Source organism: Mus musculus, chromosome 6 (genome assembly GCF_000001635.26).
Source record: "Mus musculus strain C57BL/6J chromosome 6, GRCm38.p6 C57BL/6J".
Taxonomy (NCBI): Eukaryota; Metazoa; Chordata; class Mammalia; order Rodentia; family Muridae; genus Mus; species Mus musculus.
Window position 1 is genome coordinate 4560463 of NC_000072.6, and position 101721 is coordinate 4662183.

The following is a 101721-nucleotide window of genomic DNA, read 5'->3' on the forward strand; positions in this document are numbered from 1 at the left end:
TGCAGGGACCAGCATTTCCCAGCTCCCTTTTTTATGTGAAACCAGGCAAACTGGCTTTAATGAAACAGTCTGAAGGTTTGTCACATCTGAGTCCACTCCAATCATGAGTCTCGAGCTCACGGTGACAGGTTAGGGCACTGTGAAAACTAGCAGTGGAAATGTCAAAACAATCCAGAATGGGAGATTTTTGAGAGGGGGTGATAATAGGATGTATTTCTTAATTCGGGAAGAGCAATGGGAGGCAGTCAAGGGCATTTGCATCTTTCTCCTTTAAACAACAGGCAAAAGAGGAAGAGTCTATGCAGAAGGTGTAATATCAGGCTGGTCACAGTGGGGTCCTGGCAGATAATTCCTTAAGATTTTTTTTCTTAAACTGGGAACTTAAATTTTGAATTCTACTCACAAAAGGTTAGAGTTAGAAGGCGCTGAGTGTGGAAAGTTCTACAGAACACCAGAAGGAAATAAATAAATCCACAGGGAGGCAAAGACTCGCCCAGCTTAGTTGAGATCTTTATGTTAACAAAGGCCTTAGACATATTAAATTAATGTTCACAATCTCAAAAAACAAACAAAAAAAGTTCTCTGAAAAATGCAAAAGGAATTTCGGCAATGGAACCAAAATACCTGACTGTCATATTGCTCACAATGGAGAAAATAAAACAAGATTTGTCCACAAACATGTGTCTAGCTCATATTAGGCGAGTGAAAGGTGAGCAAAACTGCCATGACAACGTGGCTCTATGTCCTTCAGTAAACAATCTTAAACATTTCTTTAGACGGTGCTATATTTAAGGGGCCAAATTCCGCCTGAAAGAGAACCAGCTGGCCGTGAAATTCGATCTCCCCCTTGGATGGAGGATAAACAAAGTTGAGTCCTTCGTGCAGAACATGCAAGGAAGACAGAAAGCATTTTGGCCTGGAATCTGTCCTGAGCAGGTGTCAGCAGCCTCCAGGGGCTGCCAAGTCTCTATTTATCGCCCCTAGCAGGACAGGGAGAAGGATGCTGATCTCCTTAGGTCACCCGCACACATGTGTCCAGAAGTAGCTGTACTCGGAGGCAGCTAGGTTACGTCTATAAGCAGAAACATAGCAAAGAAACATCCTTGGATGGTTTATACTGCTCCCCAGAGAATGTGAATCTAGAACTTTCTCTAGCGAAACCTCTCTCCACCCATCCAAGATACTGCCCTGTGGGCTGATTGGAACCTTTAAACACACAGTGTAAATACCTTTAAGGCAGATTCTCTATACCTTTCCTTTATTTTTGCAAAAGCCAGAAAAAAGCTGACTCTCAGATAGCACCCCAGCCTCCTTAGGCTAATGTGCTCCAGCAGCAAGCAGTTCAGTTCTGCCTGTTTGTGCTGGAGCATAGGAGGGGTTGTTGGGCTAAGGCAGTTACCACTGCTGGTCAGGATAGCCAGCAGCTGTTTGTACTTATTCAATTATTCTATTTTTATTTGTGTAAGATGCCAGAGGAAAGGTGTCCCAAGTCCATGTGAAGCCTAGATTGTTAAACTACAATCCTATTTTACATAACTTTATGTCACTGGTAAAACAAGAGTAAGTTAGATCTGATTTTAAAAAATAGAAATCAAGAAAACAGTCTTATCTATATAGGATTTATAGGAAAACCAAATTCTTTGGCTTATGCCTAGTATGGTAGCAAATCAGATGTTTTAATTTCTATTTACCTTCCAATCAATCAAGCAGAGAAATTAGCTACAATTTTGCTAGTCGTATCAATTAAAGAAATAATTATGTATTCTATTTTATTCCAAGTATTTCTTTCTTTTTTTTTTTTCCCTTTTTTTTTTTTTTTTTTTTTTTTTTTTGGTTGTTGCTTGACCCTAAATCAAAATTCTTATAGAAATAAACAGAAAAAAAAAAAGTAAGGACAGAAAACTGGAAAGTTTCACAAGCACGATCTTTCTAATTTGATTATTTTTGTAACAAAACAGACACTTTCAAATTTTACAGCTACAAGCTAACTACACACACACACACACACTCCCTGCTACCAAAAGCATGCTTTCTGTGTCTTCAGAAGCCAGCCACGTCTGAGACATTTTACTGTTCCTAGTTCCCACCATCTGTCTTCTGTTTATGAACTGAGTCTCATAAGCTTCCATGAAAGTTATCTCTCCTCCTGCTGCAACAGCCTAATCTATGTTTGGAGTGTCACCTCATTCAGTCCCTAACACCATGACTCTGGGTCAAGACCCACATGGCCCAAGTTTGTTCCCAGGATTTGAATGAAACTTCAGGAAAGGAACATTTTCCCCACTTTCCTCTGGATTTGAACCTTAGAGGAGTTATTTCTAGTTCTAGCCTGAGACTAATGCCAGCTTAAACAGCCTGGAAAGAAGTGACCCAGTTTGATAGCTTCAGGACATCTTCTGACTATTTTATTTCGTCAGCAAATTAGATGCCCAGTAGAGCCATGCTTCCTTGCTGCTAAGAGTATTCCTTTCCTGGTTTGTGCCCCAAACTCTTTGAAGGTTAAGTCCTGATGTAGCTGGCACTGCCCATGCATACATGTACCCAAGAAAGAACTTTGCTTTAAGATTGTCACTCTGCCACATGTCTTGCCTTGCAGCCTGCGGTTGCACAGGAACGCAGAGTTCAGATTCTCACATAAAAGGTTTTCGAAAGGGTTACACCCTGAAGATGCAATAAGATGAACTGTTCTTATTTTGACAGAATCAATATCAAAACCATGATCATATTAAAAATCAGTGTGCTAAGCAGTGTGCATTCCACACAGTGTTGTATATGGCTTTCTATGGATGGGAAGGATTTGGAATCAGATATTAAATAAGATGAGTTCAATGTAAGTGCATTGAAGCCACAGGCAGAAAATGCCATTGCTTCTTAAAGTGATTAACACATGGGCACTAGGTTTCATTTCTACATCCCGGTTCTAAGATTCAGACTAAACATATGTCGTCCTCTATACCAAATAAGAGACAGAAACCAGGTCAGGGAGGGGAACCGAGGGAAGAAACTTTATAGATATGAAGCTGTGAAACTGGGAGTTATCCCTAAAAGAAAGATTGGCAGCCATTGCAATTAGTCAAGACGGTAGCTATAAACATAGAGTCTCTGTGTGAAGAGCCATGGTAATTGAAAGTCATTATAAGCAGGAAATCTCTGGGACCATTTTATCTGGAGTATGTCACAGTCACGGCTACTATGTTGAGAAGTCAGTCCAGGCACTCTGAAAGACGATACTGCTCATGTTACAGCTATGCCTTGCTGTATAAGAACTACATTTGACTCCACATGGACTCAAATTGGATTCGGGCATGAGACAGCCGCAGCCCAGCCAAATGGGGAATTCTGTCATAGAGATAAATGTCCAAATTAGATTTTGTGAGCCATAACAACAACATGAAAGATTGTCAATAAAACTCAGCCCACCATCTCAGAAGGATGAACTTATACCCAAGAAGTGAGGTTGTAGAAAAGATCTCAAAGTATATTGGCTGCTATGGGGAAAAGAAAGCGAAGAATTTAACCAAGTACAGAAAGAAATAAGAATGAGAGGTGATACAAATGATCAGCTAAACTTCTCAGACATCTAAAATATGCTCACTCTGATATGCAACGTATAAGGAGACTGAACGATATCAAATCAACCGCGGGGTGAGTGCTTGAATGAGGAATGCAAGTCTGGTGAACTCTTGCAGAACTCAGACCAGTAAATGAAGCATAAACTACTGAGAAAATTTAGAACAAAGTAAGACTTCTGATACTCAAAGAATTTCTGTAAATGGAAAGACAGAATTGAAAAACTAGCAGCAAAGACTTTCCAAAAACAAACAAACAAACAAAATGGTGCAATTACTTAAACCAGATGAGGCCTTCACTAGCAAAAAAAAAAAAGTCTATTCTAAAGTATAATTTCCAAACTTGGAGAAAATGTTTCTATTGCCTTTTTCCTTTTACTTTGATTTCTTTTTTTTTTTAAAGATTTATTTATTTATTATTTGTAAGCACACTGTAGCTGTCTTCAGACGCTCCAGAAGAGAGAGTCAGATCTCATTACGGATGGTTGTGAGCCACCATGTGGTTGCTGGGATTTGAACTCCGGACCTTCCGAAGAGCAGTCGGGTGCTCTTACCCACTGAGCCATCTCACCAGCCCTACTTTGATTTCTTTAGAGATGGCACCGTGGAAAGAGCACAGGAGGCAGGAGAGAACTTGGGACAAAGGATTGTGGAGCTATGGGATCAGCGATGGACTTAACACAGGAAAGAGGGGTTTCAAGTAGACATGGTAACAGAGAAGAGAGGGGCCATGCACAGGGGGTGCAGCTAGTGACCAAAGAGAAAGCCACTGTGGCGATGACATTAGAGGATGAAGAACAGAAGTGAGTATGTGAGCTATGGGTACCGGGTTTCCCAGGTATGGAAGGTGAGGGGCAATATCCAAAGGAAACAGAGAAAAGCTCTGAGTTGCCACATTACAGTCAGACATGTGAATGTGTTTGTATATACGTAAATGAGTATGTATGTATGAATGTGTATATGTGAGTGTATATGTGTGAGTGAGTATGTGTGTTTACACAAGCCTGTGTTTTCTAATTTCATCCAATGAGAGAATCTAGAAAGAGTCAACTCTAATAACAGCCCGATTAGTGCTTTAAACATCTTCTATTGAAAAGAAACAAAAGCATTTGAGGAAATGGATACTTCCCAGTATGGGATAAGTCTGGAGCATCTTACTGTGGTAGAAGTACATAAATAGGTACATCAAAACAGCATAAGAGCCAACTTTGACAACATTCATGTCAGCACATTTTGAACAATACCCAAATGATGATAGAAGTCAATTGTAACTGGATTGCATACAGATATTCACACATAAATGATTCCTTAGGCGAATATTTTTAATAAAACTCAAAAGACAGAAATAAAGAAATTACCATTTGATAATTATTGGTAGATAATTATGTAGAATTATATTTTAAGGTACATGAAAATATAACTAATGGGAAATATGGCTGCTGTGGTTGTTGATCTGGTCTCCACAAACAAATGTGTATACGTGCATATGTGTCTGTGTGTATTCAAGGACATATGAGCATACACACACATGCACATAAACAGTGAATAGCTAAATAGAATTCATTCTAATAACAAATTATTAAATGGCATGAATATGTGTGTGTGTGTGTGTGTGTGTGTGTGTGTGTGTGTTGTAGTTTTGAATGCTCTTGGAACATCTGAACATCTCATTGTTCTTTCATTAAGAAATAGTTTGAATACAATTTTATCTTTTAACTACTTCTATAAGATTCATAATTTGCTTTTTTGAGAAGTTTGCTTTCAATACAAAATGCCTTTCTAGAATAAAAGAATAAATAAAAATAAATATGTCTAAGAATGTCATTTCTAATAAAGTATCTACAAATAATAGCATAACCCCATAGTATTTCAGCTCAATTTAAATGGTATAGAAAAATTTAAAGCTAGATTGCCAGGCAATCAATCAAGTGTCTGTAGTCGTCCCTAAAATGACGCAGCAAAGGGATGAAGGAGCTTTATTTTGTCTTATTTCCAGTTAAGGGGGAAAGAATTAACATTATAAAAAGGTGCCCAAAACCCAGATTTTTAAACAATATAATTAATGAGAAGTGATAAGAATCATAATAAGCCTTCACTGAGAAGACAGAAATAATTCTAAACACCAGCAATTACAATAAATATGAATGAGAAAAAATATTTAAGTTAACTTTTAAATCAACAAAGCTCTGTTTATGGCAAAGAAATGCTGAGTGTTGTTAATTAACATAATGTGTGTGTTAAACTGAAGGACACACAGGTAGATTTAAAAAGAGGAGTATAACACAAATATAATGTTCTCATATGCCATGTAAGAGGAAAACCAAAGCTAGGAAGGAAATGGAAGGAAAGAGCCTGAATAGGAAGTGAAAGGGGAAAAGGAAAGAAAAGGGGGTAAAGAGGTGGGGGGGGGGGGTGAAGGAGGGGGGAGAATGGGGAAGAAAGAGAAGGGAGAGACAATACAAGAAGGGAAGAGAAATGAAAAGGGGGAGAGAAGGAGGACTACAGACTGGGGTGTAGGTAAATTGATAGAGTGCTTGCCTATCAACCATGAAGCCTTGATTTGCTCCCCAACCTGACATAAATCAAGTGTGATGGCCTATGCCTTTAATCCCAGCCTGGAAAGGTGGAAGCCAAAACATCAGAAGATCAAAGTTATCTTTGACTAAGTAGTGAGTTAGAGATCAGACTGAGCTATAGGAGAATCTGTCAGATAAAATAAACAAACATCGAGAGAGGGAGGGAGAGTGGGAATGAGGGGCAGAAGGCCGGGGGATGAAGGAAGAATAAAACAAACAAGAGTTAAAGAAAAATATTTCATTCTTACTAAAGCCATGAAATGTCATGTATTAATTATTAAAGAGAAAATAAAAACTTCAGAATTCCAAGGAGAGTTGACAGTTTAGAGAGGGCTGTTCAAGGTAGTTTTCTCTGACAGAAACAGAGTAAGCAGATTTAAAAGAAGTATAGATGATGTTTGAAAAAATAAAAATGTGAAGAGTACTCTCTCTGATAATGAATAGCTTAATAGAAATGAGAATCTGAGTGGGATCTTTGTTTGTTTGGTTGGTTTGGTTTTTGAGAAAGGGTTTCTCTCTGTGTAGCCCTGGCTGTTCTGGAACTCACTCTGTAGACCAGGCTGTCCTAGAACTCAGAGATCCACCTGCCTCTGTCTCCTGAGTGCTGGGATGAAAAGGCATGCGCCACTACTGCCCAGGATAACTAAGAATTTTGTAATAATGAATTACATACTACCTATCAAGAAGCTTCAACAAATTTTAAAGACCTGATATTATGTACATCATATTTACAGAACCATGAAGATACACATACAACTTAAGATATAGTTAACATTGTTAAATAAAAATAGGAGCAATGATTGCAACATTCATAATTTGAGTCTATACTGAAGTATTTATTAAACAGATAATGAATATTTTAACTGAATTTTTAAAACTCAGGAAAAAGCCAACATGATTTATTCAAAGTTCAAAAATCCAAAAAACTCAAGAAATCTGAAGTAATTTTTAACTTTCTTTGATAGCAAAATAAAGTGTCACCCGAAATCATTTAGTAACAAAATCTGATCTCAACTAACAAGAAAACATCCATAGTCATTGTCCTGTAAAATGAATACTCATGCTTGTTATAATACCCACACATATGTATGTGCACTCTTACACACACACACACACACACACACACACACACACACACACACACACACACACACAGGCATATTTCTGACTGAAGAGTGCTACCCAGACACTCAAGAAGTCGTATAAGTTCTTATGCATATGAATGCATATTGCCAGTCTAATGTCTACAAATGATTTAACTTCAGAATACACATTAGACCTCAAGCTATTTGTGTAAGGGTTTCTAGATGAGAAAATGTTTTCCTGTTTTCAGAACCTAAGAAAAACAGGATAATTCAGGCAAGTTTTTACTTCCAATATCAAAGTTTCCACTGCCTGAAGCCTCCTAATGAAGGATGTCACGACATCAATTTTCTATCTAGTGTAATAATGCAAAATCACTGTTTTTTCCTTTACTTTGCTTTCTTCCTTGCAGAGGATAATGGGACAGGCATTTTTCTTTTCTCCTAGAGGCATGGTTTGAATATTAAGAGAGAGAACTAATGTTTTGGCTTGTAACAATTCAAGGTTTTTTGTTGTTTGTTTGTTTGTGGGGAGAACAGGACTACAGTGGAAAGACTGGGAGAGCAATCTGAACAGAGAGCAGTGGTTTTTCCTTCTTTTCCTCATCTTTGGCTAAAGAGAAATTAGTGAGAATCAACCCATGCAAGGGGTCACTAGAGCTGTGCAGGAACTTAGGCCCCCAAAGGCCTAGTGGGGCTTGTTGTGTTCAAGAACAAGAGGGTGGACCTAAGGACCACAGCCAAGGACACCCGTACATCACCCAGTACACAGGAATTGAATGGAAGCTGGGGTAGCCGGAGTTATCGTAGGCATCACATTGTGTGCCCTAGTTTATCCTGTCAGTAACAGGAAGACAGGATTTAACTAAAATCTAGTGCTTGGCTGGAGATGCAGCTCAGTGGCAGATAATTTACCAAGTTAAGGCCCAGCTTTCTGATCCCTGTAACTATCAAACATCCCCAGTGTTTTACTACTGGTTTGGGGCTGTGGTGATGTGTTTTGCACTGTAAGATTTTGATACATTTTTGTATGCATAGTTTGTGGATTTTTGGCTACATCTTGTCTGAATAACACATGAGCTCATCCCATTCCAACACCTCGGAACCTCTACCCCTGAGCATAAGCACAGGCTGAGCGTCCAGTGTAAGCAGCCGCAATGGGGAAACTGCTCCCTACTCTCTGCAACAGAAGAAGGGGCCAGAATTCACAAACCCCCTTTGTTAGTGTCTTCCTGAAGGAGTGTCTTACATTCAGGAGACTTGCGAATAAAATTAACCATGCCCAGCTGTTTGGAGGCCCCTTTATTGATACAGAATATCCAGAAGTACTCAATTTCTGGTCATGAGGTAACCAGTAAGCTTTCAGATGAGCAGAATAAGAAACAATATTAAAAGGCGCATGTAGCAGATTCAATACATGACTTAGCCATACACCTTCCTAATAATATCTAAATAAATCTGAGCCAATTCTGTTATCTTTTTTTAATGTAATCATTTTTCTTCTCTTATATGTCACATACCAATCGGCTTCCTCTCCTCCCTCTCCTCCCAGTCCCCACTCTCCACATCAGGTATACTTCTCTTCCATTTACCTTCAGAAAAGAATGGCCCTCCCAGAGATATTAACCAAGCATGGCACAGGAAGTTACAAAATGACTAGACTCATACCTCATATCAAGGCTGGACTAGGCAACCCAGTAGGAAGGAGAAAGGTCCCAAAAGCAAGCAAAAGCATCAGAGACAGTCCCTGCTCCCACTGTTAGGAGTTCTATAAAAACACCAAGTTGCACAATCATCACACATGTAGAGGATCTAGGTCACAGGTAGACAGGCTCTCTGGTTTTCATTTCAGTCTCTGGGAGGCCATAGTTGATATTGTGTCCTGGTGTCTTTGACTCTTCTAGCCCCGAAAATCTTTCCTCCTCCACTTTTGTGGGTTTCCCCAGCTCTGCCTAATGTCTGGCTATGGTCTCTGCATCTCTTCCCATCAGTCGCTGGATGAAGCTTCTCTGATGACAATTATGCTAGGCTACGAGCCTAGCAGAATGTCATTAGAGGGATCCCATGCCTGTCACTGCCTAGATGTCCAGGAACCAGAGGCCCGGAGACCCAGCCCGGAGACCCAGAGTAGAGCCAAGCACAACTGGAAAGAAAGTCAATGAAATGATTGCTAGTGATACTCTGCTATGCTCGGTTCTGTTATCCTCTGGTGTGTTTTCTTTCGTTGAATGCTTCGATACTTCAAGCCTGGGAAGGAAAACGGCCTCTGGTTTGTCTTTAATGGATTATCATTCCACCATTTGGATTGTTATAAAAATTCCATCTGAATTTAAATCATTCTTTTTAAAGTTTTTTTTTTCACAAAAGGCTAAGCTGAAGGAATTAAATGCTAATTCAAAAAAAAAAAAAAGCCATAGAGATGCGATTCTCATACAAACACAAGCTGAGAGCCTAGGGAACTGCACGGGGTAAACTGCTTTCTGCTGAAGCAAGAGTTTGAGTTTGATCCTCAGCCCAGACATAACCGCTGGGCATGGTAACCCAGGCCTGGAGCCCAGTACTTAGGTGTCTTAAACAAGAGGACCCCTGGGGTTCACAGGCCAGTCCATCAGCCAATTGATGGACTACAAATTCACTGAGAAATCCTGTCTCTAAATAAAAGCTGCAGGAAGACTAAGAAAGACACATCACATTGCTCTAGCACAGATTCTCAACCTTCTTAATGCTGAGACCCTTTAAAACAGTTCCTCATGTTGTGGTGACCCCCAACCTTAAAAGTATTTTGGTTGCTACATCATGACTATAATTCTGCTACTTCTGCAAATCCTAATGTAAATATCTGATACGCAGGATATCTGGTGTTCAGCCCCTGTGAAAGGGTAGTTTTGCCTTTCCCAAGGGGTCGAGACCCACAGGTTGAGAACTGCTGCCATCTGGTCTCCACACGGCTCACACACAGCTCACATACATAAGCAAACTGAGTGCACATAGTTGCCCTCATTAAAAGCTATTTCCTTTACTTTTTTTATCCTTTATTTTTTTGTTGAGCATATTACTAAGTAACGTTATGGCAACATATGTTCATGGCAAACTATATGCATTTTATTCCTTCAAGAATTTGGATCCATTTTGCAGATCATTCTTATATTCTAATGGTTTGGGAAAAGATATCCCTCTCCAACATAACTTTGGCTTCCAAACTGTCCACAGTTTTTGGTTTGCTTTCTCCTGAGCAGTAAAGGCAATTTGTGTTCCACAAACCAATGCTCTATTAGCCATAGTTTTTGATGTGTGAAATCCTCTAGGGGTTTTTGTACCGCATGTGATGAACATGGCCAGCAGGATCTTTATAGTTTCAAGCAGGAGTTTACTAATCAGCATTTCCCTCATTTCCAAAATCAGAAATCCTTCTTGCTTCGTGACCACCTTATGGGTCACATCTGGCAGATTCAGTGGAAGAACACACCCGTCCTAAAAGAAAAGGACCTTTGCAATCATGCCAACAAGATCCTAAGGAAGATTTAGAACAGTACCTGGGCAGTACCTGGGCAGTACCTGGGCATGCCTATTACTAGTTTCCTAGTGTTAAAGTCGATCTTGAAGTAGTCTCATATTTAATTGCTGTCTGATTGTGGGAAACTTCAGCTCCCACAACACATTCTAACCTGATCTGACTTTGTTTGTCAAAAGACATCATGAAGAAAAAGTCACAGACATCTGCAATTCCGGTGGAATTTATAGCACTCTTTGTCTACAGTCTTTGGAAACCAAATTCCAATCAAGATTGCCTGTGATCCCTTAGTCTCAAGATGGAAGGAGTCTGAGATTCTTTGACCAAATCTGTCAATGCTGCATTCAGATGATAAACAACTATCATCTTTTTCAATGTCTAAATTAACTCCATCTATATATTGTGTTCTGGCCAAATGAACTCTTAGCTATCCAAAAGGCTCTGACAGTAGGATACCCTTTAGAGATGCATCTCCTTTAACACTACTCTGGCTCCTTCTGTATGAGCATAGTGCATAAATCCTAAATCTTAGTGTCTAAAAGATACAAAATCTTAAAATTTCGTATTCTCTTTCCAGCATTAAGTACAGGATGATTTCAGAAGTTTAAAATTCATAATGGTGGGAACAGCGTGATGGCAGGTGGCAGAAAGCTGGCAGATCACATTTCATCAGCACACCATGAATAATGGCGGTGATGGTGGTTCAAGCTTCTAAGCCCAGCACTTGAGAAGCAGAGGCAAGGGGTTCTCTATGTGTTCTGGGTGGATCCTGTGTTTGTGGGGGCCACATCAGTCTGCATATGGAGTTGGAGCCCAGCCAGGGATTCATAGTGAGACCTTGTCTGAAACAAAAGTAAAATAAACAAAATGCTATGCCATATTTTTGTTTCCTGCCTTTTACAAGTCGACTCTATAGAGTTGTAAACGGCTTAAAGACAAATCTGCATGAGTCTAAAGCTTCAATAATAACCCAAAGTCAAGTACTGTTCTCAATATATGTGGTAATCTTTGCTTACTATATAGTCTTACATTTCCCCCTTTCAAATATCATTTATGTAACAGTCTTTAAACTGTCAAAGCTATTTCTGCAATACTAGGTCTAGCTGACGGTCTTTACGAAAGATGATATTCATCCTTCATCTGGATTGCAATAAAATGTCAAGATTTTTGATAATTGTCAAAGTATCAATGACAACGAGTAGGCAGAAATGATTATTTTCTGTTCTAATATTTAGTAGCAACAGTCCCAGTTTGCAAAACACAGGGAAAGATTGAGACAGCAAAAGTATTTTTTGTCAATCATTACTTTTAAAATAATGTTCATCAGAAGAAACATCTCAATAGTCATGACTAGTAATATCAGTAAGTATTATATATGTGTCATATACATAATCTTGGATAGAGCTACAGGAAACAGAAACAGTCTATCAAATATCAAAATAGCTACATGGAGAAAACATGGCAAGTATTGAATAGTTTAGTAAGAGGGTTTTTAAAAGAGCGAGGCCACCTAAGCTGCCATTCTTTAACACTGAGATGATGGTGGATTAGGCACTGATGGCAGCTGGCTTATTAACTCCAAGTCAAACAATTGGCTCAGGACGGCTTTGGCTTTAATCTACAAAACATCACACGTATTGCTTTCCCCTACATACAGCATAAGGAGCTAAGTCATCCAACCCTTACATAAAATGTACAACGATTTATAATTAAAGAAACTAAGATTCATTTGTTTCCAAGTGTTTTAGTCAAAATTAAACTCTAAATGACAGTACCATAAATATATATGACTTTTGCTGTGTCAAGTGGTACATGCATTTAATCTCTGCACTCCAGAGGCAGAGGCAGGTAGAGTTCTGTGAGTTCAAGGCCAGCCTCATTTACACTGCAAGTTCCCGGCCAGACAGAGCTACATAGTGAGACCTTTGCTCAGGTTTTTTCTCTTTTCATGTTTGTATGGAATGGACACATTCATGTGCATATGCATATTCGTATGTATGTGGGCACACACATTTAGATGCAAGCTTAAAGTGGATATCTGCACTCTACCTCATTGGCTGGCTGTCTTATTCTTGGAAGCATGGTCTCTCAGTCGAACTCAGAGCTCACGGGCCAGGCTTGCTACACAAACCCCTTGTCTCTGCTTTCTGAAGCTGGAATTACAAGCAGGTTGGCTTCCAAGCCCATCAGGAATGGGCTCGGGGTCCAAGCTCCAGCCCTCTTGCCTTTGTGGCAAGCACTTTAATCAAAGAGCCCAAGCACAAACATACAATTCTTTAAAAATAAAAGTGACAATTACTCACTAACAGAGTTGTATTGCGGTGCTACAGACATAGATATTGTTGTTATTGTTATTTATGTTATTGTTGTTGTTTTACTTTTTGAGACAGGGTTTCATATATTCCAAGCTAACGCCGAACTCGCTACATAGCCAAAGAAAACACTGATTTTCTCATTCTCCTGTTCTTACTTCCCTCAGTGTTAGCATTAGTGGTTTATAGTGCCGAACTCTGTTTCATTTGGTGCTGAGAATTGAACCCAGGACTTTGTGCATGTTAGATAAGCAACTGAGAAACAACCCTGGCATTGAACATATAGTGACCATTGTGTGTGTGTGTGTGTGTGTGTGTGTGTGTGTGTGTGTGTGTGTGTGTGTGTGTGATCATGCTAGGCAAGTGTTTTACCACTGTGTTGTCTCCCTGTGACGACTCCCTTAGTGTCAATGAAGTCTGTAATCTTCCTTCTGTGATTATGAGAAAACCATAGGTTCATAGCTGGGAAGAGAGAAAGCTACATTGGTCACATACTCTTGTGCCTTAGGCATGGTTTGTTATTTTAACCATTCACTTATTTAATGTACAATTGTTTCACTGTGTAGACCAAGTTGTCCTCAAACACACAGAAACCTCCCTCTCTCTTCCTATGTCTATGCTTGAATGCTGGGATTAAAGGGTATTACTCCTAGGTTCAGGTATATTAACGTCCTTATTTGAAATATTTCTTTATGAAAGAAATAATAGCTCTATGTAGGCAACATTTAGGGCTAATTTGTTAACTGGGCTGGAATTCTTGGCTCTCAGTGGGTAGGAAACTTCAGTCTGACCTCTTGTAAAAGGCTCATTTCCTTCCCAAGTCTTCTTACTTCCCCAAGACTTTCTAGCTTGTCCTCCACATGCCTAGAATAAGGATCAGCACTTGCCTAGAGACCCAAATATTCACAAGAAATGGGTCACTACTAGGGTGACGTAAACATTCTAAAGCAGAGTTGTAACACTAATACACAGTGCAGAGAATGACAAGATCAGTGAGTCTGTACATCTACATGGAGCACACTTGTACAATTGAAAATTATGTCACGAGATTTTTATAAATCTACAAGGTTTATAAAGTGCCATAAAAATTCAAATAATGATACAGAGAACTTAAACTATGATTTGAGTTCCATAAAAGGTGTAGAACTTGGAACTGGACGCCAACCAAGTCTATGATCTGCTGAAACCAAAGAACAAATACTGGAGGTGCAATTTATTACATTCCTGGCTCAAACAAGCTCTGAGTTCAGTTCCCAGCATGACAAAATTAACTAAAAATTTGAAAAAAAAATAAAAACAAAACTCATAAAAGACTACAGCAGCACAAACAACACAACACAGACAATGTCCAGGATGCATGACATATGTTACTGAATTTGAAAATTCATGTTTTAATTACATAATTGAAAAGTTGTGCAATTTGTTCATAGCCATAAAAACCATCACTATTCAAGGGGATGACATTTTACCAGAGGGAAACAAAGCATATGAATACACATAAACATTTGAACCTGTGGGGTATAGAATTCCACGGAATAAATTGGTACTACTGATGACAGTACAAAATTTTATAGTAGCTCTTTAATGGTTTGAACATACTTTGCCCAGAGAATATACTTTGGCACTTTTTGGAGGTGTGGCCTTGTTGGAGGGAGTGTGTCACTGTGAGGGCAAGCAATGAGACCCTCCTCCTGTTTGCCATGAAGTCATACTTCTCCTGTTTTCCTTCAGAAACAGATGTAGAACTCTCAGCTCCTCCAGCACCGTGCCTGCCTGGACACTGGCGTGCTTCCTACCATGAAAATGGGCTGAACCTCAGAATCAGCAAGCCAGCCCCAGTTAAATGCTGTCCTTTGTAAGAGTTGCCGTGGTCATGGTGTCTCTTCACAGTACTGGAAACCCTAAGTCACTATTATAACTGCTCAGTGACATGAGGATAAATACGTCAGTAATCGAGAAAATGGTAAGAAGTCTAAGTAGAGATGCAGACATTATTAAAGGGAAACCAAAAATTCTAAAGCTTGGACCGGGAAGATGGCTCAGTGGGTAAAGGAGTTGAGTTCTGATTTCCAGAACATGTGTAAAAACCCAAGTATGCTGGCATACACCAATGCTGTGTGCAGGAGGCCGGGGGTCTCTGGCATGCACCAATGCTGTGTGCAGGAGGCCGGGGGTCTCTGGGCTCTTGGGCCAGCCAGTGAGGCCAATTGGCATACTCTAGATTTAATGTGAGATGCTGTCTGAAAATCTAGGGTCAAAGACATGTGACTAATTGCTGGTTTCACCTGCATATACACATGTGTGCATGTGCACACTGCAAACACGAAATCTCGGAAGCTGAAGAAAGGCATTGGTGTCGTGATAAGCAGAAGTGAACATGAAAATAGTCAGTGAACTTGATGGTAAAAGAAAAGAAACAGTAGGCTATTGACAGCAGAACCACCCATAATGTCAGAACTTGGGAGACTGAGGCAGGAGGGACATAGGTTTGAGGCTAGAGTAAGCACTATGGCAAGACCATAAATAAATGTAATTGAGGGGGAGGGGCAGAGAGAGGGAGAATATGCCCAAATTTCCAATCAAAATATACCTCAAAAAAATTGAAATAAACCAAAGAGAGTGTTCAGAAGACTGAGCAGCCAGCCATGGTATCACAGGATTTAGGGTGTGTATACTTGGATTCCCGGGATAAGATGAAGGAATGCGGGAGGGGAAATACTTGAAAACACAGCCCCAAATCCCCAACAGTTGGTAAAGGGAAAAAATGCACACAGTCAATAGAGGCTTGTTACATCCCAGCGTGATCAATATGAAAAAGCTACGGGCTGACACTTCATAGTCTATCTGCTGAAAGTCAAAGTAGACGAGAGCAAACTCTTAGAAGCAGACAGAAAAGCAAGCAGGCTTACAAACAAGAAGGGTAAGGAACAATGATTCAAATAAATTGGATTTCACGTTTGAAACTGTGGAGGACAGAACTCCATGAATTCAAATTGCCGAAAGAAAAAGCATCAGCAACACATAGCTCCATGTTCAGTCAAAATGTCCAAAGAAGTGGGGGGGGGAGAGGGAGGGAGGGAGAGAGGGAAGGAGGGAGGGGGAGGGAAGGAGGGAGAGAGGGAGGGAGAGAGAGAGAGAGGGAGGGAGGGGGAGAGGGAGAGAGGGAGGGAGAGAGGGAGAGAGGAAGAGAGAGAGAGAGAGAGAGAGAGAGAGAGAGAGAGAGAGGGCAAGGCGTGTAAGTACAGTGACAGAAACTTGTTTTCTAATTGATTTGTTGAAATCCTGAGTGAATTTCTTCAGCCCGAAGAGAAATGATTCCAGATGAAAACTGGAGTTCTTATGGAGTGACGATACTTAGAAATGTAGACATCTGGATAGATATAAAATTTATGTAACCACTTAATCTTTAAAATGTGTGTGTCTGTACATACATGTTTAGGTAAAATAAAAAAGTAAGAAATTTTCAGTGGTCACAGTAACTTAGGCTAAGGCAGGAGAGTTGACAAAAGTTCAAGGCCATTCATTCTGAGGTTCATGTTTAGTTCCAAGAATGCATAGGCAAACAGCAAACATCAATCATAGAATGTATAAAATGCCTTGTAGACTTACAGTTTCTATAGATGTGACACATCTGGTAATTGGCTCCATAAAGGAAACATAGGGAGATAATAATCCAATACCCTAGCACTGACAATGTTAGGTTTCATGTGACCTAGCAGATTGTTAACCTTAGAGTTAGAGCAAAACATTAAATGAGCAACCACTTTGTTAGAAGAATTTTTTTAAAGTGATTTTCCTCATGTAATATCTATTCTGAATTCTTACATATATACATACACACGTATAGATAGATAGATAGATAGATAGATAGATAGATAGATAGATAGATAGATAGATAGATAGATGGATGGATAGATGATAGATAGAGAATATTTGTGAAGAAATTTTAATCAACTTCTTTTATTGACGCAGCTCCCACCTGAGTTATCATTAGACTCAACCCATGTTTGATATAAAAGTAAAATAAATAAATAAGTAAATGCAGTGTTGGCAGTAGTATCCATCCCTACTGATGTCTTTGTGGGACAGCACTGTCATGGGTCATGTTTCCTGAACCATTAAAAGATATCCCACTCAGATGTGAAAGTGTGTTTGTTTCAGAGTACTCAGATTTATGGCTTGAGTTTCACTGATTTCCTACGTGACTGTTCTATTTGTCTGTGACTTAAGTAAGATGATAATAAAACACAGTGTGCAGAGCTGCTGGGGAGATTAAAGGAAGCCACGGACATTGCTGACCACAGTACCGGAGGGGAAAAAAAGAAAGAAAATGGTTGATTTGAGTCGCACTGACTGAAGGAAGTATTGCATTTGACAGCGCTCTCTGTGAGTTCTTTAAAACTTGGCAATCCCTACTTATCACATATGTTAATTCTGTGCTCACTGCAGTTACTGTTTCTAACACTATGTTATGTAACTCCACTGCATTAAGGAAGCCATTCCTGGAGCCCAGTGTTTTGTGTCGGCATATAAAAAAACAAGATTGATATTAGCTATGAAGTAATAGTAAACATTAAAACTGCATCTGTCATGAGCCTGACACATTTTAATACTTTGAAAATTAACATTATGCTCCACCACAAGCTGGCCATATAAAGTAGACAGCAAGGAAACTCAGGCAAAAAGAGGCTAAATAATCGATCCAAAAACCCCATCTAATAGGATACAACCCTAATAAAGATAGAGAATCAAGATTCTGGTCCAGGGCTTGTTCCTCAGCCACATTGCTATACTGCCTCTCAGAAATCTAATTTAGGTTCTAATTATCCATAGTGCAACACATTTAAAGGTCATCCTAAATAACAATTTCTGGATCCTGCAGGTATCAGTCCGTTTCTGGCCAAAGGGCCCATAAGAGCTGTCAAAAGCTCCCTGCTCCATGTGTCCTCTTTCACGATGAACAGAAATAGAAAAGCTCACACTGTCCCAGTCTGTACAGCATCCGCCAACATATACCAATTGCTACATTCTTATTCTCTGCTGTGCTGGCGGGGAAAGAATTAGCAGGGGGTGAGAAATTGGTGGGGGAGGCTCTTGCGCAATGGGAAATAACATGTGAAAAGCAATTGAATCCCATGTGGGTAGTCATTTCTCGCTCCCATGTGTTCAGGATTTCTCTCTGTGTTCTGTGTCTCTGTCTCTGTCTCTGTCTCTGTCTCTGTCTCTCTCTCTTTCTCTCTCTCTCCATGTTGACAGCTTCTCTGGGCTTGACTGAAAGTCACATGGCACTGAGTCTCCAGGCTGCCTCCTGAGGAATGACATAAAAGTCACTTTAGAATACTGGTTACTGATTTAAGGCATTTGTCACCGTGGAGTCACTCAGTATTGAATAAGACTTGAAAAGCTTTACCAGAGTTTAAATTCAACCACAAAATAATGGCTTCTTTTTAGGTTTAGATACTAACTATAGCGGATCATTACTTCGTGTTTCAGAAACAAATGATCAGCACCTTCCAATTTAGATTTTTTTCTGTAATATATCACAATCACACTCTGCCTGAATGCTTTCTGTTTAGGAATTGGCTCAGCAAATATATATTTGAAGAATATACATATATATGTGATATATATCAGATACCTTCCCTGTTGGTCAAGATGGCAGTGGTTTTATTGTGTCCCTTACTATTGTTGGGTCTAGTCAAATCTAGGCTTTGTCTACATGGTTGGAAATAATTTAATCATTTATCAGTATTCCTTCTGGGGGGGGAAAAGATAACTTCCAAATTTTACACCCTTGTTTTTCAATTCTCATTTAATGTTCCAGGCCCTTAGGGAATCACAGTTCTTACACTTAAACAAGTTTAGTGAAATTGGGTTAGATTCTCTTTAGAAAAAAAGTCAAATCACTATAGAAATGAATGTTTGCTATCCAGGGGTTATGCAAAAGATACAGAGATTAGTGGGATAGAGGGTGCAAAATAGTCACCTAAGTATGAAACTATGGGAAAACTAAAGTTCAACTGAGTGCATCTAGAATGATCTGATGAATGAGAACATAAAAATAAGTGATGTGTCTACTTTTCCCAGCCTTGGAAATATTGGGAAATTAAGAAATGCCATTAAAGACAGATAGCAACAAGGCGGTCTCTTGAGCTCGAACACACAGAAGTAGAAAAGAGCAGAGCTATATAGATAAACTTCCTGTTCTCTCTTTCCTCGAGGGTGAAGGGCCATTATTGCCACAGAGGGAGAGTGAAATGTTCTCCTCATTGAAGGACTGAACCAATCTGCCTCTCTTATGGGTGATGACAGCAAGCACAGGCTGGCTAAGTGAATCATGGGGAAAGATGCCCTGCAGGGCTGTCTGCAGACTCGTTGAGAAAGAGTTCTTTTTGGGGTTTTACGGGCAACCACATTAACATGAGGGAAGCATTCAATCAACTCAGAAGGAAAGCTTTTATCCCAGAAGTCTTCTTTGTCACCTGGTTATAATTAAACATTGCAGGACAGGAGGAAGGGAGGTGGTGTTAGAGGGCCAAAGTCAGCAGGGCATAGTGGTGGTACTCTGTTCACAACTTCCCATGCGATGCTCTCACTCACTCTCTGACTCGGATATCTGCTTCCCTCATTGGCTCATGAAAGGAAAGCCAAGAAGTTGCAGTGAGGTGGTTGCAAGGGTGGTGTGTGCTGTGATGAGGTGCATCAAAGTCCATGTTATTCCTGGTTCTTTTGGGCAATCTCTCCCTGGCACACAGGTCATCCCTGTTCCTCTTCTTACGTATTCAACGCATGACCAGACTCTTCCTCATCGGAACCAGGCATTTTCCTAAAGTGTAACATCTGTGCTCCCCAGCTAGACAGACACTTGTCCCCAGGCAGGAGCCTCATCGGATGACAGCACAGTGTTCTTTAAAATGTGCTCATTGAAATGGAGGGAGGGGACCTTCTTTCTTGGTGATAGACACGAATCTGGGCTGTTTGGACTCCATCTATTCCAGGTCACCCCTCAAAGTGTAACTAACCCAAGGGTCAAGCGTGGTCATGCCTATACTCTGGACACCTCAGAGGCAGCTGCTCAACAAGAATTTAGGCTCTGTCTGGGGAAGGGAAATGTGGAAGTGGACTACAAGCAAGACCTAAGTCCTTTCCTACTTTCTTCATCAGCCTTCGTCAGATGTCTCACCTTACTAGACGTACAAGGGAAAAAATAAAAACCATCATGGGATGAGCAATGTGAAGCTGCACATTCAGGATGGGTTGCCTAACAATGCAGGGGGCAGCCGGGTGTAAGACACAGCAGAGTTTCATTTCACCTACACAATTGGTCTGCCACCTATTGTGAAATCCAAGACACCAACTCACTGATTTTTAATGGGAAACATTTGACTGCTGCTAAGGCATACATACAAGAGCCTTGGATCCAAGGAAGACTGTATGGATCGTGCTTGTGAACATCCCATCTAGGCTGTAAGAGGTATGACGATGGTGATGAGGAGGAGGATGATGATGAAGATGGTCATGATGATGATGGTGATGATGAGGAGGAGGAGGAGGATGAAGATGGTGGTGATGATGATGGTGATGATGATAATGATGATGACAACAACAACATCTCTTTATTTCTATGGTTTTTCTCAGTCTCAGAATGATTTTAGGCCTCCATATGTAGACATCTCTCCTTCTGTAAAACTGGACAGTCTTCTTTATCTTTATCAGTTGACAGAGGGAAGCTCACTCCCCTCATATATATGATGTTACTGAATTTCATTCCTCTTTTTACCTCCAGAGGCTACTTGTGGCTTTTATTGCTGCATGTTCCCTTGGTGATGAATCTGTACTTACGAACCTTGCTCTTCTTTATTCTGTATTTATAAATTATATCTCATTTGAGCAAAAGTAAAACTCTCCTATGCTCTTCCTATGAACCTTAAGACTGAGACAAGGAACCGTGGATGTTAAATTAGTCTTCATATACAGTGACCAAGAAGGCACAGAAACAAAGAGACACAAGTAGAGGCTCTGTACCTGAATAACTCGCTGTCTTGAGATACACTTGTAGTTTAGGAATATCTATTTAACTCTTCTGATTTCACCTGTATCAGTTAAGCTTCAAGAGATAATTGGACATCTTATGTGTCTATAAAGGGCTGGATATAGATGATAGGGGTTTTTTTTTGGGGGGGGGGTAGTGAGGCAACTGTATTTCCAATTAAAAATCAATAAATCAGCATTCAATTTTAGACATACACTTTGTGTGTCTGATTTGCGCAAATCTGCCACTGTGAAGCCCATCTATTCTTCTGAGCTGATAAAGACTTCAGAGTTCCAAACCTATGTGCGCTCAGAGCCAGATCATTTGCTGGGATGACTTCACCCAAGCAAAGGCTCCTCGCAGGGTTCTGTGAGGTGTCAAGACAACCAGCTGCTGGCCTGGCCCTGGTGACATCGCACTCACAGTCAGGGTCTGACTTGACATTTCCATCGCTTCTAAGGGACCGAGTTAACCACAGCACCCCATTAATTGTTGGCATCCTAGTCAGCCGTATGCACAGGAATTTACCACACACGGACCATATTGTTCACATCTAATTGGGGTGAAAATCCATTTTTGTGGCTTCTCATCCCACCTTCTGTCAATTGTCATAGTTGGTGAGAAAAACATTAAAGGTGAGAATGTCAGTAATCTCCATGCCCGCCCCCCTCACCACTCGACATCTCAATCTCCATGCCCGCCCCGCCCCCCTCACCACTCGGCATCTCAAGCTCCATGCCCGCCCCGCCCCCCTCACCACTCGGCATCTCAAGCTCCCGCACAGAACACGGCCCAGCTCTAAAGTTTCCAAGCTCTCACACTGTCTGCGAGTTGCTATCATCTTTTGCCAGCTTTGATGATACAGATTTTTATTTCCCTCCTGTGCATTTCTCTTCCTGTCTTAAACATCCGAAAGTGGATTTACAAAGTCATCGAGGTGAAATACGGTAAATATATTTGACTCGTGTTTACTTGTTCCATGGAGCACTCACTGCTTGCTTTTCTTAGTGTTTCTGTGCATGGGTAGGGGAGATGATAACTGCGCTGTGAAGGGCAGACCCAAACAATGGTAATGCGATTTCCTGACAGTCAGGAAGAAATCAAGCTGTATTTATTGAGTTGTTACCACGCACACTCAGCACATAGCGTTCATAAGTTTATAGTCATGAAAATGTTCCATTTTAAGTGAAAAATATTTGGAGTGTCTCTATGAGACAATATCTGTAGGCCTCAGGTTTTTTACTATACAATGGGTAAGGCCATTGAAAGTTGTCTCAAATGTGTCAGTCACAGAAGTCCTTGAACTGCCCTTGAAACCAAATATTGAAGAGATGGCTGTTGCTGTTTATACTTTGTAGGGGTAGAATCTGTTTCTGTGGCTGCAGGCTGTATGAAACATTCCTGTGTTAGCCACTCTGTTCAAACCCACCATGAAAATCTTAGTGCACAGACCTGGTGGCCATTTGGGAGGCTGAGGAGGGAGGATAGAAAGTTTCACTGGCTGAGTTTAAACCCTTTAAATAAAAGCTGGGAGATGGTGGCACATGCCTTTAATCCCACACTCAGGAGACAGAAGGAGGCGATCTCTGGATTTGAGTCCAGCCTGGTCTACAGAGTGAATTTCAGCATGACCAGGGCTACACACAGAGAAACCCTGTCCCAATAAAACCAAGCCAAACCAAAACAAACATTTTTCTTGAGTTTCTTCCCTTGCCTGCCTACTTGCTTGCTCTTTCTCTCTCCCTCTCCCTCTCCCTCTCCCTCTCCCTCTCCCTCTCCCTCTCCCTCTCCCTCTCCCTCTCCCTCTCCCTCTCCCTCTCCTTCTCCCTCTCCTTCTCCCTCCTCCTCCCCCTCTCCCTCCCCCTCCCCCTCTTCCCTCCCAGTCCTTTTGTCTTTCTTCACTATAGGGATTTTACTCCCATTCTATTAATATTGTCTCAGTGTTTAGCTAGTCCATTCCTAAGATCTCTCTGTGATTCCAAAGTGTGCTGCCTCTCTGTTCTCGGAGGCCTCGCGCTCAGCAGCAATTGCTTCAGCTTTTTTTCACACCACACTCCAGCTGGCTCTAAGCAAATGAAACACTCTGCAAAGGAAAGCCCTCGGAGAGTAAGCAACTGGAGGTGCCTGCCTTGACCACGCCCCAACCCTCTGGTACACCCATGGTACACAGTAAGCCTCAGCAAGCCAGACAAGAGCAAACTCTATGGCTGACACACACTGCACTGACCAACAGAGCAGCAGAGTCCTGGTCGGTGTATTCTATTCCAAAATTTTTTATACCTACTTTGTGCCTTACCCACAGAATTTTAAGTTACCTAGTTAATATGTGGTATCTATGGAGGAGTTCCCTAGGAGACATAAACCAGAAAAGGAATATGAAAGTGAGTTACAGAAGCAGAAGAGCTAGCCGAAAGACTTTACCAGATAATTGCGGAGTGAGGTTGGGAACAAGGATTGCCTCGCCTGCAGTGTGTAACTCTTCCTTCCAGAACAGGCTTCCTTCTTAGTTATTGTGACTTTAAAAAAAAATAAGTCTAAACTATGAGTCATGTTCCCAGGTAATATTCAAAGAGAATATAATATTCCCCCAGTTAAGGAACCCTGAGAGTGGCTACAGAGTACTGTAAGAAAACAATAGAATCTGTGCCTGTCATTTTAGGATGTCATCCTGCAGAGCTAGCTAATGGGACACAGGAAATAAGTCCCAGGAATGTACCTAAGAAAGTAATTTCCCACAAGAACCCATAGAAACATACTGCTGTAATGATGACGGCAATAACTGATCTTCTATTCATAAGCCTCCATTTTCCATGTGCTTTATAGTTATTTCCATATCGAACAGAATTTTTTCTGCTTCTTCCACCAGACAGTTACAATACCTAATGTTCCAGGATTAACTAAAAGGTGTCATGTTGGATTCAGAGCGACTATTTGCATAAGTGTAGCAGGAAGAGGTGGAGGGATTGTGCCGAGAGACCTGTAATTCACATTAGGGAAGAAGCCGGGAGCATTGGTGGAGAGGAGCGAAGCCCACGTCCGTCTCTGGCGGTCTGTGCATTCCTTACTGTGGTTATGGGGCTGTGCTCAGATGAGAGGCAGGGCAGCTCCTGAACAAGAGTCCCACGCCTGATGTTTAAAGCCAAGGAGAAAGAGCTCCTTATTCTGGGTCTCAAACCAGAGCCATGGAACGAGAGCTTTGGGATGGTGTGTTCTCAATCCTTGTCATTCATTGTCCTCAGGTTAGCAGAGAAGCTGTTGCTGTTGCCATGCTTACTATGTGGTCTTCAGGACAACACACGGGCTTGCTGTTTGATTTTCATGGAAGAACTTTATCATCCTAGCTCTGGGCCTCTTCCGCAGCTTCCTGGGTATGTGCATGCTCCTGGTGGCAGGGGTTTAATCCTCAGCTATGGAGCCCCGAAATAAAAATCAGAATAGCTTAAACAAATTTTTCTTACTGTTCAGGTGCTTAGAATCTAAGGAGTCATACAGAAACAAAGGTGAGCTCTTGGTAATTTGTTATGCTTGAGGCCAAACTCTTCAGCATTTATAATCTATATTATACATTCAGTAAAATAAGATTAATAATCAATAAAAATAAGATTAATCAGAATTCTCTATAAGGATGCAAGGACTAAGGGAATGCCTGAAAATGCTTTGGGACCTTGGCCTTAAGTCTGTCTGATACTGACCTGTGCTCACACCATCGGACAGACCATGTGTCACTTAAAGTCTGTCTGATACTGACCTGTGCTCACACCATCGGAGAGACCATGTGTCACTGCCCACACTTCTCCTTGGGACCACACTCCGTCTCCATGGGTCTTCTCAGTCTCAATCTAGAAAGCCTCTTGTATTTGCCTTACACTTTGGAATGAACACTTTGGAATGCTTCTAACCCAGCGATGCCTTCCCTCTTCTGCAGAGTAGCCTCCCACCCACGCTGTTGTCTCACTGCTCTCTGCGCATGACTCCTTTCGCTTCACACAGTTGACACTAGACAAAACAATTCTACATGAGTTCATGTGTAGTTTCGTCTTTACAGAGAAACAAATATTTTTTACATATTCCCAGTCACTGCCCTTGAACAACATGATTTTCATTCCCTGCCTCTTAATAGTAACTCCAGCAACAATCAAACCTGTTGAATCTCTTAGTAAAAATCCAGTCTATTTCATTTGTAAACTTCAGTAGCGTTCTTCCTCACAGGATATTTCTTTCCCATATTCTCCTTCACACCTCTTCCCGTCCCTTTAAATATTAAAGATTTTAGAGAGAAAAAAATAATCTGGAACATGGTCCAGATCTTACAGAACTGTTTGCCAGGGGTTCTCTCTGGTCCTTGAGACTTCTTTGACTGAAAACCCACCTGGCCTTTGGCATTCCCTTGAAGCAGGCAGTTCTTCAATGCTAGTTCTTGAGAGGACTTTTCGAATTCCCAGATAAAGAACTCCTTCTGGCTTACTTCCTACTTCCAGTAGTACCTAGCCCAGTGTGTCTTACTCATCAAGTGGGGCACACTGGAGATAAGCTCAAATCTGCCTATAGCCTATGGTGTCTGTTAGTGTTGGAAAATGCTCACATCCTTGCCATACAAGGTAAAGGACGGATGACTGCATCTTCCTCTCCTCTCACTCTTTTTTCAGGCCTCTTCTTCCTCTGTAGCCATGGCAGAGGCAGCTACACAAGTACAAGCTTAAGCAGATGATACACTAGGAAACAGGCTGTCTACCTCCTGCAGATGCTCCCAGTCTCTGGGGCACTAACAAATGCTGGGGTGACTCTGAGGAGACATTTCTTCAACTCACACCACGGAGGATAATTGGGTACCAGTTCCTCAGTCCATGCACTCTCTCTCTCTCTCTCTTTCTCTCTGTCTCTCTCTGTCTCTCTCTCCTCTCTCCCCCTCTCTCCCTCTCTCTTTGTCTCTCTATGTCTCTGTCTCTCTCTCCTCTCTCTCTCTCTCCCTCTCTCTTTCTCCCTCTCCCTCCCTCTCTCTCTCCCTCTCTCTCTCTCCTCCATCCTCTCTGTCTCTCTCTCTGTCTCTCTCTCTGTCTCTCTCTCTCTCTTTCTCTCTGTCTCTCTCTCTGTCTCACTCCCACCCCCACCCCCCCACACACACACACACACTCCCCGTTTCTCTGAAAGGGTTGAAGCCAGGTGAGCTGCCCTGAAGTTGGAGATCACCAGCAAGGCGACCACAAGGATGTGGCTGCCCTTAGCACCTGGATGCTGTTAGTAGAATAATGAAGCTGAATGAAGATTGTAGGCTGAGGATTTGATTACTTTTCAGTGAATAAGGAAAGAAGGAAAAAGGAAGGAGAGGAGGGACCTTGGACTGAGCGTGACAGACTAACTCTTCCACAGGGCATGAGGAACCACAGCGAAGCTGCAGCGGTACCGACTGCTGCTCCTGCCGCTCCTCGCCCTGGCTCTGTTCGCTTCAACTGTCTATAATAACGTCTTCTCCAACCTTCTTTTTCCTTGTGCTCCTCATTCATCTTCTTTAACTTCCTTCTTTCTTCCTCCATCTCTTCTTTCTTTTTCTACAAGGAACAAAAAGTAGCATCCAATATTTACATCTGAATTATTATTATTTTAAATATTATTGTTTAAATAATATTATTAGATATATAACATCAATATATAATTATATTTTATATAATTTCTATTTATATGATTATATTTAATAATTATTGAATATTATTAAATACAAATTATTATTTAAAATTATAACAATTACCCTAAGCCAAAATATTGAAATTTTGGATTGCCAGAACAGCAAGTTGACTAACTTACAATAATCTGATCAAATTAGTGATCTTTTTTCAAATGATATTAAAGTAGACAAAACAGTAGTAGCATAACTATAAAAAATAATCTGATGTTATTTAAGTCACTACTATGAGAGGAGTCTTAGGTGCATCATTTTCTTATCTCCAAAACTTTCAAATTAGTTTAATATTTCCTACATTGTCTTCACATCATTTTGTAAACATGGGATATTCACATGTCAAATTCATGCCAGTGTTGAATAGTGACTACTGGGGTCCGTGTTAAAACCTCCCTGAATTCCTTCTTAGTCTTTTCATGGTATAAGCAACTTTGAGATTACGAATAGTACAGGAGGCATATTCTCAGTCAGTTCTGGGAAGCCAGGAGATTTATCCAAGGGCACAGCAGCTGAGATGACACTGTTGGCTGTGGTGGGTATCAGAAGAAGAGACCTAAAGTGATGGCGTGGATGGCAAAACCCAGCCTGTTTCAGTGTCATGGAATCTCTTTTCAAATGATCCTCCTTGACATGTTTTACACCTCTGGCCATGTTGCCCCCAACATCATGTAAGTTCAGACCACATGAAGCAACCTACCAAGACTTTGGGTACTTTGGCCATGAGTGGTCTTTAAAACATATTTTATGGTTACTACGTCCACAAAATTACCAATCTGTATAATTTCTAACCTAAAGTAGCTTTCCAATCTGTTTTACCACTTCCTATCTCAAAGCAACCCCAGCTCAGTACAGGGAAACAACTGTGGCTCACTAAACACTACTGCACATGCCCTTCAGTGTCAGCTTCTCCCTCCATTGTCCTTGCAAAACTTCACACGGCTGTATTCTGTGGTTAACTGGTTGCACAATAACATCTATGGGTGACTAAACCCTTTATAATGGAGAGCCAGCTAGAGGCTATTTTTTTACTTTCCACCAGCTCTTTTTAGGGACCAGTTTTACTTTTATTTACACGTGTATTTAAATGTTCCTGACTCTTCACGTTTTAAAAAGATTCTTCTTTGAACATGTAACACTTCACTTTTTTCCTCAAGTTAAATGTGATCTTTATGCATTTCCTTCTATTTGACTATAAGATTATGCATCCTTCTTGTTTTAATGTGGTGGTAGAACTTGGGGCTCTACATAGACCAAGCATGTGCTCTACAACTGGATTACAAACCCAGCAGTCATTATACCTGGCCAGAATCCTTCTTGGATGCACTCAACAGTGACATATTATTATGTCCTCTTGGTTATCCTATCCTCGGTTAAATTCATATTTAATAGCCAGAATCATTTTCCCCCAGGACTCTGTGAGAACTTTTATTTTTTTCGAGTTCTTACCTAAGGGCCTTCAAATTTTCCTGTGTTGTCTGGAACTGCAAACCGCAGCTGGACAAAGTTGCGTATACCATGAAAAGACTAAGAAGGAATTCAGGGAGGTTTTAACACGGACCCCAGTGAGGGGAGGGTAGGAATATCAGAGCCTCAGGACAGTCTTAGCTTCAGAGTCATTCAAGCTCCTCATGGAAGCTTGGCTCTGATGTGAACAACTAACTCCTCCTCCATGATGCAGTATTTGAGGCTCTAGTTTGATGGTGTAATGTTGGGTAATGTCTCCCGGGAAATACTATGAATCAGTTTCTATTGGATGAGAGATGATAATAAATCTAGTTTCCCAGTCTTTTACTAACTTTTTTTTTGTGTGTGAACACAACTCACTCCAGGAAAGTATTTTGTGTTCCCTAAGTGTACCACATCTCTCTGCCATCTGCCACAGGGGTCCTCACAGGGCTGCCATTGTTAACTTGGGCGAGTCTGTCATGACAGCGGGTTCTCAGTAGGTATGCCTGTCTTTAGTTGTGGAAACCCTTTACTTTCATCATATAAATTCGATATTGTTCTATCTCTGACATGAAACATAGAAATGAACAATCCCTTTTAAAGAACTGTATTCTCATTGGTTCATAAAGAAAAGTGTGTTTGTAAGTGGGGTTCACGAGTTTCTTAGGAAGTTGACAAAGTAGGCACATAAAACTAGGCTTAGAGAACCCTTTAGGGATGACTGGAGAGATGGTTCAGTGGTTAAGAGCAATGACTGCTGTTCCATAGGACCCGGGTTCAACTCCCAGCATCCACATAGCAGCTCACAACTGTCTGTAACTCCAAGATCTGACACTCTTGCACAGACATACATGCAGGCAAAATACCAATGTACATTAAATAAAAATAAATGTTAAAAATATAGAAATGTTTAAAAAAAAAGAAGTCTCAGGGAGACTTCGACTCGAAAGGAGCATGTAAAAAAACACAAGTTCACAAGGTAATCCTGTAGACAGGGCCTGTTTGATAACTCTTGGGTTTCGAACAGCTGTGTAAGTCTTCTCTGCTGTAAGATGTGGTTGAATTCACTTCCTGTTGTTGAGGAATACTATCCCGAACTTCTCAACATAGCAAATGGTTCTTAAGTCTCAGATCCTGTTGGTGAAACAACACTCAACGTGTTATATAGACGACAGTCAAGAGATACTCTAAATGGGAAGAAGAGAGGAATGCAATTCCTGGTCCCTGTAGCTGGATAAGCAGGTACAGCAGGGTCCTCCAGAGAGGACACTAACTGAGCTGAAGGACAGGCTAGGTCACCATCACTGAGGACCGAGAGACACAGAGGAAGCCAGCTCTAGACATGACTTTTCTTGTGAGTTCTTTTAAGAATCTCATACAGTGCGTTTGATCATAGTTCCCTTCCACAACTATTCCCAGATTCAGTCCCCTCCTTTCTCACCCAACTTCAGGGGCCCCCATGCCTTTTTTTCTTTTGTCCTTTTTCTCATCAAGACAAAGTTGTGCTGTCGAAATATTCTTTGATATGTAGCCTTCACCTGAGTGTGATAAGGAACTAAGATTTAAGAGAAAACTGCCTCTTCCTCTTTCAGTGGCTAAGGATAGCAAAAAACGCCTCTGCTAGGGGTGGAATTTCATAGTGAACGCCCCTCTGCACACTATGACTCGTACTAGTTTAGGCTTTCACGGGGCTTACGTGAGCCGTCACAATCAATGTTCGTTTATATGCACTGTTGATTCTTTTGTTTTGTCAGTATTAAGGTTGAACAAGTTTAATAGCTACAGTCTTCTGTAAGTTTTGATAATTTTCAACTTAAATACTAACTTTTTGGCTAAATGAGCAGTCTGTTGTTTTTATAGGAAAGCCTTTGGCCAGATGTTCTAACTCTCTCTAGAAATTACGATGTAAAATGTTTCTGGTGGGAACTGTGATGTTACTTACTGGTGTACAGCTTCATATTACTAGACACAACTTAAAATAAGTAATTCAATTAAATTGATATAATATTGAAAAAAAGAAAAAAACTTACTTGAAGGATATACATTTTAGCCTCACCATTAAGCTACAGGAACACAAATGGTACTGACATGTGACTTTCTATGGTAAGGTTTTCCAACTTAAACAACATCTATACTTGGCTCTAAAAGTTTGGACTATTCGATTGTCATTTGTCTTTAGGAGAAAAGGCATAACACTTATTAATGGACAAAGAGGAAATCACAGCATGGGAAAATACCATGGAGAGATGGCTACCCACCTACTCAACATTATTTAGAGATATTTATAGCCATTTTTCTGTAGGACAGAGGGAGGTGGGTAGTTCTGAGGAAGTTTAATGATGCATAGAGGAGCACATGGTCCAGAAAAACCACCTTTGAACAACTAAATGATTCAGGGAAGAACCTGAACACTGTGTAATTTTTAGGCAGAAAAAAAAATCTAAAATTTGGTCAACAACAGATTTCAAAATATATTTTGCTTCTTGTTGGTAAGTGGACACATTATTTTATTTATCTTGCAAACATTTGAAAAATGAATGCTTGAGACTCTAAGGAATTGAGTGTTTCATGAGTTTCACTGAATTTTGAAGACTGTATAGAAAAGAAATTTCTTGTACTCCAGGTTTTCTCTCTGAAACTGAAACTGATTTGGCTTAAAGTCATCATCTGCTTGCATGACCAAAGGCTATACTAACACCACAATAACAAAGGACTAGGGCTGAGAAAATGGCGCCGTGAGTAAAAGTTCTGATTGTTCTTGCGGAGGAACTGGGTTTAGTTCTCAGAATCCACGCCTGCTGGCTCACATCATTTTAATTTTAATTCCAGGGGCCCAAGACTCTTTTCTGCCCTGCAAGGGCATGTGAAATCATGTGCACATTCTCAACATAGACACACACACAAATAAATAAATCTTAGAAAAGAAGAAAGGTACAATTATCAATACAAAGCACAAAGTATGTTTGTAAATTCCAGGGAATGAAGATGCCCAGGCATAGTGGTGCTCAGGTTAACTACAAGCCCTTAGGATGCTGAAACAGGCAGAGTCCAAGTTTGAGGCCTGGAACACATAGGGAGACATCGTCTCAAAGATGGGGGCTATATTGATGTAAAAGTTCTGGGGTTTCTAACATGTATTTTAGAAAGATTGCGAAAATACAAGACCTAATAGGGATAGAAAGTTATAGATGTACAGAAAAAGACTATTTTCTTCTACTGCAAATGAGTTGGAAAAGAAAGAAGCAAATACATTCAAAGTCATGCATAATTTCTGTTGAGCTTATTTCTAAGCTAATCTAAGAGTGAAGTCGGAGACTACACCATCGACTACTCTGCTACTACTACTATATACCCCTGACACTAGAGAGGGATTTTCTACATATTAAATCGTGAACTGCTGGGAAAGGGTAGTAAACACTATTCTTTTATAGTTTATGTCATTGTCCAACATGACAATGTCCCATATCCCTTCCAACAGTCTTCTGTCTTGTGCTAACTTTGTCAAGCTTTTGACTATCAAGTGTTAAAGAAAAAGCTTAATCTTCCCCATCTCTGAAAGAGCCCTGACTTCTTTCTCTGTGTCTTTCTTTCCTTGGAATATTGTATGGTCACTCGGATACAAACATAAATTGGTTTCTTAAGCATACTTGGTTAGAAGTGAGCAAACATACTCTGGTGACTCTTTTCGATTTTGCTTTTCTACAATAATATTCTCAATTAAGAACAAATGTTGGGAAGTCTTTAAGATTTTTTAATAAGGTCACTAGAAAGTCTGGAAAGCTTGTTTTTTTTTGTTTTTTGTTTTGTTTTCTTGTTTGTTTGTTTGTTTTTTACCTGAAGAAAGAAGTAAGTCCCTGGATTATTTTTCTAGACATTAAAAAGAACATCTCAACATGATGGTATGCATTGACCAAGAGTTGTCAATTTTTGGGCATGTTTCATACATAAAATATTCTTCCCCTGCATATATCTGAGCCTGCCATTACAGATGGCATTAAAAGGCCACCTAAAGATCTGACGAACTTCAATACCTATAGTACATTCTCACTCCCAAAGACAACCAAACTCATGTGCAAAGAGAATAATATTGTGTTCACATGTGATGGTGGAGATACTTACATAGAAATAGATAAGTGCAGTTGTTTCATAAATATAGATATTTAGATATCAATATAGATACTGGCAACATGGCTCCACAGGTAAATCCACTAACTGCAAAGCTGAGAATCTTTCAATTCCCTGGACTCATATGGCAGGACGGGAGGACTGACTCTTACAAGTTGTTCTGTGACTTTCCCATATGTACTGTGGCACACATGCATACACACACACACACATACACACACACACACAAGAAAGGTAGTAAAAAAATTCTAAAATTATATAATTTACATCAAAAAAGGACTTCAAAAGATTATACCTCGAGTCATATTTGAGAATAATTGACATTTAATCTGATTTGGAGTGCTTATCACTTAGTACCTACCAATATCACCTGAGAATTTTATAGGTAAAATTTCATGGTGAGAAGCAACATCATTTGGTGGTCAGCCGAGGACTTTGGTTTGTTTGGATACTTCAAGGGAAAGAGAATTTTCCAGAATCTAAACGTAATGAAGGCAGAATCTTGGTGGGTAGATAAGTGGGCTTGCTTTCCTGGTCTTTGGATAGATGGAAAAACAATAGAGGCATTTAAATCACCAAGCCAATATTCTTTAATGAAATTACCCGACAGGATTTAATTGTTTAGCCTCCATAGTGAATCGATACTGACTACGTAAGGAAGCAAATCTCATTAGCTAGTACCTCTTGCTGAAGTATGCAAACAAGCAGCCAAAATATATTGAGAGTGTATGTGTGCCTGCCATGCACTTGTCTGTGTGTGATCAAGAACAGGTCCCATGAAGCGGGGAACAGTCCAGTGCTAGAAACCTTGTCTGGTATGCAGAAGGCCCTGGATAGTTACACACACACACACACACACACACACATGCACACGCACACGACATAATCTCGAGTCAAGAGTTTATTTGGATTGTTAAGCAAAAGTACTTAAAACTAAGAAATAAGATTTTTAAAGTAAATTGTCAAAAAGTGAGAACTTTGATGTTGTATTTTGTTTTGTTTTGTTTTTTGTTTCATTTTGTTTTGTTTTTTTAAGGTTCAGTCAAGAACTATTTAACAATCTAAGTGCATGTATGTATGTTGGACTTGGCTATTTTAAAAAAAATTATATCAGTTAACCTCTGAATTGACCTGCATAGACAGAGGGAAGATTTAAGAATAATTGCTCTTGAGTTGACTAATTGCAATGAATTTAGAAGGAAAAAGGAGGTTTCATTGGGCATCATTAAACTGTCAAGAACTATACATTACTCACCGAGACACACAAACAGCCTTGAGTGGCAGGTGCCATTGTCTTCATTTTACAGGTAAGAGAGCTGGAGTCCAGGAGGTAAAGTGATTTGCCAGATTGTGTAGCTCATAAATGTGAGAGCCAGGTGTCAGGTACCAAATGTTCTTTCCAAACCTACGCTCCTTTTTACTACATTCTTCTACTCCGGTAGTAAAGTTTTTCCCTAAGGACCACGAAGTTATAGCTGCCACTCCTGCAAGCTGAAAGTGGTATCTAAATGTCACAAGTTAGAAAGGCAGATCTTCATGATGAGAAATGTAATCGTGAGTTCTGGATGTGTTGTAAATAGCTTCGTGAGTCACTCTGCACAACCCACTAAGTGTAGAATTGACAATTATTCTTTATCATTGGAATTAGAAGTACGGGAGACAAAGTATCCCTGAGGAAAAGTGGCTAAAAGAAAAAAAAACATTTCAAGTGCTTTACAGACATTACCAGATACATTTCGCATGTCCCTGAGAGCTATACATTCCCACTCAAAAAGCAATCCTAATTTGTTTACAGACATTTGCAGGTATTCTATTATACAGGATGCATCTAACAGCATTAGACTTTCCTGAGGCCTCGCGCACTTTGGACATTTCATCTACAAGGACTATAACTCAATTAACCACCATTGCCCATCCTTAACCTGCTCAATGATAATGCTACTGCCATTTGGCCAAGAGGCTGTGAAGTCAGGATAGTCATTTAAAATTTCCTTTTCCAGATTTCAGTTGCCACACTCTGACCCAATCAATGGTTACATGTTTTCTACCATAGAGACAATGGGGGGATAGTCATATTCACCTTCTCCAAGGGACAGTGTGCCTTTTAAGAAGCAGTGACCTGTAAATTTCCAGCCATTGGAAACCAAATACTCCATAGAAAGCATTTTTCTTAGTCTATGAGGGAGATTCAGGGCATGTCTTTCTTTCCAGTTCATAAACAAAAGAACACAGACTCACTAGTGGGAAAAACTGCAATTGTGCCTCAAAGAATGGCTGCAAGCTGGGAACAGAGTGGATGTCCTTTGTGAACTTCTGTCCTGGGTGGGAAAAGGGTGGTAACTTGAGGCAGAATTTTATACGTGAATCTTTACCATGTCCTGGGGATGTTCGCTTTTAACTTTCTATATGCCTGTATGTAATCAATTATTTTTAAAAACAATATTTTAAGGACTTTTCCCCCGGCTCATCACACAACACTTCTTCCTACATCCATGTTCCCTGGAGACCCAGTCTTTCACGCCAGACACAGAAGTTATCATGATTCTCATGATTCTTGATCCAAATGCAACCCATAGGCCAACTTTGTCAGGTTTCCTTGTAAACTTTGTCTTCAACCTGTCCACTTTTATTCCTTTTTTTTGTTGTTGTTGTTGTCTACTTTATTCCCACATTGTCCAAACAAATTTATGCCACCAGACACATGAGCAGTTTGGAGGCGACACAGATAGTTTGTGTTCCCCATACTGGTAGTAGAAGCAAGAGGCAAAAGGGGGAGCATTGGGTAGAAAGAAAGAAACTGTGGTAATCCAAGGGCCAATAGTAAATGTGTGACTATAGGGTAAATTCCCAGAACCCACATTAGAAATCATTCTTTAAATACCAACCACTGTGAAACACATTTTAGTCCAAGCCCTGGAGAGGCGGAGTTAGGCTGATCTCTGGGATTATTTGGCTACCAGTTTAGCCCTACTTGCTGAGTTCCAAGCCAGAAAGAGACACTGTCTCAAGAAATAAGACAGACAGCTACTGAGCTGTAAGACTAGAGACTGTCCCATGGCCTCAACATGCACATGCTCACATGAAAAGGCACATGCAATAATCAGTCGAATCTCAAATTAGGTATAATTTGCATTTGTATGGATGAGTCATTTGCATTGTTACTAGTAGAATGTAATTTACAGCAATGTAAAATAACTCAAGGACAAGAAAAGGCTGCATAGAACCAGATCATATGATGTTCAATCTTCCATTGAATTTAACGAGAGTATTTTCATCTATTTGTGAGTCTTTTACATGTTTTCCCTTAAAATACCATGAAGGGCTAATTTGTTGTTCTCTAACATATGAAAATCAAGAAAAGGAAGTGATGAAGGAGATGAGCACAGTAACTGGGTGCACTGGAAAGTTCTCCCTCCAAACAGAACGGCAGGCAAGGGAGATGGGTGTTCTTATTGGCTGGGCCTTTGTGCAGAACACGGCACACAGAAGACACGAAGTACAGATGTGAAGAAAGTGCTATGACAGATCTGGAGAGGGAAAGATCTATATTCCCTTAGGAACTCTAGGACAAATGAATGGATGAAGCAAAACCAGAGAGAGAGAGAGAGAGAGAGAGAGAGAGAGAGAGAGAGAGAGAGAGAGAGAGAGAGAGAGAGAGAGAACACACGAGATTTTATATAAGACTTTATATAAGAATAAATGCATTGGTGCGAAGAAAAAGAAACAGTTCAAGCCAGGGTTATTGAATTAGTTACTACTTTTCTCATTGCTATGACCAAATTCTTAAGTATTTCTTTGGCTCAGGTTCGGAGATGCAGTGCAATAGGACAGGGCAGACAGTGGCAGCAGGCCCGTGAGGCTGCTTGACCACCTCACTGAGGATCATGAAGTAATGGCTGAGTCTAAAATGAAGACAGCCTACAGTCCTTCTACAGTGCTAGGCAGACCAGCTAAGCCCCTGTCTAAAAGACTGACAACCTCCTAAAGCAGCCCTGCCACACTTGGACGAATGCTCAAGCACTTGAGGCTGGGCAAGACCTTTCACATTTAAACTTTACCAGGAACAGAAAAAGTAATGCCATACGTCTGGGACAGGCCATGTTGCTGGTCCCCGTTTAGCATAAGTAGATAAACTACAAGCTAGAGTCTGATCACAGACTGTCTTAAACATGCTAGACAGTTGGGTATTCATGTTTTTCCTGGAAGAGCCACCCAGGTTTTAAAGCAGGGAAGTGATGATATCAGTCATGTCAAATGGTTCTCGTAGCAATTAAAGGGAGAGGAGAAAGGGGGAGGAAGCACTGAAGGTGAGAATTCAGACAGGGGCCAGGAGAGGCTGGAGCCTAACTAGGGGAGGGGTCTGAAGAGAAAGCATACGCTTTGGGGAAGGTAGAGAGCACACAACATGGTGATTCATAATTAAGTCCATCTTCCTAGACAATGTACTTATAGATCAGTTAAAGAGCTGAACTTGCATTCTTCCATCAGGTACATATTTATCTACAAATTCTGTACAGCACAACCAATATCCTTACATGACTATATGATTTGAGGCATTCGTGCATGTTCACAGAGCAGAAAATCCATACATCCATGTTTTGGATGCTCAGTTTCTAAATGTCTTCATTTTGATGACCTTATATCAGTAGAGGGATCTCATAGCTAACACTCCACATTAACTTAGGAACCATCCTTAGCAATAAGTAGAGGTAAACTATTTCATTGACTTTTGATACTTTCATTATTGCTGATTTCTTAAGAGATTTTAGTAAACATTATATATAAATGCATATATATATATAACATATGTTACATTATGTATACAGATATTCCTTTTTAAACCATTTATTTCTATATGTCTGTGTGTGCTTGTGTGTGTCCTCAGAGGCCAGAGGAGGGTGTTGGACTTTCTGGAGCCAGAGTAAAGGGGGTTGTGACTTTGTGGCTACTGGAAACCAGCTTGTAGTTTTCTAGAAGAGTAGCAAGCACCCTTAACTGCCAAACCATCTCTCCAGCCCCTTGGCTGACATTTAAAGAGAGGTTTCCTTAAACAGTAGGCACAGTGCCACTTTCCTCATTTCTCTGTTTAAATATGTAAAGCCAGGCGTGGCGATGCATGCTCATAACTCCCTCCTCTGGGAGGCTGAGGTGGTAAGGAGCAAATCAATGCAGCAGGCGCTGTATGTTGAGATCCTGTCTGCTCTCCACCACAAAGGCAGGCAGTAGTCCCAAGGAGAATGGCCATAGTGTGCTCCCTTCCGGAGTCTGAGAGTTAAGAGAAAAGGGTGTGTGATGTAGTAAGGAGTGTCTGAAGACAGGAAGCAGTTGGCAAATTGTTCGAGGGACATGGGCACAGACACAAGTGACATCTTCGGGAAAAGGGAATGGAGAGAGAGAGAGAGAGCATGAGCACGCTTTGGTAATTTGGTTTAAAGTTATATACAGTTGAAACATCACACACATTCTCTCTTCTTCTCCCTCCTCCTTAATGTTATTAGAAAAGCAGTAACTTGCTATGAATTAAACATTCTAGATCCCTTAGGGTTAGACAAATAAGCAGGAGACTATTAATTTCATGATTTTAGCTTTCAGCAAGAAAAGATACATTTAACTAAAGCAAACTCTAGGAGATGGAGGGAGGGGTGAGCAATAGACTTGAGAACTATTTAGAAGAGACTGAAGACAGTGTAAACATTGGCTTGGATAATCATGTATAAAGTTGAGATTTGTAGGTTAGACGTAGATAGCAAAAGACCACAGATAATTTGAAATCTGAAATGCCAACAATTGCTAACCAAAAACTGTCCTACTGGGGAGAAGCAGAGGGTAGCTCTATAGGTACAGTATAAACACATGAATATGGCCTGACACAGTTGTGTGTGTGTGTGTGTGTGTGTGTGTGTGTGTACAGAAGGTAACTGATCCCTTAAAGAGGACGGGGACCTATCTGATGGTGAGGATGGCTCTGCCAGGAACCACTAGAAGCAGCCTGATAACTGGCACCTGGCTAGTGCTCTGAAGAAGAGGCAAAAAACAAGACTAGAGAAGGAAAAAAACTTGATAGACAAACACCAAATAACAGAAAATTCAACAGCATTTGAACCTACAAAAAATATCAGAAAGTAAAGAAGGTAAAGAGAAAGAGAGGGACAAAGAGAGGGAGAGGGAGAGAGAGGGAGAGAGAGGGGGAGAGAGGGAGAGGAGAGGGAGAGAGGGAGAGAGGCAGAGAGGGAGAAGAGGGAGAGGGAGAAGAGGGGGAGAGAGAGAGAGGGAGAAGAGAGGGAGAGAGGGAGAGAGGCAGAGAGGCAGAGAGGGAGAGAGGGAGAGAGGGAGGGGGAGGGGAGGGGGAGGGGGGAAGAGGGCCGGAGAGGGAGAGAGAGAAAGAGGAGAGTCCTTTGGATTTAACAAGAAATACCCATACCACCAGCAAAGAACCATTCAGTTCTTCAGGACAGAATGGGAACCAAGCAAGTGAAAATTTCAAGTAGCTACTCCTTCTAAAAGAAACAAAGAAGCAAATAACTTGGAACACAGAATCTAGTGGTGGTTTTAATTAAAAAGGGACATTTATCAGTGGAAAGGCATCAGCTAAGAGAGGGACCATTTATAGATGCCACAGGAAAGGGCCATCTTATGTGGAGATATCTACCAGGAAAAGCAGAAATAGGTAGAGGGGTTAACTTTAACACAGAGGAAAGGACAAAGGGGTTCCCAGATTTTCCCAGTATCTCAGAAAGCCTTCTGGGAAGCACAACTAAGTACAACGTCAGGTTTCTTTATTTTTGGCTAGCATTAGGCCAACCCTGGGGGTTAGCTCTGGTTATTGAAGGTGGATCAGAAATTCTAATTTGGTGTTGATGACATCATAGTATGTGTCTAGGATGTGATTGGCAGGCCACATATTGTTAGCCCAGTTATCTGGTTGTTGTCGTATCTGATTCAATTCTGCCAGCATGTGATCAGCCTCAGATCAGAAGAAAGAGCCAAAATTAAGCGACCACTTGCAGGGAACAGTGCCTAAGTGTTTGTACACTTATTTAACTTTATTGCTTATTAGCATTATATCTATGACAGTGATGTATGTGATTTCATTTAAGCGACAAGAATCTTTCATCATCATATGATGATTGTGGCTGGAAACATAATTTTAAAAATCCTTCAGTGGAGAGGATGGGAGTGACTCGACAGGATCTCTAAGTCCCTTTTCTCTAACATTCGAGAATGTTGAGAAGGGTCTGGAAGCACAAGGTTGGGGTTGGCTAAAAGTTGTAAAGAAGACTTGCCAACACCTCCAACTCAACAATGACTTACTTGTTCTAACCACAACATGCAAATAGCCATTCTTGTCTACAAGGCAACTCAAGACCAAGGGTATGAATAAGAATGCTTTTCAAAGGACACACAGAGTGCTGGGTCTATTGATAATCACAAAACATTAACCAAGTTTAAGGATTGCCACAGGCAACCAATCTGCTACCCTGGCCAACCTTAGTGTCAACAAAGATATTGTGTAAACATAAAGGAGAAAGGGGCTCTTATACTGACATCCACACCAACTTAGACACACTGTACAGGATGCATCTACACCCACTGCAACTGGACAAACAGCACATTGGGCAGTTGAGTATTAAACGGTGAACATGGGCCTTACACTTGAGTTGGGTGTTCGGATTTACAGCCACCCCAACACCTGGCCAGCATCTTAGGTGCAGAGGAACTTGCCAGACAGGTCGTGGGTGGCCTGCCGTTAAGGCCCCACGACCGTGGGAGAGCAGAGAGTAGAAAGTCCAGAAAGGGTGTGATGGGGGAAGCAGGGAGTGTACTTTTTTTTCCCGGAACAGTAGTTCTATTGCCCTAACCTGGGCTCAGGTAGCTGCCAGTCCACTTGGGCATAGCCCCGGAGCTGACATCTGGGCCGGGCTGCAGGCCCTGGCCCTCTGCCCCCCCAACACCCATACAGTCACCATGCCTGTGCAGCCGTCGCCGCCCGCTGCCGCCAGTGACCCGGTGACCCCGGAGGCCCGTCTGGGCCCGGTGACCCCGGAGCCCCGGGCATCCGGACCCCCGTCACAGGCGCAGCCGCTATTAAGGCAGGAGGCTACCAGGGAGGAGGAAGGGGAGGAGACAGGCGGCCAGGGCGCCTGGGGCACCGGCACGGCTGAGCAACGGCGGCGGGGTTGGGGGGAGGCCGACGAGGGCACGGGGAAGGCCGGCGGCACGGAGGCCGCAGGCTCGGACCCCTCGGCCCGCGGTTCGGGCGACGGGCAAGGGAGCTGGCGGCCGCTTCTCGGCTGGCTACGGCGCCCGCCGCCCCAGTGCTGCCCCTGCGCGGCGCCCCTTCCCCGCTCCGCCGCGCACTGTTGTCATGGAGGAACCAAGATGGCGGCTCTGGCCTACAACCTGGGCAAGCGGGAGATCAACCACTACTTCAGCGTGAGGAGCGCCAAGGTGCTGGCGCTGGTGGCCGTGCTGCTGCTCGCAGCGTGCCACCTCGCGTCCCGCCGCTACCGAGGTGAGCCGGCCCTCCCCCCGGCCCGGGCCGGCTCGGCCCGGGGGGAGGCGGCGCCGCGGCCCCGAGCGCGGGAGGCCGCCCCCCGCCGCAGCACGCCCACGCGCCGGCGGCCTCCCGCGGCCCCGCGGCGCCCCACGTGCCCGGGCCGACCCCTGCGGGCCCCTGCCCCCAGCCTCCCGCTCTCGGGGCCACCTCCTGCTGGAGCGGGGCTCCGGAGGCGCGCCCGGCCCCGCGCCCCGGTGCAGGAGGTCGAACCAGGGGCCCCCGGGGGCAGCCCTGGCGGCACCGCCTCCCGGATGCTGGGGTCGCACACGGTGCGCCCGTGGGGTCTGCCTCCTGCCCTGCCACTTCAGGGCCCAACGGTTGGACAGCGGCTTGGGCCGCCCTGCTTACTTTTGCCAAAAGGGCCAGTGTGGCTAAAGATGCCCATGGCCCACCTCCCTCCCGTGGAGGAGGTGCCACCAGCCTTTCAAACACTTTTCAAGAGTTTGGGTTGCACAGTTTTTGTTTTTGTTTTTACAAATAAAGACACTGAGGCAGGATTTTGGTTTTTGTTTGTTTCTTAAAGGAGTTAAGGAGTTGACCGGACTAGACGTGAGCGGGCGAAGCAAATAGTTAAGCCTTTTGAAAGCTGGCCTTCAATATGGGTTTACATACTGGTGGAAAGCTGGAAAGGAACCAATGAACTCTTCTCAGAAGGAATTATCCTTCAGTTGTCAAGGGATATTTGCTTGTTTTTTTGATTGATTTTTTTTCCCCTTTCCTTACGATAAATGCCACCAGGACAGTCACTGACAGTAGGAGGGAAATTATAATGATAGGATCTTTTGGTTTTGACCTTTGGTATCCTAAAAGTCATTATATGGACAGCTCTTGGTGACTGTGAGATAATTAGACAAATGTGACAGCCACGTGCACATTAGCGCTGGGCCCATTTATACTGTACAGCCCAGTCACGAGAGTACTAGAGTCTCGGCTGTATTCCCATTTCACATGATCTCTCAAAGTGGAGGCCATTTTGGTCAAACTTGATGGTTTGTTTCTACCTACTCTTGAGTTTTCCAGATCTTAAACTTTAGTATCATAGCTGTATCTTTTAAATATATTATCTTACAAATAGCTTAATTGAATTAAAAAAGATCCTTATGGCTAATTCTCCAGTCCTCTACAGATTCATAGCAGATGACCTATCAGAGCCTTGGCTTCTTACTGCTGACATCAAGAAAGCCTACATTTTCATATATACAACACAATTAGCAGTACTGATGAACCAACTGTTGATAACTCAGAGAACATGTTTCTTTTAAATGTGATTAATCTTTTTATGCTAGTTTGATATGAGATGACTGTCATCTAATTCAACTTTGTGTTTGTGATGTCAATGGAGCTAAAGTTTATGACTACAATGTTGTCCCAAATGTAAACCTACTGTGCCCTGCCTGCTTGTCTTTTTATTGTGCTTCTTGTCTTTTGCTAAGCTTGTGGAATACTAATTTTTAAATTTAGGTTATATTTTGCATCTTGCCAAGGTCTGTCATCATCGGGAGGAAAATAGAATGTCAGATGGGGCCTTATGAGTCAGGTTGTAAAGCCTCCTCCAGAAGGGACTTGTGAGTTTCCAAAGGTGCTTCAGTGCCTTGAGTGTGAAGCAGTACACCTGTCATATGTGCTTGTCCAGATTGAATATCAGGAACTTGAACCAGAGTCTGTGCAGGAGAAACTAAACATCTTACCAGGAACATTTTTGCCCTGGCAGTGTCAAACCATGTCAGGTGCAGTGCCTTTCGCAGATATGCATATATGCTTGATTCACATAGAATCATTTGGAACAAGAATGGAGTTTCTTAGACGAACAGTGGAAAGGACATGAAATGCTAAGATCTTGGGTGTGTGAGTATGAACATGCATCAAATGCACACACACACACACACACACACACCTCTTGCTTTGAAAATTACTCCACTTCAAAGAATTATTAGAAAGTAAAGCTTCCCAAAACCGTGCATTAGATTGAGCACTTACTGTATGCAGGCAGTGTTTAAGGGCTTTTCGTAATTCATTCTGTCTTTAGAGCCTCTAGGAGGTACGGTGTTTCATCCCCCCACCCCTTAACATTTCTGTAATCAAGAAGAGTCTTTAAAACTTTGATTGCATGTCAAAGTTTAATTGGTAACATTTTTTTCCTGTATGAAAAAATAATGATGTGTCTTAGATTCAGTGAATTAGAGAATTATTTACATTTTAAAGATGAAGCCAGAAAGGTTAAGCAAATTGCCTGAGAACATACAGCTAGTCAGTGGCTGAGCTATGATTTAGTACCAGTCAGCTTGCCTGGTGCCATTGTGTTACAGACTGCCTTTCTTAGAGCTGGGTGGAAGCTCTGAGAGATGAACTTCATCACTAGTGCTCGATACTTTAGAACTACTGATTTACTAGAAGCAGAGCATCGTCCCATTTGCTTTCAGACCAAGAGATGATTTTCTAGAGGTCACGCGTATAGAACTTAAAACCATGGCATTCTTTTGGTACCTGGCTTCCCTGTCAATCTTCCTAAGCATTGAGCTTACAGTGTACAAACACTTTTGCTTTTCCTGCTTTTCTCTGCCTACAAAATTCTCTCTTCTCTTGAAAGAAAATATTCCAGGACTCACTCTCTCTCTCTCTCTCTCTCTCTCTCTCTCTCTCTCTCTTTTAATGCTTCACTCAAATGTTGCCTTCACAGAAGTGGGAGTGGACAATTCAGTGTCTGCAGAGCAACTTGTCCTTGCTTACCATGTTGTGCTTGGAAGAATAGGTCTTGTTGTCTTACACACACACACACACACACACACACACACACACACACACACACACTGTGGGCTTCCAAGTAGATCTTTATGGTTTTTAAATAGCCAGAGCCTAACACACAGTAGGAATTCCATAGATAGGGTGAGAGAATGTGCAAATTTTATTTGGTTCAGTTGGGATTCTAAGTGAATTTTGTTTTCTAATCTCAATTTTAGGAAGAAGAGGTTTTTTGAATTATTAATATTTCATATAATATGTTAGAATGGGCCTTAAAATGCCTTCTTAAAAATACCCATCTGAGTATGATTATAGAGTAAAAACATGACTTCTGGCTAGAGGCCAGTATCTGAACCTTAAGCAGACCTTTATAGTGGTAAAGCTAACTTCCTTCAAAGTTGTTACGTTTCTTGAAATTTGTTTCCTTTCCATCACTAAGCCAATGCCAGTGTTCCTGCCTCTGCTCCCAAATGTCAGGATCACTGTGCTCAGCTTTCTTGTTTGTTTTTCTAACATTTTTTGTTAACTCTTCTTTTTTTAATGTGCAGTGGTGTTTTGCTTACATGTATGTCTATTCTATTCGAAGGTGTTAGAGTTCTTGGATATGGTCATTTTTCTAAAGGATCATTTAAGTGATGTTTTCAGCACTTGCTGAATCTTAGAGTCTTGAATGTATTGTATGCTCAGTGTATGAAGTATTTTCATGGTTGGTGTAGACAATACAATTTTAGCAGGGGGACTCAGTCTAAAGGCAGTAAGTGGCTTGTGACATTTTGTTCAGAGGAAAACGCAGCTTGTAATTTATGAAGGACACTGAAGGTTGTCTTTGGTTGTTGCTGGCATGTTTTCAGTTTCCTGATTTGCTCATTTATTTACTTTTTTCTTTCCTTTCTATTGTTGTAAAAAAGTCATGCATAAAAATCAAACATCAACAGCCACTAACTAGAAAGGTGATTCTAGTAACAATAGAATAAGGAAGAAGTGACCATCCATCGAGATAACCTGAGTGTTGGAGCCAGCCTTTTTAGAATTGTCTTTTTAAAAGTTGCATTCCTGGTTTGATTTATCTGAGTACTTCCCAAGTTGGTTATATTAAATTAACTATCCGGTTTATATTTGACAATTAAAAATAGCAACCAGAGATTTCTTTGTTTTATCTTGATGTAGTTGGAAAGGATTTACATATAGTATACATAATTTAAAATGTGGTATATTGTCTTAACAACTAGATACACATTTGGTGATTTAATCTGAAAGTATTTCCTTGCTAAGAAAAGAGAACTTGTTTGGAATATGTAATTTTAGAAAATTTTGTAAATCATGTTATTTTTAATTAGATTATACAAGTACTTATTTCTGTTATTTTTATTTTGCCAAATACGAAAAGACCAATCTTACTTATTAAGGAAAGTTATCACCAACCAGCTTGCATAAGAAAGAAGTTTGTTCTCAGAGAGAGCATTTGACGCTAAATGACTGTGTTGGTAGAGTTTGCTTACTGATCGCTGCAAGTCCCCTTTGCTGTATGACTTTCAAGGAATGACTTCAGGACATTAGACCTGTTGTCTCTTCAGGAGGTGGCTTGAGGAGCCAGGTGTGGGCAGCAGTACCAAGAATGAAAGAACTTTGCACATCAAGCCTCTCAGAACAGTAAGAAGACATGGCTATTTTAAGCCATAGGCATGGCGCTTCTACCTCCACATGGAGACAATGATGATGTTTTGGTTTGGGCTTTTAGTAAATACTAATAAAAGGTCAGGAATACAGCACTAGTTTAATACTTTGCTTTTGTAACTCAGATTTCTTTAAAAATTAGTTGCTACTTCTAAGTTGATTTTATATGTATATCTAAAAGGTAGAAATGCAATAAGTATCAATTTTTCTTTCTCATTTTAAACTTACTCTAATTTACAATAGAAATTTTGCTATTATAAAAGAGTACTTGCAGGAGTGTTGTTTTTAGGAAAATAACTACATTGAGTTTTTCTGCAGTTCCTCCTTTAGTCATCTTTGGTTATTTTTGTGATCTAATTTTGTTTTTTTTTTTTAGAGCTAGAATTAGGTTTTAAAAATTGGAAAGAATTAAGAACTATTTATATTTAGAGATAGCTTATTAAAATCTTTGAAATAAAAAAATCTTGCTTGGGGTACATTTATAACTACAAATTTTAACCATGGTGTCCTGCATTTGTTAGTTTCTCACCAGCAAGGTGGTGTGTTGTGAATTTTCCCTTGCATTTTGTTTGGGACACTGAGACAATAGCACTTCTGTGTTGGCCCATCCTGCCTTCCACATTTATTCTTCTCATATGTATCTGCCAGGGCAGATAGATGAGTAGCTAGACTAAGGGAAGAAGGTGTGATGGTGAGGCTGTGGTCCAGTGGTGGACTGCGTCTGCATCAGTGTGATTGATGCTGAGGCTGTGGTCCAGTGGTGGGCTGAGCCTGCATCGGTGTGATGCTGAGGCTGTGGTCCAGTGGTGGGCTGTGCCTGCATTGGTGTGATTGATGGTGAGGCTGTGGTCCAGTAGTGGGCTCCCCCTGCACTATACAGGGAGCCCTGGCATGGACCCAGCACCCCAGCAGATGGAAACAGCAGCCAGCTTGGAATTCTTCAACTCTTGCCCCAACACCTCAGTACTGGTTGCTTGTCAGTTCTCCTGTGCGCCTCTAAACAGACCCCTTAGTGCAGCCTGACGTAACTATGAACCAAAGTTAGCTTGCCGTTAACTGGTAAGAAGGAACTAGAGGTTAACTTAAACGTCTATTTTACTACAAACATCTCCTCTTTCATCTTTTTGTTCCTGTGTATTTGGCTAAAGTAAAATAGATTGGCCAAAGGATAAAATGGCTCTCTCAATTTATACAGAGCTAGAGGGAGTTCCTAACCAGGCAGCTCTAAAACTAGGTTTAAAAGCAGGTTTCTAGATATGCCTGAGCAGACATGCATAGTAGCACACGTGTGGCTGTCGGAGGACAATCCCAAGGTCCTTCTTGTAGCTCTTACACTTCTGGTTTTCTCACTCGGAAGCAGGGTTGACAAAATGCCATAAAAGCTTACTTCAGATTGAGAGTGTCTGAGCAAAGAAAGCGGAAAACGATGGCCATAGCATTTAAGGATTAGACGTCCCTTACAGTCATCAGAGAGTCTTCCTCTGACATCAGATGGGAGCGGATACAGAGACCCACGGACAGACATTATGTGGAGAGGGAGTCTAAATTGCAGGTCTCCATCTGGGCCCTCCCCTCCCAGATCCGGAAGTCCAGGGAAGGTGGGGAGGAAAGACAGTAGGAGCCAGAGGGAATGGTGGTGACCAGGAGAACATGGCCCACTTAATCAACTAAAGCAGGGCTCACAGGCTCACAGAGATGGAGGCAGCAAACACAGGCACCGGGCCTCTATGGGTCTGCACCAGGTCCTTTGTATATACGTTACGGCTGTTAGCTTAGAGTTCTTGTGAGACTTGTGAAGGTGAGAATGAGTGTATCTGACTTCTTTGCCAGCTCTTGAGACTCCTGTCCTCCTCATCTCCTTTCTGAAGAAGGAACAGTGAGGGAGGAGATGGGCCTGGGGTGAGGGGTGATGGGGGTGGGCTAGGAGGACTGGAGAGAGGGGAACTGTGCTTCTCTTATTTTATGAGAAAAGAAGCTATTTTTAATTATAACAAAAGTCCCCTACAGGGTAAAGTGGGAAGGGTAAGCGGCCGATTTCTTCTAGCATGCCAGTGTGTTGATGGGAACTGTGGTTCTCGCAGACGGTTTGCATGCATCTGGAAGGCATAAGGAAGACTAGAAAACTTCACTGCCTGATTTCACAGACACTAAGTAGGTCAGGATAAGCAAAATATAAAAGTAAATAAGTACTAATATTTACACTACCGTGCTTTACTGTTATAGGCAATGATTCGTGTGAATACCTTCTCTCGAGCGGCAGATTTCTTGGAGAAAAAGTTTGGCAACCTCACAGTTGTATGATGCATAAATACAAAATAAGGTAAAATATCTTCATTTTGCTTCTTTTCTCTCCCAGCATAAATCTTGATATGTGGTGAGAGGCAGAGGCAAAGCAGGCACAGTATTTTTCTGTACAGGGGATCGGTGGGGTGGAACGTTCCTGATAGAAAGCGGGGCTGTGCTGGCCTGGAGCTGACTCCAGGTGGAGGTTGCTACCCTGAAGCTGTAGAGGAAGAAGGACTTTGACAAAACAACTTCATTTCAGGTAGCAGGTGACCAGGACAGGATGTGGAAAAGGACTTGCACTGTAACCTGGATCCCTGGCCCCTCGTGCACTCTGAGTAATGGCATAAAGGCCAGTACAATTAGGGCACGTCTTCAACGTTTAATGCATAGGGTGTTTTTATTGAGTTAGTTGGTAATAAGGTAGTAAGTCAAACAGATCTGGTCACCTAATTCTAAAGCTGTGTGACTGGCTGTCTAACAGTTTATACTGTTTTATCCTTTTTAAAAATTATTATTATTAAGCTATGTTCTTTCTATTTTAATTATGTTGGCTTTATTTATTTTAATTATTATTTTTTTTAATTTCAGTGAAGCAAAGACTTGCCTTGTAGATAAACACATTGCGTTTATTGGAGATTCCAGGATCCGTCAATTATTTTATTCTTTTGTAAAAATCATTAACCCCCAGTTTAAAGAAGAAGGAAATAAGGTAAAGTAGTCTGCCTCCCCACTCGCCCCAGCCCAGCCCCAGCCCCAGCCCCGCCCCAGCCCCGCCCAGCCCCGCCCAGCCCCGCCCCAGCCCCGCCCAGCCCAGCCCCAGCCCCAGCCCCAGCCCCGCCCCAGCCCCAGCCCAGCCCCAGCCCCGCCCCAGCCCCAGCCCCAGCCCCGCCCCAGCCCCAGCCCCGCCCAGCCCAGCCCCAGCCCCGCCCCAGCCCCGCCCCAGCCCCGCCCAGCCCAGCCCCAGCCCAGCCCCAGCCCAGCCCCAGCCCCAGCCCAGCCCCAGCCCAGCCCAGCCCCAGCCCCAGCCCCGCCCCAGCCCCAGCCCAGCCCCAGCCCCAGCCCCGCCCCAGCCCAGCCCAGCCCCAGCCCCAGCCCCGCCCCAGCCCCAGCCCCAGCCCCGCCCCAGCCCCAGCCCAGCCCCAGCCCCAGCCCCGCCCCAGCCCAGCCCAGCCCCAGCCCCAGCCCCGCCCCAGCCCCAGCCCAGCCCAGCCCCAGCCCCAGCCCCGCCCAGCCCAGCCCAGCCCAGCCCCAGCCCCAGCCCCAGCCCCGCCCCAGCCCCAGCCCAGCCCCAGCCCCGCCCCAGCCCCAGCCCCAGCCCAGCCCCAGCCCCGCCCCAGCCCCGCCCCAGCCCAGCCCAGCCCCAGCCCAGCCCCAGCCCAGCCCAGCCCAGCCCCAGCCCCCAGCCCAGCCCCAGCCCCAGCCCAGCCCCAGCCCCAGCCCAGCCCCAGCCCCAGCCCAGCCCAGCCCAGCCCCAGCCCCAGCCCAGCCCAGCCCCGCCCCAGCCCAGCCCAGCCCCAGCCCAGCCCAGCCCAGCCCCAGCCCCAGCCCCAGCCCCAGCCCCAGCCCCAGCCCAGCCCAGCCCAGCCCCAGCCCCAGCCCAGCCCCAGCCCCAGCCCCAGCCCCAGCCCCAGCCCCAGCCATCTCTTACTTACTATGCTGAAACAGCGCTGATCAAGTGGGGCCCTAAGGAGGTGTGACAAGACGGTCAGTGGGAGCTAAGGTTCATGAGCTGAGGGACAGTGGGAAGATGAATCTTTTCATTGGGTTTTGGGAAAACTGAGGTGAAGCAGGAAGTGTTTCTGTCATAGAGAACAAAGGAAAAGACCAAAATGTATAGGGTTAGCTATTGTCAAACAAGACCGAATTAGCTGAAATGTTAAATCAGTTGTTGAGGAAAACCTTACTAAAAAGAAAGACAGGGAGAAAAGTACCCTAAAGCTTCCTAGTCCATGGCATGTTTGTTTTTAGTTCTATTTTTACTGTAAGTGTATTACAGTCTTCAGTGTTCATAGTTATACATCCCTGCTTTCCCCACTGCTTGTAGTAGTGCACCTGTTACTGTGTGACTTAAGTATCTTCTTAAATGGCCACAGAGTATCAAGTGGCTGCATCTAATTCCATATGCTTGCCCTGTTCTTTGTTTGGTTTGGTTTGGGTTTTTTGGTTTTCTTGGGTTCTTTGTTGTGGGTTTTTTTTTTTAAGTTTTTATAGTTTTCTTGAGATAAAAAAAAAATGACATTTCCACTTTGTAGAATAAAAAAACCCTAATTTCTAAAATCCTTAATGTAGAATTTCTACAATGCAAATATCAACTGAAAGCACATAAGCAGTTAACGGTCTATTTCTTGCTCACTGCTGCAGTGTGTACTGTAGTTGGAAGACAAGTACGGGCTCCTTATCTTCTGCAGCCTTCCTTCCCTGGCACTGAGCTCAGAACGGAGACAGCAGGGTTTCTCTGATGGGGACTTTCTCATTTTACAAATAGATCTTTCAGTGAAAACTAACAAGGCTTAATACCTTTGTATGTGTTAATTTGGGGGGAGTGACCTATCTCATTATAGCCTTCTATTTTATACACTCTCTAATCCTGTCTTCAAACTGCCTGTAGTTACAGATAGGGAATGGCAAAGGGTGGAAAGTGGAGACTCAGTGCAGAGTTGCAGGAGTGACTCCTGAGTGTGAAGTGGAAATCTGCCTGTCCCATGAGCTCACCTGTGATGAGGAGCTCAGAAATGGAGTGCCCAGCAGGAAGCAGCTATGCACATGGTGCTGATGATAGTGGGCCCTTAATCCTTAGGAACTGAGCGCCATAAGGATAATAGAAAACAGTGATGTTGGCTATATATGGTACTTGGTGTTTGTAAACGTACATTCTATTAATATACACAGACAACCTTGATTGCAAGAAAACCTTTTAATATTTATAGGCTTAGAATTCCTTCTGGAAATTAATAGTTTGACAATTGTTAGTTGAAAAAGCCACAATGGTTAAGTCTACAGTATATGTTACGCTAATATCAATCTATCGATAGATAACATTTTAGGTCCTAATGGAATACTTAAGTTTGCAGAAATTTCCAGTCATCCTGCAAATTACCAAACAAGATACATTTTAACAAATACATTAAAAAAAAAAAAAAACACAAGAAAAGATAGTGTGACCCAACTTTAAAGTTACATATACTAACAAATGGTCTTATTCTTCCCCACTGCTGATCAGACATTTGATAGATTACATTTTATATATTCTCTCTTCCCACACACAATGAAGGCAGATATTGCGGATTCTTTTTCAGTTGTTGTTGAATCGAATTTAGAGGTGTAAATTCCAAACAAAGAAGAAAAAAATTAAAGAAACCCTGTAAGTCTGGTGTCAAGTATGTATTTTATATGTGTGTTTTCATGTGTACCTATATACAACATATACATCTATATATTTATCTATATATATATAACATACTTTTACAAAGATTGTACATTTATAAAAAATAATATCTTCAGAATATAGAAATCAAGAAAGATGGTAGAACTATCTAAAATAAAAATAAACACAAGTAACCTAAAAATTTAAGGTTCAGATTTCCAAATTTCCTTTGAAAAGAACACTTTCCTACTTAAGAAAGTGTCCCTAAAATAAAATGTATGAAGCTTTAGTAACAAAAAGAGTAGCGAGCAAATTTCTGCTGAAGGAAAGGAAGCCATATTAATATAAGACAGAATAGATACTTCAGGGAAAGCATTATCACCACAGAAAGTTGCTTTCTAGTGACAAATTGTCAAATCACTGAGAAGATTGAAAAATTGTGATGTTACCCTTAACACTAAGATTAGTGAAGATTAACATAACAAAACGTTGACAAATTAGTGGAGAACTTTCCCATTGCTCTCAATGAAGGATGGGCAAGCAAACAAAACTAACAGCCACAGCTAGCCTGTGGGCATTCCTGACTCTACAGCCTTGTAGTTTGGTAGACGGTAATTCCGTGTTTGGTTTTTAACCACATATTACTCCATGAGCAAGCATTTCTCAATTATGTCAGAAAACTGGCGTCATGCTTCCTGTTAGGTCATTTATGTCTGAGCTTAACTTGATAAAAGTTCTAGAAGCCTACAGAAAATTTCTTAATGGTGAAATGTTAGACTCAACTTCATTAAAATCAGGAGAGAATCAATGGTGTCCATTATTGCTGCACCTCTTCATCATTTTATTAGACTAGTTAAAAACTGTGAAGATGTAAGGTTTGGAGACAAGGAGACTCAGGAGTCCACATGATGCACTTATGTTCTTGGAAAAGGACGGTAGCTGATCATAAGGTGGACATATAAACATATAAACATTATATGCACAACTAAAATAAAGGTGTTAAAATTCAGTTACAGTCTCCGCCAAAGCAATGCGGAACCAAATTGTTAAAAGTTTTACTAGACTACCAAAGGGGTGTGGGGGCAACCAGTAAAGATGGTGTGCCTGTGTGCACAAGAACTATGCAAAACTCTGCTGAAAGTTTAAAATGAGGGAACTCAGTAGTAGATATGTCCTTGGCGAAATGACTCATCATTGTAAAGAAGTTAGGTAAAGCCAGATTGGCCCATAGGTTCAATATAACTGCAGTAACGACTAACAGAATGTGTTGTGCAACGGCTGGATTTCCCTTACGAGGAAAGGCAATGCACCATCAGCAACTCCAGTAAATCTTCAAAGTGCGGCGCTGTTCTACAATATAAAGATTTATCCTGTTGTAATAAAGGTGATAGAGTAGGCTAAACAAAGAAACCAAATCACTAAAACAAGTTCTAAAAGGACACACACCCACACACACACACACACACACACACACACACACACACACACACACACGCTCATCCACGTGTGCAGGTGTACTGAAGAGTCCTGGATGAAGCAGGTCTGTTTAGTTAACGTTCCTGGAGCACTTGATTATAAGCACGAGGAGAGGTGAAATCAGATCCCTACCTTGAATCATCACGTACAGTAATTTGTTGGTGCATTTCCAATGGTCAAAACTGAATCTTTTTGAAAAAAAAGATAAGAGAATATCTTTACTAACTTAATGCAGGGAAAAGTTCTTACATAAGAAAAACTGCTCACTGGAAAGATAGCAAGATGATGAATTTATACCACAGAAACATTTATATACTAAAGCTTGTCCGTTGGCTCCTTTCTATGCTAGCATGAAAACATTCCTTTTGAAGACAAGGCTGCATCAGTTAAAGTGGTAAGTTAATTTTAGTAATAAAGTCAAATGTTGAAGTTATATTCAAAAGTAAATTTATTTGTAGATCAGCTAATACTCTGTACATTTTATCCATAATAAATAGATTTCAGTGTATTCTTTTTGAGTATATGTAGATAGCTAAGTAGTAGAATTAATGTCTATGAAAATTTTTATGAAATAAAATAAAAAATATTGGGCTCTCAGATTTTTATCCAGAAAGCTTTAATCTTTTATAATAATTTGAAACCAGTTTGAGTTCGGGATTAATGTTCATTCAAGAACATATGTAGGAAGGCAAGGAGGACCTGGGCGGAGCAGAGGCAGGGGAAGTAATCAGGATATATTATGTAAGAAAACGGGGGAATTATAGACCTTTGTCTCCATCATACTCTGTAAGAGTTGAGAGTCCACATCAGAGAGACTGTTGGAGGCTCAGCTTTTACATGATCAGTGAAATTGTCAGAGACAGTATGTACCTAAAATTATTGAGGCCACCTTTTGAAAATGTATTTTGCCACACTGGAAGCCAGTCTAGTAGCTCATGCTTATGATGCCAAACTTACAGAGAGTGAATTAATTCAAAGATGGCCTGGGCAGAAGAGGAAGACCTTGCCTCTGAAAACCAAAGCTTGAAGGAAGGCAATGTGTTAGCTTTATTATGGTTTGCTATGTAATTTAATATAATGATAAATTATTAATGTCAGATACTTAAGAATACAAGTACATTTTCTGAATTTCATGGTGAGAAATCCCCGGGAATTCAAGAAAAATATTCTTAGCTTAAAGAAGTTACAGGACACGGTAGTTTCGCACAAGTGTAAGTGGGGGTAGGATGACTGCCAAGAGAGCAGGGCAGAGGGGTGTACAGAGGAAGGAATGGACAGTGCTTTTCCTTGTGAGCCAGTGGTGCTTTCATCAAGGCCTTAAGGGTAAGGAGGATGCACCAAGCTCAGGGCTGAATCCACAAATACTCTGGGCAAAGCACTGCCAATGTGCAAAACTCTGGCAAAGGAGCACACAGGTGCCCTCCAGGAGCTGACAGCGACACGAAAGCTGGAGAGCAGGGTGAACACAGCAGAGGGAAGGCCAAGGGGCAGGCAAGGCGCACAAGTTCAGGGCACTCCATTCTAAGGACAGTTAGAGGGTTTGAGTAGGGATTGCTCTGCTCAAATGTGGGACATAGAGAAGAAGAGTAGATAGAAGAACGACCACAAGATTCTTGGGCAAATTGAGATGACAAATGAAGATGTCTTAGGTCTTTTACTTTTAAGCCATCTCTAGGAAAATGGTAATATTTATTTTGAATAATGCAAATTAAAGTTCTTCTTTATTTTTACTTTTTTTTTTTTATGTCTAACATTTCTCCCAGGATTTTCTTTGGCATCCAGAAGTTAATGGTTCCATGAAACAATGTATCAAGGTGTGGACTGAGGTCTGTATCTGAAAACAGGCTTTTGTGTGTATAACCAAATTTTACACGCAAATGAGAAACTGTTTTGTCCTAAGGTATGTGAGATGGATTCTAGGCTTTGGCTGAGGTGAGTGTTATTAAACATCTCTGTCTGTCATCGCCATGGAGATGACACTTAGACTCTCCATGTATGAGGTCAGCTCCCACTGCGCTCTCACTGGGAATTCAAACCTGGTGTGAAACACATAAGAAAGAAGGGTCAAGGTGAGGCCAGACGCTGGGCATGGAAATAAGTGGTAAGGAGCTTGCCTAGCATGCATTAGGCCCTGAGCTCAGGTGGTGATGGGGCCAGCTGGGGACGGGGAGCAGGGGTAGGAAGCGAAGAGAGAGACATCAATTGAGATTCATTGATTGATTAGTTGGTTGTTTGATTGGTTAATCAATTTGATGCAATACTGATGTATATAGTAAGCCCCTATCATTTTTTTCATCAAACTAATAAAATTTATTTTAAAATATACTCAGAATTCACATTTTTTGTCATCAAAATAATTTATAATAGTTAAATGCCTCTTAAATATACATGATATCTTCTGAAGCTAAAAATATATGCACTCAACCAGTTTTAAAAATCAATTTGGAACATTAAACATGGTAGAAGTAGAAAAAAAACTCTTATGAAGTTCTCTATGAAAGGAAATTGTATAAAGTTCCTGATTAAACAGAAACCATTCCATCTTCAAGGGAGAATATGCAGTGTAACTCTGGCGTCATAGAATGAATTGGGTATTGTTACTTCTGTTTCTATTTTGTCCAATAGTTTGAAGAGTATTGGTATTAGAACTTCTTTGAAGACCTGATAGAACTGGTCCTGGGCTTTTTTTGGTTGAGAGATTTTAATGACTGCTGCTATTTCTTGAGGGTTTGTTGGACTGTTTAGATAGTTTATCTGATCCTGATTTAACTTTGGTACCTGATCTGTCTAGAAAAATTGTCCATTTCATCCAGATTTTCCAGTTGTGTTGAATATAGGCTTTTGTAGTAGGATCTGATATGTTTTTTAATTTTTTCAGTTTCTATGATATCTCCATTTAATTTCTGGTTTTGTTAATTTGGATACTATCTCTGTGCCCTCTGATTAGTCCACTAAGGGTTTATCTATCTTGTTGATTTTCTCAAAGAATCGTCTCCTGGTTTTGTTGATTGTTTGTACAGTTCTTTTTGTTTCTACTCAGTTGATTTCAGCCCTGAGTTTGATTGTTTCCTGCCTTCTACTCTTTAGGTGTATTTGGTTCTTTTTGTTCTAGAGCTTTCAGGTGTGTTGTTAAGCTGCTAGTGTGTGCTCTCTCCAGTTTCTTCTTGGAGGCACTCAGAGCTGAGTTTTCCTCTTAGCACCGATTTCATTGTGTCCCATAAGATTGGGTATGTTGTACCTTCATTTTCATTCATTTCTAAAAAGTCTTTAATTTCTTTATTTCTTCCTTGACCAAGTTATCATTGAGTAGGGCATTGTTCAGCTTGTTGCTATTGAAGACCAGCCTTAGTCCATGAAAGGGTACATGTGACCGATTCTATGGTAAATTTTGGAGAAGGTACCATGAGGTGCTTAGAAGAAGCTATCTTCTTTTGTGTTAGGATGGAATGTTCTATAGCTATCTATTAAATCCATTTGTCCCATCACTTCTGTTAGTTTCACGGTGTCTCTCTTTAGTTTCTGTTGAGAATGGGTTGTTGAAGTCCCCCACTGTTATTCTGTGAGGTGCAATGTGTGCTTTGGGCTTTACTAAAGTTTCTTTTATGAATGTGGCTGCCCTTGCATTTGGAGCATAGATGTTCAGAATTGAGAGTTCATTTTGGTAGATTTTACTTTTGATGAGTATGATGTGTTCTTCCTTATCCCTTTTGATAACTTTGGTTGAAAGTCGCTTTTATTCGATATTACAATAGCTACTCCAGCTTATTTCTTGGGACCATTTGTAAGCCCCTGTCTTAAATAAGCACAAATAATCTTCCGGCAGAAATGTGTTTTCTTGATACCTTTCTGAGGTTTTCTTATTTATAACCAGGGACTAAGAGGAACTTTCTTTGGTTTTATCATTGCATTTATGACCTAGTAGGCAGGACTAGTACGTTCCATCCTATAAGCTGTGGAGAGAAATTAGAACAGCAAGTGTGTTCTTGAGGTCAGAAAATTCGTAGGCTTTGGATGATGCCTGTATTTTCCCCCCTAGGGGCATTTACATTTGTCATGAATAAAACAATATTTATCAGTATCGACACTATTTTGCATAATGAAAATTTTACACCAATTTACCCTTCTTGATTTATAATAAATGTCTAAAACTGAACCATATCATGGAACAGATAAGTATTTTAGGGTTGCGTTGAGACCTAGCCTCCATTTATAATACATTTGTTTGAGACAGTGTTCAAATGTATGGACCACAGTGGAGAACGGATGGGACCAGCAGAAGTCTGAGTGTGTCTGGAGGTCACGCTTTGGTTTTGCTTCTTTTTATTTGGGGAAGACTTGATAATGCATAGGATAACTACGTACCAGAATGTAGACTGAACGGCATTAGCTTCATTTACCTATGCTTCTAGATATTTTAAAGTGGATTTCCTAAAGGACATTAGATTGAATGTATTTTGTATTTTGAGGGTAGTAGACATCTAGTGAAACTAGTAAGGAGAAGAATGCCAGGGTATAGCAGAGAAGAGATAGAACAGCGAGCTCACCTGCAAAGAAACCAGCTGCATATGTTGGGTTTGGTAAGTGTGTGAAAATCAAGCCAAAGGTACTTTGGTAAATTTGGTGAGTTTTGGTATAGATTGGGTGTCATTGAGAAGGAATTTGCATAGAAAAACTTGAATAAGTCGGAATTTAGAGATTAGAGAGGAAGGCTTCTGGGGAAATGAATTATCTAGACATGGCAGTGGAAGGGGAAGGAGTAGAGAAACTGAGCCGTTACAGCACACGGAGAAGGCATCTTCAGTGGAGCTGGGCCGTGAGGTGCTGTTAACTAGGTGAGATGAATGAACTGCTGGGATTGGCAACTCAGCGTTCTTTAGTGGGCACTACGACGGTTTAAATGGATGGCTTACATCCAGATTGAAAGCCTGGTAAAGTGAGGCCTAGAGCTGAGAGAGAAACTGGCACACAGCACAGAATATTCCTCCGAGTAAGCTTTTGCTCCTGGGTCAAGGAGGTTGCAGAAAGTGAGGCAGGCCTGGAAGTCAGGCTTGGAAATTAAAGATCAGCTACTTGGAGGTTGACAGAGGAAAGGGAGAGCAGGACCGGCTTGCTTCTAGGAGCTTTGGAGGAGACGACATCAGAGCTGCAAACATGAAAGGGGAAGTTGAGACGAGAGTTTGGGGCTAGGACTGACTGAGACATGGCGTCCATTTCTTGTTAGAGGTAGATAGGCAACCGAATGTGGAGAGGAAGTGGGAGGCGTGCGTGTGGGAGGACAGAGCACATGCGCTGTCTCAGCTCTTGTTTCTGAAGTTGAAGGGTCAGACTTTGCTGGAGGAGGGCAAGTGGACCTGCTGACGGAATGTAAGACTTGGAATTACTTCTCTGAAGATTGCGAGAGGAAGCCTCCTAGGGATGAGGGAAGAGAATATTTTAAGAAGTGTGGTTCTATAAACTGAAGTTTAGTCCAGCTGAAAGGAAATGGACAGTGGTCAACACGGGTTACCTTTATGATGAGAAATAAGAGCTGTCAATTAAGATTTAGGTCAGTGGGGGTTTTTAATTAAACACAGTGCTTATTTTTGTTTCGTTTCACACTATTCCAGCATCGGATCTTCTGTGTGGCAGAAGATGCATTGGACTCAAAGCTTAGGTTATTGGCATGTTGACTCTTCCTGCCAGGCTGAGGACTACCCTACTGCTTTTCCGGATGGGCCTTACTGAACAAGTTAACATCACCCATGCCTGTCTCGCAAGGCAGTAGGAGTCTATTTTAAAATGAGACATTTTAAGAGAAGATACGAAAACTCAGTACTATATAAATGTTATAAATCCTGTTTCATTAATATGTGAGTCACCTGTGTTAGAAATAGAGTATCTTGCAGCTGGTGAACATTTCTAGAGACTATTCCCTTTTTTTCCCACATGTGGTCTTTAATAATTATCAGTATATTTTGTTAGCTATATGTTAGATTTAGCCTGCCTTAGGGCACTAATCCTATATTTTGTTTAACTCTTAACACTGTGTACCCTGTAGGCTTCCATGAATATTTCTTAATTGACTGACACAATACATTGGCACTTTCCTCTAAGCAATTTACCCAGAATTCAGAATAATAGTAGGTCATGTTCAATTTCAGGTGTGTGTGTGTGTGTGTGTGTGTGTGTGTGTGTCTGTGTATAAGAATACTCGAAAATCAACTGCACAAGTGTCTTGCTTGCACTGTAGTAACCATGTAACCATGTAAGCTTTGAGCTATCTTATTGTAAAAAGGATGCTTATAGAATAAAAAGAACAAATTCTATAAACTCAGAGTACATTTGTCAAGAGCAAGACAGTAGGAATAATGTGTTCAGTCCTCAATCTGGACGTAGTGTGGCTATAAGGCTTTTCTTCCTTTAGGACTCGGTTTTGAAGCCCCATGTGATTGTAGCAGGAGCAGCCACAGTAAGTTCCTGTCTGCACTCTAACAGACTGATCTTTGTTTCACTCTTAAAGACATGCCAAGAAAAAAGTTAATTTATACTGAATAGAATTATTGATTGTTTTATATTTTCATTTCCATCTCAATTATAATTAACCAGAGTGATGAATTTTAATAAAAGGGCCTGAATGAACTAAGTAAATTTCATGTTAAATCTCAGTATTATTTCATATCTAGAATTATATTCTTGAGTGTTATACATTCAAAAACTATTTTATCATGCCTTTTTATAATTGTGAGCATGTGTTTCATTAAATAATTTGACTAAAGTTATTCTAGTATTAATAAAATTAGAATGTGTTAAAATTTCCCTGGTACAGTAGGTGTATTATGTACGTCTCTCTTCTGTGCTAAGGGCTGAAGTAATGCTTAACCTTCCCTGTTTCTTAGTGGTCCATCAAGATTCATAATGGCAGCGAGGAGGCACTAGCTCAGTATAAAATGAATATCACCTCCATAGCACCACTCTTAGAAAAATTGGCCAAGACTAGTGATGTTTATTGGGTCTTACAAGGTAAGGAATGAGTAATGAAAAAATGTCATCTTGTATAAATTTTAAGATAATAGGTTTTATTATACCACATTTCAAGACACAAAATTACTGCATTATGAGAATAAATTTTGAAACAGTGTTTGCAAGATTAGAATAAACTAGAAGAACTTGCTTTCTTTTTAAATGTAAGGAACAAACTAATAAATACAGGAAACATAAAATAGATAGAAAATATCCACCCAGCAGCAGAATGGCTGTAAACTACGGTGAAGAGATAAACCCTGGAGGAGGCGAGCACATTCACTTGCCTGTGGCTGCTTTACTCTCTGCAGAGTATATTCATTGTGCTCAGGGAAAGCAGTGAAGACAGATATTAACCACACTTTGTATATTGAAATCATTAGAAATAAATATACTTGCAAATGACACCAGTGTTTAAATCAACACCCATCTACTTTATCCTGGGTATGAAAGTCGCATTAAATCAGCTCATTTCAGGAATTTATTGAATGCCCGTTTATTGAAAGCGCCACACAATATGAAGTGCCTTGGATATTTTAGCAATTCAATATGTTTGTCAAAAACTCTTAAAATTATTTCCAAGTTGGAAGGAGTAAAACAGAGAGGGAGGATCTGTTGCACCATTCCTATTCAATTTGCAGACTCATGGTTAACCTTTCTTTTAGGAAAAAATTACATATATATAATAGTTATATATACATTATATATATATAATGGGTATCTACTCATATAACAGCTGATGAGAACAGGGAGACTTGGGTCCTGAGTGTTATGTCCAGATTGTCTGAATCCTCCTCCAGAGCAGCACAGGGCCTCAGGAAAGCAGGCTGCTTGTCGCTCCTTCTTAGACATTCTTCCACAGTTCTGTTGTAATTTGTTATAATCAGCATCAAGAATTTTAAATTCAGGGGGCATGCTGCAACATGAAAATATTTCCCCTAGCCAGTATACATGAGAAAGTGGTGAAAGTTCTTTAAATTTGAGGGAGACATTGGCTCATAAGTCAAGTGTAAAATAGGAAACCATTGCCAACTTCATCCAGCTGTTTGTAGAGTATTTTATTCAATATCCGGTGTCACCTCTAGTTTAAGAACAGACTATGAAATGTGGATTGACTAACATGTATGAGCATGCTTTTACCCGTAAGACGCGTGGACCTTTATTCTAAGTGTATTTTCAATGTGCAGACCCAGTTTATGAGGATCTCTTAAGTGAAAATAGGAAAATGATTACCAATGAGAAGATAGACGCCTACAATGAGGCTGCAGTCAGCATCCTGAACAGCAGCACCAGGACCTCTAAGTCCAATGTGAAGATGTTCAGTGTTTCCAAACTCATTGCCCAAGAGACCATCATGGAGTCTCTGGATGGCTTACACCTTCCTGAATCGAGCAGAGAAACTGTAAGTGTTCTTAAGTGTTAGTGGGGCAGGCTGGACTCAGGTGCTAATTCAGGTGCCACCAGTCACAGACCCGGATGGCATCCTTTGTCTCATTGCAATTCTAATTACTCATTCCCTCTAAATGTAGAAATAATATTGCTTTCTGTCACCTAACTGATGCTAGACTAAGAAATTTCTTATACTCCAAAACTCCATGTAGCAGCAGCTGTGGTAGGAAAAATAGACGTCATCTAAAGTGCCTGTCACCATTAAGAAGCCTCTAAGTTATTAGTATGCCCAAAGGACCACTTTATGTTCTCCATCCTTTATTCAAGACACTTCAAGATTTAAACAACAACAACAACAACAGGGCGTTTTTATGTCCTTATGGTTCTTACTCTGCAGTATCCAAGGCACAGATTAAGGTGACAGATGGACAAACTGTATGTTAAGTGTGAAAGAAAACTTCATAAGTAAACACGTTACATGCTAGAAGAAAATAATTACAGGGCTTTTTAAAAACATGTCTTCACTTGAGAAAGAATTATATCAGTTTCCTTCTTCCCTGCAGCTCTTTCCAGGTTCCCATCCTCCAGCCCTTCCCGCATCCCCCCCACTTTAAAGTTGATAGTCTCTTTTTCTTGCTGTTGTTATTGTTATCATTACTATTACTGTTTATTATTATTATTATTATTACATAGAAATATATGGACGTATATGCACAAATATATAAATGTACCCTGCTGAGTCTGTTTTTCTTGTTTGTTTCTGGGTACCTGTGTATGGCTTCAGGGCTGGACAGCCAATAAGAGAGCTCATCCTTCTCCCAGCATCACTAATTGTCTGTAGTTCTTTGTCCAGTTGTGGGGACCGCATGAGGTTCCCCTTCCACGTTAACATGTCCGTTGATATGGCCATTGTTCCAGGCTTGTTTATGCAGCCATTTCTAGACCAGTACTGCACAGCAGACTTCCTGCTATTGTCTCTTAGAACCTTTCTACTCCTTCATCCACATTGTTCCCTTAGCCATAGATGTAGGGTCTGTGATGTCAGTGTGTCCATTGCGGCTGTACTTCCCCGGGACCCATTCATCTCTGAATCATGTCCACTTGTGGGTTTCTGTGATGGCTTCTGTTTGCTATAAGGAGGAGCTTCTTTAATGAAGGCTTATAGCGACATTATTATTATCTGTGGGTTTAGGGGTAAGATTTAGAATTCAGTAAGGAATTATGCTGCTCTTGCAAACGGGTGGTAGTAGGTTCTTTTTTTAAGGTCTCACTAGCTTGGGGAAACTGGCTAGGTTTCAGTCATGACTTCCCTTTTGTTAAAGAAAGGGTTTTGCATTCAATTAGACAGTTGTTGACTATCATCAACATGTGAATGCCTCTTATACACCTTTACAGACATCTTGTCTTGGCATGCTGCCCATTGTCCTAGATCATAGGTGTTATGGGTGTGTAGAACTAAGTGCATGGTGTCTTCAGCAATGGAGCTCAGACCCATTGAGCTTTTTAAGTTTCTAAAAGAGCAGTGAATGGAGGGGAGGGGGAGGGGAGGGAAGGAGAGGAGAGAATTAATCACATAAGTATCTTGCCATACTCTAACCATTCAAAATTGTTGACATTGAATGTTTGTTTATTGCATTGTAGCAAGATCCAGCAAGGAATTCTATAAACTTAAATGTGTTTGTAAGGAGGAACTTAAATTTTAAGGAAAAATGAAACTCATGTTACTCGTATTAACATAACCAGAAAATGGATGGATGTAGTATGGCTATAAAGTCTTTTCTTCCTTTAGGATTAGGTTGCAAAAAGGGTTCATGTAAAACATTTCTCTCCTACAGGAAAATGTCTTTGTATATATACCCCTGTTCTCTATATACATCTTGGGTTTTGAAGACTCCAGGACATAATGAAGGACCCTGTCAGAACGTCTGTAGATGAGAATTTGTAAGAATGTTGGCCCAAGAACTTCCTCAATCTGGGGACTACGATGACAGAATTTTCTCAGTAGTTGATTGAGTCCTTTGAAAACCAGTGGTCAAGTAATGCCACCAGCATCCAACAGATACCCAAATTGTAGTTTTCATAAGTCTAGAGTCTCCAAATCTTCCACTAGGCAGAGTCTTGACAGCTTGCCTAAAATAAGTTTATTATGGTTAAACTATGCTGAGCACTCCAGATTTAATGTAACAACAGATATCTCAATATTATATTCAGAAATTATCTATAAGCTCTGAATTAAATAAAAGGTACATTATCAATATTGTTAGCTAAGAATTGTTAATTTGTTAATCTTTTCCGTGGTATCTGTATTGCAATATTTTGCTATGTAAAGACTGGGACTCCATCTTAACTATTAGGTTTTGGAAGTCTACTAATTAAAATTCTTTGGTCTTTGACATCTCTCAGGGTTTTTTTTTTTTAAGTTGATCTATTAGCAGCCATGAGCTTTTTACTATTTTTCGTTGTTGTTTCATTCTTTTCTAAAAGAACAGAAGAGCATCAATGCATTCTAAGTAGGAAGGAGGTATCACTTTCCAGTTTGCCTTAGGTCGCATTCTAAAATAAGCTTCTTGTGAGCAGCATCCAAGAAATTTGAGACACCCAAGCTAGCTTTTACCACGGGCGGGGAGGCCATCATTCACATGTGTGTCTGGGAACTGGGTGCAAAATGTACAAGAGCCTTTCGCTTCAGAGTCAGAATCTCAGCGGTAGCCACAGGAGAAAACGTGATGTGGACTGCATCACTGACAAGATAATAACCGAGACCCTGTCTGTTTGCAGAGTGCAATGATTCTCATGAACGTGTACTGCAATAAAGTTGTGAAGCCTGTGGATGGTTCCTGTTGTCAGCCTCGGCCACCTCTCACTCTCATTCAGAAGCTAGCTGCTTGCTTTTTCACTTTATCCATTATTGGGTATTTCATTTTCTATGTAATTCATCGTAATGCTCACCGGAAGAATAAACCATGTACTGATTTGGAGAGTGGCGAGGAAAAGAAGAATATTATCAATACTCCTGTGTCTTCATTAGAAATACTTTTACAGTCTTTTTGCAAACTTGGCCTGATTATGGCTTATTTCTATATGTGTGACCGTGCAAACCTGTTTATGAAGGAAAACAAATTTTATACACATTCATCATTCTTTATTCCAATTATCTACATCTTGGTTTTGGGAGTATTTTACAATGAAAACACAAAAGAGGTAAGATCATTTTTATTAGCTCATGATATTCCATGAACTCCAAAATGTCCGTTTGAAAACCGTTGTCATGATCTATGTCAGAACTTACAAACTACAGGGAGATGAAGGGTTCTGAAGTTGTCCTCTGCTTAGTAGACTCCTTAATCACCTCTTTTTAAAAAACAGTTAAATCATTCAACAGGTAAATAGATGGAATTATAGCATGACTTACGTTATTTCGCCTGCTTGAGGCTAGAGAAAACAGAATGATTCCTTCAAGTACTAGATACTATTCATTATCAGTTAAGATGTAAAAATATGATTATATTAAGAAATGCTTCTATATGAGGAAAGTAGTTTATATTTATATGTTTATCAGACATTTGCACACAAATTAGAACTTATATAATGCTGTGGCTTCTACTTTTGATCCTCTGGGTTTCCTAATTTAGAAGTGGGCCCATCATTCATAATTATTTGAAGAACTTCTCTATAAGGGGATCTTATTTGAATTACCAAGCTCTTCTGCAAAAAAAAAAAAAAAAAAGTACTCTTCTATGAATATGATTAATCAGTTCTTCATATCCGTAAGAGTGTGCTAAGGAAAATAAATTTTAATAATAGAACATTATCTGTCAACGAAAATGTAAGAGGACTGTAAGATCTTTTTTTTAACTCTGAAATTCTACAACTTTGTAAACAATTGTAGGATGCTCTTTTTACACCTATAAATACATCTGCTATGGTTTTAGTGTTGTTTGAAACAAAACAGAAGGATCCTGAATTCCTCAAGATCTCATTAGAGTTGTCTTTTAAATTTCTTTTACATTTAAAAAATGTCATTGTATCTTTTAGCAGGAAATAAAGACAGTTTGCCCCAACCCTGATTCTTAAGACATGGCTTTTGCATTAGCTTTAAATACTGTAAGAAAAATGATATGTTCTTAGTCTGTTTTGTCCAAATAACTACTTCATGGTAAACCTTAAAGCAGATCTTGGTTCCTTCATGCAGACTAAAGTGTTAAATAGAGAGCAAACTGATGAATGGAAAGGCTGGATGCAGCTTGTGATTTTGATCTATCACATCTCGGGAGCAAGCACAGTAAGTAGCACGTGGAATCTAAGTTCAAAGCATATAGGAAGCCATGTTGCCTAAGGTCCCCAACTCACTTCCTACCCAACTGTTTGGCCTTCTCATCTTTCCCCAAGTCTTTCAAAAATCTACCATGTTAAAAGCAAAATCAGTTTTCTTTGAAAGGGATGAGGCAATAATTGACTTTATATTTCTTTGTCCTTAGTACTCTAGAGATAGCCAATATCTTACGTCATCTTGTTGGACGGCTAACGTAAAGTATCGGGAAGCTTTGTAAATAGCAAAGGACTTAGAATAGGCTAGTTACTCTCGAAAGAAATCAAATTTATATTCTAGTCTTCACTGTGTTTTAAGAACTTTGACTACATAGTTTTATATTTACTTTTTTTAAGATTTATTTTTAATCATGTCTAGTTGTGTGTCTGCTTTTGGGTATGTGCACATGAGTGTCCTCATCTGTGGAAGCCAGGGGATTGGTTCCTCAGGAGCCACAGTTAGAGACAGTTGGGAGCTGCCGGATATGGGTCCTGGGCACCAAACCCAGGTCCTCTGCAGGACAGCAAATGTTCATGCTCACTGAGTCATCTCTCCAGCCCTTACTAGTTTTATATTTAAAAAACTTTAAACTTGGAACTTTTGGACCACATTTTTGCTTCTTTCCAGGAAACATAGTGTGGGTTGCCGTGGACATGGGAGGGTTAGGAAGATTCTAGTTATCCTGTGCTTTAACATGCCAGCCGTCCTTCATGGAAAAGCCTCCGTGGGGCCTCTGGCCGCTGCTTCCTAGTGGACAGTCATACGCACAGTTAGACGCTCATTCATCTTTTGTGCAGTACCGAGCGGTTTCACTGTGGCATTGCTTACCCTAAGCTCATCTATACATATGTAGTATTTGACTGGATAAATTCAGATAAGAAGAAAGTACTTGGAGAATAACAGTTAGTAATATAAATATTATTACTGATTTTTTTTCTAAGAAAATTAAAACCATAGTCCTCCTTATTTTGTATTTTTGAAAGTTGTTGAACTTCTGAGTTTTATGGATGTTTTGCTTGAAGGCAGAGAGCAAAAGAATGAAAAAAAAGAAATGTGCTCCTTTCTGAAATCCCACGCCTGTGCCGTGTATCCTTGCAACAGCACTGAGACCTGTGGTCCCTGTGGCTGTAAGTTTAAGCTGCAGCAAGTGAAGCTGAGACAGTGAAGAAAACCCAGTCAGGGGAGACGGCTTAGGACGCATGGGCATAAAACCCTAAATTCTCCAGGAAAGAAGAAGAGGTGAATGTTGGAGCCTAGAAATACCTTCAATGTATGAATAAAGACTTAGTTAATGGGGGAGGGGTGTTTTGTTTTAAGGATGTGCCATTTGGAGAGGTAATTAATTGCTGACATATTAAGTGGTGATATTTCTATCTAAGAAATTAGGTAGGAAAAAATTAATGGCAGAGTAAGTTCCTCAATTCAGTGATTCCAGAAAGGAATTACATCGTAAAAAGATGAAGGCAATTTGGCATTCTAGTATACTCATTTGCCAACCCAGCATTTAATACATCTTCCTAGACTGCCTCCCAATACATTCTCATTTACAATAAAAAAACAACAACTCTCTTCTGAAAGGACATACTTTTCATTAGCAGATCATTTGTAATGATTAATTATGTGTCCCACTTCTGTTATACACATTTTGTCGTTAAAAATTACGTGTGTCCTCACTGAAAAAGCATTGTTCATGTAGGTTATAAGTTATTTGGGGCTTTCATTCATGGGTAGTTGAGAAATTAACATTATTTAAAACTTGAATTGTCCAGTTGTAATATCTTAAATCAAATATGTCCGTGTATAGTTGTTCCATAGTTTTCATGCTATAAGGGGAAGTCTCGTAAAATCTCAGAGAATTATTAAATAGCCCAGGCTCATGGTACTTATTGGCATAAACATTCTTTTAAAATAAGGCTTATACCAAATATGTTTAAAATGATGAGAGATGCAAGCTTGAATCTGCAGTAGACAATGATTTCGTGCTTCATTTTGCTTTTAACTTCCTTTTTTACACTTTCATGAAAGACTGTGAGGGTTTAGAAAGTCAGCCTAGCTCTTTAATGGAGGTGAAAATTCAAATATAGTGTCAACTCTTCCGGTAGTACTATGTCCAATTTTCTGAGGAACCGCCAGACTGATTTCCAGAGTGGTTGTACCAGCTTGCAATCCCACCACCAATAGAGGAGTGTTCCTCTTTCTCTACATTCTCGCCAGCATCTGCTGTCACCTGAATTTTTGATCTTAGCCATTCTGACTGGTGTGAGGTATAATCTCAAGGTTGTTTTGATTTGCATTTCCCTGATGATTAAGGATGTTGAACATTTTTTCAGGTGCTTCTCAGCCGTTCGGTATTCCTCAGTTGAGAATTCTTTCTTTAGCTCTGTACCCCATTTTTAATGGGGTTATTTGAATTTCTGGAGTCCAGCTTCTTGAGCTCTTTGTATATATCGGATATCAGTTCCCTATCAGATTTAGGATTGGTAAAAACCTTTCCCAATATGTTGGTGGCCTTTTTGTCTTATTGACAGTGTATTTGGCCTTACAGAAGCTTTGCAATTTCATGAGGTCCCATTTGTCAATTGTTGATCTTACAGCACAAACCATTGCTGTTCTGTTTAGGAATTTTTCCCCTGTGCCCATATCTTTGAGGCTTTTCCCCACTTTCTCCTCTATTAATTTCAGTGTCTCTGGTTTTATGTGGAGGTCTTTGATCCACTTAGACTTGAGCTTTGTACAAGAAGATAAGAATGGATCAATTCGCATTCTTCTACATGATAACTGCCAGTTGTGCCAGCACCATTTGTTGAAAATGCTGTCTTTTTTCCACTGGATGGTTTTAGCTCCCTTTTCCAAGATCAAGTGACCATAGGTGTGTGGATTCATTTCTGGGTCTTCAATTCTATTCCATTGATCTACCTGTCTGTCACTGTACCAGTACCATGCAGTTTTTATCACAATTGCTCTATAGTACAGCTAGAGGTCAGCCATGGTGATTCTACCAGAGGTTCTTTTATTATTGAGAATAGTTTTTGCTATTCTAGGTTTTTTGGTTATTCCAGATGAATTTGCAAATTGCCCTTTCTAACTCAGTGAAGAATTGAGTTGGAATTTTTATGGGGATTGCATTGAATCTGTAGATTGCTTTCGGCAGGATAGCCATTTTTACTATATTAATCCTGCCAATCCATGAACATGGGAGATCTTTCCATCTTCTGAGATCTTCTTCAGTTTCTTTCTTCAGAGACTTTAAGTTCTTGTCATCGAGGTTTTAAGTAGACTGACAATAGGCTTTGGAGATTTTTCATGCCAGTGTTGGCTCCTAAAGCCCTGGGTGTGCTAGGCCAGCACTGTACCTCTGAGCTAGCCCTAGCCCTTGGTATTTTAATAGTCTCTTATTATGGAAGCTACTGGCCTTGAACTCGATGTATAGCCCAGGCTAGCCTAGATTTTTTACTCCTCCCGTCTCAGCTTCACAGATGCTAAGATTACAGGCACCACCACCTCCTGACTTGCAAATAGGATTCCAGGACCACAAATACATTTAGAAGAGATCCTGGGGATACATTGACAAGCAAACAGAAGATAGATGACAAGGAGGCATAGTCGATCTGATTGGTTAGAGTAGAGGCTATGCAGACGTGTGTATATGCTGTAGGTTCAAAGGTTCCTGCTGGGGTTTGTTTGCTTTTCCTCCTCAAGTAGAACATCCTTTGTAAAGGAAGGAGATGCATTCCAAAATGTGTACAATCTAGGCCTTAAAGTCTCATTAAGGAATACACTTACATTATTTTATCCTACAAAGAATCACTTAGAAGATTCACATTATCTTACTCTATGACTTTAAGCAGTGTTAAGGCTATGTGGTTGCAGAGGTGACCAGGTGGCTGTAAAATAGAGGACAGTGAAATTTAGTGGTTGCAAACCTTTTAAAAGCATTTATTAGTTACATTGTGGAGACAGTAGCCACACTCTAAAAAATGGGATGACAGAGTATGTAGAAAGGAGGCCACATTGCCTATGACTGCCCATGTAGATGACAGTGTGCAGTGTTTTGGTTGTGAAGGGTAGGTCTGTGAGCACATTGCAGTGAGCATGGCTGAGCTTGGGTGTGATGGAGAGAGCAATGAGGGTGACACGGAGGTTTGAACAAGATGCTTTCCTGAGCAAGGCTGTGGAGAGAGACTGCTGTTATGCTTGCACATGTCGGATGGGGTATTTTGCTGAGCAAATCCATAATATAAGTAGCCCTTTGGCCATGGTCAAAGGTAAGAGATTTGTTGTGTTTTGTTCTCCGTGTTAGGAAAATACAAAATCCAGAGTACCTTCAAGAGTAGTTAGTTAAGCCATCACTCTCTGTCCCTGCTTATTTCTATCAACAGTTTCTGCCTGTGTACATGCACATTCGAGTTCTGGTGGCTGCATATCTGTTTCAGACAGGGTACGGGCATTTCTCTTACTTTTGGATCAAAGGAGATTTTGGGATTCATAGAGTGTGTCAGGTAAGAATGCGGTCTGTTACTCTCTTTTTCTTTCAACTCCACATGTTTTCCTATCCGTCTGTTAAGAAAGTATAAATATGACCATTTTGAGATCATGGAGTATTAGAATTCATGGTAATATCACCTTAAAATTTTTTGTGTTCAGCGTTTAGTAATTTGAAATACATTATTAGTGGTGGAAGAAAAACAGAACCTAGATGCATGTATAATGTCACCAATGCCCAGAGAATCAGTGTTGGTCGTCTTTGGTTTTGTAGAGAGATGCACACTACCTGAAATGATCATGTTTTCTCTGCCTGAGAAGAGGATTAGGGTTTATTGACTTTCTGTCTCTTGCTAAACACTTTCTAAACATTACTTTCCCTCTATTGCAACCCTGAAGGTAGCCTCACGATCATAGATGGGAACGGAGGCTCAGTGTCTAAAAGCTCTACCCTGAGCCACAAAGTCATCAGACAGAACTAATAGAAAGAAGTCTGGTCACACTCTCTGCTCTGTTGTTAAATTTAAACTGCTCTCTGAAGTGACTGTAATGAAATCACAAAGACCTTTGAAAACTTGCACGATACTAATGCGCACATCAACAGCCAGCAGCAGATGGGACAGACACCTTTTCCTGAGGCAACTGAATCCCTGCCTGTAAAACAGAACCTGGGGTGGTGCTGTACGCTTTCTCCGCCGCTTTAAAAACATGGCAACTGGGCAACACCTCGGGTGGTTCTTTACTGTAATTTCATTAGGAAATACATAAATATTTTCTATTAACCTCTTCATTGATTGTGGGGCAAACAAAACTTTGGGGATTGATAAAATTCATTTGTAAAGTTATTATTTGACTCGTAAGTGTATTATTGTATTCAGGAAAATTTGTCTTCGCTTTTCATGTATATTGTGAATGAAAACCATTTTCTTCTCCATTTTCATAGGTCTTATTTCGTCTCAATTTCCTGGTTGTGGTGTTATGTATCGTAATGGATCGACCATATCAGTTCTATTACTTTGTCCCCTTGGTTACCGTGTGGTTCATGGTCATATATGTCACTTTAGCACTGTGGCCACAAATAACCCAAAAGAAGGCAAATGGTAAATAGACTGTCTTACTGATGTTAATAAATACATTCTGTCTCTGTGCTAGATTTCCTGTTAGTTGTTAAAATGGGAGTAATTGCATCCAAGAGGCCCCGTGAAGCATGCACGTCCAGTAGGTGAGCAGGGGTGTGAGCTAGCAGTCACACACTGTAGCTCTTTCTGCACAGCGATGCTCCACTGATTTCCTTTTCCCTACCTTTGATTGATGCCCTAAACACTTTAATAGATAGCAGATTCAGGGGTTATTTTGAGAAACATTCAAGATACAAAAACATTAAAGAGAGGTCGTCAGTGTATTTACTAATATAAATTTATATTGCTTTGTATGTTGCACATTTTCTCTTTTAGGAAATTTTTTCTGGTATCTCGGCTTACTGTTGAAACTAGGCTTGCTGCTGCTGTGCATATGGTTCTTGGCATATTCTCAGGTTTGTATGTTCTTCTTGGTTTATATCTTATCATATTTTAAAGTTTGTCTACCAGGGTACGGAGGAGAGTTAGAGCCTTTTTGTTAGCTTCCTGTTTTTAATGACTATAATAAAAGTGTCACTCTATGGACTGACTGCTCAGTGTAGTTCTTTTGAGACCCTACCTACTTTGTTACCACTGTTTTTGTTGTAAGAGTAATTTTAAGCTCTTCCTCTGGCAATTGTTCAAGATCCATTTTACTTGACTTTGATCAATCAAACGTTTATTGAATGCCTCTTATGAGACATGCTCTAAGTGAGGATCAAAATTCTCTTGACAGAATTTTCAGCTTAGTTTGTGCATTATTCATTGCATCAAACTGTTTCTTGATTTTTCTTTAAATGCACAAAGTAAAATTGAGACAGGAAAATGAACTTATTTTGCATAGAGTTTAAAAATGTCATATTCACTTAATTTACAGGACTTGGGTCATTTTTGTACTTATACCCTTTATTTTGATGGTTGAATTTTTCTGTACATTTAGCAGAATGGCAGTCTGTTATCTGCTGGTTAAATCTATCAGGCAGACATTTTTTTGGGGGTATCATGATACTTGTAACAAAATATTTTAATTTGACCATCTGTAGTTTTGACATAAGCTGCAGTTGACTTGCAGTGCTACATTTTGCATAAAGTTGCCTCAAGTGTAAATGTCCATTAGGTACATTTTGTTATGTGTGGTTGGGGTGCGAGCTAATTCTTCAGAACCTGTAGGGAGGCATTTTAGGCTCTTATACCTACTTTCACGTTCAGAAGTATTTAAAACATTTTTGTTTCTGTATGGCATACAGTTTTCTTTTCCATGTGAGATACATAAAATAATAAAATAGGCAAATGTATAAAGAAATAGGTAACAACAAATACCCAACATTCTCTGAGCACATTAGAATGGAAAAGGGAAGCTGGCCTATCATTAAATAGTGAGACTGAGGAACCTTCCCAGCTCTAGGTCAGTGAGGACCCTAGCACAAGAAAAAGACAGTACACAGTTCAGAGCATCCCATTCTGTCCTGCCCACTATACAGCACACTGAACCCAAAGTCAGTATGCACTATTAACTTCCTTATCAGTAACATATTAGATAAATTTCAATTAGAAATAAAATTTTATGAAGAGAGGCCCTTTGGTATTGTAAACTTTATATGTCCTAGTACAGGAGAACACCAGGGCCAAGAAGTGCGAGTGGGAATAGGGGAGCAGGGCGTTGGGGGGGAGGGGTAGGGAACTTTGGAATAGCATTTAAAATGTAAATAAAGAAAATATCTACTAAAAAAAGAAATAAAATTTTAAATACAAATGCATTTATTTATAAATACTCTTCATATGTAGCTGCTACAATCATATGCTTATGTTCAGTAGATCCATACCTGTTATGATATATATATATGCTTATATCTATATGTATGTGTGTACACATATAATCAGGGGTCTTTATTTTGCAATTCTTTGTAAGAATGAACCTACATTTTCTGTGGAATAAAGTTTGATACAGTTCTTTTATGTATAGTTGAAGTTGTGGATAAATGAAAATAGTTATATTTTCTAAAAGTGATGAAATTCCTCTGACACAAGGACCCAGTAGTGGCTGAGGCAGTTTCTTCATATTGTTCTCTGGTCAGCAGTAATTGTTTTTTAGTAGTCCTTTTTGATGCTGTTGCAGTAGGTCAAGCAATGGGACATTTCTTAGTAGAATTCGCCGCCACTCTTCAGTCCATACTGAGCACTCGCTCTGTTTGAAAGGCTTCATTGGTGTGCAGGAATGTACCCCAGACTTCTACCCTTCATTCAAACATTCTCTTGCTGTCAGATTAATAAGAGGGTGCCATTCACTAGCTGGACAGAATAAAACTTGAAACTGTGGCTAGTAATAATAGCATTTGAGGATGGCTGATTAGAGTGACTAATTCAGGGGGCTCTTTCAACCGTAATAATTATAAATAATTAAAGACATTTAGAGGAAAATAAATTATATTTTTCACCTTAAAATTTTTTTGGATATTGATATTGTATTGGCTGAGGTGTTTTGTAATTTTGTGTCTCTAGTAAATATAAAAATGTTTTAATATTATGTTAAACTCAGTAGAATAATTTCAAATTACTAGGGGTTTGTTGTTCTTCTTGTTTCAAAATCTTGTATTTTTCGTAGATTCCATGTGAAAGACAAATTTGAAAAGTATTAAATAAACTTTTTTGGCCATAGCTGAAATACATTTACTCTTTTTCAAATGAAGCCAAGTTTTCAAGTGAATTGATCAGACGTTAAGAATGTGAATGGTCTTTATTTACTGTTAGCTTGACAAATACATAGATCATAATGGAACTGCAAAGCAAGCGCTGACCTGACTGGCTGCATTCCTTTTCAGGGTGCATTTGAGAAGATCTTTTCTCTATGGCCACTTTCCAAATGTTTTGAACTAGAAGGGAGCGTGTATGAATGGTGGTTCAGGTGGAGGCTAGACCGCTACGTATGTATTTACTTTGTGATATCTTCATGCCTCAAATTATACTGCTAGAAAATTATTTGCACTCCTGACTATTTCTGCTTAGGTTTTATACAAAGAAACTTGTTGAGAGTAAGTTAAAGCTTACTACCCATGAACCCTTTCTCATTACAGCAGAAAATGAGTATGTCTGTCTCTCACCAGGAAAATATTTTAAGTGTTGTCTATAAAGGGGCTTCTGACAGACAGTTGTAATTTCTTGATGATTCACATATATGTGCTCTACCATTGAGAACAATATTCATTGAGTGTCATGATGTTTCCTGGATTTCATAAGATATTGATGTTGGGAAGTGTGTATTAAAGAGCAGCATACCTCTGAGCAGCCAAGTGTTTTCAGTCTGCTCTCAAACCTACGGTTACTATTATCATGCGCTTAGTAAGCTCTGCAATATAGACGTGGGGATAGGCTTGCAAAGCAGCAGCAGCCACAGCATGGTGAGGGACTCCACACACTTAACCTGAAATCATTCGGAGACCTTTGACTAAGCAAAGGTAACCGGCCTAGCAGAGCACTCAGCGGCGCTAATTACTTTCCCATGAGCTCTTTCCTTTCTATCCTTCACCATCTTTCAATATGCCCTGAGAGCTATTCTGAGGCATCCCAGCTTCCCAGCTCCTGTTTACTTCCCAAGGAACTTTATTGCATTTCCAAGCCACATACAAATAAAATGGCTCTGCTAAAGCCTTTGTCGGCTTTAGCAGATAAGCTGCAAGGATGTGCTTATCTTCATCTGTTTGGGAAACTAAAACAGACCAGGGTAGCCTGATTAGCTCCTGAACAACAAAGCATATTTCTTACAGTTCCAGAGACCAGGATCCTGGGCAGCCATGGTCTCACTGGAAATGGTCTCTGGGGTCTCTTTTACAGGGCACTAACCCTGCTCATAAAGATTACACCCTCCTGACCTGACCATTTCCCATGTACCCACATAAAACTCCAGATTCCACACAGGAATTCAGTTTCAACATAGGAGAGGTTGTGTGTGTGTGTGTTTTGTATTTTTTGTGCAGGGTGGGAGGTGGGGGTTGGAGGGGGACACAAAAGTCCAGTCCATTGCAGTGATGAATTGTGGTTATTTATGTCTTTTTTGGTTTTTTGTTTGGTTGGTTTTTTTAAAGAAAAAGCTCTGGGTTTTCTTCCACACCATATTGTTTAATATACATAGTTTCCTTTTAAACATAAAATTTAGTGTTGCTGTTTGGTTTGGTTGAAGGGATGGGTATAAAATGTGTTTCAATGTTTTGGAGAAAGTTTAGAAGTATGTTTAAATTGCTGAGGTTGGAGATGTAACTCAGCAGAGGGGTTGGTGCTGCTCAGTGGAAGGCTCTGGGTTCAATGTCCACCGCTTGAGATGGTCACTGTCTTTCTTCCTGGGGGCCTTGGGGGCAGCCTCTGTCTCTGCTGGACACTTCCTTTCCTGGCTTGCATGCTCCAGCGGTCACTCGCTTGATTAGACAGTCAAAGTTTGCTCTTCATAGCAACTCTAAAGTCTTAAGCTTCTAGCCCAGGAGCTTTTATAAATGCAGTTTTAAATATCCAAGGATTGTTGCTAGCATTTGAGATGTAACTCTTCAAAACCAATTTTCTCCCTGTTGTTCTCAGGTTGTCTTCCATGGGGTTCTGTTTGCTTTCATTTATCTGGCTTTGCAGAGACGGCAAATACTTTCTGAAGGAAAGGGTGAACCACTCTTTTCAAACAAAATTTCCAACTTTCTATTGTTTGTTTCAGTAGTGTCTTTCTTGGTAAGTTTCAAAATGTAAGCGTCTAATTTTCTCAATTTTTAACTGGTAGAATTAACCTATAAATAAAGAAAATGTAATTTAAATGAACATTTTAAAACTTTTTACTGTATTTTTTCTAATTAGATGTAAGTTCTACATAGAATGCATATATAAGTTATAAATACTAGCTGAGAGTATAGTAAAATAGGAATTTTAAAAGTTACAATCAGCTGGGCGGTGGTGGTGCACGCCTTTAATCCCAGCACTTGGGAGGCAGAGACAGGCGGATTTCTGAGTTAGAGGCCAGCCTGGTCTACAAAGTGAGTTTCAGGACAGCCAAGACTATACAGAGAAACCCTGTCTCGAAAAAACAAAAACAAACAAAAAAAACAAACAAACAAACAAAAACAAAAAAAAAACAAAAAAAAGTTACAATTATACCATGTACTATCTGTCTCTATCTCTCTATCTATCTATCCATCTATCTATTATCTATCTATTGGGTGAGTTAGGGGGTTGAGACAGGGCTTCTCTGTGTAGCCCTGGCTGTACTGTCATCCCTCTATAGACTAGGCTGGCCTTGGACTTGCAGAGATCTCCTTGCCTCTGCTTCCCAGCACCACCACGGCCACCACTGCCACCACTGCCACCACCCAGCTCCATGTGCTCGTGAATGTGAAAAGCCAGCAATTGGTGGTGATGACCATATTGCCAGAAGTGCCCAAAACTCCATTTCTCACCCCCACCCACACCCCGTCCCCCCATGCTTAGGCAGTTGATGCTACTGAAACAAGTGATCAGACCTCCCAAGAGCTTTTTTTAAACTGTATTTATTTACACTTCAGTTGTTGTCCCCCTTCACAGTCTCCCCTCTGCAATCCCCCCCCCATCCCTCCTCCCCTTTGCCTCTAAGAGGGTACTTCCCCACCCGCCCACTCTCACCTCACCCCTCTAGCATCCCCCTTTGCTAGGGAGAGCTTTTAATGGTACTTTTTATAGCATAGTGAGGTACCAAGTTATAAAGAAGAAAACCCCTAAGCCATTGTAATGTGTCTGTTTAAGGGTCCGCAGTGTTGAGATCTGACTGTCCTTTCTTGTTTTAGACCTATTCCATCTGGGCTAGCAGCTGTAAGAACAAAGCAGAGTGTAACGAACTCCACCCATCTGTGTCTGTGGTACAGGTAACTCTCTCTTCATTTTTCTCTATACTTCTTCATACTGTGTTGCTCAGGCTGGCCTTAGTCTTCCAGACAATAAAACATTTCAACATCCTCTTCCCAGATTTGCTTTTTCAATATTTGTTTGAGTTTATTTAATTTTATTTATTATCTATTATGCTAAGTTCCATGTTAATAATAAAAGGCTCACTATTAAACAAGATGTGATATCTCTTCTCATGAAATTTATGGTTTACTGGATATGTGGACCAGTATACATTGATTCATTTATCTCAATGTTTTGTAATCATTTAATAATCAACTAATTCTGCATGTTAGATACTCAGGTGATGGCCAGATTCAGCACAGCTTCTATCCTTATGGAGGTGACAATCTCTATACCAAATTATTATAGTAATCACATAATTATGAATATATCATACATTATGAGAATATAATAAAGGAAATGGCATCAGGGATCAGGGATCATTTTATTTTCCTGAGGATAGAGGGAATGAAGAAACAGTTGGGCAGGCCTTATTGTGAAAGGGGACATGGCACATTCAAGGAGCTATATGCAGGAACTGGGACTGGAACTCGGAGAGCCTAAATGTAAAGACATGTGGGATAGTTCCTGGAAAGGGGGAAGAGTGTGTTGAGGACTCAGATTGGACCTACAAAGCAAGAGGTTTGCAGTCGTCATAGGGTACAATCATCGGTGTGTGAACAGCAGGTACAGATTGCTTTGAAACCATGGGTGTTTTTCCTAACCTTTATTGATGAAAGAACAGGATTTTTGAAGGAAGTTGTGTCTTAAAATCTAAAGGATGAGTAGTTCAGAGGGTCATGAGAGTTTTTGGAGTGTCTCCTAGGCCCTGAGTGGTCTTCAGTGCAGGGACTGTTTGCTTTATTCTCAGCTTCTGTGGACGGCAGCACAAACCGGTGAGGGATTCTGTAGACACGATTAGTAATGAAGTGTTCTGTGATGTCTCTGAATGCCATTTCTATTACTTCTGCTGACAATGGTACTACCTACCAACAGCTCTTTATACAACTTATAAAATGTCATTGCTGTGACTCACAGGATGAGAGGGAACATTAGCACTCACAATATAGCAGACAGAACAATTTAGGAAGAGCAGACAGAGAGAATGGCTGCAAGCAGAATAATACCAACTCTTCCCCCACTTAGCCACCTCCACAGGCTCATATATCTGAAGTTACGTTTGTTGGAAAGACCATAGCCTCTTCCTTGTAAGGCAAAAGAATGGACAAGGAATATGAACTAAAGTAAGAGTTAGTTTTACTCGATGTTTGCTTCTTTTTAAGACTATTTGTTCCACCTTGTGAATGGCAACAGCATCTCAGACCATCAAGTGTTATAGCCACATCCTTCCAACCTGACTGCATGCTTATTCTTAGATATGAACAGAGGATGTGTGTGTGTGTCTGTGGGTGGGTGGGTGGGTGTGGGTGGGGGTGTGTGCACCCTGAGAAGCTGAAAGAGTGAAAGACAGATATATAGATATATGTACATATACAGATATATAGTATATGTGTGTGAGTGAGTGAGTTGAGTGAGTGAGTGAGTGAGTGAGTGAGTGAGTGAGTGTTGCAAGGAATCAAACTCAAGTCTGACGGTCTCTGCAAGCATATTACTATTGAGTGTACCCCCAACCAATGTCAGGTTGAATTTGAACTTTGTGGTTTTGCCTATCAGACTTGATAAGAATTTCTAACAGTGACTAGCTAAAGAACTGCTATTAACCATAAAGAATGTATAGAAAATGATTCTTATAGTACCCAGAAAGTGACAACACTAGCCCAATTTTAACCATCGTTATGTTCATTTGAAGCTAACAGTGACCTCCCAGACTTCACACGTGTTCTCCGTGGTTATTTTCTTTTGACTTTTCACTTTTCCTTACATACTAAATACAAAATAAAACATAAGACTTAAATACGATAAAGAGATGAGATACACTTTGGGACATGGTAGGTCCCAGATAGAAGAGAGGGAGTGGCTTGTTAGATACTCTTCCCAGATTTCATGTTGCTCAGCCTAACGGATTGCATGCATATATATCCATCTTTCTCGTACTTTACCTTAAACCTTTGATATATTAAAAATTATAATAGTACAATAAATAGACATAGGTCTCCTCTGCTTGATCTTTGCCTCTAACTGTGTAGTGCTTATGCTGTTAATTACGTAAAACATTTCTTTATAGATCTTCAGTGTGTGCCTCAATAAATACCCGCACAAATTTTCATCCTGCATCCCAATTTGTGTTGGTGAGAATTAAGATCATGTTAAGTCTCTCTCCTCAGTTCCAACACTTGCACAGACAGGCCAGGGTGATAGCTCTCTGATACCATTGCTGCAAGTATCCCTCAGTTGAATTGCGTCTGAGAGTTCTTCTGGTCAGATTAGCCACATACCTCCTTTCACCTCCTTACCTACTATGCTTCCCAGAGAATGCCTACATCTTGTGAGCAAGGCAAGGGGTGAACGTCACTCGATGTAAGTTCTTTTCTTACATTTAAATGGTATCCCAGCCCTTTGATAGGAGAAAGTTTTGAAAAGATAGTGATGAAAATACAATCTCTTTTTTAAAAAGCATGTGAGCCGGGCGGTGATGGTGCACGCCTTTAATCCCAGCACTCGTGAGGCAGGGGCAGGCGGATTTCTGAGTTTGAGGCCAGCCTGGTCTACAAAATGAGTTCCAGGACAGCCAGGGCTATACAGAGAAACCCTGTCTCAAAAAACAGACAGACAGACAGACAGACAGACAGACAGACAGACAGACAGACAGACAGATAAATGAATGAATGAATAAGCACAATGTCTTGCTTCTTTGAAAAAAATGAATTCCGAGGACAGCTTAATATTAAGCTTTGCTTAATAAACTGGATATTGGATATGAGACTGTGAATTAGAAGTTTTAAAAATGCAAGGAAGGTTGTTCTACCTTGTGCAAAAGAATACGGGAGCTGAGTGACAAGTTAGAAGTCCCCATACTGGGGATTTTATTAGAATAAAAATCCGGAGAGAAAACTAGTGCACACGAATGCTGTGTAAGAGGGATGCCATTTCTCCGGTGTTGCAGCAGCAACCTGATGATATTCATGGCCCTGCTGTTTCCCACACAAACATCCCTGTCAGTGGAGGAAGGAGTGTGCTCATTGGATTTCTGTCACTGTGACAAAATACTCAAGGAAAGCCACTTGAAGGAGAAAAGGCTGCCTTTAATCCAGGACTTGCTAGGTTTCAGTTGAGTTTGTAGGGCTGTGCATCTGGGCTGTGATGATGCAGAGTGCCCTGATATGAGTGTAGCCTGTCATAGCTGCTCACCCCACGAGACCAAGCAGCAGAACTAGAGAGGTAGTTCCAGGGATAAGGTATGTGTGTCCCCTTTGATCTGCTCTCTCCATCTAGGCCCCATCAAGCAATAGACCATCCAGATGGCCATAAACTGATCAGTGGGTAAATCCATTTTAGGAACCCTTTATATCCAAAGCTAAACAAGGCATTTGAAATATGTGAAGAGTAAGAGTGGCCACCTGGCAGATACTTCATGAATGAAGCAAAAGTCCATCAACTTCACACAGCGTCTGGGTTGGGGTGAATGGTGTGTTCTCGTTATGCATAAAGTAAAACACTTGTCTTAGTAACCTCAAATCCACACTACCCTTCAGTATAGAGATCATATGTTGAGAAACCTAGCTTCTATCCACTCTAATCAAAATACCCGACCAATATTTATCAAATAAAAAACCATATATATCAAATTCAAGAATATAAAAGATAAAGCTACCCCTTAAGACTTCACTCGAATTCTTTTAAATAAATGTGTTGTTCATATTTATCTTTCTTGGGTTTTCCTCATAGATTGTAGCCTTCATCCTGATAAGGAACATACCTGGATATGCCCGTTCTATATACAGTTCTTTTTTTGCTTGGTTTGGAAAAATTTCACTAGAGGTTGGTAATCTAATATTTTCCTTTATCACAGACAGCTGAGTGTATACATGCATATATGCTGAGTGTATACGCATATATGCGTATGTGTGAATGTGCAAATCTGACATACGTTTTTAGATTAAAGTTACATCTAAGTAGAATAATGACATTGAACCATCATAAAGCATTTGGGAATGTTTTTTAAAGACTTTTTAAACAATAGCTAGATGTCAGTAACTGTCAATGTGTTCTTCACACTCTTTCAAGCTTTTCAGTACAACTAAGATGCTTGAGTAAGAAAAGTATTAAACCAGATATTAATGAATTCACACCAGGAAGATTTTGACTTTTTATTCATCTCCGTAATTAAATATTGCTGGAATTGAGATCTCTAATGTTACTGTAGTGAATGTAACTTTAATATGACTGGACACTGTGGAAGATAGCCAAAGTCATCACAGTGTGAGCTATAAAAGACAAAATTATCTGCTAAATCAATTTAAGCCACGGGGTCAGAAGCACATTCTGGCCTTTCCTATTGGAGATGGATTTTACCGATTCCATCTACCGATCTCTGGCGCGGTTATAGCAGATTCTTCTTGGAGTAGGAGAATTATTGAGTTACTGTTTAAAATAGGGCAGGTAAGTTTCTCCACGTTTTCTAGTCAGGATTCTGCCATCTTCTGATTGTCTCAGTGAGCAGAGGGTTGTATGGGTCAGCAACGTGCACAACAGGGACCAGTGTGGAGTCAGATGGGCTCAAAAGCCCCAGGGTAAAGCATGCTCACAAGTTTAAGCTGGGAAACGTTCAGACTTACTCACTGGTGCCCTGGGCGCACCTAACTGTAAGTGTTTTCTGTCCCAGCTGTTCATCTGCCAGTACCACATCTGGCTGGCAGCAGACACAAGGGGCATCCTGGTCCTCATCCCTGGAAACCCGACACTCAACATCATCGTCAGCACGTTCATCTTCGTTTGTGTGGCACATGAGATTTCTCAGATCACCACTGACCTCGCGCAGGTCGTTATTCCTAAAGATAACCCGTCTCTCTTCCGAAGGCTGGCATGTACGATTGCATTCTTTGGTGGAGTCCTCATCTTATCCTCCATTCAAGATAAATCAAGACTGTAGGCTCCTACAATCCTAACAACAAACTCTTCGGGCTTACTTTGCATCTGCCTAGACGAGAAAATCATCTGTTTGAAGATATTAATGACTGTGTAAATATAAACATTTGGCAACAGGACAGTTTTGTGACGTCTGTTGAACTTGCGCGATTGTATATATCAGCCCTGTGTATATCCAATGTGAAATGCACACAGTGAACCAGGATGCATCGTATAAGAGTGCATGTGGAAAACCCTTTTCTACCAGATCTGTGTCTCTATTTATAGGTGATTATAGTTAGCATATGAAGGCAGGGAATGGTGGACTTTCCAGTAAACCTATGTAAGTACGTTAATTAGGTTAGTGACACCACTGTGTGTCTTGATATCCTCTGACTGTGTGGTAATCATTGCGTCGGCATCTGTGCGCCCAGACCCTCCTACTTCACAGACAACTTAGTACCGAAGTGACTTGCGGTGTTCTTCCCTGTCACGTGTGCCGTGCTGTGGAATGAGAGACTGTTATGTCTTTAACCCGTGCACATTCACGTCCACTGTGTTTCCTGATGTGATTTTTTCCCTAGCTGTAGTTTGCGGGTATGTAAGCCTAAATCTTTGGACACTTTGCCCTTCACAGAGTTGTTCTAAAGCTCGGTGACAAGGTTTTGTTATTGTGTATGTTGTTGTTGCTTATTTTTAAAAAGGCCAAATTTTCCTTCCAATCCAAACAGTCTATTTCTTTTTCCTAAACTATACCAGAATTTAAAAAGAAAAGAAAACAAAACAAAACAACAACAAAACCAAAAACCCTACCCCATGGATCCATTAGTGTTTGCTGGTCGCTAATTAAGTAGAGTGTATTATTTCCAATGTTTGGAAGGTTCTTTATAAACACTTGGTATTGCTTATTATGCCCTCATTTTTTAAAAAAAAAATATTTATCGATCTGAACCTGTGCAGCATAATGAAGTTCCAAATCTTTGATTGAAATGTGTGACCGTAGTAGAATTTTAAGTAAACTGCTGATTTTGAACAATAAGTGATCTGTTCGTTTTTTATAAGTAACTGTTAGAGGTATACATTTATTTATCTGTTGTACAGATCTGATTATGATTTTTAATGTATAAAATATTGCACTTATTTGCTCTCATTCTGTGTGTGGTAAGATGTATTTTCTGTTCATAGTGTGTGACAATAAGAAGTAATTTAAACAGTAAATAAACACTCAGTGGATGCTTATTTTTGTATTGGCAAAGAATCAAGCCATGTGTGGTTTTTGTTTTGTTTTTTTATCAATTTTTTTCTTCACTCTCTTTCTCCAACTCTTAGTTACCAAGTTCTCACTGGGAGGGGTGAATGCGCTCTTGTGGTGATGGTGTCTCTTAACAGGGATTTCAGCAGTGTGCCTTCTGTGTACCTTGATTTAAAAGTTTCATACTTCTCGTGCCTCATAATGCAACGGATACAGCCCCATTAACTGGGAAATAGTTATTCCACAGAAATGTGCTTTTCTTTTTTCTCTCTTCTTCTGCCTTTCCTTAATCTTTTGACATTTCCCAGATAGACAATTGTAGTGATTCATTGCCCTGCCTCCTGGACAGCAGCCTTGTAAGCAGGGAATCGTATAAATCGTTATAAATCAAAACCTTCCTAGCTCTGTGCTCACATTATTCTTGCTCCTGTAGCTTGCCAATGACCAGAGTGCATTTTAATTTAGCTTGTAAGTGTTATCACCTGAAGAAGGCTCTTCCTGGTGGAACAATTGAGAGAGATGACTGTTTCTCTCCGTGGTTTGGAGGCAACTGTCTTTCAGTAATGATGTCCAAGAAAATGCTAAGGTTTTTTTTTTTTTATTCTGTATGAACTCAAGATAAAAACTTGAGTGAGAAGCCCTGTTTCTTCATGGCATGTCTTATTAAGTTGTAAATTTTTTTAGATAGAACGATACATAATAATATAGAAATCCATTACATTTCATTTGATTTAGCCTATCCCCTGGATAAGAGGGCATTGCACAAGTTACCGGAAGGATAGCATCTGTGTTTAGTAATGAACTGTTATTTCTGCCATGGTGTAGATACTGGTTGTTGTCGGGCACGCGATTCTCCATAACAAGCTGCTTCTGTGTGCTAGTGAAGACAGAACATGCAGATGAAACTCAGATTTTCTCTAGTAGGAATCACGTTCAGGACCCCATCCTCCGCCTTCAAGCTACTTTGCTGCTCAATTTTCCCACATCCTTCCTGCTTCTTGTGTCAAATCTTCCCTTAGTGTTTCTTGAGAAAGAATCATGGACATTTCAGCCTGCCTTCTACCCTTCTCTATCTACCTGTGCCAAATCACATTGATGCTCTGTGTGATGGGAGTAGATGATGTTGGTACGCCACTTCTCCATCATAAGATGACGCTAGATTCTCTAATGGATGCATTCTTTCCCTTCACAAATCCTTTATTATCTCAAGGCTAGGAAGCTTTTAAACTTAATAAACTTAAAGTTTATAATAGCATATCAGTATTTCTTTTTAATTTTTTTACAGATACTTTTATAGGTAGATGGATTGATGGATGATAGATAGATAGATAGATAGATAGATAGGTAGACAGACAGACAGAAGATAAATACATTCCACAGAACCAAGGGCAACACGTCATGTAAACACTAAATGAGGGGTAATACTATCAGAAAGTGTTTGCAATTCCTCAGAGAGAATCCAATCTCTTTAACTTGGAATTTTTATCAATCTAGAAAATGTTAGAAGAACCAAATTGGCATTTTTTAATGTTGAACAATATTAAATTGCTAATATGCTAGTATTTTTGACATACAAAAATAAGTTTCACATTGTCCAACCTAACAGCTTTCTCTCTCTCTTTCTCTCTCTGTTATTTTATTTATTTACAGTTCAAATGTTATCTCCCTTCCTGGTTTCCCCCCCACAAAACACCCATACCACCCCCTCCCCCCTGCTTCTCTGAGGATGCTCACCCACTCCTGCCTCACTGCCCCAGCATTCCCCTACATTGGGCATAGCACCTTCACAGGACCAAGGGCCTCCTGAAGTACTACTCAGCTATTAAAAACAATGAATTCGTGAAATTCTCAGGCAAATGGATGGAACTAAAAAATATCATCCTGAGTATGGTAACCCAGTTACCCCCTCCCCCCCCAAAACAAACAAACAAACAAAAAAAAAACATAGTATGTACTCACTGATAAGTATATAATTAGGCAAAAAGCTCAGAATACCCACCATACAACCCGCAAACCATATGAAACTCAAGAAGAAGGAAGACCAAAGTGTGGAAAATTCAGTCCTATTCAGAAGGGGAAACAAAATAATCAAGGGAGGTAGAGGGAGGGGGGATTTGGAAGGAAGACAGAAGGGGGAGGAGAAAAGGAGGACAGAATCAGATGTGAGACGAGATGGGAGAGATGTACAGAGGGCCAGGAACTTGAATAGAAGTGTGTAGCAGTGGGAGATGGTGAACTGAGGGTAGCCACCAGAAAGTTCCAGATGCCAGGAAAGCAAGAGGCTCCCAGGACCCAGTGGGGATGACATTACCTTAAGTACCCAACAAGGGGGAGAGAGAACCTGTAGAAACCATATCTAAAGGTTAGGCACAGCCCTTGGTTGAGGGATGAGGCCACTTACCCATCTCAAAAATTTTAACCCAGAATTGCTCATGTCTAAAGGAAATTCAGGGACAAAGAGTGGAGCAGAGACTGAAGGAAAGGCCATCCAGAGACTGCCCCACCTGGAGATCCATCTCATGTGCAGACACCAAAACCAGACACTATTGTTGATGCCATGTGCTTGCTGACAGGAGCCTGATATGGCTGTCTCCTGAGAGGTTCTGCCAGAGCCTGACAAATACAGAGGTGGATGCTTGTAGCCAACCATCGGACTGAGCCTGGAGATCCCAATGGAGAAGTTAGGCAAAGGACTGAAGGAACTGAAGGGGTTTGCAACCCCATAGGAAGAACAACCATATTAACCAACCAGACCCCCCCAGAGCTCCCAAGGACTAAACCACCAACCAAAGAGTGCACATGGAGGGACCCATGGCCCAGCTGCATGTGTAGCAGAGGGCGGCCTTACCTGGCATCAACGGGAGGGCTTCCTTTTATTTTATAAAACAAAAAGATCCTGATGAGTTGCTAATTACACAAATACACTGATAATTATTATAAAGGTTACAAATACTAAGCCTGGTCATATTTGGAGTAGTTCTATAAGGATTGATGAAAACTTTAGGCATTCATTTTTAAAAGCACTGGTAAACATTTTTATTCAATAAAATTTATTCTAGGGTTGTGTTATATGAATTAAAAATACTATTAAATTTCCTAGAAGATTCATGAAAAAGTACAGACAATAAGCTATTTTTCAAGAAGTTTGAGGCTATTTATTATAAAATCCCTAGCAGATTAATTAGAAGTTACCTACTTAAATCTTGGAGAATAAAAATAAGACCAATCAATATTTTAAAAGGAAGCTTGGGGCTTGCAACATGGGGGGGGGGGGTGCGGCGGGGGGGGGGAGGAGCTTGCTGCTGTGCCTATGGAGTGAGTTGGATGCCTGGGACTGTACAATAATAGAACTTTCACAAGTTGTTCTCTGGCTGGGCGTGGTGGTGCACGCCTTTAATCCCAGCACTCGGGAGGCAGAGGCAGGCGGATTTCTGAGTTCGAGGCCAGCCTGGTCTACAAAGTGAGCTCCAGGACAGCCAGGGCTATACAGAGAAACCCTGTCTCGAAAAAAACAAAAAAACAAAAACAAAAAAAAAACAAACAAAAAAAAAACCAAGTTGTTCTCTGACCTCTATGTATGTGCTAAAAAGTGTGTGTGTGTATTGTGTGCGTGTTTGTGTGTGTGTGTGTGTGTGTATGTGTGTGTGTGTGTATGTGTGTGTGTGTACACGCATAGGCACATACCTACACACACACACATACACACTAAATGTATCAAAAATATGAACTTTGTAGTTATTTAAAAGTACATCATTTCAGACAAAAATCTTTAAGAATATTTATGTTAAAAACTCATCTATATTGGGATTTCTACTGGTACTTATAGTTTAGAGTATTATCTAATAATGATAATTGTTTTAAAGTTTAATCTCAAAAATACTATTAAAAGCACATCGTTGTTTTTTCTTCTTCTCAAACAGAAGCATTTTCCCTCCTGTGGACAAACTGAACGCTTTCTTTCAGCTGATGGTCAAAGCTCTCCGAATTACCACTGTCTCTAAAGTCTGAATTCCAGGCCGTGAGCAGCTACCTTCTTTCTCCTTCTGTTGCTCTATCTGCTTCTCTCACTTGCCTACCTCCAATTCTCTTAAAACGTGAAATTTAAACATCTCCGTCAAACCACCCACTTCCTTCTTTTTATACTATGCAAATATTAATCATTAGTCCCCATTATCTTATCAGACCCCAGCACTTGAGTAAACCTTGCAACTCCACAGTGAAGATGTCATCTCTTCTGAACATGGGGTGCAGTAAGCAAAATAGATACAGAAAGCCATGGCCACCAGCTCAGAAGTTTAGGTTTATTTCTCCTATCTTTAAACAAGATTCCCCTTGTAGTCTTGTACTTGCAAAGCCAGGCATCACTTCACTTCTCACAGCCTAACCTGCTCTTGTTAGGATAATGGAGACCCTCCGTCCTGCTAAATCCCACAGTTACTGCTGTCCTTATCCTGGACCGCAGGCAGCCATCTTTCTATTACCTGTGTGCCATTTCTTTCTGTCTCTTCTCGTTTGTTTTTCTTCCAATCTGGAAATCCAGACTGTTTTTTTATGGGTCCTCTTCACACCTCTTCACACCTTCTTCTTCTTCTTCTTCTTCTTCTTCTTCTTCTTCTTCTTCTTCTTCTTCTTCTTCTTCTTCTTCTTCTTCTTCTTCTTCTTCTTCTTCTTCTTTTTTTTTGGTTTTCCAAGTCAGGGTTTCTCTGTGTAGCCCTGGCTGTCCTGGAACTCACTTTGCAGACCAGGCTGACCTCGAACTCAGAAATCCACCTGCTTCTGCCTCCCAAGTGCTGGGATTAAAGGCATGCGCCACCACTGCCCAGCCTCTTCACACCTTCAACATCTAAACTATATTTCCTCAAACCCAGTCCTCTGACTTCTAAACTCGTTCTTAATACACCTTACCTAATTGCAGGACTTGGACTTGACATATCATCTGTATGCTGATGTATGTTTATGGACTACCTTAACAAGAACTCCTATATACATCTGTTCTCTCTGACTGTTTTTAAAGACATCTAATCATTAAACTAGCAGGCAAAGCATCCCTAGTACTGTCCACATAAAAACAGACCAATCAAACCTTCCAGTTGTCCCCCATCTTGGCAAATAGCTACTGCATCCCTCCAAGGACAACAAAAATGCAAGCTCTCAGGAAATCTCGTCAGCTTCTCTCAGAGTACATTCATAATTCAGCTACCCGTCATCAGCTCCAGGGTGACCACTGTGCCAAAATAGCTTCAATCATCTCCTGGATTATTTTGGGTCTATAACTTGTTTGGATTTTGCTTGTTTTAGTTTCTTGGGGGGGAGGGGGGATGCGGGGGGTATGTGCATATGTCTGATCTCATTTCTCAAGAGCCCTTTGTCCTCTGTTTTGAGAGAAGGGTTCTGACTGGCCTGGGGTTTACTGACAAGGCTAGACTAGCCTGTCTGCACCTCCCTGTTTTGGGGTTCCAGGCATGTACCACCCACCATCTGAGCTTTTTGATGTTAAGTTCTGGGAATTGAACTCATGTTCTGGGTCTTCAGTGTGTATCTGACTCCCTTAGAACATGTTTCTGAAGACAGAAAGTCATCTTCTCATTTGCTGTTACTTGTCCAGCTGCTGTGACACTGTTTCCCTCAGCCCACCATTTGCTGATGTCACAGCTCAGCCAATGCTGCAACCAAGTACTGACCCTATTTTTGAGGGAAGGAAGCAGACTTGCAAATCATGAGACAATTCAGAAGGTGCTTCACTTAGGGACAGGGACAAGGGGCTAAAGTGGTCCTTTAGTTGGTTTCTGCAATGTTAATTACAGTACTCTAATGTTTTAAATAGACAAACAGCTGCATTCAGATGGGTTCTTCCTGTCCGGAAAGGTAACTCCAGCCAGAACTGAACATGGCCTCCCTGCAGAGTACAGTCTGCCTTCCCACCATGGTTACTACCAGTCCCTATTTGGTCCTTGCTTATCATTGCTTCTTACAGTAGTAAATCATTTCTTTGAATTTAAATCTCTATGGAAAGTAAGAAAATAAATAAATAAACAACAAAAATCATCTATTTTTTAAAAGATTGAATTTTTGTGAAAGCCAGAATTATTAATCATTGTTAAAGTAAGTGATACTAAAACCAGAGGCGACGCAGAGGAATGCATATGCAAACGCAGGAAGGTCGGACTGATCCATGGACTAAATTTTTTAAAAAGCCAAAAACAAATCTTGATTTTAAATAAAAAATATTTAAAGATACATAGCAACACTGTGAAATTTATATGTGCAAATATAACAAATGAGAAACATCTAAACATTTTACACGTTAATTTTAACAAAAACTACATGCAAAAAAATGAACTTTTGAAAATATAAAGTTAACCCAAAACATTGTTTTATCCCTCAACACGCTATGATTGGATGATACCTTATGGGGAAGCTTTTTTAAGGATGACAATTTGTGCCATTTTCTTTGGTAATTCATCCAAGTCCAGACATCGACAGCATGAGATAGTTCATTTTATCTGTTCATGTCCTCAAGGGGCTTTTTCATGTCATCAAGTGGTCCAAAATTCTCTAGTATCAGGTTTCTTATAAGGCAATTGCTCGTTAATGAGCTGGGTTAACAGGATCTATTTTTTATTAGATATTTTCTTTATTTACATTTCAAATGCTATCCCAAAAGTTCCCTAGACCACCCCACCCCCGCTCCCCTACCCACCCACTCCCACTTCTTGGCCCTGGCGTTCCCCAGTACTGGGGCAGATAAAGTTTGCAAGAACAAGGGGCCTCTCTTCCCAGTGATGGCTGACTAGGCCATCTTCTGCTACATATGCAGCTAGAGACACTAGCTCTGGGGGTACTGGTTAGTTTATATTGTTGTTCCACCTAGAGGGTTGCAGACCCCTTCAGCTCCTTGGGTGCTTTCTCTAGCTTCCCCATTGGGGGCCCTGTGTTCCATCCTATAGATGACTGTGAGCATCCACTTCTGTATTTGCCAGGCACTGGCATAGCCTCATATGAGACAGCTATACCAGGGTCCCTTCAGCAAAATCTTGCTGGCATATGCAATAGTGTCTGGGTTTGGTGGCTGATTATGGGATGGATCCCCGGGTGGGGCAGTCTCTGGGGTTAACAGAATCTTAAAAGTTTCATGTCGGTGAATATTGCCAAAGTCACCAACTAGTCAGTATGATTATATAGTGTGTGGACTTAGAAAGTGAGTTTGAAGTGAACGGTGTTATGCAAAAAACGTAGAATTGAAATCCATTGTGGTTTGATGATTTCCTGTTAATACAGGTTGACACTTTCCTCCCTTGTGTGAGGGAAGTAACTCAGGATAGAGCTGTGGCGAGCATATTTGGTGTAGGGAACTAGAACTAAGCACCCACCGCTTCTTTTGGCCTTTTTCCTTCTCCTCTCCATCTTAGGTTCCATTCAGTTGCAAAGAATCAGCCATGGAGAAATCTTTACTTAAAATCTTGAGTTCAGCAGTTACAAATAGCCCACCTATGCATGGAAACTAGGCCAGGAGGCCTTCCTCAGATAGCACAATTTAAAGTTGAAATCATAAAGAGGTTGTACATGGACCAAAATGGTCAATGAATATCTTTAATTAGAATAATGTTTTGTTTTGTTTTAATATTTTTATTAGGTATTTTCCTCATTTACATTTCCAATGCTATCCCCAAATATCCCCCATACCCTCCCCCCTACTCCCCTACCCACCCACTCCCACTTTTTGGCCCTGGCTTTCCCCTGTACTGAGGCATATAAAGTTTGCATGACCAATGGGCCTCTCTTTCCAGTGATGGCTGACGAGGCCATCTTTTGATACATATGCAGCTAGAGTCAAGAGCTCCGGGGTACTGGTTAGCTCATAATGTTGTTCCACCTATAGGGTTGCAGATCCCTTTAGCTCCTTGGGTACTTTCTCTAACTCCTCCATTGGGGGCCTTGTGATCCATCCAATAGCTGACTGTGAGCATCCACTTCTGTGTTTGCCAGGCCCCGGCCTAGCCTCACAAGAGACAGCTCTATCTGGGTCCTGGTGAAGGATAAGACTTCCATAATTGGATATTTAAGCACATTATTAAATAGCAATCATGCCAGTATGGCAAAAATTAAAAAAAAAATGTCTAGATCAATGTTAAAACTGACTTAATTAGCCGAGCAGTGGTGGCACACTCCTTTAATCCCAGCACTTGGCAGGCAGAGGCAGGCAGATTTCTGAGTTCGAGGCCAGCCTGGTCTACACAGTGAGTTCCAGTACAGCCAGGGCTAAACAGAGAAACCCTGTCTCAAAACCCGCCCCCCACCCCCCCCACCCCCCCCCAAAAAAAAACCAAAACCAAAAACAAAACATTGACTTCATTACAAGTAACCTTGTAAAATAAATAAAGCCTTTCCAATTAGGTATTTATGTCAAATTAGGCAGCTTTGTATTAGACATTTTTCTCTTTGCTATAACAGAAAACCCGACAGCAGGTCCATCATCAAGGAGCTGTTTATTGTGACTTTCAGTTGGAGGGCATTGTGCACCATAGTGAGACGGCATAGTGACAGTCTCACAGGGCAGCTGGTCACACTGCATCTGCAGGCAGGAAGCAGAGAGATGCGTTCTGGGACTCCGCTAACTTTCTCCTTTTTATTCTGTTGAAGACCCTAGCCCATGAGATTGCATCACTTACATTAAGGTGGGGTTTGCCACCTTCATTACGTTTTTCTGGAAACAACCTCATCAATACATGCAGAGATGTATTCCACGGTGATTCTAAAGCTGGTCCACTTGGTGAGGAAATTAACTTCAGATTTTATTCACTATTATTGGGGAAAGACAGCCAGAGACTATGCACAGTCCTGGAACAATTGCTCGAGGATAAAACTTTGAGGATAAAAGTGCTAAATAGCCATTCTTGTACCAACCCAAATAAACTGACTGATGGATTTGAACACACACACGACAAAAGTATGAATATGTCTATCTTCTTTCAAAGGAGAAACAGCTCAGGAAGGAAAATCAAAAGTTAAAAACAGAATCACGACATTCCAGTACATGAAAATTTAAAACTTAATTCCAAGTTCTATTAGATGAAAAATCAAAACTTAAACATGCCAAAAGGCATAATTAGAAAAAAATCCAGCCTGGAAATTTACAGACCATAACTATTTGACAGAAATGTAATGCCCTGGGCATATAGAAAGCTCTTATGGTGTAGAAATACCAAGCTGTCTCCAGATTCTAGTTGGTTGCTAATTCTGTACAGAAGGCCACTTCATTCCCATGCCTTAATGTATATCGCACAAATAATTTAACTTGGAAGAAAGTCAGGCAAACAGCATAATAAATCAGTCTTTCTGTAGATCCTTCTGGGAACTGGCAAGCAGGGGGATTGTTTCTTAATAGCCACTGTATTTTCTTATGCTTCCTCCAACCTTTTCCAAACTAAAATTAATTAAGACTAGATTATATTAAGCGGAAATTTGGAAACTAAATGGTCCATCTGTCTGGGTGAGAACACAAACTCAATATTATTTTTCTTCCTAAAGAGAATCTTGGCCTACCTCTAGAGTGTTAGAGTCTAAGTTTCTCCAAAAGAGGTCGCTCCTGCCACGTATGTTACGATGTTTCCCTCTGGGACCCTAGGGTAGCTGAATTCCAGGTAAGGACTCTCAGCAGTGAATTCCACATAGTAATACGAAACATTTATGGGTTTGGCTGGAATTTATGCTTTGTGATGGAATGTCTAAGACGTCCATTTCGTTACTTCTTCCAATTCTTTAAAATTTATCTGTATCTAACAGATCTGTATCTGTAGAAAGCGCCTTATAGAAGGAGGGACTTGTTTTGGCTCGCGGTTTGAGTGCAGTTCACGGGATACAGAAAGCATGGCGGAAGGACCCAGACCGCTAACACTCAACTGGCTTTCTCCCCCAACCCAGACCCCTGCTCTTCATTCAATCTAGGGCAGTGGTCCAAGGGAAGGTGCCTCCCACGTTCAAATGAGGGTTTCTGCGGAGTGTGACCGTGTATAACTTTATTCCCAACACTAAGCGGGCAGAGACAGGAAGATCTCCATGAGTCTGAGGCCAGACTGATCAACAAAGTGAGTTCCGGGCTATCCAGTACATATTCGACAAACAATCAAACACAAGCAAACAATAGGTGGTCTTTCCCACCCAGGTAATCTCCCAAAACAGCACCTACAGACACACCCAAAGGTACTGTACATCAGAATTCGTCAAGCACCTAGAAAGATCGCCTGGATAAAAACTCCTTATTATCCAGAATCTCTGTCACATTTGCATTACTTTCTATAGAACGACTCTATGAAAGTCGCTGCTGCATCGCCAAGAAACTTGATTCTGTCTCAGTGAGCTTTTGGGGGGGGGGGGTGCGGGGGGGTTCTCTGTATAGCTAGCCCTGGCTGTCCTGTCCTGGAACTCACTGTGTAGACCAGGCTGGCCTAAGAACTCAGAAATCCGCCTGCCTCTGCCTCCCGAGTGCTGAGATTAAAGGCGTGCGCCACCACGCCCGGCCTCAGTGAGCTCTTATTGTGCACTTTTAAACTACTCCACTCTGGCCACGTGGCGTGCTCACTCTGGCTTCTTTGCTGACGTCTCGTGGACACCCTAACTTGGCTTTCAAATTTTACTTTCTAAAAGCTAGAAGGAGTGCTGGAGAGATGGCTCGGAGGCTAAGAGCACTGACTGTTCTAGAAGTCCTGAGTTCAATTCCTAGCAACCACATGGTGGCTCACAACCATCTGTAATGGGGATCCTATGCCGCCTCCTTCTGGTGTCTGAAGAGAGCAATAGTGTACTCATATATATTAAATAAGTAAATAATAAATAAATAAATCTTTAAAAGAACTTGAAGGAACGCTGTCTGTCCCACAGGGCAGGGGAATTTGGTGCTTGTTATTAACCCCATCCTCACGCTTGACCGCTTGTTCTTTCTTGCCGATTTCAGATGAGGTCGTTTTGCCTTGCCCTCATCCTCTGCCATCTGTAGACAGCAGGCGCTCCTTACCTTAGCGGCCATGCGTGGACCTCAAGCCCTCAGAGCCTGCCTCCCAGTCTCCTAACAAAACCAGTGCTGGGTGCTCTCCGCCTCTCCCTCCTCCTTGTACGTGTGACCTCTTTCCCAATCAATTTCAATTTCCCTTCTTTCCTTTTCTCTTTAAGTTACCATCAATTCTAATAGTGTCTCTTCTGGTTCTCCCCACTACCTACCCCAACTGCCAATACTGTTTCCCTTATGGAGATTGTAGTCCTGAAGACCAAATGCGAAGTCACAGTGAGGGCACAGACAGTGGCACACACTTGCCCTCACAGCAGAACAGGGCCCTCCTGTGTGCTCACTTCCTGTCTCGATGCCATGTCCTCGCCTCGCTGCCAGCTCTTCCCTCACTCCTGTACACCAGTGGATCCTCAAAGAATCAGGCCGTTTCTCTTGCTTGTGGCTTAGTTCTCTTGCCTCTGGAAGAAATAGCTACTTCCTTTGGTGACCCAACATTATTGCCCTTAGACGACATTGAATCTGTGCATGTGGAATGTGTCACCTACGACAAAGTAGTCAGCAGGTAAGAACAGAGAAGACGGTAGTGAAGACAGAGTTCAAGGTGCTGAATGTCCACTCAGGACATAACGTTATACTAGTGGTCACCTAGCCAAGTGTCCACATAATCAGAAAAGCAGCTGCTTCCTCACAAGGATCAGGAAAGAGCTTTCTAGAAGATGAAACAAGCCCTGGGAAACCCTCATCTCCTTAAAGAATTCTTTAAAGGAAAATGACATTTTAGTAGTGGGGGTCATTGGGCCTGTTAAACTACACTTATCAATTTGCATTTCTCATCATAAAATTCTGGTTCCCTTCCTTCCTTCCTTCCTTCCTTCCTTCCTTCCTTCCTTCCTTCCTTCCTTCCTTCCTTCCTTCCTATGTGACCTAAAGGTTTATAGTTCTCTTAGATATCTATAAGCAGTGTGTGTGTGTGTGTGTGTGTGTGCGTGAGAGAGAGAGAGAGAGAGAGAGAGAGAGAGAGAGAGAGAGAGAGAGAGAGAGAGAGATAGGGATGGTGACCCTTTTCTGATTTTGAAAATTCTATCCCCAGTTTCTACTTTCCTTCTATTTTGACCTTTGATTTCTTAAATAAATTTTAATTTAAAAAGTAAAATTCACTCAAGTACATACGCAGTTCTTGAGCATGTCTTAGGCTCTTTTCATCATGTAGGTTTGTCTTGTCCAACTTCTGAGGCAGTTCTGTGTTGTCTTCGTATGTTTGATTTTGCTACGTTTCATTCTTATCACTTAGAGGCCTGCTCTTCTCTACTGAGAGACGGAAGGGAAGCGAGTCTGGATGGGAGGGGTGGGGAGGAGGAACTGGGGAGTGCACCAGTCTCTCTTTCAATAAAAGGGGAAAGGGAAAGCATGAAAAGTCATGAAAAAAGGAAAATCCATATTTTAAGTATTCTATTCTGCAAAGCCTTTTGACATGAGGGTTCCTCTAAAAGCTGGCTGCCTCTTTTCTCTCTTGGCATACAGCCAGAGAAGTATTCTTTGGAGAGGAATATGTTGTCTCTAGAACTTAAAAAGAAAAAAGCTTAGGCAAGCTTGTCTTTCTTATTTGCAGTAGGAGATATTAGGTGCAGTGCTGTATTCTTTATTTCAGTGAACACATCTGGGCACAGTATTCGTTGCTGGACTTCTAAGTTACACTGAATAACCTGGCCTGTTTTTAAAGGGCATTACCCATAGCCCAGAGCATGTGTATCTTACCAAAGTCTGAGCAGAGTTCTGTCCTCAATATAGTATACTACTGTTAGACTATGTGCCTGCAATGTATAGACCACCCAGAATGCTTCAGGCTGTTCTGTCAAATGAATACTGGTGTTTGTGTTCATGAGTGTGAGTGTATGTGTGTGGGGGGGTGGGGGGGTTGTGAGTGTGTGGGGGTGTGTGAATGTGTGTGTGTCCACATGCATGCGTGCGAGCGAGTGCGCGTGTGTCTACATAATATTGACAGCCAAATAGAAAAGCATTTACTAAATCAGTGGCCATGTACATGGATCTTTAGCAGTCTGTTCTAATAATGAAATCCTGCCTAGCACAGCACAGATGAGCTTGGTTGTTACAGGTCTGAGTTTGATGAATGGACTGATACTCCTCAAGATCTATGGAATATGTACAGTGCCATAATGTTAGAGTTATAATAATGCACTATTATGGTTTATATGTACATTGTCTACAAAAGTCTCATGTGCGAAGGTGCAACCTGTTGGTACAGCCAATCATTGAGAGCTTATTGGATCACAGGATCTCTGACCTAATTAAAGATAAATTCATAATTTAACAGAATTATTAGGAGGTCATGGAAACTTTCAGTGTTAAAGCCAGGGTGAAGTGAAACATTGGAGGATGGATCCAGCTGTTCTTGGACTCTACAGCTGTGAGCCAGAACAAATCTCTCTTCCATTAACCAAGTTGATTGGATATTATCTTTAATAATGTGGAAACATGACAAATGAAGATAACACAAAACCACATTTTGGAGCACTGGAAGATGGCTAAAGTCTTATCTGCCATTACCCCAAGTATAAGAATTGTGTGTAACTTACCATCATAGCCAGTGAAAAGGTCTATAGACTGTCTTCCATTCACACTTATCTCTATGATAGTTCTTGCCACATGGGCAAAGGATCCAACTGAGGGTAACCCAGAATCCAGGTAAATTCTACGGCTACTACTCACAGGATAGGCTTTGAGTGGATCCCTGAAACTGATAAACTCATTCTAGCCAGAACCTTATTTATTTCATCCCTGGGTGGCCCACCTCCACCTCCACAGCTGTCGTGATACTTTGGGTCTCTAGGTATCAATGTCAAATTTTCTTCAAATGCCTGGTTATTTCTTTCTTTCACTGAAGCAACGGCATGCGTGTTTAATGTCCATAGAACTGTATGAGGAAAAGACAAGATATTTTTACATTCAGTGGGTTCCCGATCTGAGTACTTAAAGACCTCTGGAGCTAACATTCAGGTCACTAAATCCTGAAATTACTTCTCAGCTGTGTTGCTTTTGCATCTCAGGATATGAGGTCCTCTCTGGAAGTTCCCAAATAGACACTGCAGCTTTAAAACCTAGTCTATGGCTGTTAACTGCCCAGAATTCCTCTACATCGTCTACAGAACTCTCTTCACTGTCCTTATTCTTCTTGAAACTTTCAAAAGTCCCAATTATCACACTTGTAAAAGCTCTTTCCTCCTCTAGGACATTTGATCAAATCAACCTCCGGGAAAGCTTTGGCAATTATATTAGCATCTTATGCTGAGTAGCCATGATCCATGTTCTACTTAATAATGGCTCTTCATTGACAATTGAACAGAATACTCTGGCCTCCTAACGTAACTTCATTTTTACCATCTATCTTCTCAAACTTCTCTAGCTGCCTGCTGTGTACCCAGAAAGCAAAAGGAATTAGATGTCTAAAAGATCGGCTATGGGAAATACTTGTGAAAAAGAAGGGAGAAATGACATAGCAGGGGTCCACAGACAAAGCCCCTTTGCAGGCTGTGACATTTACACACAGAACAGTGTGTGTGCCAGGATCCTTAAGAAGATGTGTCACAACAGTGTCAAGAAATCATAGTGAGGGTGGTGGGGACCCTAGAACTAAGACTGTCCATCAGAGATGCCAAGTATTGAAAAGGTGTATGGTCAGTTAATACCTTTGTCATGCCTGGCCGTGGCTGGGATCAGTAGTCACAGACAGACAGAACTTCTAATAACACCAAGGCTGTTCCCAAGGTTTAAAGTGGGGGTTATCTGTCCACTGCCATCCTATATAGTGCATTTATAGCCGGCATCTCAGAGCAACACTTCCAGGACAATCGCAATAACCTACCTTGGCTGAGTACTTAAAGATCTCTGGAGCTAACATACAAGTTACTAAAGCCTGAAAACAAAAATAAAAAATTAAGGGATCATTTATAGTTAATAATAATGATAAACCAGAATTTACAATTAAATTCTCATGCTCCATGCAAAAAACAGAAAAAAAAAACAGGGATAGTCATATGTATGTGAAAATTAATAATACAGAGAACACAGTATTTTAATAAGCAAAGAATGGAGGGAGACAAAATATAATTTAATTTTAATCTCCGATGCAGAAAGAATGGCTTAGTCATACAAACAAAAGAAAATAAAATTCACACAATCATAATTTCTCTTAGTCAAAAAAAAAAAAAAAACAAAATTAAAAAGCAAAGTAGAAAAAAAGTTTAATGTGCTTACTTTTAATATCCTTATATAAGGATTTTAAAATTATTTTAATCAAGGTGTTGTCTAACTTGTGGCTGCTGCTTTCTAGTGTGTACGGCAGCATAGAACAGTTCATTTCAGCGCATTGGTTTTCATTTCATAACTAGCTAACTCAGAAAGAACTCGGATCACAGCAAAGCTAGTCGTTCTCAGTAGCCTACTGACACTTTGTGTTTACGTCACTTTTTTTTTTTCCTTTTGAAATGTGCTACTGTGGGCTTTCTGTGACACTGTCTGTGTTGTCTGGGACCCCGCCAATGTAGGTATGAATGTCCAGAGCCCCGACTGTCCGTGACTGAGAGCAAATTCTAAGGTCTTCCTGTAAAAACTACCAGCCCTTAGTGCTTCCCGCAGCTCAATCACGGTGTGCAATCACGGTGTGCAAGAAAGATGGCCGTTCTGGTGAGGGTTTTAGCGTGCAGACAAAAGCTTTCTGTCACCCTGTGTCCCTCTAGCAGCTCACGCCTACATTTGCTAAGTCAGTGAGCCAAAAGCGATATGGCTGACACTGGCCGGAGTTTTGCACTTTCACGGATGTGCTGATAGCTTGCTTTTGAGTCTTACTTAGTCATTGTGAATTATTTTTCTCTTCTGTGTTGTAATCGTCTAGTTTTTAATTCTTTTCTACGGCCTTGAGTCTTCCGTGCCAGGCCCGGGGTTCCATAGTTTTCCACAGTTCTAATCCGAGCAGGACTGTGAGTAAGAGCGGACATTTTAGGAGACAGAAACTTAAATCGCAGTGATCCCGCCACGAAGCGGGAGTGCATGCTTCATTTACAGGAAGAATCTAGCCATTAAAATAAAAAAATAAAAAAAAAATCAGTGGAGAGATCGGTCTATCACTCGGTGAGATCAGAAAGAAGGTTCCAGAGGGTCGGCATTCCTCGCGGAGCCTCCAGGGTTCTGGTTATCTTTAAAAGCCAGAGGAGACAGAAAGTCTGCTGAGATGGGAAGGTATGCGGGAGCCACCACCTGCCACTAACCTCTCTCCCAAGATCAAGACACTTGGCTGTGTAGTTACCAGCACCGGTCACTAACTTCTTCCAAGGACAAAATGTTTGGTTATGTATTTATTGTTATATGGAAATAGATTTTGGTAGTTCAAAATGTAAAACGTCCTAAGGAGAAGTAGCACAAAGTTTCAGGTTTTCCTGGTTTGCCCAGTTCTTGTGCTTTCTACCACCCAACTACAAGGAATCCTGTCTCTTAGCTTCTTGTGTTCTTGAAAATTTGTTTCAAAGATGGCAAAGAAAATTGCTATTTTTTTCCCCTCCTAACATAAAACATACCAGAGTTTTGAGCTTTTTCTCACCTAAAAATATTCCTTAGTGTCTTTCTCTATTAAGATACTACCTTTCCATTGTAGGGGGGGGGGGGGGAGAGAAAGTGAGCAAGAAAGACAGAGAATATGTGTGAGAGTGAGTGTGAGTGTGTGTGTGTGTGTGTGTGTGTGTGTGTGTGTGTGAGAGAGAGAGTGTGTGAGTGAGTGTGTGTGTGAGAGAGAGAGTGTGAGTGAGTGTGTGTGTGTGTGAGTGAGTGTGAGTGTGTGTGTGTGTGTGTGAGTGAGTGTGAGTGTATGTGTGTGTGTGTGTGTGTGTGTGTGTGTGTGTGTGTGTGTGTGTGTGTGTCTGTGGAAGGACAACTTTCCGGTGCCATCCACTTTGGTTTTCTGAGATGAGATCTCTCTGTGCCTGGAACTGGCCAGGTTAGAGCAGCTGGCCAGTCATCTAGAGCTCAGCCTGCGACTGTCCCCTTCATGTGTCACTATCCAACTCAAGATTGAACTCAAATCCTCACAAATGACAGATACTTTATTATCACTGTGGCCCTCTGTATCTTCTTCTTTTTTAACCATCACATAGTGTGGCTCTAAGTCGTTGGCATGGTAACATGCCACCATAATCTTTAAGTACTGATACTGTTAACTCCATTCAAATCATATTAAAAGTGCCACAGCACAAATAGCCTTGCTTATATGTCATTTCGCACTTATAAGAGTGCCTGTATGAGAGACATCATCAGATGTGGAATTACTGAGTTGTGGGGAACATGCACTCTTAATGTTATTCAGGGAGCCTGCCCTCCTTGGCGCCCTTGGGGCTGTACACCTCCCATAGCAACACTCTAGTCTCTCCCAACACCGTAGCTCTCCCTTAATACTGCAGTGTCACTGCAGACTCTGTCACAAGTTTAAAAGGCATTCATGTTTCTCTCCAGGTGAACAATTTGGTGCGATTGCTTGCCCTCTCAGTCTATGAGGCTGCCTTAACAAAAAGGCTAACAGAAGAGTGGCCAAGAAGCTAGAAATTTATTCCTCTCACTCCTGAAGTCTGGGAAGACCTAGATGGAGATGTCAGCAGACCCCGTCTGTGAGGTCCTCGTGCCAGTATCAGAGACAGCAGCCTTCTCTCCATATCCCCATGGTGGAGGGGTAAGGCATGTAGGTCTCTGAAGCCCCTCTTGTCACACTGCTGATGTCCTGCATGGGGGAATTCATCTGCGTGCCCTCATTACTCCACAAAGGTCCCACCCTCTCATACCAAAGCTTGGCAGTGTTAATTTCAGTATATAAATACATGTGTGGGCTGTACAGGTGTCTAGACCTAAGCAATGCTTATCCATTGCTTTTTTCCCCTTCTTACAAACTGTTAATAATTCTTTATATAATTGGGAGATTAGCTCATTGTCAATGATGTAAAATATAAATACATTTTCTCACTCTGCCTTTTGTTTATTGTTTTGTTCTACAAGAGAAGATTTTTTTCAGAGAATAGATTGTGTCAATCTGCCATCTTAGGACGTTTGCATTTGAATACTTTTTGAATAAATAGGATTTCCCATTCTTCTTTAACAAAGGAAGCAATAAAGAAAAGCTGACAGTCGTTTAGACCTGAGTGGTGTATGCTAGAATCCAATTTAGTTTTGTTTCAGATGACCACTCTGTTGCCAGAACCAATTTTCAAGTAGTCTGTCTTTTCCGTAAGTGACTTCTTGTTGACTATAGCATGTCCCTAGACCACTAGGTATATACGAAACAATATTTTCATAGTGTCACCGACATTTACGCAGCAACTTCCCACAGTGTTAATTGCAGAGGATTCCAGTTTCTTTACCTCACAATACACTGTAAAAGTTACCTATTACTGGTGAAAGAATCCTTCTCTATTTTTTAATAAGAAGCCTACTAACAATTTTTATAAGATTTATTTATTTTATTTACATGAGTACACTATAGCTGTCTTCAGACACACCAGAACAGGGTATTGGATCACCATTACAGATGGTTGTATGCTACCATTTGGTTGCTGGGAATTGAACTAAGGACCTATGGAAGAGCAGTAAGTGCTCTTAGCCCCTGAGCCATCTCTCCAGCCTGCCTGTTAACAATTGTTATGCTTACTTTTCCCAATTATATTTAAAGTTAACTTCTCTACTTCCAAAAATATCCTAGTCTCACAAATAAAACAAGCTTTACTAACTGCAGGATAAATGATATTCTTTGGTTCTTAAGTTCAGAAATGGTGGACTTTTTCACTT

General features: G+C 40.9%; 1 protein-coding gene, 2 long non-coding RNA genes and 1 pseudogene across 9 annotated transcripts; 2 read left to right on the forward strand and 2 right to left on the reverse strand.

Moving 5' to 3' along the window:
• Positions 10417–11266, reverse strand: Gm18289 (predicted gene, 18289; annotated as a pseudogene).
• On the reverse strand, positions 23883–26630 carry Gm33959. 3 transcript variants are annotated; one of them, XR_377307.1, is made up of 3 exons: positions 26415–26599; positions 24831–25078; positions 23883–24489 (listed from the first exon to the last, which is right to left on the reverse strand). It is a non-coding gene; the product is annotated as a predicted gene, 33959 (long non-coding RNA). The 3 variants fall into 3 exon arrangements; XR_377306.1 differs by having other exon boundaries at positions 23883–25078; positions 26556–26630; XR_377305.1 differs by having other exon boundaries at positions 23883–25078.
• Positions 26631–40448: 13818 nt separating this feature from the next.
• Casd1 (CAS1 domain containing 1) lies at positions 40449–82893 on the forward strand. Of its 5 annotated transcripts, NM_145398.4 has the most exons (18): positions 40449–40839; positions 47521–47617; positions 48172–48292; positions 52773–52817; positions 54187–54249; positions 58827–58871; positions 59299–59422; positions 60610–60824; positions 63590–64012; positions 65004–65093; positions 69500–69619; positions 70546–70702; positions 71057–71136; positions 73540–73641; positions 75284–75424; positions 76507–76584; positions 80453–80545; positions 81390–82893. In NM_145398.4, exons 1-18 carry the CDS (start codon positions 40707–40709, stop codon positions 81654–81656), a joined length of 2394 nt encoding a protein of 797 aa, NP_663373.2. In that variant the 5' UTR covers positions 40449–40706; the 3' UTR covers positions 81657–82893. The 5 variants fall into 5 exon arrangements, 4 of the variants coding, with proteins under 4 accessions (NP_663373.2, NP_001366072.1, NP_001366073.1 ...); NM_001379143.1 differs by lacking the exon at positions 73540–73641; NM_001379144.1 differs by lacking the exons at positions 58827–58871; positions 59299–59422; positions 60610–60824.
• Positions 82894–94091: 11198 nt separating this feature from the next.
• On the forward strand, positions 94092–100908 carry Gm38761. The gene is made up of 2 exons (XR_868766.2): positions 94092–94447; positions 100402–100908. It is a non-coding gene; the product is annotated as a predicted gene, 38761 (long non-coding RNA).
• Positions 100909–101721: the final 813 nt, after the last annotated feature.

Excerpts from the sequence above, each read along its gene's own strand:
- Casd1 (NM_145398.4), top strand. The coding sequence starts at position 40,707 with ATGGCGGCTCTGGCCTACAACCTGGGCAAGCGGGAGATCAACCACTAC. Across the intron at positions 60,825-63,589 it reads CTGAATCGAGCAGAGAAACT|AGTGCAATGATTCTCATGAA; the intron begins GTAAGTGTTCTT and ends GTCTGTTTGCAG. Across the intron at positions 70,703-71,056 it reads AACCCAAAAGAAGGCAAATG|GAAATTTTTTCTGGTATCTC; the intron begins GTAAATAGACTG and ends TTTCTCTTTTAG.